This window comes from Lissotriton helveticus, chromosome 6 (genome assembly GCF_964261635.1).
Source record: "Lissotriton helveticus chromosome 6, aLisHel1.1, whole genome shotgun sequence".
In the NCBI taxonomy this organism is placed as follows: Eukaryota; Metazoa; Chordata; class Amphibia; order Caudata; family Salamandridae; genus Lissotriton; species Lissotriton helveticus.
Window position 1 is genome coordinate 1,220,198,836 of NC_136067.1, and position 144,179 is coordinate 1,220,343,014.

Genomic DNA, 144,179 nt, shown 5'->3' on the forward strand with positions numbered 1-144,179 from the left:
ACACCAGGGAATGACCATAGAGACTACAGTATAAAGGGTCCCAACATTAGTCCGTCTTCCTCTTTCTTTGTTGTGGAAACAGTTCAAGGTCAAAATAAAATCCAATGTAGAATAATAAAAGCAACTCCAAACACGCCGCAGAAATCCAAAGGATCTGGAAGCAGGCAGTAGAAGAACTCTGGGTCCGTGAACCAGGAGAAAGATGAATTTCAGAAGGAAGTCGGCAAACTCTACTTCGGGTCTGAACCTGAAAGAGATATAGAGCCGTAACATCCAAATAATGCAAGAGAGTCAAAAGCAATCCAGGGGGGGGGAAAGAACAAGGAACAAATTTCACAATAGCATCAAATAGATTGCAGAATATAACAATGCAAATCAAAACAATGGGTGGGATAATCCTCGCCTCCTTGTCCTTAATAGAATTGAAAATTCTTGTCAAGTATGTTCGCAAATTTTGAATTCTATGTCAGGACAGGAGGCTCCGATTATGCTTGTTTAAAGCTGGTTCACCACCACAGAAGCAACACTATCAATTGGCTTATAATAAAATTATTTGAAAACTGAATCAGAAGACCAATCTGCGGCCTTCATAATGTCAAAAAGAGTAACCCCCATGGAAAAGGCTTTAGAGGCCATTGCTCCACGGGCAGAATGTGCACCAAACACAGATACATCAATGCCCGCTTCGGACATAAGCCAACGCACCCAACGCGCCAAAGTAGCTGGAGCGACAGGGCGAAATGGTTTCTGTAATGCAATTAACAATTGACCCTGCATGTCTGAATGTAAAGAAGCAGTACTCCCCTCATAATCTTTCAGGCACTGCACAACACAAAGATTGGGATGAGCGGGAAAAGACGGATAAGTAATGAGAGAAGTAGTACACTTAGTCCGTCTGGAAAGGCGAAAAGAAACACCTTCAGGCGTGAAACTGCGACCCGCAAGATCTAAAGCGCGGACATCCGAAACACGCTTACAAGAAAGAAGACACAGCAACATGGTCAACTTAGCAGACAATTGTTTACGGGACAAAGACAAATTGGAAGGCCAGGCCTCCAAGAAACGCAGTACAATGGAAACATCCCATAGCGAGACATACTTAGAAGTGGGAGGTTTCGAGAGACGAATACCCTTAAGCAATTTAGAAACGAAGGGGTGTTCCCCAGCTGGTTTGCCATCAATTTGGACGTGGCCAGCTGAAATAGCGGAACGAAAATTGTTGACCGTCCTATAAGCCAGACCTGAAGAAGCCAGAGACGCCAAAAAATTAATGATCAAACAGACATCCGCTGAAACAGGATCAGCTTCCCGTTGAGCACACCAATCGCACCACCGCTTCCAAGCACCTTTGTATCGCTTGTGAGTATTGGGAGACCAAGCCTCACTAATGAACTTGGAAGCGTCGCTCGAAATGCCCGAGATCGTCCAGCGATCCCCGAGATTCGGCACGCCAGCAACTGGAGAGAGCCTGATAGAATCAGGGGATGCGGATCTTCAAGAGGATCCAACAAAAGATTCCACTTCTGGGGAAGAAGGAGAGGTGGCTCGCAACACATCTCCAGGAGAACCGGGAACCACGCTTGAGCCCTCCAGAGCGGAGCTATCAGAATCAGTTCCGCACGAAACCGTTTGGTGTAAGCCAGAACCCTGGGAAGCATCATAAACGGGGGAAACGCATAGCACAGAGTCGACGGCCAATGCTGAAGAAAAGCATCCGTGGCTAGAGCTAGCGGATCCGGTCTCCAACTGTAAAACATCGGTAGTTGTGTGTTGAGGCGAGAGGCAAACAGGTCTATGCGACACTGACCCCAACGCCGAAGAATGGAACGGAATACTCGAGGATGTAGCCTCCAGTCGCTGAAGTCCCGAAGATGTCTGGAGTGCCATTCCGCAACTTGATTGTTGCAACCCGGAAGATACTCCGCAATAACAGTGATCCTCTGCTGCAGACAAAAATGCCAAAAGTCCTTGGCTATCTCCGCCAACACCTTGGACCGAGTCCCGCCCAGTTTGTTGACATATCGGACTGCGGACACGTTGTCCATCCGGAGAAGAATGCAGCAACTGGTTTGACGTGGAGAGAAACACTTGATTGCAAATGAACCCGCTAGGAGTTCCAGACAATTTATGTGGAGTGACAACTCCTGAGGGGACCAACGACCTCCCGTCGAGACAGGACCGCAACGGGCTCCCCAACCCCATTGACTGGCATCGGATTCCACTATCAGTTCCGGCGACGGCCCGAATAGAGCTCGACCATTCCAGGCCTCCATGTGGTCCAGCCACCACTGCATCTCCCACTTCACGTCCTCTGACAGAGGAATTTGATCTGAGTACCTGAGACCTTTCCGGAGATGCTGAATCTTCAGACGCTGCATTGCCCTGTAATGGAGGGGACCCGGAAAGATCGCCTGAATGGAAGAGGCTAACAGACCGACCACACGTGCCAACGATCTCAGTGACACATTCTGTCTGGAAATAATAGACGTCAATTCCCTCTTGATGTAACAAATCTTTTGTCTGGGCAAGAGGAGCTGGCAAGAGATGGAGTCTATCTGGAAACCCAGGAAATCTATAGACTGAGTGGGAGTCAAAACCGATTTCGGAATATTGATCAGAAACCCGAGAGATTGCAAAAGACCGATGGACCACTGCAGATGTAGCAGAAGCCGGTTCGGACAATCCGCCATAAGGAGGATATCGTCCAAATAAATAATCAGTCTGACCCCCCGAGCTCGCAAGTGTTCCACAACTGGCCTCAGTAGTTTCGTGAAGCACCATGGTGCTGACGAAAGGCCGAACGGGAGGACTTGATACTCGTACCAAACCCCTAGCCAATGAAACTGGAGAAACCGACGATGAGGCTTGAAGATCGGTATCGACAGATACGTGTCCTTGAGATCCAAACGCACCATCCAGTCCCCCTCGCGCAGGAGATCCCACAAGAGATGGATGCCCTCCATTTTGAAGTGCCGGTAAACCACCCCACTGTTGAAGTCTTTCAGGTTGAGAACCAGACGAGATCCGCCTCCCTTCTTCTCGACCAGAAAGACTGAGCTGGCAAACCCCGTCGGATGACGGACGGTTGGAATAATCGCCCCTTTTTGGAGAAGCACATTTATTTCTTCGGAGAGGCAAGCCTGATTTTGAAGGGAAAAACTTAAACATGGGGGAGGACGGGTCTGATGCACAGGGTGATAGAACTCTATCTTGAAACCTTGTACTGTTTCTAGCACCCATGCATCGTTGGAGATCATGCGCCAGTTTCCTAGGAAAAACTGTACCCGACCCCCCAACATCATATCGCAAGCATGAATCAGGCTCACCTGCTGAGTTGGAGTCCTGGTAGTGTCCTTGTTGTCCTCCGGAGCGACCTTTTCCATACTGGCCTTTCCCCTTGCGGGAAGGATAGAAGTTTGCTCTCGTGGAGTAACCGGAGTCATGTGCTCCACCACGGTAAGAGGGGTTACCTCGGTTGGACTGTTGAGCGTGGCCACGGCCGAACGAGCGTCCACGTCCTCGTCTGGCCCTTGCAAAAACCGGACGCATAGCCCGGCGCAAGGATGCTTGCGCTTTGTCAATGCCACTGAAAGTTGAAACAAACTTAGTGAGTTCCTTCAAGAAGGGCTGTCCAAATAAGAGACCCTGCGCGTCAGGACCAGACTCCGATGTTGCAAGTTCGGACAGCTTCGGATCCAACTTCAAAAGAATCGACCTACGTCGTTCAGCAGACACCGCGCAATTGGCATTACCCAACTGGCAGATCGCTCTTTGTGCCCATTCGATTAGTTCGTCTGGGTCCACAAGAGCGGAGGCCTCCTTTGCTTGAAAGCCCAGATCAAGAATCTTAGTAAGAGGTCCAAGCATGTCTAACATTTTGTCCTGACAAGACCGCCACGAACGGTCAAGGCCCTTTTTCGGGTCCTTAGCATATTTCTTTAAATACGTGACCATCATAGGGTCGACCTCCGGTGTCTCAGCCAAATGGTCAGCGAGGTCGGGCCGTGGACATTCGGAGCGGAGTCGCGCACGGACTGAAGCCTCAAAAGGCTGCCGAATATGAGCCTGAATGTAGGCTGCCACAGCAGGCGAAGGCAACCAGGAAGACGAGTTTGGATGCAAAATATCCGCCGGCTCAAACGTGAGCACCGAAGGACGTTCAGGAGCGTCCACAAAATGCTCCTTACGGACACGCTTCTTTGGCGGGGGTGAAGCATGGTCCGAAGACGTGGAAGAATGCACATTGTTCGAATCAGTATCATGAGGAACAGAAGCACTGGAAGGCTCAGCCGCCAATGTCTTGGCCAGTCTCTGGAAGTCTGATTTATGGGGATTAACTGGCGACTTCGTGGACTTTTTAGAAGGAGGCAGCCATCCCTGTTGTTGCGCATACATAGTTAAATGACGCTTTAGAGGATTAATTGCACGTACCAGTGCTTTATTTACCGACTGCTGGACTCCCTTGTCCAATTCCTCCACCAAATGATGCTCCATAGAGCCTTCTTCCTCATCCCCATAATAGTAGTCATCATCTGCGTCATAATAATCTGCCATTGCACACAAATGCAAAATTCAGAGCCCACTAGATGACCACAAAATACGGAGTGTTAGACACAAGTCAAGGGGGAGCGTGAAACCCCAAATGCAGGCTTAGAAAAAGAGTAGGCCTAGACCTTCACTCAAAACCAATTTAAATGTGGAGGGAGCAAAAGCCTGCGCAGACCAAAAAACACTCTAGGCAGAGCCTATGCATAAAAGATACAACCGGTGGCCTTTCCTGACCCCCGGCGTCAAGAGGGTCGAAAGTTCAACAAGCAGTGGGCGTGAACGCTTCAAGAACGCTCCTTCACTCAACCGGCGTGTGGAAAACCCCTCAATGCCGGAAATAACGCAGCGCGCATGCGCGAACTGCCGCTTGAGAACTCCGGCTCGAGAGCGCTCGCGCTCCCCTCGCGAGCCAGCAACCCAGCTCCCGCTCCACCAAAGGCAACCGGGCACAAACGGCCAGGCGCAGGGAGGCGAACACACGCTCCCAGGGGACACGCCGCAACGGACGATGAAATAACCCTAACACATGAAAACGGAGCCGGAATGCTCCAAGCAAGCAAAAGTACCGCGCGTCAAATAGACAAAGCAGCGGAAGACAAAGGCAAGTGCAAATTCACAACAATATCACAATAAAGTCAACAATATGTAGTGAGAGTAAAGATAAAGTGACTTAACTGGCTGCGGAGCAGCAAAGAAAGAGGAAGACGGACTAATGTTGGGACCCTTTATACTGTAGTCTCTATGGTCATTCCCTGGTGTTCATGGGAAATGTAGTTTTTGGTTGTTTTTATTGGCTGCTGAGCATTTCATTAAAGAAATGAGAAAGCATAATCGGAGCCTCCTGTCCTGACATAGAATTCAAACGTTCAGTAATGCGCGACCTATTGCATTGCAAATGCTTGTTAATTTAGCGTTTTACAGAAGTTCCGAAGCAATCAAAACTACATGTATTCCCTTCGGAATTAATGCTTATGGTGTCAACGAACACACGCCACTGTTGTACAGCCCCCTTTCAAAAAGGGGCTGTCCCCGACGCTTGTGCACATATATGTCACAGGTCATGTGATCTGCATGTTTAAATACGGCCTTGATAATGGCGTGTTGTCCGAGATTTAGGGTCGTGTTGCTTAGCGGTGTATCGTGATTAATGGAAGAGAGTACTACATTGTAGTGGGAAAGTTTCTAATTCACAGAAGAAAATGCAGTTCCTATGTGAACTTTCAGTTTCGAGGCAGTGGGAGAATCATTTATATTAAACTGCAGCGAAATTGGTATTTTTTTCATAAAAATGAGTGAGTGCGCGTATTCGCAAAGCTGTCTTAGCATACATGTTAACTGTGGTCGTTGGTGTTTACTTTTCCGGGTCGAGATAAAGGATTCGGTACTGCGACTGCGTGAAGCCGAGACGTTTCTCCGCGTTTCATAGGGTCCTACCACCGTCGTGTTTCTGGCAGGGTGGCAGCCGGTAAACCTCCTTCCGTGTGTTCACTGTTGCAGCTCCCGAACGTGCACCGCAGCGGCTGTAAACTCCTGTGTGCGGCATGAAGCACTTGCTGCAGTTCATGAAGCTGGTGGGCCAGCTGAAGGTAAAGCGCAGGTTGAACAGGAGGCTAGCGCTGCTCTTTCTACGCTTGACCAATGGGCTTCTACTTGTATAGAACGCAGACTGGAAGGCTGGGGTGACGCAGCGCAGGGTGATGGTGTTTGTAGGAATGTTAGGTTTTACCTGTTTCGTTTAAGCAGGGGTCGAAGTGAGCGAATGAAAGTAGGGGAAATGAGGGCGGGAATAACCTGAGGACCGGGTCACTGCTGGCGACGTTAGATGTGTGGCCAGAAAGCACTAAACATCCCAAATTTTAGTATGTTTGGCATTTCACTTGCCAGTTACAGCGTGTTATGTTATTTAATTCATCCATTGTGGATACACACGTTTATTTATGGTGTAATGAGTTATTGACATGAAAGTGCATTTACTAAGTTGGAAACGTTTCCAATCACAGAATGTCTCAAATAAGCTTAAACATGCAATCACAAGCTATTTGTCTCCAAGCTATGCAGTTTCTGTCATTAGCACTTCTCCCCTTTTCTACAAGAGCAGTTCAACCACGAATGGCAAAATATTCAAGTTTGCAGATATTTTCCACATAACTTTGGCTCTGCCACATTTGCCCAATCATCATCTGCTGCACAATTTGAAGATTTTAACTAAAAGAATGTTTGTAGCTCAAACGCATCAAAAGTTACAAAAAACGTGACTTGTGTTGCTGCGAAGTTGAGGGCCTTTTACAAAGGTTGACTGGTCGACTCTCTCGTGCTACAGTTGTTTGTTACACTGGTACTAATGAGGCAAAATCTTTGCAGAGACTTAGTATGTGCAAAAATGTAAAAATAATAGTATCAGTAAATGCACCACATTACACTGCAGCCTTTTTGTGCTGCTTAATTTAGTCACCACTATGACATAATTTTGTCCTCCATTGCTGCATAATTAAAAATTTGCAAACATTCGTGACAAGAATTTTCAATTCTATTAAGGATACGGAGGCGAGGATTATGCTTTCTCGATTTCTTTACTACAAACAGCAGCCAATAGGAACACAGTAAAGAAACGAAAAACTACAACTCCCATGAACACGTAGATAACCATAGAGAGCATATCCCTATATAAAGAACCATAGAGGGCAAGACTTCCTCTTTCTTTGGTCAGTAAATAAAAGTCAATGAAAAGTCAATTCATGTGGAACCGCAGAACAGCCTGGAGGAAACATCCGTAGGCAACAGGAGAAGGAGCATCAGGCGACAATCCAAATGAAAACAAGGAACAGGATACTGGACAAGGCAGAACTCCACAGGTCCAGAAGCCGAAAGACCGGGACCGATGCAGGAGAAACCCACTGAAGTTCACTTCTGGTCAGAACCTAAAAGAAAATCAGAGTCGTAATACACTATCCCAGTACCATAAGGTAAAATACAAAAGAGTAGGGAAATAGTGCAAGAAAACATGTCATAAAGTCATAACAATGAGAAAATACATGATACATGCAGTAAATTACATTTGGGTGGGATAATCCTCGCCTCCGTGTCCTTAATAGAATTGAAAATTCTTGTCACGAATGTTTGCAAATTTTTAATTCTATGGCAGGACAGGAGGCTCAGATTATGCTTGTTCAAAGCTGGTTCACCACCACAGAAGCAATGTCCACAATGGGTTTGAAATAGAAGGTTTTAAACACAGTATCGGAAGACCAATCAGCGGCCTTCATAATGTCCGACAAACTCACACCAACAGTAAAAGCCTTAGAGGCCATGGCACCCCGAGCGGAATGCGCCCCGAAAATGGAGACATCAATACCTGCCTCAGACATGAGCCAACGTACCCAACGGGCCAGGGTAGCTGGCGCTACAGGCCGAAAGGGTTTTTGCAAAGCAATCAACAACTGCCCAGACAAGTCTTGACGAAAAGGAGCAGTACTTACCTCATAATCCTTTATGCATTGGACTACACATAACTGTGGGTTCTGAGGAAAAGCCGGGTAAGTCACAGACGACATGTTAGTTTTGGTGCGTCGGGAAATTGTAAAAGTGACTCCGTCCGGAGAAAAAGAACGCCCTGCGATGTCTAATGCTCGGACATCCGAAATGCGTTTACAAGACACTAAACAAAGGAGCATTGTCAACTTCGCTGAAAGTTGCTTGCGAGACAAGGAAGAGTTGGGAGGCCAAGCCTCCAAAAAACGTAAGACAATGGAGACATCCCAAAGAGCCACATACTTTGGACAAGGCGGTTTAAGCAGCCGAATACCACGAAGCAATTTAGAAACCAAGGGATGCTCCCCGATAGGTTTTCCGTCAACAAAATCGTGGCCCGCAGACACAGCGGAGCGAAAGGAATTGACTGTCCTGTAGGCAGAACCAGAAGAAGCTATGGAGGCAAGAAAATTAACCACTAAAGCAACATCCGCCGAAGCGGGATCCAAGTTCCGTTCAGAACACCAACCACACCATCGCCGCCAAGCTGATGCATAACGCTTGCGCGTGTTGGGGGCCCAAGCCTCAGCGATAAATCGCGAAGCGTCTCCAGATAAGCCAGGGATTTGCCAGCGGTCCCCGAACGGCGCCACGCAACCAGCCGGAGCTGACCGGACAGTACCAGAGGATGCGGGCGGAGCAGAGGATCCAACAACAAGTTCCACTTCTGTGGAAGCAGGAAAGGCGTCGAGCAACTCATCTCCAGAAGATCCGGAAACCATGCCTGAGCCCTCCAAAGAGGAGCAATGAGAATCATCTCCGACTGGAAGTGCTTTGCTCGTGCCAGGAGTCGCGGAATCATCGCGAACGGGGGAAACGCATAGCAAAGGTGAGGGGGCCAAGTCTGAAGAAAGGCATCCGTGGCCAGAGCCTCCGGATCCGGACGCCAGCTGTAAAACCTGGGCAATTGGGCATTGAGGCGAGATGCAAACAGATCGATCCAAGGCCGACCCCAAAGGCGAGACATGTTCCGAAAAACTCGGGGGTGAAGCCGCCAATCGCTGAAATCCAGCAGATGGCGAGAGTTCAAGTCGGCCACCTGGTTCTGGCGACCCGGAAGATACTCTGCAATAAGAGTGATCTTCCTCTGAAGGCAGAAGTCCTTCGCAATCTCGGCCAAAAGCTTCGATCTCGTACCCCCCAGTTTTTTCACATACCGCACCGCAGAGATGTTGTCCATGCGGAGCAGTATGCAACAACTGGTAGCCTGAGGAGCAAGGCTGCGGATCCCAAACGATCCCGCCAGAAGCTCCAGACAATTGATGTGAAGGTGTAGTTCGTCCTGTGACCAACGGCCGCCCGTCGTCACATCCCCGCATCGGGCTCCCCAGCCCCAAAGACTCGCATCCGTCTCCAGCACTACATCCGGAGTCGAGCCGAACAGGGCCTTCCCGTTCCAAGCCTCCATGTGGTGGAGCCACCACTGCATCTCTGACCTCGCGTCTGGTGACAGAGGAACAAGGTCGGAATACCGAAGACCCTTCTGTAAATGCCTGATCTTGAGACGTTGCAGGGCTCGATAATGCAAGGGACCTGGAAAGATCGCTTGAATGGATGAGGCCAACAGTCCGACAATCCGAGCGATCGATCGTAAAGATACATTTTGTGTGGACAACAGTAACTTCAACTCCCTCTTGATAGACCGGACTTTCTGGGAGGGTAAGAGCAGTTGGCAAGAGATTGAGTCGACTAGGAAACCCAGGAACTCGATCGACTGAGTGGGATGTAAATGAGATTTTTGAGGATTCACTAGAAATCCGAGAGACTGCAACAGATCGATCGTCCATGTCAAATGGGACTGTAGAAGTACCGGACACTGAGCCATCAACAAAATGTCGTCCAGATACACGATCAGACGCACCCCGCGCGCCCTCAACGATTCCATGACTGGTCTCAGGAGCTTCGTGAAGCACCACGGAGCGGACGAGAGACCGAACGGGAGAACCGTGTACTCGAACCACTCCTCTGACCAGAGGAACTGAAGAAAGCGGCGATGAGGCGGAAAGATGGGGATGGACAAGTAAGCGTCCTTCAAATCCAGGCGAACCATCCAGTCGCCCTTGCGAAGGAGATCCCTGAGAAGATGGATGCCCTCCATCTTGAAGTGGCGATAGACCACTCCGTTGTTGAACTCCTTGAGATTGAGCACAAGGCGAGAACCTCCTCCCTTCTTCTTCACCAGAAACACATTGCTGATGAACCCCTGAGGATGCAGGGAAGTCCGCACAATGGGCCCCTTGAGCAGAAGAGACTCGATTTCCTTGGAAATTACGTTCCGATCTAGTTGGGGAAAAAACAAGGGGAGAAGGGACGTGACTTTGAAGGGGAGGGTGATAAAATTCGATGTGATACCCTTGAACTGTCTGTAATATCCAAGCATCGTTTGAGATCGTGCGCCAATTTTGCAGAAAATATTGCACCCTGCCCCCCAGAACAACACTGTCGTAGGGAATCAAGCTCACCTCTAGAGGAGAAATCCTGGCGACCTCCCTTGTTTCCACCATAGCCTCCTTTGTTGGCTTGACCACGACCTTTACGGGAGGGGTAGAATGTAGATTTGTTTCCGGAATAGAAAGACTGTTGATGTCCACCTCCCTGCTGGGACTGCTGGCCACGCTGCTGTCCAGAACCACGGGCGAACGAACGTCCCTGGGAACGTCCGGCCCTGCCAAAAACCGGGCGGAATGCCCTGCGTAGTGAGGATTGCGCCCTTTCCAGGCCGCTGAAGGTGGCCACAAACGTCGTCAACTCTTTTAGAAAAGGTTGACCAAAAAGGAGACCCTGGGCAAGGGGCCCCGACTCAGACGTTGCGAGCTCAGCCAATCTGGGGTCCATCTTCAACAAGATGGAGCGCCGACGCTCGGTGGACAGAGCACAATTCGCATTCCCCAGTTGACAAATAGCCCGTTCGGCCCAGCCAATAAGTTCATCGGGATCGATGCCAGACGCCGACCCCTGAGCCTGGTAGCCTATATCCAAAATTTTGGTAAGGGGGCCAAGGAGATCCAGCAATTTGTCCTGACATAGGCGCCAAGACCGGTCAATGCCTTTCTTGGGATCCTTGGTGAATTTCTTTAGGTAGGTTAAGATAGTGGGATCCACCTACGGGGTGTCCGCTAGCTTATCCGCCAACTCCGGGCGGGGACACTCAGAACGGAGACGCGAGCGCACCTCCTGGTCAAAAGGTGCACGGATGTGTGCCTGTATATAGTCCGCAACCTCAGGTGCAGGGAGCCAAGACTTCGAATTAGGGTGAATGATGTCAGTGGGATCGAAGGTGAGGACAGGCGGATGAGAAGAAGCGTCCACAAAATGCTCCTTTCTGGACTTTTTAGCAGGGGGGGGGGGGGCCAGAGGGATCGGAAGAAGAGGAGGAGGAATCATCAGTGTCTGGCGGAGGCAGATGAGACCGTGTGGAAACAGTGGGGGCAGACAAAGACTTGGCCAACCAAACAAAATCAGACTTATGCGGGTTTTTGGGGGACTTAGAGGATTTTTTTACCAGAGGTAGAAGGCACCCAACCCTGCTGCTGAGCGTAATCAGTCAAAAGACGCTTCAATGGCCCAATAGCGCGGACCAGCGCAGTATTGACTGAATGTTGCACCCCCTGGTCAAGGGCGTCAACTAGATTGTATTCAAAAGAGTCCTCAGGCACCTCATCATAACAATAATCTTCAGAATCCTCATAGCCAGCCATGATTAATGGAAGCCAAGCCCAAATGAGGAAAGAATATTGAGGTAACAATAATAATAATAACAATAATGCCCACAGTAGAAGAAAACAAAGGTCAAATGTCAATTGTAGAACAAAAAATTGACCCAGTCCGGGGGAGTGACCACCCCAAGCAAGCCAGACAGGCAGAGTAACACTCAGCTCAAACAGATGCAGTAAAACGTGGAGGGACAGGCTTGCCACAGACAGCCACTCTAGGCACCGCCTCTAAAGATTATACAGCCCAATTCTATTAAATATGCAGAGAAAGGGCGTCACTGGGGACTCTCCGGTAGGCAAGTGGGCCGGGGATGAGGAAAAAACGCCGCCTCTCAGCGTGTCAGGGCTCCGCGAATAATACGGAGTGTAAACAAAGCAAACGCGCATGCGCGTCAGCCGAGCCTATTCCCCGGATGTGGAGCAACGCGCGACCTCCTGAGTCCCCGTCCCACTCCACTGACAGAGCAACGCGGGCACAAAGCGCCCGAGTAGTGAGGAGAGGCGACCACGCGCTCACCATCCGTGAAAACACCGCAACAAATGCACGCAAACCGGAGGCAGAAGCAGACACGAAGCCATGAAACAGCAGCGCAATGAAAACAGCAGCGCCAGTATGAGCAATGAAAGCATTGGAAGACGGCAAGTAGCGGTGCAAATATACAATGCAAGAAATACACAGCAAACATGCAAAAGTATATCAAATGTAGAAAGGGACTTAACTGGCTGCGAAGAAAGAGGAAGTCTTGCCCTCTATGGTTCTTTATATAGGGATATGCTCTCTATGGTTATCTACGTGTTCATGGGAGTTGTAGTTTTTTGTTTCTTTACTGTGTTCCTATTGGCTGCTGTTTGTAGTAAAGAAATCGAGAAAGCATAATCTGAGCCTCCTGTCCTGCCATAGAATTCCAGTGGTCCCAAAGCAGACAGCACATGTAAAAAGCGTTTGTGCGTGAAGCAGAGAGACCGCAAATTTTGCAAACTGCATATTCACAATAAAGTGACATAGCCGGTTGTTGGCTTAACGCTGCACTCAGCCACTTCAGAAACGCAGGGCTGCACCTTATTTACAAGAATACTGTGCCGCCCTGGTTTCACCCTGAGCTGGTGCTAATTGCAGTTGCTAGCACCAACACAGGCACTCTTGCACCATTGTACATATTTTTTTAGATTATGTATGTGCAGGAAGGGACACCTTCCTGCACATAAACAATCAATGGCATTTTGCTATTTATATGTGTGATGCACAGTGCAGCACACATAGAAACCGCAAAAACAAAAAGAAATAAAGTATTTCTCCTCACTTCGCCAGGGTAAGACCATGTAAATATAGGGCAGCATCAAAATCAATGGGTGTTGTAAAGGAATTCCTATAGCAACACCAACTGCTTCGCCTTTCACGCTAAGTATAGAGTGAAAGGGTGCCTTATTTACAAGGCAGCATTAGGCCACGTTAGTTAAATGGCGCAACACTACATTGTAAATAAGGTGAAGCCCGTACCGCCACCACAATGTAAACAAAAGTGATGTTATAGTGGCAATAGGGTCTTGCAAATATGTCCCTTAGTTTGATGTGCGTGCAAATCCTGCATTGCTGATCCCCTGTGAGTTGCTCTACTACTGCTGAAACAAGGCCAATGGAGGTACCAATGCGTGAGGCGGACTGGCCTCAAGGGTCCTGTGTACTCAATGACAGTCACTTTTGCTCTAGGGTGTGCTGCTTCGTGGACCTGGTGCAAGACTGGAGGTGAACTTCAATGTGTGTTGTGGCGGACTGGCCTTCAAGGTTAACCCACACTTGCCACCGCTAGGATCCACCTGCTAGTGCTAAGACATGGGAATGTGCTCCCTCAGGAGAGTTGTCTGGCGGACTGGTAATGAAGGCTGAACCTGGTTCCCCAGTACCAAATTTGCAGCTCTTTCCCTACTGCCACAAACTCTCCCCCACTGAACACCATACTACCCCACTGAGAGAAGCGCACACTGCCTTTCAACATACAACTCTATTGTGCCCTGCTATAAACACTTGGAAGTGACTCAATTCAAATTATGCACTTGACAAGAGTAATATGTTGCCTGGGGATAAAAAAAAGTAACAACATCCTGGAAAAAGAAAATCCTCATAGGGAATACAAGATTAAGTAAAGCATGTGAAATGTAAGCAGGAACCACATGGTTACCTTTACACTTTTACACTCATTCAGAAATCAATGAGTGATTTTGCCTTAAAAGTTAAGGATGTGACTACAAGGCCCGGATGGAATCCGTTCCAATGTCCATTGCTTATAACCTTACAAAAAGTAAGATGTAAGGTGTAAAAGGACCACATCCCTGACCACTGAGCCACGGAACACATTTTATAAACTAAAATAGGGAAAACAGCTGATAAAGATCACTTTAAACGTTTCCCACTCCACGGATCAACCAGGTATTGCAGTACCTCTAGGAATGGTCCACTTCCCTACCTGGGGAAGACAATTCTGTCCAAAGAAAGGCGAGAAAACGAAAGTAGCGCTTCTCTGGGAAACGGTGAAGTGGCGCTATTGTGTTTGGGTGTGAATAAAACCAATCTGGCCACTTTGTGGCCACTCTGTCTTGCTTTATTTAGTTATTTAATTTTCGTACTTTTAACCTTATTTTTTTCTCAGTTCCAAGGCTGCACTTTGCAGTAGAAAAATGTCAGAGAAAGATGACATTTCCATCAAAATATTTTCTTTTTTAAAATCTTTTTGACAGGGGAAAGAATAGAGGAAAAAGAGGGTAAGAGCTGGTACTTGAATTCACGTTTTTCAGCAAGTGAGGAGGAGCGAGATAGAGACAGAAAGTGAAAGAATAAAAAGAAGAAAGAGAAGGGGCGCAGCTGACAGCAGTAGAGCAGGAGAAGTGGACACTGTCCTTGCCTTCTCTGGGCAAGAAGGAAAAGACAAGAGTCCTTTTCCTTCTATGCCCACCAACCTGTCCCCAAACAGCAAGCCTTTTCTGTAGGCCATGGCTATTTCTGCCGCCCTGGAACGCATTATTAAAAAAATAATAGGGGAACAGATTCTATTAAATTAAAAAAGTAGGGGCACGACATGCCCTGCCGATCCCGCCCACTTTGACCATTGCAAATATGTAATCTGATCTGCCTCTGCATTTCTCTTGTGGGCATCTTGCTTTTCTATTGCATGAGCGAATGGGCAACTTTTCAGGATGCTTTGCTCCTGTGGGGCCTAGAGATGGGCGACCTTCACAAATTCACGGGAAGAGCCGAGCCAAATTGGACCCTTAGAGCACAAGCCGAGCCCTGAAAATATATATCCTGTAAATCATGCAACACATAATATGATAGAATATAGTAATGTGTTATCAAATCCAAAAAATATATTTTTTTACTACACAGAAACGTTACACCTTGGTACATCAGATTACTTATTTTTTTTAAATGTGCTAGTCTTTAAACTGAAACTGAGTAACATTACTATCTCAGCCATGATGCCAGTGTTGCTAGTGAAGTAAAAGGCAAGTCAGTTGCCATGTGTACCCTATATATGACCTATATTCTTATTAAACCCATAATATTATAGTTTACTAAATCAAATATGAGAGGTCTTTGCACAGCTCAAACCCAAACTCATATTTGACGATGCCCTGATATGTGATAGTTAACAAAGAGGGAGCTTGGTGAGAAATTATTTACTTAGGATCACTGTTAGACTTGGCATCCTTTGGCGTGTTTCCCCTGACTTTTTGCTTTCTGTCCTCCCGGTTTTGACTCTGTTTTTGCTGGCTTAGTGTCTCTACGCACTTTCTCACTGCTGATCAGTGTGCAAGTGCAAGAGCTCCTGTTGTAAATTGTGTTATGGATTGGTGTTTCCATGGTTGGCATATTTGATTTACCTGTCAGTCCCTAATAAAGTGCACTCAGTGTGCCAGGGCCTGTAAGTCAAATGCTGCTAGTGGGCTGCAGCACTGGATTGTGCCACCCACACAAGCAGCCTGTAAATGTAACTTTGGCCTGCCATTCCAGAGCCTGAGTGCAGTCTGGACTGCCATGTCGACGAGGCAAGTGCACACACTTGCCAGTCTCTAACCTTCCCATTTTATAAGTGTTAGTCACCCCTAGGGTAGGCCCAAGGTACCCCTGTGGGCAGGGTGCATTGTATGTGAAAGGTAGGACATGCCCTGATGTGTGTGGCATGTCCTGATAGTGAAATACTGCCAATTTTGTTTTTCACTTTTGCTAGTCTACCTGCTCCCATAGGAAAGAATGGGGAGTTTGTTTATAACATCTTATAAACGTAGCTACCCCTGGGTATAAGTCCCTAGTATAGGGTATACTATGTACCCAGTGCATAGGTACCCCAGAGGCATCCCAGGGGCTGCAGCATATATTATGCCACCCATGAGAGACCATTCAAAATTATACCACACATCTGCTACTGTAGCCTGTGTAAGGTGGGGCATGCACCCCTTACTTAGATATAGGTTCCCTATATCTATCCTATATCACTGCACGTATAAACCTATCAGTCACCCCTATGACAGGCCTTATCAATCCTGAAGGCAGGGTGCTGGGTTTTATGTGAGAGGGTACCCACGCATGAGCAGAACCCCTCTGCAGCCTTCGGAACCTATTCTCCGGGATTGCTTGTGATGCAGCCAACCATATATATTTAAGTGCATTATAACCTCGCGGTAAATGCTAACTTTAAAATGGCTGCTTGGAAACATGTTGTGTTTGGGGTCAAACACCTTGGAATCATACCTCCCCGCCAGATGATTCCACCCTCCTAAAGGGACATATGTGACACACCGGTACGCCCGGTACCAGCATTCTTGACCTGGGCATCACAAAATGGATGCTTCCAGCCACAGACACGAGTCTGCCCTCCTGCTGCTGAGCCAAGCTCGAGTAGGGGAAGGCTTGACAATAGGCTTCCTGTCACAGGGAGGTGTAACCACCTCCCAGACAGGCTTTAGTGTATTGGGGCTGGGTTGGTGCACTCTGAGAGTGCTTTGATGTCTGCACTGGGGGCACATTTGGTGTCCCTGTGCATCGTTCAGCTCAAACTGGTTACAGGAGCCATTTGCTCCTGCTCTGGTGCGAAACTGAACAAAGGACATTGGTGTTTGGACACCCCTCTGTCCTGACCCTCCAAAGGTGGGTCCCCAGAGTTTGTCCTACCCCTTCCTTGGGTATAAAGTTGGAACACCTGACTACAGGACTTTAGATTTTACCTGGACTAAACTCTGCTTCAGAAACCAAGTACTTCGATGATCTGCACGACACTGGACGACTGAAGAATCTCCCTTGGAGTAAAGGAGTTACTGTCCTGCAAAGCAGGCACCTAAAACGCATCTGACCGGTTTGCATCTCCCGAGCTCCTGAGGACTCTGAAGATTTCTGCACACAGGAGGTGGGTTCCCGGGGTCTCTAATGTTGATCTGTGCTCTCAGCAATTCTGAGGCCTGTATCCCTCGTGGGGACCGTGCAACCCGAACCCCTGTGCACCATGTACTTTTGCAGCAGCATATGCTTTTCGGCGATCCCTGATACTGTGCTTTGGGCTACTTGTAGTCCTGACCCCAAGCAGTAATTTCACTGAAGATTTCCGGCCTACACTCCACGAGTGTTCCATGGGCTGGTATTGTGTGATTCAGCTCGAAGTACCTTTTCTATCCCTGGTCCGTTGGCCTGTGAGTCGCTGTGAAGGTAACTTTGTTATTCCGTGGGTGGGCTTCCCTGGTTGCTCCAAACATGCCCTTACTCTTCGTTGCGTGGAGAGTCCCCAGGACCTTGCTGGTCCTCACGGAAGCTTATTTCCTCTTACTGCATGGGTTGCACTTGCCAAGGCTTGTTGGTGTTCAGTGCGGAAACTGAACCCCCAGCATTCGACATCCTTTGTGGGACAACTCACCCCCGGACTTTGGTGGTGGTGGTGGTCGTCGTCTCCTGGTCCCTGTGGCTGCAGAGTCAAGCATCGCGTCATCTCACCTAAAACACCTGACATTGGTGGGTATTCGTCTACCGAGCCCCTGGTCACCCTGAAGTGACCCAGACTCTGTCCCCTCTGCTTTCAGGTTCTTCTCACCTCCAATCCAGGCTTAGATACCACCGGACACTTGTCATCTTCCCGGCAACAGCACTGTTCCGCATTATGCCATTGAAAACGACAAAGGTTTCCAACATCACTTGACACCTATGCACCCGGCTCCCCTTGGATAGGTAACACGGGTACTCCAGTACTCACATGGGTGCTGGCCTTAGAACCTTCTATGCTTGAAAGGGTTTGCTCAACGTCCTCTCCGAAGTGTCCTTAATTTTTAAAATTCCAACCGCGACTTTCCCATAGAGTTGTATGGAGCTCGCTTCTGTGTTCTCACACTGCACCCGTCCTCCGTGGGTCCCCTGTCGCACTACTTGGGGTGGTTCCGTGGGGTCCCAGCGATTCTACGTGCTCTAGGCACTGCGTCTAGTCAAGTCATGGTTGTTATACCACTTTCTTAGTATATGGTTTGGCCTCCACCTGGATCCCACTGTGTATTGTGCTATTTACTGTGGTTCTAGTGATTTAATATTGTGTGCTTTGTGCTCTAATCTCATAAAGAGGTTAGTAGAGAGTGTTTAGTAATAAATACATATATTTTATATATCTCTTGTGTGGTTCTCCTTTCATTTGGTCATTCAGGAGGTTCTGATCTGGTAAAACAAGCTGCTTTACATTCCTTTGAAACGTAGCCTGAAGGCAGCTCTCCATAGCTACCACTAGGATAGCTTTCAATAAAGGTTGTCTTTAACCTAATCATCAATAAGGGTTGTTTGGACTGATACAAGGTGCCCACTATAATTAGTGGTCAGCATATACCAGGCCAACTTCTCACACTGTCCGGACAGATATCTGTGTAAATGCCACATGTCAGGTTACAATAGTCTAGAAACATTTGGTCTGTGGCGGGGGACCCAAAGGTTGTTTGGTGTGGTACAGCAATTGCATAGATAATGGGTCCCCGCTAAGTGTGCAAAAGCTCTTGTTGTTTCGGTAAACTGTGCAAAATGAAAACCAAACTAAAGTTAGATGAGCTTGCGTGTTGCAGAGTAGCTAAGAAAACCCCAACATTAAGGAGAATTGCGAAGGCTCTGGGCAAAGTGTACCCCGAGAAGCACAGTGTTATCGACACGAGGTACTCCTGTTTGCTGAATCAGCAACAAGCTCTCTGACCTACCCACTTCTGCCGGGAACAGGAGGTACTGGGAAGATTTGTGGACCTGTTTAAATACTGGAAGTGACTCAGCCTGAATTGGTGGGAAACGTCCGGTTGACTCTCAGTCCGCACTAGACCTCTAAAGTCATAGGAGGGAAACCGGTATTCAGTGAGGGCCATCTTGGATGACCTAAAATCCTGATCACGGGAACCACCATATTGGAGTGGTGTGGAGTTGCCATTTTGCTCCAACTAAGTCTAGTGGCGATAACTCACATGTTGCCCTATATTGAATTAAAAAGAAGTTGCAATCCATTAGCCAAGCCATATTTAAAGAGGTTAGGTAAAATTATGATAGCAGAGTGCACTCAGTATGTGATTAATCTCCAAGATGTCATAGGTAGTCATGGTGAGGTTAGGTCAAATGTACCAAAACTCAAAGATATTTCCTGTGGGTTACTGTATGATCATAACAGAGCACACTCGGTATGTGATAAACCTACAAGGTGTCAAAAGGAGTCATGGTGATCTCCATGGTTGAGGGGTTATCTAACCCTTGCTCATACATGCTAAGATGTTAGTGTGTATATTGTAAATTGAATAAGGATTCTACATTATTGGCCTCTGTGAGTGTCAAGTGTTTAAGTGTTCTCCAAGGAATTTCCTCATTCAATCCTTGTGTATTGGTTGACAGACGGTAGACCCATCCCTGTTCTTTCATAAACAGGGCCCCTTTACTAATCTTGGGATGTGCCTCTAGTATTACCTATCATAGGGAGTCAGGTGAATGCTACAATAGGTTAAAATGTGTACACATTTTTGTGTTAAGTTTTTGACACCGGAAATTACTGCGGTGTTCCGTGGTGCGCGTTTTCACTGGTCTAGCGGTCATACCTATATACCTGAGGTCACATGGGCAGGTAAATATATAGATGCAATTGGATGTATTTCAGTTCGTGTGACCGCGTAGTTCCCCATGTGAAGGAGTTTGAGAAAAGTATTGTTTTAGTCACTTCGGTAAATGCACATACTGTGCAAGTCCTGCAAGGGAAGTGGTCCTGAACTGGCGGCAAGTACCACAATTGCCTTTGTGAAGCCACTTTCTGTGGCTTAGGTCTTCAATGTATTAGCATATCTTTGAGATTTTTCGTGCGCTTAAATGCAAATCTAGAATATCAAGCTCCAGGGACCATGTTTTCAATATACCCCAATGTTTTTTGATCATGTTCCTGATTCTGTTGGAATCAGGTGTATAGGTGGTTACACATTTGAGAGTGTCTGTTTTTCCTTTCTCTCAATGTTTGAGTAGAGCCTCGCGGTTATTATTCCTAGCTCTGTTTTTTAGAGAGTGCAATGTTGCGTTGTGGGTATTCACGTCTGCTCAAATTGTTAGCCAGCAGATTTGACTCATTTTTAAGTCCTCTAAGCTGCCACAATTTCTTCGCAGCCTCAAAAATTGACCAAAAGGTAGGTTCTCCTTTATTGCTTGTGGATGATGGCTACTAAACACCAACAGGCTATTGCGGTCGGTAGGTTTTCTATAGATAGTTGTGCTTAGATTTCCATCTTCAAGTTTGATGATGAGGTCAAGGAAAGGGATCTCCGAGTGAGATATAGAACTGGTGAACCTCAGGTAGGGGTTCAAGGTATTAATCCAGATGCAGAATTCTTCGCAGGTCCTCAAGTCTCCTGACCAAAAAATGACAATATCATCAATAAACCTCTTCCACAGGAGAAAATTAGTGCGGTAGGGGTTTGAGTAATTGAAGTTTCAATTCTCTTCAAAAGCTGCCTTGTATAAACAGGCTACACTCGCAATGGTACTACCCATGGAAGTACCCTGGGCTTGGTGGTAAAGTTGGCCGTGAATGCGAGTGTTGCACATTCAAGGACAAAACTGTTTGGGGTGGAAGAGTCCCAGTTGGTTCTGTTGAAGACCTCCTCTATCACACCCAATGTGGCTCTCTGGGGGATCTTGGTATAGTGGGCCTCCACATCAAGGGTAACCAACAGGTTGATGTCATTAGTCTGTTGAATCTCTGTAATAAGACATAAAACGTCAGCCGTATCCTTCAAGAAGGAGGGGGGTTGTTTGACTTGCGGCTGTAGAAAATGGTCACAAAATGTGGACAATGGCTCGAGTAGTGAGTCAATTCCCCAGACTATGGCTCTGCGCGGGACAGGTGAGGTGACTTTGTATATTTTCGGCAAGATGTTAAAATAGAGCACTGTAGGATCTTTTTTAATAAGGAAGTCTGCCTCCTTTTTGCTCAACCAGCCCTGGCTTTCTGCTGTAAAGACCATAGCTGTAATGGTCTTGGTCAGTCGTGTCATTGGGCTACTGACAATCGGTGTAAAGTATTGGCGGTTACTGAGTTGCCTCTGGCATTCCGTGTCATAGTCTAAGGTAGACATGATCACGTTTGCTCCACCTTTGTCAGCTTGTTTAAAAGTGATGGTCGTGTCATTAGCAAAGCTGTCAATTCTGCTGTAGAGATATTGCAAAAGTGTCTTGGGGTTGTGCTCTTTACTAAGTCTTTAAGTACAGCCTGTACAAAGGTGAGCACCTCATTAGGAATCATACTACTGTAGGGAGTGAAAGTCGAAGGGTTGCGTAAACCTGAATCACTTGTCTCAGGCGTTGGTGTCTCATGAAAGAAGGCCTTGAGTACATTGCGGAAGAAATTCTGAACTTCACATTGCTCGTGAATCACAAATTCCGAATCGCCACCAGATTGATTGAGTACTAGGCGAGAAAATTGTTGACCACACAATAGAGCGCCCTGAGACATAACCTCAGACATGTGCAGTTGTTTCTTTTAATCAGGTTGGGAGACCTATTGATTAAAATTGTTTTCGTTGGTACTTCCAAACCTCTTTTAAACTTCCTTCAGGTTACACACCTCCACTCATTCATCTAAACTGGTTAGGCCCCTCAACCACACAGCACCAAATCATAGGAGAGCCCGCCTGGTATTGCATCGCTGACCTGACAAGGAGCAGCCCTATGATGAAACATGACACCCAGCGGGGTGTGTGAGGGCTCCAAATTCCAAGAGGAGGAATCACCGTCCTCCTACATTCCATGACAACGCAAAACCGGTTCCCCTAGTTTTCCCTCTTCTCGTAATTAGGAACAGTATACTTTCTGTATCTCCAGTAGGATGGCATGAATCGTGGCCCAGTATGAGTGGAGTGTCGGGTAGTCCCAAAACATGTGGATGAAGGACGGGCATCTAGGACAGGTAAAGCGCGTGTCTGGGTAATAGCGCTGGAGGTGTTCAGGGGTGAGATACGCATGATGTGAAATATGGTATTGTATGTTTTTGAAGCTGTAGTTTCGGGACACCATTTTTGGGACCTCCAGGGCTTGTTCCCTTTATCGTGGAGGGGCCTCTGGAATACTTCCTCCCATTTCTCTCGGAGAGGGGTGAGGGTGATCACACCCAGTGCCCGCGCTGCTTTGTATAGCCATGTCAATAAATGTCGTCCCGGATCCATCTGTAAGACTGCATATAGTACTGGATGTGTGGGTGGCTCCGTGTCTATTGCATGCCACATTCGGCGGCAATCTGTCAATAGTTGTCTATGTGAGAAATTGCCCGTTGGGAAGGTCGGTATTGGTGGCAAGTTCGGCGAATGTCTTCAGCTGCCAATTCACAAACAGGGCGCCTGTTTCAGTAACTGCATCTTCAGTCCATATGCGCAATGCACCTTCTGTGTAATGCGTTCGTCCTCTGGGAAAGCTTACCAGTGTTTGTATGGGGGAGTACATACGGGTGGTGTGGCTCATTGTGTATATGCTTTTTAAACATGTACACGCCACTGTCATCTGGAGAGGGCAGTCTTGAATGGGCTTAGCACCTGGCAGTAGCATACAGTGTATGGTTTGGACTGTAATCTGTCCTGCCATTGTGTACGTTTTCGTCATTGCTCAACCAGCGGTCCAACGCAAATCCCATTGCAACTGGGCTGCCAGGAAGCACGCCTCGAAGGGAGGGTGCACCTAGACCTCCCTGATCTATAGGCGGCTGTGGTTTGGCCAGGGCTATTCGGCTCAGCCCCGTTCCCCAGATTTATGTGACATGGAGGGCATTTAGCCCACGAAAGAAGGAGCGGGGAGGGACCACTGGAAGATTGGTAAAGAAATATGGGGGTTTGTTTATAACATCATATAAACATAACTACCCCTGGGAACAAGGTGGGAAAATTAATTTTGATATGCCTGAACTCTGAATGTTACAATGCATCTTATTGTGAGGGGGATTTTACATTCGTTGTTTGAAAATACTCCTTTTAGAAACTAGGCATTTTCTTGCTTAGCTATCCAGTATGCCTCTGCTAGGTTTGTGTATTAGATGTCTTGCTTTGGGTGACAGGGGCTGGAGGGGGGCAGTGGCTCCAGAGAGCCTGATGAGTCAGGACTGGGCTGAATAGGCCTGGTCTGCATTTGGGTTGGTGGGAAGATTAGCACCTGCACCTGAATAGGGCTGTGCCTGCCTTCCACAATGATGGCATCACCCCCCTGTGGTGTGTCTGGAACCAGGGCTCACACTGACAATGCATGTTGTTGTGCACCTGCAGAGTGCCCCACAGAACGTGTTTTGGCTGGGTGCAGACACTCTCTGCCTTCAGAGAACAAAGCATTTTTGGGTTTAAAAAGAGGGGCCCAGACCCCAGACTTTTAGAAGTCATGGAATCAAGGAACCTGCCAAGAAGAAGAGCTGGAAGAGCTGTCAGGAGGAGTACTGCCCCTTTGCTATGCTTTTGGTTTTTTGGGTTTGCCTGCAATTGCTACTTCTGCCTTGGGCAGTGAAAGGACTGGACTGAACTTTCTTTACTTGAGCTGAGTATCTCCAAGGGCCTGAAATCGAGCTGGCCTCCTATTCTGAAGTCTCAGGGACTGCAAAGACTTCATCAGCCTCTGGGTACCGCTTCTGGAACCGCTGTTTCAGTTGCCACAGAGAAGGGAACCGCAACCGACTCCATCGCTGGCTCTGTCTCCTGACGGCTCCGCAGACCGCACCATCCTCATCTCGCACCACAACCCTGGTCTCAACGACGACGACCGACGCCACTGCTGCTTGCACCGTGACCTGTGGGCACGCAGTCCGCACCGCCTCGCTTCACTTCGCCATCCTGGTCTCACTGACGCTGTCGCTGCTGCGGACTCGACACCAGTGACCGCTTCGTGGATGGGGGCACCGTTCGTAAAGTTTCATGACGCACCGCCTCGTCCCACACAGCAGTCTAGGGCCAACCGATGCCAGCTCCCGCAAACCGGCTCTGTCGCCTGCCCACAACCTGACAGCACTGTCTCTCCCTGCACCCTAAGCCTTGGTCTCACCGACGCAGTTTGGACGATTGTCACTGAGCCACTGCTTGCACCACATTGAGAGGACACTGCTCCCTGCACCGCCCGCATTTTGCTACGCAACCGCGACGGTTGCCACAACCGGCTCTCACCTCCGTGTAAGCCGCTACGAGAAACATACTGTTACCGAACAGTGTTTTTGAGGGAGTTCTACATTTTAGAAAACATCTTGCAAAGTATCTGTTTTATAAGTACTGTATTGTGGATTCTTTATCATTTTTGGGCTTGTTTTTTTCTTAACTGGTGTGGTGTCCTTTTGTAGTGCCTTCACAGTGTTACTGTTAGTTATGTGTAAATGCTTTACACACTGCCTCTAAGATAAGCCTGACTACTCGTGCCAAGCTACCAATGGGGTGAGCAGGGGTTATTTTAGCAGTGTAACTCCCTTGTCCTGACTAGAAGGAAGGGTCCCTACTTGGACAAAGGTTCACACCCTTGCCAACTAGAGACCCCCATTTCTAACGATCACACAATTGGACAATCGAGGAAGCTGCAGTTGAGCACAGATTTTCCAGTTTCTCACACTGCAATTAAGCCACTAGGGCCCAGATGTACAACGAGGATTAGCATGCACAAACGGGTTTGCGACCCGTTTGCGCATGCTAATTCTGTTAGGGCTATGTACAATCACTATTTTGCTAGTCACAAATAATTCGCGACTCGAAAAATAGTGTTTTGCGGCACACTTTTAGGAAGGAGCGTTCCCTTCCTAATGGCGAGTCACAAGCCATGTACCAATGTTTTGGTCGCAAAACACACTTCAAGAGGGTGGTAATGCAGTCGCAAATGGGAAGGGGTCACCAAGTGACCCCTTCCTTTTTGTGACTGCCCATTAAATATTTTTTAACGGCAGGCAGTGATCCAGGGGACCACTACCTGCCCTTAATAATTGAAACAAAAACGTTTCAGGTTTTTTTTTTTTTTTTTAAATGCACCCCGTTTTCCTTCTGCTGAGCCCAGCCGGCCACCATTCCTGGGATGTCCAGCCATTCCCAATGGGGTCTCAAATTGCGAGTGGCTCGTTAATATTCATGAACCTCATATTTGGGACCCCATTGGGAAATGTAATCAGTGTCTCTGACACTGTTGTACATTTCAATTTGCAACTCGCAATTTGCGACTCGCAATTGAGAAATGGTCAACTGCTCTGGGCCTAGATGTATATCTCTTTCTGACATCAAATGTTAGTGCTTTGTCCTAAATTCTTGGAGAATGAGATTAGAGAGTGAGTGACAGGTAGAATCCACTTTTATTTTTGACCGGCTTACATAGCGCAAACCTTTCAAAGGACTTACAAGCACTTGACAATAAACAAAAAGTAGGTTACATCCTTTTTACACAGGGAAATTTGCCTAGGATTTTACGGGATAGGAAGTCATGGCCAGGATAAGAACCCCTTTCTCCTTTTCACGGTTGGCATTTGTAGCCAGTAGGGCTCCTTTTAAATCTTGGCCCGCGGTACTAAATAGACCTCAAGTTGAGCCAGAGCCAGGCATCCGGTTTGAGTGGTTCACCCACCTACAGTGTGGCCCTCAGAATTTGTTCAGTTTGAGATGTGTACCACTTCTTTTCATACCACCTGTCTAAATTGCTACGAGTTTTGTTAAAGGTTGTAGCATTCATCAGACATTGAGTTTGATTGTGATTACCGCAGTGTGGCCAGGTTTTTGAAACCAAAACAACTTGGCCATGCTATAAACATAGTAGTAGAATTACAATGTTGAAGTTACTGAAGTACTGCATGAGTTAATTGGTAATGCTCACCAGCACAGAATTTGGATGGTAGAAAGGCACTTGGGAACCTACACTAGCATTTGGATAGTATTAAAATGAGGGAAATTAAATGCAACCTTGATGCACAGTAGCTGGCACTTAAATTGAAAGCTGATGAGTGCTCCAAATTAATTCGGCATGGGAACATAATGATTTGCCAGGAAAGACATTGAAGATCCAGGAATGTCCAAATCGGGAACGTCTTATAAACCTAGAATTCTGTGTATTACACTATTTGAGTTATAAATCCACAACCCCCCCCCCCCCCCCCCCCACACACACACACTGCAATAAGCCTTGCCAGCTTGCTATCACTACCCTTGAGAGTTGGGTGCACAAAAGGATTCATTTGGTTATCCAATTGGGAATGTAATTAACCCTGAGACACCCTTGGTAAGCAGCACTGATCACCATAGGCGGTATCTAGTAATCGCCTATGGCCTCATGATCCACAGAAAATACCTCACAATTTCCTTTCTTTATTCGGCTCAATTGCAACCATTGGAAACACTCAGAAGTACAATTCATATAGTGGGAGCTAATAAACCATGACGGGACGCTCATCAAGGTGGGTAAATTGCTGGGGTGGTTAAACCTAGCCCCCCGCCCCCCCAGATGTGGTCCAATTGGTAAATTTTAGTCATGAAACTGTAAGACCAAACATCTAATCTCAGATTTACCTCTTTTCCAAATATGGTGATAACACCATATTTAAAATGAGATTAGAGCTCTAAGCTGGTGAGGATCATCAATTATCTTCTCCATCAGAATCACCCACACCTTTTGTTGTGGACTAAAGGGCAAATCGGAATCTCTGGAACTACGTGTGGCTTTCAACCCCTGCTCCCCCATGTGACCAAATAATGCAATCTCTTCTTAAAGCTAATTCTGTATTTTTGGGAAGATCGAGAGTCCTTAAAATTGGGCAAAGAGCTGAAAGTGTTTGATACAAAAATTGGTGATAAGAGAATCTACCACACTTTGGCTATTACTTTAGGTGGACAGCATGCAAATCCCAAAATATGGTGCAGTGGGAAAGTTATGACCCTTAGAGCTAGCAGTCATGTAATGCAGACTTGATTTATATACTTTACTAAACAGTTTGATCTTGGCTAAGTTAAGGTGCGTTACAGAAAATGAGCTGCAAGGTTCAATTCCATGACTGTTTTCATTCAAATATGATTTTTATCATATGTTCATGGCTAAGCGATTATAGTGTATACTGTTGTGTAGTTTTAACTTATTGACACACCGGTCATTCTTTAAAAACAAAATCTTCGAGTTTACGTTTTAACACCTAGCACATTGCATGGCCATGTATGTTTTTACTCCGCATCGCACACATTTTTAATATGTTTAATTTCACAACTTCTCCATGTGTTAAACATTGTCCTCCACAGGTATTAAACATAATCAATACAATGAAAATAATCTGTGGCTCAGCTAGTCCTTATTCAGAATAATTCCAGTGGTCAGATTCGCTGTCTTTCACATTGTTTCAGGCTCGCTCCTTTGTCGATATCGGGTCACCATAGTTGCTTAAATGCTTCAATACTTCCACAAATATACAGGAATAATAAAATTCCATCCCACCCATCCCCTCTATTTTAACCATGAAAAGATCTCAAATATGATTTAAACCTTTCCCCACTGATCAGCCAATGGACGTTCATCTTCCCTATGTCTTTTCCCCCCCCCCCGAACACAATACTTTTCTAACATTGCTAATTTCTTGACTTCATTAGCCACTTAGAACGCAATTCCTCCCTTGCCCTCCATGTCATTGCTATTTCTCTCTTAGCTACCACACACAGGCAAGGTTCAGGACTCTACTACCAGTCTTCCTCGATTTAGGTCTCTGAAACAACCCCAGGATACATCTGGGGTATCTAATTGTGTTTTGTCCAATCTTCTCTCAAGATGCATGTTGATCTTTTCACAGTAGTCGGCAATGTGGGGCAATCCCTGACCATGTGGAAAAATGCTGCATGCAGTAAGTCATATTGTCGAAATGTCATAGATTCTTTTCCTATTATCTTCTTTAATCTCTGTGTAGTCTGGTTTGTTGGAGTATTTGTGTAAAAAACATGAGTAGATTTAAACCTTGTGTTACTGGATATTTTCTGTGTGTACCCTAATCTGGGCATACCAAGCCATTTTCCGTAATGGGTGGTGTGGCCACTTAGTGGAACTCTATTGCTGGCTATCCCAATTCAGGTCCCTGAGTAAGGAGTCTAAATCACTGAACTGGCAGACCGGTATACAAACTAGTAAGTTTACAAAAAAATATATAGTAAGGTTGGAAGGATTACCATTTAGGAATAGTGAAAGGTGGGCCATAATCAGCAATTTAAACAATCTCCATAAGTCCGTTGTTCGCTTCAATGACCTTAGGACATTACTCAGATGCCCTTTTTCTAACACCTACATCTTTATGATAATTATTTATCCCAAGATAACGGAACATATGTTGTTCCCATGTGATATTATAAAGGTCCAATGTACCGTTTCAGCATCATTGAGGGCTATTTGAAATGCACATGTTTTGGTCTAGGTCGTCCTATGTCTTGACACCTGCCCAAACTCCTCAAGCAGCTGGATGGATGGTTCAGGGCCAATGGTGCTGCCTTTTTGAAAGAAATCATTGGATACAGTGAGATGGTGTTCACACTATTGTGATATGATTTATCCTTAGTTCAACCCTTCATTCTCATGAGTTAAGCAAACCGCTCCATTCTCACCGCAAGTAGCAGGGGGGAAAGTGGGCACACCTGCCTGGTGCCCCTAATGATATCCTACTGGTTAGAAATGCATTTACCAGTTTGCATCCTTGCTGCGGGTTCTGAGTACAGCAGTGTAATCAATGTATTCCATCCCACTCAAATTTTAGATAGGACTGCCATGAGGTGTCCTCAGTTTAGTCAGTGGCAATCACTATCACCTTTTCTCACATGCCTGTCGAAATTTCCTTAAAGATTCTAAATAATCTACTTATGTTAAGAGAGGTGTTATATGTGTGTATAAAGCCGTTCTGGAGCCTGTGGGCCGATGATTTTAAATGGGGGTAAAACCAAAACGATGTTCTGGATTTTGTAATCTATGTTGGGCACAGATGGTGTCCTATATGTAGTCTCTTCCCTGAATTGGCTAAGGATCAGGGCTAACTATCAGGGCTTCTCTTCTCTAGCTTTTGCTGACAGTCTGCCATGCTCCATCGCTAATGCACATATTTTTGTTCGATTCAGAAAAGGGGGTGGTGATGAACAGAGTGTCTGAATTAAGTAGACCACTCCTACCCAGTCCAAAGATCAGGGCTTGATCCATCACCGTTATTTAGCTCACTGCCCCATCCCAGCTCAGAACCTGGCTATATGCAAATTAGGGATCATGGGAACAGGGCAGACCAAACTACCAAGCCAATTCTTCACCAGAAAGGAGACATGCTACCGGGGACCGGTTTCTGGCATTTCAGCCTCGTCAGCCCGGCTTGCTTGAATCCTGATGGAGCAGTGAGCAAGGGACTCATGTCTGAGTATACCCTGCCACACCTATAGTGGCCAAAAACGATTCAGAAAAGGGGGTGGTGATGAACAGTGTGTCTGAATTAAGCAGACCACTCTTACCCAGTCCAAAGATCAGGGCTTGATCCATCACCGTTATTTAGCTCACTGCCCCATCCCAGCTCAGAACCTGGCTATATGCAAATTAGTCTGTCCCTGGCCCAGTGCATCATATTTTTGTTCAGTGTGGGACAAGAAGATCGTTATATGTTGGGTTAGAATTCTGCAGGCTGGTAGTCTATGCCTTGTTTCTTCCCTATCGACTGCTCGTTAATAGCATCTCTAATCTCAGTTTTAGTAACGGGTTCACCCAGCAATTCCCTAGTTTCGGCTGCTACCAGTTTGAGTCGCCCTGTTCGGATAGGCCTCCGTTACATACCCAGCTATTCCTTTTTTCCTTCAGTGGTGGCTGCTACTTAAAGGGGGTGGCAAGGGAGGGTGTGGGGGGGGTTTGGGGAAGGGGGGGTTAATGAAAGGAAAAAAACACAATCCTTCATACCAGCTGCTGCTTCTGAGTCCTCTAGGAGCAGAAACCAGGCGGCACACGGGCTCCCATACTCCCCTAGCCAATCACGATGCTGTGTTACTGCAGCATTGTGATTGGTCTGAGTGCTGTTGTTCGGCGCTTTAGAGAGGGACTGGTAGGCTGTGCATGTTCTCCACACAGGTTGTGCCAATACAGTCAGCCAAACCGGCATGCGCACGAGTGTCCACCACTCCTCCCCCCTGCTCCTGTGACAGCCTAGCCCCACCCCTAACCAGATGAGCCACAACAGAAAAACAAGCATTGGCATAGCCAATAGGTCTCGCCTATGGGATCTTATGAGTTTTTAGCCATGCAGCACATTACTCTGGGTGCTACATCCGCTACTGTTCTTTAATGTGGACGCTTTGGCACTAATAGTTACATTATAGCACTGCATTGAGAAGTACTTAAAGTGTTATTGTTTTACAACTGGTGCTCTGAACTCGCATATCTGTAAGTGCTTTCATGTGAGATAATGAAGAAAAAAGATTTTTAGTAAAATAATTTGCTTGATAACACTATTTAAGTGAGGAAGGCACAATGTGTCCAGGTTTTCTGGTTTAACTTTGTACAAATCAGCTAATAAATGGTATCAATGTGTCTAAACTGCTGAATCCTGGCTCTAAATGTGAGTGCAGTTGGCTCTTATCTGCGATTCTACAAACACAGTCTGAACTCTTGCTCATTGAAAGTATAGCTGTGCACACAAGGCCGTGGGAGCGCCGGGGTGGTAAGTTCACCAGATGCCGAGGGTGCTCCAGTTTCATTGGCTGCTGGGGGTGCTCAGAGGTAGCTCCAGGTCCAGAGTGTAAAGTTGCTCCAGAGTGCTCCAGCTTCAAGGGGCAAGGATTCTAGTAGTTCCTTCAGATTGGACTGGTGATAGAGGAGAAGAGGCATAATATTTATGGGTACCTAGATGGGGTGCAAACAGAGGCGCATACACAGAGATGTAGGGGAACAGAGACAGACCGAAGAATAGATATACAAGGGGCTTAAAGCGCAATGAAGAAGGTGGTACGGAAATCAAGACGGGAAGACAGACAAAAGCAAACCACGTGACAGAGCCAGTGGTACTGAGCATGCATCTTCTGTACTTTAACTGCATGATAATGCACACACCGGGACATGTCTCATGGAAATGCTGGTGGGTTTTTTTTTTGGGGGGGGGAGAGTTTTATATAGCTCAAACCTGACCCAAAGGTATCAGGTATCAGAGCGCTTTATACGAGCACCAGTAACGTTACATAGGGCACATTCATTTTTATTAGGCACGGGGAGATTAAGGGCCAGATTCATCAAACCAAAATCCGCTCGCAAAGGGCCAGATTCTGAGAATCTGGCCCTTTGCGAGCGGTATTTTTGCATTTGGGATGCATCATCCCACATGCAAAAATCGCAATTTTAGAAATCGCTACATTGCGATTATTTGAGATTCCTTAAATGCAATGCATGAACCATTTCAAAATTGCGAATTCGCAATCTGGGGCCGCTATTTACCGCAAAGTCTAACTACGTGGTAAATAGCAAAAACTTAGAAAAATGCACTTTAGTGCATTTTTCCAAGTTGTATGTTACACACACACACATGTCCTTGGGACATGTGTGTGCGCAACACCAGTGTACATTACCATTTCAGAGGTGCAACAGGGTGTCCTTTGGACACCCTGGCACCCTTGAAATTGCTTCCTTATTTGCGATTCGCTAATCGCAAATAAGGAATGACTCCCCATTCATTCCTATGGGCCTTTAGGCCCATAGGAATGAATAGGAAAGCCATGCCTTATTTGCGATTCGCAATTAGCGAATCGCAAATAAGAAAGCAGTAGAAATCGCTAAAAATATTGCGATTTCTACATGCATCCCGTTTTGCGAGTCTTTCAATAGCGAATCCTTAAAATTTGCTATTAAGGACTCGCAAAACATGACTTTGATGAATCTGGGGGTAAGTGATTTGCCCAGAAGCACAGGATGTTGCGCGTCCTTGCCGAGATGTGTTAATTCCTGCTGTGTGTAATTTAGCGGGTGGGTATAATGATCAACATTCTGTAAACATGGCTCATTCTGTGAGGCAGAGGCTGCTGCAGAGCAGTCTGGATTTGCTGATCGTGCCAAGACACACACAGGAATGAACAGATGAGCCAGCTGGTTGACAGATACACCACCAGCACAAGCTATATCCCCAAAGAGATGAGCAATCACACAGATGAAGACAGGTAATCAGTGTGAAGGTGCGACTCACGGAAACAGTCACACAATAAACAGACAATTCTCTATACGTGAAAAAAAACAGAGGCACATGGAGACACGCACAACACATGGGCAAATAGCTCTGTGTAAGTGTGAGTGACAGAGGAATGCCGCTGCAAACGGACCCAGCGACACCGAGATATCATTAAGCACACAGCAGAAAATACAAGTAAATGCCAGTGCGCACCGACAATTTTCAACAGACACAGTGACTCACAGCGATACCCACTGACATCAAGACTGGAGAAGCTTGGCTGCTGATAAGATTGCTTACGGGAGATCTTTAATTAATGTCGCTTTCACTTGGATTCGCACTGCCTCTGATGCACACACACCTCTTGTTACACACAAGGCGCAGCTCTACCAAGAGTGGAATGAGGTTGCTACGGGATATCTTTAATTAAAGTCGCTGTCACTTGGGTTCGCACTGCCTCTGATGCACACACACCTCTTGTCACACACGAGGCGCAGCTCTACCAAGAGCGTAGGGCGTGGAGAACATAGTGTAAATCAGCTCTAGCATGTACATGTATGCTGAGAACCCCAAAGCTGCGTTGTGCTTGGAGTGTGGGAGGGGGGCTCCTAACGTGAAGCGGAAAGAGGGAAAGCCAAAATTAAAAAGAAGCAGCTACGGAAGGGAAATGCTGCGTTTGTACTATTTTTACTTGCAACAAGTATAACATTTTTTACATACGCTCCCTGATGCCCCTCGGCGATGTCTGTGCTGTAGGAGATAAGAGCCCACATCCAGCAGGCGACTGAGCACCGTGAAATTGATCCGAGGCTGAGTGGGTGCCCGGGCCTCTTGCTGCCTAAGTTGATGCACTCAGAGAGGGTGGGGGAAGGGAAACAATGCATTTGTGCTCGAAAGGTGGGAGGGCAAAAGCAACATATAAAACAAGGGACTGCGTTTGTGCTTGGACGGTGGAGAGGGCTCCTAACGTAAAGCGGAAAGAGGGAAAGCCAAATTTACAAAGAAGCAGCGAAGGAAGTGAAATGCTGTGTTAGTACTTTTTTCACTTGCAACCAAACAAAAAAAAAGCGCTGCAGAGCCACTATAAGGAGGAATGCAGCTGGCACAATGCGCGCCGCTGCTCGCTCCTGAGACCCAAATGCTGTGCGAGGGAACCTTTAGAGAAAAAGCTGGACATGCACCCACCTCTGGCCAATTGTGTGCTTTCTTTTTTGAAAGCCATAAGCAAAGGCCAATAGATTGTGTGGAAGTTAAAAACCACAAGGACAAATTTTGAGAAAGTCTGAAGTTATTCCAAGTGGCCTCCCCATAGAGCAGCGCATGGGCGCTGCGCTAGGCTCGACCTAATAAAATGATAATAACATTGCGTTATTATCATTATATTTGTCCTTTTTGAATTGCTTGCTGTGCAGTGGGACAACGCTCCGAGGAGCCAGCGCTGCCTCTCATATAATTTATGATTGCATAGCATTGCAGAAAAACATTATTTCTTGTTGAGAGTACACACTGTAATGAGGGCAATCTTGATGAGGGTTGGATTAGCTGCGCCAGCATCCTTCCGACCCATTCTCCCTCCTTGTTTGGTCGTGGCATGTACTCCATATAGTTATGACACTTCATGTTTCTATTATCGTGTCTTTTTCCCTTTCCTCATCTGAATGTATCTTTCTGTTAAGATTCCTTACCCCGTCCCATTCCAAGTCATGTACGGCTTTGTCAAAGGCATGTAATTCACGTTCATGTGTCTTCATTATTCCTTTTGTTAGTGAAATGCTGTGGCCTCTTAATACTGTTTAGATTGCTTACAATTCAACTAGCACCTTCACATTGTGCTTCTATTATGTGTGAAGTAATCTCTGATGATTTCCTAAAGGAATGCCTGGAATAGTTAATTCTCTAAGATCCCTCCTTCCAGTTTTTATAAGGGGAAATATGTTACCTGCCTCCCAAATTGCAACCTCAACATGGGTTTTGGTCAGAAATGGTAGGTACTCGGTATGGGTTACCACTTGGTACGGTCTCCCTGTACTCCGTATTCAGTCCACCCACACATAACAATCATGCATTGGGGAATACGAACAATGTTTAATTCTTTATGCATCCATGGGTCCTCACTCATTTTTTTGAAGCCTTGAGACACCCTACTGAATTGAGTATGATGCATTGGTGGGAGATCGTGCCTTCTCTTATTGATGGGCTTAATATTATAGTATCGCAGCTACTAAATTGTGTTGCAGTCGAGCAGCTGGTGGACTGGCAGTGTAGCTGAATATAGCTGTAGGCAGCCATGTGGAAATTTTGGACACTGCTAGTGTTAGCTTTCAGGTGATATAAGCAAAGTCCAGAGCACACAAGCAAGGTATCTTTTTTAGAGGGTAATCACATGTATCAAGAACAGATATGATAATACACCAAAGGTTCTTTCAATTAGTTTTTATAGTTCATAGTCGCACTCCTATCAAAGGAGATCCGAAGAACATGAAGCCAGCCGACACGTGTTTTGTCAAATCGGGCAATCACCCGTGACTCTTCAGGGCTGAAACGATTTAAGAATGGGCTGTGTCGAGGGACTGGTGATAATTCCATCACGGTACTAGTCGGGTTAAATTCAGAAACAGGCCATCTGCGGCCGAAACAGTATGCGTGAAGAAAAGTGTAAAAATTCCACAAGACGAACAGGTAATGTCGTTCAATAATCAGAGATGGCTGTCTGCCAACCTACTGGAGAGCTGCACGAAAGTTGCAGGATATGGAATTTTTACACTTTTCTTCACGCATAAATCACGAGCCACGGTGGCGCTGTGCATGTGACGAAATGGTTCCGTCACGGCCCCGCCGGCTCAATGGAACGTGCCGCGCAGGCGCGAAATCACTGCAGCGTAGGCGCGGGGGCCGTGACGGAACCATTCCGTCACCAGCACAGCACCACCGTGGCTCGTGACGGTATGGTTCCGTCACGAGCATGCAAGGGGTTAAATCCTGCTGTAAGGTCACTTGGCACCTTGTTGCTCTAAGCTCTCCCGCTATTATCAGCCAACCGTGATCTATTTATTGTTTTTGATATGTCTTTTTAATTTCTTTGAAACGTTTTTACTTGCTGTATTTATGTCACTTTAATGGGCGAAAAGTCTTTCCGACTAAAGTTTCTTTGAATTGAATTGGTGGGAGGTGGATTGATAGAACTTCACATCAAGGATACAGATAAAATCTCCTGTTGGGTCCATCGGGCACTATGGATAACAGGCCAGGTCTAGAGACAATGTAGCAAGAAATGTGAGCTAACCTTGATTTTGAGCAATAACTAATAGCCTTCTAATTTACCTTGCAGCAGGACAAAACAATTATCTCTGAATTTTGTTTACATATGTGTCCACAAAGTGACCCCTAGTTTAAATACACATTGAGTGTCCTCTAGTGTATGAATAAAAATACTTTATTGCGTACACCACCCCCCTGCATGTACACTGAAGCCTTGTGACCAGCTGTCTCGTTAGATGTGTCTCCTTAATGAATGCCACCTGAATCCCTCTGTGTTTCCAATTGGAGGTGGATTTTATAACTTTGGTAGCTGTCCAATCCCTCTTACATGCCAATTAATTTATTAGGTCAGACCACTTTGGACTCCTCCCCCCTGAACCAAACTGGGTTACTCCCAAGAGATGCACCCACCATATAGGTGTTCACACAGCACATATCCAGCCCTCAGGCCAAACAGCAACACCCCTTCCCCCAAACAAAGTAACTTGTGTACCCAACTTGTAAATTCTCCTGCCCATTGCTGTATGGGTAGATAACAAGTGCGGTGTGCCTTCAAATTTCCGTATATGATGCCAAGCCCGCACCTCATGCCTATTTTCAATATCCTATTGCAGTCTTTGTTCCATCTCGGAGTACAATTATGACCTTTCTTGCTCAGATGCTTATAGGTCGTTACCCATCTGCTTATGACTTCTTCCATTCTCTACAGCAGCAGCCTTTTCACCCCAGTCACAGCTACTTCCTGAACTTATTTCATAAGTAATCTGCCAACCTATGTTTCAAATGAGTTGGATGTTCAACTGAGGGCAATTCAGACTCTGTACTGGAGTTGGGATGGTCCAAGTCCCGATTGTCACTGGAAGCAATGCTCTGGTTCGTTCTGAATGTGGTTGCCATCTCCACTGATGCAACTTTCTTCTTTTTGGTTTGAGATGTGGTCGGGCTTTTGATGCTTCTCAAAAGTCTGAGCAAAATAGATTGCTAATGTTTCAAATCTAAATGCAGTCATCAATACATTACATTTTGGACCATGCAAAAATATTTTTCAATAACTGGTGACTCATTGTGTCCTACGTGTAGAGTGCTAGAATTCTGCCTTTTCTATTTCCATTACATATACTGGATAGTAGGATCGTGCAGAGTCAAATCCACATAGCAGCCACAACCGAATAAGAGCTATTTACGAAGAATATTTGTTTCAATGCCTGCTATCTGATTAGCTTGAGACCCTTAGGTATGGGTTTTGACAGCATATTTGTCAAACAGACCTTTTGCTAACAATATGTATAGCGAGGATTGTTGATCTGCCCGTTTTAACCATTAACTTTCTACTACGGCCACTTTCAGCCACTGGCTTGTGAATTTGTCAGTAATGTCTTGGCTCAGTCCAGTTGAGTAGTTCTTGGTCACGTGATGCAGTTGGCTGTTTGAATGTATCCTTCCGCCTCCAACCGAGTGCTTGCATCGAACTGCATTAGGGCCTTGTTTACGGCTCTCTCCCTTTCTCTGCTCCTTCTATCTCACGCTAATGCATTAAACCCAAACCTACTGACTTCGCCAATGCTTTGTTCCTAAAGTGTTCCTAAAGCTGGGCTGTGCAGGAATCTGTGCTGCAGCCCTTCCTCCCAAGTCACCTTGTATCAAACAAGGGCCCTGCCTTTGTGACCTGTGCACAGCTCATGTTTATAGATTGCAGGGATTCCAAAGGGACACCTCAATCTGCTTGTTGCAAATCCTCCAGATGATTTTTTTTCCCAGCATCCTCTTATGTGTCAAGCAAAAAGTGGCATATTATAACTTACACCGCATTGGTATTGTGGACAGACAATCAAAAAGCATGAAAAAACCATGGGAAACAGAACAGTTGGGCATCTATCCACTTGTGAAAGCATGAATCCATTCCTTTTCTTTTTCTTTTTTCTCTTGTGACTTCTCCCATACTCTGTAATTTCTTTAACCTGAGGTTCTTGACTTTAATTTTCTCCGCAAATGACTCACAATTTCATGTTACTAGCTAGATATTGTGGCACCTTCTTGACGCCAATGGCCACTCTTTTTGACGACTCCATAGTTGCACTATTTAGGTAGTAATGGTTAAAAGCAATAGTCTGATTCACTATATTGAATAGGCAGGGAAGTGTTTGTGGTAACTCCTATGTTTTGCGGACAGATGCAGGGTTTTCAACGATGCACTGGGACACTGCTAACCAGACTCTAGGGCATGTGCTCTGAATCCTAAAACATGTCAAATTGGCTAACACATACTTTACATATTTAACATTCTTAAAAGTCTATAGTATATGGTGCGCAAAGTTCGACCTATAATTTAGATCCTTTTGACAGGCAACAGCCTTCCTTTTAAATATTAATACGTCACCCATATGTAAGCCTTGTAGGACACAATGTGGGTGAATGGTTTTTAAAAGTAGGATATGTTGAAATTTAAGATCAATATGTCTTTCAGTGACTAGCATCTAAAAGTTGTTTTCACTGTAGCAAGGGTAGCTGTTCCATAGATAAACACAGGGATGCACTGTTACATTTAATAGTGCTATCTGTGGTTAATAAATAGCTAGAAATGTTATTCTTGGACTACATGTAATATTTATGTAAAGTCTATTTTGCTGTCAAAGTCCGCTTTGTAATAAAGTATTAAGTAAAGGGTACCTTTAGCAAGTTACCTTTTTCTTTCCTAAAGCCTCTAAAGGTTAATTCGGATTGCCTTCCATATGCAGCCCACTGAGTGCTCAAGCCCTGAATGTGGTATGACAACTGCCCCAAGAGCTGAGACCGAGTGCTTGGACTGGAGAGGTATTTTTGTTCCTCTGGTGGAATGACCATTTGGCCAGTGCCCAGGAACTTGATTAAATTCAAAAGGGCTCCCCTGTCATAGGCATGTGTCATATTTTTATCTGCACGCTGCACAGCCCATTTCTTTGTTCTCTCCAATTAACAGTCTCCAATCACAGTGGAGATGGAACTGCCCTCAGAACTGATTTGAAATGACCACAAAGGAGAGATTTCTCATTTCGATGGCCACACCTCGAGGGTCGGCACACAAGCTGTGCACAAAGGGAGAAGGGTTTCACCATTTTGGATTTAAGGCGGAAAGTGGCACAGTGGGTTTATTTGCAGTATGGCACATAGGAACTGCTGCAAAAGTGGGTATGGTTAGTCCTGGCACCTTGACCCCCATTGGCAAGGAATGTCCAGGAATCGTAAACCCTCTCACACGTTCATGCCAGACATAAACTTGGCATTCCTTGGCACTCTGTTCAGAACAATCTGGACCTGTGGAAGGACTGCACCTGCTGTTTGGAACCTGTGAGGCGTCCTGAAGGGCTGGACCTGCTTCCACATTTACCTAGGACAAAGAAGCTAATGCCAAGGATCAGTTAGCTGACCTTCTGATAAGCTACAGGGCCACAACATGCTGCAAGAAGCCTTTTCTTGAAAAGCCCAGACTAGTTCTAATTGGACATGCCCGGGACCCTGCTGGAGTGAGTCTTGACCCCTCCCCTCCCCCCCCACCAGCTAGCTAGACAACTTACCAGGGTGTGAATTTTGAATTTCCCCACTTTTCCTGTCTAATCCAGTGGCTTCACTGGGACCACCTCCAAGGCCTATCTGACATTGTGAAGCCCTTCTTGGCTACAGCTTGTTTTCTTGCCCTGCTGAAGGGTTTTGACTTCCATTTTCAAGACTACTTCTGAAGGTGAAATCTTCAACTAGTTCGAACCTGGTTGGTGTATCTGTCCTGTGCTCCATCGGGTCGACCTGAAATTTCTCCTAGCTCCCAGTCTACTCTGACCTGGTGATCCACCTTGACGCTTAACGCGTTCTGCACCATATTTATTTGCAATTTCATATCTTCAGTTGCCCTTCATAGATATTTGTCTTTTTGATGTCATCGTGTTCATCAAACTATTCTCTCTTTTTATAAATTGGAGCGGAATTTTTATTTTGTTGTGTTTTTCGAAGTCTTAACTGTGTTGGTACTTCAAAAGGCTTTAGACATTTTCTTAAGATAAGCCTGTCTACTCTGTGCCATAGCTATTAGGGTTTGAGCTCAGGTCTATATTACTGAAACCTTTACTGGACCTTTCAGGATAGTGACATTATTATAATAATAACAATAATAATAATAACTGAGTTTGTAAAGCGCACGGCTACCTCAACAGAAGTGTGCCAGCGCTGAATTGCAGATTCGCTGTCAATCAATCAATCAAGACATTTATATAGCGCACTACTCACCCCTAGGGTCTCAAGGCGCTAGGAGGGGGGGTGCCGTTACTGCTCGAACAGCCAGGTCTTGAGCTTCTTCCTGAAGGCGAGGTGGTCTTGGGTCAGGCGCAGGTCGGTCGGGAGGGAGTTCCAGGTCTTGGCGGCCAGGTAGGAGAAGGACCTTCCTCCTGTTGTCGCTCTTCGGATGCGTGGGACATCGGCGAGGGCGTGGCTGGTTGATCTGAGGTGGCGCTTGGGAGCGTAGAAGTTGATTCGGTTGTTGAGGTAGCTCGGGCCTTGGTCGTGTAGGGCTTTGTGTGCGTGGGTGAGGAGACGGAAGGTGATTCTTTTCCTGACGGGGAGCCAGTGCAGGTCTCTCAGGTGTCCGGAGATGTGGCTGTTTCGTGGGAGGTCGAGGATGAGTCTGGCTGAGGCGTTCTGTATCCGCTGGAGTCTCTTCTGGAGCTTGGCGGTGGTTCCGGCGTAGAGGGCGTTGCCATAGTCCAGTCGGCTGGTGACGAGGGCCTGGGTGACGGTCTTCCTGGTCTCGGTGGGGATCCACCAGAAGATCTTCCGTAGCATGCGTAGGATGTTGACGCATGATGAGGAGACGGCGTTGACTTGTCTGGTCATGGAGAGGGAGGAGTCCAGGATGAAGCCCAGGTTGCGTGCGTGGTCCGTTGGTTTGGGTGCGGTGCCCAGGGCGGGGGGCCACCAGGAGTCGTCCCAGGCGGAGGGCGAGGAGCCCAGGAAGAGGACCTCCGTCTTGTCTGAGTTCAGTTTCAGGCGGCTGGTCGTCATCCACTCGGCTACATCTCTCATCCCTTCGTGCAGGTTGGTTCTGGCGGCGGCGGGGTCGTTGGTCAGGGAGAGGATCAGCTGGGTGTCGTCGGCGTAGGAGATTATGTTGAGGTTGTGTTTGCGTGCGATGGCCGCGAGGGGTAACCGAGGGCTGTGAGGGGTAACCGAGGGGTCCATCTACAGCAGGTTAAAGAGCCATGTTTTCAGAGCCTTCCTAAATGCCTTTTCTGACTCCATCATGCAGAGGTAAAGGGGCACTGCATTCCAGAGTTTTGCAGCTTTCACTGTGAGCGCTCTGCCCCCTACACTGCCCTTAAGGAAGCGGGAAACCCTGAGCAGTCGCAGGTAGTTTGATCTCAGGGCCCAGATTTGCTGATGAATTTGCAATCTCTGCTACAGATAATCCAGGCCTTGATCTCTGGTGGCTCTGTAGGCCAAAGTGAGCACCTTGAACTCAATCCTCCTAATGACAGGAAGCCAACGGAGGCGCCACAGATGAAGGAAAATATGATGGCGAATCAGTACTTTCTTAATTAATCTGGCAGCGGCGTTTTGAATTTTCTCTAGTCTGCGGACCGGATAAGCTGGAAGCCCTAAATATAGGCTGTTCGAATAGTCCAGCTGGGTCGTTATCATTGCATGGACTGCAGTCCTCCGGCAGTCCTCCGGTGGGAAGTGAAGGAATTTTCTAGGAGCTCCTAACTTCCAGAAGACATGGTGTACCTGGGTCTTAAAAGAGAGGTCGTTGTCAAATTTAAACCCCAAATTTCTGGCCAAATCCACTGGGTTAGGTGGTGGGTTCATCTCTGAGGGCCACTACAGATTAGAAGGTGGTGGTGCCACCTGACTGAAGGATAAGACCTCTGTTTTCTCAGTATTAACCTTTGAGCAATTCTCCATCTTCCAGGCCGAGATGTTTTCCAAGCATTGCTCAAATTTAAGAAAGGCAGCCTTCGAGCATTCATTAAAGGGAAACATCAGCTGAGTATCATTAGCGTAGGAGACTACTTTCAGACCCCGTGTCATGGCCAGGGGAGCCAGGTATACATTGAAACGAAGTGGGCTCAGTGCTGAACCTTGGGGTACCCCGCAGACAAGGGGTTTCTGAGAGGAGACGTAAGGACGTAAAAATACTTGCTGTGATTGATTCTCCATGAATGATTGGAGCCAGGACAGTGCAGTGCCCCACACTCCTACCTGTCTCAGGCTCTCCAATAGGATCGGGTGGGCCACAGTGTGGAAAGCTGCAGACAGGTCAAGTTACACCAGCATGGCTGAGGCGCCCCGGTCCACTGATTAGCCATTGGTTTCAGGGACTTCAAAAAGTGCGGTCTCTGTGCTGTACCCTGCCCTAAAACCTGATTGCGAATCATGTAAGCAGTTGTTTGATTTATGGAATTCAGCCAGTTGCTTCTGGAATTCCTTTTCCAGAATTTTCGCTGCAGCTGACAGAAGGAAGATAGGCCTAAAATTCTTGTGCTCCCCTGGATCTGCATCCGGTTTCTTAAGCAAAAGCAGCAGAAACGCTTGTTTCCAAGCAGCTGGATAGGTACCAGATGTCAGGGAGGAGTTCCAGATCTGGTTCAGGAGCGGATTGAGCCAAGGGGCCAGAAGTTTGAAGAACCGAGCCGGGCAATGCTCTCCCAGAGAGCCAGACCTACACTTTTCCCTGAGTGACACCTTCGGTGACAACAGGCAAAATTCAGACCAGGTCCCAGGAGGTTCTGAAGTAGGGCTTTGACGTGGGAAGGGGGGCACATCAATAGAAGGAAGGCAGAGTAGATCGTTTGGATCTTTTCCTCAAAATCGTCTGACAGCGCAGAAGGTAAGAGTGTACCAGGCCTGAACGTATCCTCAGGATCGAACCGATGCTTTTAGGGGTCCACCTCTCGACAGCCCCAAGTCTGGAGATATATATATATATATATATATATATATATATATATATACAAACTAAATCCTTCCCCAAAAGAAAAAGGCGGAGGCCTGCACGGGAACGGATATGGAAGCCTTTATTACAACAATTCCATCTAGGCGAATGCATTTCGGCGTTTTGAGCCTTCTCAGCGCCATGGAGTAATGATGAGCCAGGAAGCAGTCCACACTCAAAATGTCTTGCCGCTCTAGGGATTGGTAGCGGCTGTTCCTCCCCCATATGGGGCTCCGCCTGGTGTAGTTAGTACTGTAGGTACTCTAACTACGGGGCCCAGAATGCAGCAGTCCGAATCCGGGTCCCAAGGCGGTGATGACCAAAGGAAAGTTGCCGTATTCAGCACAGTGTGCAGTAAAAGTTCCGTGTGCCCTTAATTAGTTGCGTGTCAAAGCCTCCTTCCGTTCCCACCGCATCAGCCACATTACCAAGTGTAGTATTCACAGGGGTTTGCCGCAATGCAGCTTAACCCAATGCGAGGCATAATATCCTCGTCACCGTGTCTCTTCCACCCGGATTCTGTGGCGGGTCTGACTGTGTCACTACCGTGACAGAGAGAAATTGCCGAAGCGTTGCCAGCTGCAGATCAGGCCTCTTGTGATGCGGGGACCTCCTTAGACGTTACTGGCAAACGTGTGTAGAAATGCAAACGAAATCCTTCCCCAAAAGAAAAAGGCGGAGGCCTGCACGGGAACGGATATGGAAGTCTTTATTACAACAATTCCATCTAGGCGAATGCATTTCGGCGTTTTGAGCCTTCGTCAGCGCCATGGAGTAATGATGAGCCAGGAAGCAGTCCACACTCAAAATGTCTTGCCGCTCTAGGGATTGGTAGCGGCTGTTCCTCCCCCATATGGGGCTCCGCCTGGTGTAGTTAGTACTGTAGGTACTCTAACTACGGGGGCCCAGAATGCAGCAGTCCGAATCCGGGTCCCAAGGCGGTGATGACCAAAGGAAAGTTGCCGTATTCAGCACAGTGTGCAGTAAAAGTTCCGTGTGCCCTTAATTAGTTGCGTGTCAAAGCCTCCTTCCGTTCCCACCGCATCAGCCACATTACCAAGTGTAGTATTCACGGGGGTTTGCCGCAATGCAGCTTAACCCAATGCGAGGCATAATATCCTCGTCACCGTGTCTCTTCCACCCGGATTCTGTGGCGGGTCTGACTGTGTCCTTCGGTGACAACAGGCAAAATTCAGACCAGGTCCCAGGAGGTTCTGAAGTAGGGCTTTGACGTGGGAAGGGGGGCACATCAATAGAAGGAAGGCGGAGTAGATCGTTTGGATCTTTTCCTCAAAATCGTCTGACAGCGCAGAAGGTAAGAGTGTACCAGGCCTGAACGTATCCTCAGGATCGAACCGATGCTTTTAGGGGTCCACCTCTCGACAGCCCCAAGTCTGGAGATATCTATATATATATATATATATATATATATATATATATATATATATATATATATATATATATATATATATATATATAGATATATATAGATATCTCCAAAAACGCCCAGAAGCTTGAGGCTGCACAGCACTGCAGGTGAGTAACAACTTTATTTAAACGAAGCAGGCAGCTTAAAATCCCTTTGAAGTCCATGGCCTGGCGCGTTTCGATGCCGCTGTTTGCATCTCCTCAGAGGCTGTGTCAGCGGAGGTGATTTGTGGCTGCCGCATCTCCCCTGCGTGTTTCCGTAATAGGGGGTTCAGTGCTCCTCCTTTGGTGGCAGTTCATTTTTAAATGCACGCTGGGATTTGAGGTCTCATTTTGCTAATTAATGCCTTCTAGTGGGTTACCTCCGCTGCAGCTAATTATGGACAACTTTCCTCGGCCCTCCATTGAGCCTTGGATGAGACTCTGCCGGCTTTATTAAAGGTGCCCTGCAGCTTCGGAAAGAGGAAACTTCCTCTCTCCTAATGCCCATTAGTTTCGGGCAGTGCGATCCCTCTGCGGCCTGGCTTTCCGAAGGAGATGGCACAACTATACTGTCCCGAACAGTGGGATTAGTAAAGCTTTGGACAATTTTAAACAATTCTTTGGCTGAGTTGTTAAATTGTTTGATTTGGTTAAAGAAATATTCCCTCATACAGGTAAGCCTATGGAATGTTTTCAATGCCTCTATGTAGAGGCCTTTAGCCACTGGATCTTGGATTTTCACCAGGTACGTTCCAATTTCTTGCAAAGGCATTTCTCTGTTCTTAATTCCGTGGAGAACCAGGGGGCTGAGGGTTTCCTTCTTGAAGGCGTTACCAGTCTAAAGCGGAGGTAACCCAGCAATTAAAGCTGGATACATCACTGTCTGGATCACCCGTCAGATGAGGGAGAGTGTCTTTAAGTGACAGTCTAATGGCTTCAAAGGTGACCCTCTTTCAGTTTCACTTCCTGTCAGGAATTGACCTGGATTTGAGCAGTTTGGATTCAAGCCAGAAACTGAACGGTACCAGAGAAGGATCTGTCCAGGTCAGGCGTACAGGTGCCTCCACTTTTAAATTGGGATTGTTCGAAAATATACGGTCACGCATGTGGCATGCCATATGAGTAGATGCGGTCACCAATTACGTGAGATTTAGACCCTCAAGCGTTTCTACCAGCTATGATGCCTGCAAGTATTTTTCGTCATCCACATGGACGTTGAAGTCGCCTAACACAAAAAGAAAATTGCCGTACTTCAGAGAGAGTTGAGCGATGATGTTGCAGAGCTCTAACAGGTGGCAGGGTGATCTGTCAGTCGGTCTATATACTAACATCCCAGCTGCCATCCACCCCAACTAATAATCCACTTTCTCACAGAATGCAATGAAGTACCCTCACTTATAACATTTTGGGCACTTGTATGACCCAAAATGTAAAAATATAAAAAGAATATGTACATATTGCACATATCATATAATGAAAGTTTTTGTGTGCAGCATTATGTTCTACACACTGCATACATTTATTTGCAAATTACAGGTAACTGTTGTCTAGCTAGTGTTTCACAGAATTTTGAACAATCCTGAGTCCATCATTTTCTGTTACTTTTACTACTAAGATGCACTTGCCGCAGGCAGGCATTGAAGAATCCTGAAGTAAATTCAATATATCTTGATTATGGTCTTAAACTCTATTTTTTTTGCTAGAACACTGTTTATAATATGAATCTCTTGCTTTAGTTACGGGACGTGTCTCCTCTCCACACCTACCATAAGTTCACTCCTTCATTTAGTTGAGTGACGTCAAGGTGGGCTGAACCATACAAAATTTTAAGATCTCCAAATAAAATACATACCTTTGAACGACAATAAGTACCGAAGCACCCATTCGTAGTCCATATAGTAATGCTAAGTAATGGCAAGTGGAAACTGAAGAGATAGAGTCCAGAATATTTTCTTCTTCTTGTATAAGTAGTTTTTAATCCTTGTGTGTATCACACATCTTACTAAGCATACCACAAAAAATGGCAGCTGACACGTGTTTCAACCTTTTGGATTTTTTCAAGACTAAGCAGCTATCTCCAAAAGGAATGAACCCCCTGCCCTTTCATCACCTGCACCCGCCCTTCTCATCAGGAGAAAAAGTACCTAAAAGTCACGATAGCATGTTTCAAGATGCTACATAAATGCAGGCGGCACAGCCTTTCCTGCTTTCATGGCCCATTTGGCATTGTCTTCATGTGCGACCAACTCAGTGAACTTCAGCTCTGAGGTTAGATAATACATGACATTGCCCTCACTTATCTCCCTAGTCACACCTGTTCTTTCCATTGACCTGAGAAATGTGTATGTTCATGTGCTGATTAAACTGTGCTTGATGATGATGATGATGTTTATAGGCTGAAACTGTTCTGGGGATGTTTGTGTTCCCCTCTGGAGGTGACCTGACCTAGCAGTTCAAACTGGACTACTCCAGTTTCAGCTGTATCAAAACTTTTATGCAGCAGGGGTGTGGCATTCCACTTCCCCGATGTGCAGGGCATATTGTTTAGGACAAGAAGCTTTCATGTTTATTTTGTTTACTGGGCAAGTAGGCCCAACCCCTGGCAGCACAACCACGTTGGCTCTCCGTTTACAACATCACAGTATGGTCTGTGAAATATGATTTTTGAAATATATATATGATTCGTTAAGGCATTAATGCTAACCTTTACAATTAGGGTTACCAGTCTAGGGAAATGGTTTGACACCAGGTTGCATTATTGGCAGTGGTTGTATTATAAAAAACTACTTGTTTCCAATATTTGACAATTTGAGGCAACTGGCAATGCTCCCAGAAGGCTCCCTGATGATATGCAGAATCGTGGGAGCAGGAATGGTGGTTGTTTGCTTTCACAATAAAATGTACACCTAAAAAATTGCAGCACGAAAAATCAATTACTAAAGGATTGTGCAACATTAAATTCCATTTCTCGAATGCACCATTTAGTAAAACGTTAGATGCGTGCCCATATTTAAAAAATATACATATAAAAACAATTGACAATAACTATTATTGGCCAGAATATGGGCACATTGAAAATATGAGAAGGCCTATTCTTAAAGTGGCAAAAGTATACTGCATGCATACGTTCTCCAATTGATGCAGATTTCAGACTGTCAAGAATTTACTACCGTTTACAGAAGTAGACATGGACATTCATTCCTGATAAACCTTTGTGAATTCCGGTTTTGCAGGAACAAATATACACAGAAATATTATCTGTTACCACGCATGCCAAAACTATGCGTGGCTTAACAGCGAAGTCAATACCACAACTGTGTTACACGAGTTCCATTACAAAGCCTGTCATTACAGCAAATTGCTATAGGGAAGTGCTGGATTTTGGAATAGTTTAAATTACTAATCCAACTCCAGTTGGTGTATCAGAAGGGAAGGTGTTGGACTTAAAATCCAACACTAGTCCAACACCGCATTCCCTAAAGCGAGTGTAATGGGAAAATATTTTCTCCTGCCATTGTCACGAGTACATTGCTAACCTTTTCCACTGTGTGCAGAGATTGGACAGGAGTTAATGAATTCTTAAACAAGTATGTTTGTGGGTGTGCACACAGTCCCAGGGCATTCCACCCTGGAACTTACACTTGCCGCCAACTTCCATCTCATGTATGTAGCATTGCAAAAAGGCTTCAAAATCATTACCTTATTAGAATCTGTACCCTTAGATACTTTGAGTGCTGGCATAATGTGAGCGGCTCTTATCATAGTTCTCGTATGAGAATGCTGCCATGCTATAAATTGTCAGCTCACTATATAGGACCAAAAGTTAACAAGCGGATTTATTTAACTGGGCAAGTAGATTTCTGAAGCATTTCATCTCTTGAGCATGAATATGTTTTATAGAAACACTGAATTTGCACATGGCTTGTCTCTCTCTAGAGTGCTATAAAGTATGACAATAATGGACTGGATTGCGGGCTGAGCAATTGCCAGTGGATGAGATTAATTCGAGCATTCCTTCAATCATTTTGTTTGTTGCAGTGGATGCCCTAAATGCGAAATCTATGCTCTGATGCCCTGAAGAGGGTATCTTTCTCGCTGTGCCGGAGGACTCGGGCAGCTCCAGAACGGTTTTGGCCTAAGAAGACCTCATTCGTGAGGTATAACTTGTGTTCTCGCCTAGAGGGGACCAAACCTGGCAGCACTTTCCTGTTGGAGCAGGACCAAGGCTCATTGGTATTTGGTTAGCCTTTGTCTAAAGTGGCAGATTGGGCAAACAAGCATAGGCTAGACGGCTTCCCCATGGATAACTAGTGGCTGCGATTGTCTCAAGCATTCGTCCAATCACTGTTGTTTGCTACAGGAGCCAGCGCTCCATCTTGGACAAAAGAACTCTTTGATGGGTTTTTTTTTTATAGGAAAAACTAAGTAATTTTCCCTCTAAGGCTTAGGCTTATGTCTGGGTTTGGCTTAAAACAGAGCAAGAGAAAATGGTATCCAAAATCCCAGTATGCTTTCCTTTTTCTCGAAATGTTCTTTAAGATGGAGTAAACGCCTTGGCATGCATTAAAATTGGAAATCCTGCTCGATGGCTTGTGAATACTATTTCAGATTGATATTGCTAAGGTGGGTGTGGTGGGTTGAAGGTCTTTTTATATTTATTGATTTAGAACTGTTGTAAAGTGCTTCATTAATACTTTGGGATTACTTCAACTCCTTAGCTATTATGAGCATGTATTTGATTAAAGGGAGGGGAAACATTAAACTCTTCTCATATTGGCATCTTTGTCCATGTGACATTTGAGAGCATTGCAGGACGAAAGGATCCCAACACGTGGCGTGCCCAAGGAAACACTCGTTCTGCTCCATAGCAGAATTTAGTACACCAGATGTGCCAGAGCCAATTGGTAGGGAATGTAAGAAAACAACACGTCGTTTCGTAGAAATAGCAAGGGTCCACCTACCAGTTTTTGCATGTACTACCTTCGGTTTGTTTTAGAATTCAAAATAAAATAATGACACTGTAAAAATTATCTACAAAATAAAATTGGCTCACTCCAAACCATTCTACGTGGTCACTATGCTCCTGAAGATTTTAACAGTGTGCACTTATTCCAAGTAGATATGGGTAATTTTTCCTACGGATTATGCTGAGGCGTGCTATATTTCCCTTTCTTGTTAGTAGTGTTTATTGACCTAACATTTCATTCTTTTCCACCCTTTAAGCACTTTGTGGTTATTGAGATATTTGCACTTTTGTCGTATTTATTTTGTAATCGGTGGTACTTAATTTCATTGACCCCGCCCTAGGGTGAATCAAGTGGCGAAAGGGGAGATTGAGGCCCCGAAGTAGCAAGGCTTTGCATGCATAATCGTTTGTGTATTATTTTCTCTTGCAGAGGGTGCCGAGAACTGGCTGGGTGTACAGAAATGTCGAAAATCCAGAGAGTGTGTCCGATCACATGTACAGGATGGCGATTATGGCTTTGCTAACGGAGGATAAGCAACTCAATAAAGACAGGTAAAGTCTATTCTGTGCATTTTATCGTAAAACCAAATCACTACTAGGATAGCTTGATAGCATTGCATTGGAAACAAGCATTGGCAAAGGCAGTGGTCGGGCAGTGTTGAAGGCAAATAAATGCCTGCTGCAACTAAATTATAACAACTTTGTGTATTTTATTGTTTTAAATGTATGATGGCAGCACGTACTTTTCAGTTGTAAAATAATATCTCATGCATTCCAATGAAGGCAGAATAATGCATCCAAATGGTGCCATACAATTTTGCAGGTAGTAAGCAAACCAGATATACAATAAAACTTATTAATGTGGTATGTTAAACACATTGCTGATAAAATAAAAGCTGTTTGTAAATAAGCAACCACAAAAAGCAAAAGAAATACAATAATGTTCCTTCACTGAAGCCTGGATTTGTATTCATTCAAAAGAACAAAAAGCTATTTACTTGTCTCAATTTAATGAATGGAATCACAATGTAGATTGCTTTCTCAGTTTTGGAAGTATTACAGTATCACCGATATTCAAAAAGAAGTGCAGTAGGCCACACTCCTACAAATGGCTTCAGTGCTATCAGTCCATCTGTTTGCTGTTTAAAGGCAGTGCCTTGCAAGTGACTTGGATTTGCTAAGATAAGCGAAGAGACTAGTTTCAGATTTCTCCTAGAGGCAATCTGTAGTCTAGCCACAAAGATGTGACTGGCAAGTTCATCTGAATATAGCATGGTGTATAGCATTATTTTCTCTTAAGTTGAAAAGAAGCTGTGTTAGGTGCAACTGTAAGAGGAAGAAAGTAGCTGGTTAAATCTGGCTTTTTATGCTTATATAAATGTTACCTTTAGCTGCTCATAACAGTTATCCATATTCAAGGATTCATACAGAATTTCCTTGTAAAACTAAGACTTGGGTTGCATCCACAGCCTTATCCACAACTTTCGTTGTTTGTGGCAGTGTGACCTACGATTAGCAAAACAGCAAATTATTTCCTGATTCTTGTTTATATAATCATACCATATGTCATTTCTAGGACAAATGTGGCTGAACCATTGTGTCTCTGCAGCTACCATATACAGTCACTCTCCTGGCCACTTTTATCAAGGTGGACTTTAAAAAAACAAATATTGTGGATTGTTTCCTATTACAGACACCTCCCCCCTGAGTTTTGTGTCATTTTGTGGAGCACCTATGCCACTTGTTGCAAACTAACCAGATGCATTTTCTAAATCCATTCCTCATATATTTTAGGCCAGATGCCTGTAAAGATGTGACAGTCCTCTCTCTGCCTCCCTATTGCACTGTTTAATCCCTTAGGTTGCATTTCTATAGTCTTATCAAAGTCCAACCTATGTTCACAGTCTTGAATCCTGGCCCCTTCCCCCCAATTCACTATCTTACTCCAATCTCACCATGGAGAGTCGTTTCCTCATTTTTCAGCTACTGGCAATCTTTTAACCATGGCACGTTTATCTGCATAATTTGACTGCCATTAGCATGCTGAATATGTTTTAACCACGTGGTATGGATTATTTTAACTTTATACTTCCCAGGCCTGTATTGGTGTCAGTTTAACGTATTTTTGGATTGTAACGTCGTCTTTTCCATCCTTTGGAACGCCTACCCTGCATGTGCATTGTTTGCATGTCATGCTTGCACTGCAGGTTTGGTGGATTGTAGATTGTGTTTCCTAGTTCGCATACATTCATATCTAACCATAAGTAATACTAGATGTAAGATTTAGGGCAAATCTTGTAAAAAGATTAATAAAGAATGTCCCAGACCACCTTACACTTTCAGGACTTTTTTGGCCAACAAGTTCCCCACAATTCATATAATCATTTTTAAAGACCTCTGTGATTTGATGCATCTTAATGCTGTAATAGTTGGGCAAGTAAGAGGGAGGAGAGCCAGTTCTTGTTTAGCACACTTTCTCCCATAATGTTGCGGTGAAAGTGTTGATAGATTGCCACCAATTAGCACAGTAGTGTAAATAACTCACTCCTTTGTGACTTTGACAACTCCCGTTCTTATACATTACTCCAGACCAGATCTAGCACAGTCAAAAAAGTGAGGAGTATTTTGCTAAGGAACATTGCTTGAATGTTTGTGGTTTAATCAGGGAATGCATTAAGTAGTAGTCTTGTGGTGGGCGCTGGTTTCTAGTTTCAATTTGGTGTCCTTTCCATTTCCAATGTTATCTGGTAAGTATGTTGGTAATTTCAATCAAGGTATATGATTTGTGCATGTATTTGGTCTGCGATATTAAACCTCGTCTCATAGTTTGCTGACAGTCTGCAAACATATTTAAACAAACCAGGTGAGTCCCTCCTGCTCTTGCAGTTAAGTTCCCTTGCATCAGAAATCTGTTGCAGAATGAAGCATCTGAAGGTGCTTGTAATGTGGGTCCCTCTACCATCGAGTCAGTGGAAATGGATCAGATAAGCAAAGTTTCCCAAGTACAATTTACCATCTGAGCCTATGAAAACCATCAACATTATAGATTGGGGTACGGCACGTAAAATAATCTTTACATTCTTTCTATTAGACCTCCTAATTTATTTCGGTTTCTTCTGACCGCTTTTCCAAAGTTGAATGTATTTTACTTTTGTATTTGCTATTGCCAGAAGAAATCTCCTCTTGTTTTTTAGTAAGAAAATGGGCAACTACCTCATGCAAGTATTGAAAATTAGTCATGTTTTATGTAATGTACCAACATTCAAGGTGACTAAGTTAGAATCTGCAAGGAACTGGTCTCTTGAAATTGTGGGAAAGGCAGGCCAAATGAAGGCTAGTGTACTGTGAGTCCCAGTTTGCAGACCACAGATCCCTCCATGGGAACTGGCTGGATTCTGAAGGTTATAGTGAACCTTCATTCTGGTAGCCCTAAAAGATAGAGAATTCAAGGTTGTGAAGGTAAGTGTTTTGTCCCACAGCTCCCCTTGAAAGGGACACCTCTCCCCCTGGACGCCAATGAAGCAGTAACATAGGATGACTCACATAAGCTGTGTTTGACAGAATCAGAGGAGCATCTAAAAACAATTTACTCTTTCTTACAGGCTCAGCCTGGTCTTACCAATTTTGGTTCTCTGCTCTTCTTGCTCTCTTTGAGAACGAAGTCCTCATATTTCCACTGCATTTATGCTACATTCCACAGATGTGAAGAAAGATATTTCTTCCCCTGCCTCAGTTGCTGAACTGGAAGCCCTGCTGTATGAACCTCCTTTGAGCCAAATAGGAAGCCCTGTTTAGCGAGGTTGAATTCAGTGTTTGGGGGTGGCCTGGAGTTTGTCATTGAGCACAAGTGACCAGCATCTATGCACTTACTTGTGCAGTAGACCTTCACATCCAAGTTGTGGAACATGGTCAATCTGGTTGAACATCTTGGAATTTCCTGGATACTTGTGTGGCTTACGGAAAACCTAGTAATTATTTGTGTCTACCAAGTGGCCTCATGTAACCCCATGTTCGAAGGCCTGTTCTTATAAGTGACAGAAGTGAAATCACAATATAATCTGCTTAGTTCCAATAGCGATAATAAAACCACTTTTAAATCGGTACCCTCCTAGCACCTGCTCAGTCTCGATTCACTCTGCAAATGGTCCCTCGTCAAAACTGCCACTATAAGAATAATTGTTGATCAAGTTGAAACTTGCCTCCTCTTCCTTTCTATAGATTTTGGCAGTCAGTGATCGAATTCAACAAGAAAGGCTTGTGCACATCTTGGAAATATGTATGGCCATATAAATGACTGATTGCTTACCCCATTCCTAACCAACCATGTGCCAGGATTCCTCCTCCAACCATGATTTGGTTTACCTTTGGCATCCCCCTCGGTTCAATCCTTGTACCCACTCTGTCTAACATGTATATTGGAGCCCTTGAGAATCTTGATTTAAAAATCTGCTTAAGCTTAATCTCTATTGAAGAAGAATACAAATTAAGAAAACTCTATAAAATCTTCATAAATGGATATCAGCAAGCTTTCTGATCCTCCAACCAAGACAGATATGTTTATCTTACCATTTAAATAACACACATCCTAATTTAGCATGGCTCTCAGTGCTCCATATCGATGACTTGACTCTAAATCTGTCGTCCAAGCTAAAATCTTTGAGCTATTGGATTGATCTACAGCTATCCAGAAGCTTGCATATTTAACACTTCTTAAGTTTTAAAACCTCACTCTAATCTCTAAAAAAAAATAATCCTTGAACCTGCGAAGTAAGTTTTAGCAAGCTATTTACAAAATCAATCTTCAAAAAGCATTCTTCCCCCTCATTTGCTATACTGCATTCGGTAGGAAGACAGATGGCAAATTAAGTAAAATATTGATTTTACAGTGTCCCAGTGCTGAAAGATCTACATTTGCTTCTGATAGAAACCGGAATTTACAAACTGAATTCCATCATGGTCAAGGTGTTCGATCACCAACACACCTTCTAGCCTACTTCTTCTTTGAAATTCTTATGAGGTAAGAAAATCCTCAGTAGTAAATACAATTTGAGTTTTGTGAAAATAAATTATAGGTCTCACCTGGCTGCATCGTGGTCAGTTAAATGGAGTGTCTATCTGAATGTGGAAATCTAATCATTAAGTCCTATGGTTCCAAAAAGTTCCTCGTTGGTTTAAGAGCAGACTGAAATCTTGTTCTACTGCTATTTTTACAAATCTTTTTTACTCTTCTTCTATACTTTCCCATCCATTTGCTTTTCCCTAAAAACTCTTGTCAACTTTATACAGTGTACCTTAATTATCCTTAACCCGTTGGCTGCTTCCTCTTTTTTGCAGCAGTGCGGTCGTTTTAAAAAACGGGCGTGGTCGCGTCGGCCAATGGCCGACGGCAGCACCAGCGAGGTAGTGCTGCCGTCGGCCAATGGCCGACGGAAGCAGCCAACGGGTTAAAACCACAGTTCGGCCTTTTGTTTTCTCTTCTGTGAAACCCCTCATTCCTATTTTGATGTAAATAATTCTACTATTGTACTGTAAGATACTCTAATAATGACCAGTGGGTAGAGCAGCACTATATAATAGCTCCAAAATAAAGTTGTTTTTATGGTGCTTACAGATGGCCTTTTGCATGGAAGTTTGCTTGGCCTATCATTAAATATCAGACCCTTTGACCATTCACGTAAAACACTGGATTTCACAGTAATTTCAAAGTTCTATGCACACACTTCTTATTTATACTACTTCCCCTTTCGAATTTAATTTTAAAAGGAACATATTTGTCTGTATGTTCCACCCCTTCAAGATACTACTTAAGAGGAGTCTGTTAAAGTTACTTTTGTATATCAATTCAACTAAGTATATGAGGATTTATTAACATCTGTTAATCACTTAAGGGGATAAGCTCCAAGCTGTACAGCTGACATTTCTTGGCAAGCAGGCACAGTTTCCTGCATCACTTTGTGTTAACATGACATGTTATGTTATGTTATGTTAAAAACACTTTTATAGCGCACAGCTGCCCCAGCCAAGGGGCGTCCCGGCGCTTCATAGAAAGTACCCAAACACAACACAGCAATACAAGAACGAAAACGCACAGAACAGAGTACTAAACTATATGGGGGAACAAAAGCGTTTTGATAGCTCTCCTAAACTTCAGGAGCTCATCCATTCCACGGATATGGGGCGGAAGAGAATTCCACAATTTGGCAGCCAGAACTCGAAAGGACCGGCCTCCAGCTCTGCACAGTCTAAACCGTGGGACAACCACCAAATTTTGCCCCAGAGATCTCAAAGAACGCAAGGGCACATAAGGCACCAAAAGATTATCAAGAATCTGGGGGGAGGCCAACTTAAGGATCTTGAAAGCGAGGCACAGGGTTTTAAAATGGATCCTCTGTGCCATTGGCAGCCAGTGCAAAGAACGGATGGTACTTTCCGCAGAGCAGAACCTCGGTAAACCTACCAGGGCTCTAGCTGCAGCGTTCTGGACACGTTGCATCCGGGCGATTTCAGCCTGGTTGGCTCCCAACAGGAGCGAACTGGCGTAATCGAGCCGAGATAGAATGGATGACTGTATGACCAACTGCCGGGTGGAAGCATCAAAGAACTTCAAGATAGGTCTCAACCCTCGTAAGATGCCAAAACAGGTAGCCGCCACTTTTTTAGTGTGGCCACTAAAACTCAGGGCAGGATCAAGCCAGACCCCCAAGTTTTTTACCTCTGAGACTGGAATAGGAGTTACACCCAGCTCAGGGGGCCACCATGTGTCACCCCAAAGATCCGTCCGCTTGCCCACAATCATGACCTCAGTTTTTTTAGCATTCAGCTGGAGGCAGTTGGCGTTCATCCAGCTAGCTACCGCCAACAGTCCCTCCCGGAATCTGGGGGCATCAAGGTGTGATGTATTCCTATAGGTACTGTATCGATTCCCCTATTCCTGACCCTGGTCTGGTTAATAATTAACTAGCAGCCATCCAACGGTGCAAAAACCGTTATCTGATTAAGCCACACCACGGCACAGAAGCGCGTTATCTGATTAGGTCATAACGCATGCCATCTAATTAGACAAGCGATATTCCTCCAGCCCCTGATAAGGTATACGGAGTTCTCAAAACAAATCAAACCTACAGCGACCTGGGAAATTCCCATAGCCATTGTTTTGATTTCACAGAGAACTTCAGCAAAAGAATGTGCGAACGAGCCTGTTCATATGACATCCTTATTGACGTATATATGTCCATCCTTATGTCAATCTCGGCACCTTTCAGGTATAAATATTACCGACATTGCCTTAAGCAAACACATGCGGTGGTGACGAGATTGGAGCAGCGAGACGTGCCGAGGAGCCCAGCAGAGAGCGAAGCCCACAGGCGCTGCCCCGCCTTCCTGACGCGCTGAGAACGAGACGCTGCCTTTCTCCTGCTGAGAAATCCAGCTCCGGCGCTTCCAAGCAGCCCTCGCAGGCAGCTGGAATATCAAGACCTGGGATAAGAGATACCAGCCCTCCATCATTCTAGATCTCAGGTACAGAACTGAATAACCCCTTGCAGAGAATTCTCGAATCAGTCCCTTGGCAAAACAAACTTAACTTAAACTGCTACTTATCTACTCCCGCCCACGTATTAGGCTTAGGTCAGGTACACTGGGGTAGGCGTGGTTAGAAGCACCAGTTGAGTATGATTAGTCAAATGTATATATGTATGTATCTATTTTATCCATTTTAAAGTATCATATGGCTTAGAAACCATATCAATGCTTTTACAGTATTATTTTATAATTCTGTCTTTACTGTATGCACTTTACTTAACTATAAGTATTACAATAATAGCGATTCATTTCTCTTGTATGAGAAAGGAGACTGATCAATAAATAACATCTTTTATTGAACACGCCCGTCTTTTCCTTTTCTCTACAATCTGGTGAAACTAAGAATGCACTGAACTGACTGAGTAAAATAAGTTGTCTTTTGTTTTCACACGACTCTAGAGATACACTCTTGATTAGGGGAGAGCAAAGTTGTCATGTTCCATGGTTGTCAGAAACTAAATCCCTTCTTGTCTATCCAGGGAGGTTAAAATCCTCCTTGCCTATTCGAGAAAGTTTCTAGTGAACTCTGAGCTAGCTGGCAAACACAAAACGTTAAGTCTAATATCGTCGGTAGAATACCTAGTTAACCTCTGCCCTAGGTCTATACTATTGAAGATATTATTCCAATGCGCAGAGCCTATTGGGATAATAGGAACTACACTACATGGCGCCCAACGTTTGGATAGGCGATAAAAGTTACGCAAGACATTAGAGTAACTCAGTCGTGCTTTTTCACACAGAACCCCTTTTTTCCCATAATACTCCAAAGAAGTCTGGAGTGGGTGAAAGGTCATATCCGCCAAACCTCGCAGCAGGAGACTCCTATGTATGGTTCTTGGTTTATTCAACGTTGAAGGATACACTGTTCCAAAATATTGTGCATCTAATCTTTGTTTCCATAGAAACCTGATCTGCAAACAAACAGAATAACCTTCCTGTCAGTAAAATGACAGAAAGTGAAGAAGAAAGGGAGACAGTTAGACTAGCAGCTGAACTCCTAGTAGCAGACAATACTCTGCTGCAAAATGACCCGGAGGCAATACTCATCCCGGTCAACATAAGGAAATCTATAACCCTAAAACTTATAGAAAATGGACTGACACCAAGAGGTGGTACAGTCATATTCGTAATTGAGGCACACGAATATCGGCAGACAGAGGTATTCTATTCATGGATAAACTTTCCAGCAGCAAACGCTGTAACAAAGGACTTCCACTATTACAAAATAGAGGAACCTCCTAATGAGTACACTCCTTTCGAGGAGGTGGAAATACCACTCAAATTCCAAGAGCACCTGCTCTTGTTTCATGGCGCCCTAAAACATAATAATCACATCACCAGGCTCGGTCCACTAGGTAGACCAGGAGCAACGTGGCCGGTCCTAGCCGGATACACACCACATCCAGACATTGAAGAAATGCCTGCACCAGAGCTTTTAGCACAGCTAAAACAATTAATAAAAATACATAGACAATTAGTCCAATATGTAATGCGGACTTCAACAATCCAACCAGCAATTAAAATTCCACAGCTGACCACTCATCAGGGGAACACAAATAAAATTACACCTCAGAACATACAGTCCTGTCTAGGTAAAGTACCCGCAAAACGGGAACAAATTCCTTTCTGGCTAGCACAAAAAATCACTCAAATAGAGGCGGTGTTTCCAGATACCACCCCTGTTGAGAAACATAGGATTCTGACTATCTGTCTCCCAATGGGAATCGCACCACATGTGGAGGACTGTGACACTTGGGGAACAGTCTTTGCTTCCATTTACACAAAAACACATGGTGTACCATCCATGTCAGTAATACCAGATGTGCTAAAACAGATTCAAGATGAATACGGTCCAGAACCCGCTTTAACTCTCGGTATGAAACTACTGAAAGATTTCAAGCAGGTCTCTGCAATATTATTAGCCAACATAAAGGGAGAAGCAGCAAATGTGGCGATTTGCCAGAGGTTAAAAGAGACAAATATAGCAGACCAACCTTCTGAAATTGCCAGAATCATAGAAAAATCCTATGAAGAACTAGGAAGAGATAGTTTGGGTGGAATACCAGTGAAACCCCAACTAGTTGAAAGTCCGGAAAAGGTATTTATAAAAAATAATTTAAACACTCAAAAAAAGAGCTGGGATGGAAATAAGCAATCCAATCCTAAAGAAAAAAGATTCCAGTCCAGAGGAAGGTCTCCTCGGCGGAGAGAAAGATCTCCTGATCAAGGATGCAAGTCTCCCCAAAGGGAGCCCTCTGTGAAAAAATACAACCTTAGAAATAGGGATAATATAAAAAAACATGATAGATATCAAGATATTGATACACGTCCCTCTCAATCTTTTCAGACTTCCTCGCAGAAATCGGAAAGAAGAGGACGATCAGAACACAGGGAAGAGCACGTCAAGTCCAAAGACAAAGAACCTGCTCATCTGAATAAAAAATTACAATTTCCCAAAAAGAAGGTAGCCAGTATTAAAGTAATTAACAATGCCGAGAATACTGAGGACCCAGCTGAAAAACGGAGAATGGGCTCAGACAATGCTAGACAGCGCAGCAGAAGTGAGCATAGCTCGCAAAGTCCTTATGAATCATCTGGAGACAGTGGACACGAATGAATACATTCAGGTGGAAACTGCAGATACCAGAGTTAGCAAACCTCATAAAATATATGAAATAACATTGCGTATAGACGGGGATAAGACTAGAAAAATAAGGGGTCTATTTTGGGATAATCTCTCCAAGGGCTATGACATCCTTCTAGCTGAACGAGACTGGCCTCCAGAGTTTGTCAGGGAGTGCCCACATGGCGAAGAAATAATTATGCCTGCCTTCTCAAACCATATTCCAATTCATAAAAAATATACACTTGCAAGAAAGTGGGCAGTAGCTCAAGCCCCTGCCTTATATAAAAATAATGTGGGATGGGATGAGGACTCTCCTCCTCACAAAATCCAGTTAAAATCACAACCTACTGCACAGAGGCAGTACCCGATTAAGCAAGAAGCTAAAAAACAGGTAAAAGAGATCCTAGATCAACTTGAATACCAGGGGGTGATTGAAACTTGCACCTCACAAATGAACAACCCTTTGTTTCCTGTCTCCAAACCAGACAATTCATATCGTCTTGTTTTGGACTACAGACACCTTAACTCATGTTGCAAAACATTTGCAGTACAAAACTCGCATAGTGCTGCACTAATGAATAACATAGTGCGCAAAAAATACAAAACCACATTAGACATTTCTAATGGATTCTTTTGTCAAAATATAGCACCAGAGAGCAGATATTTGACGGCGTTCTCAATAAATGGCACGCAAAAAAAAATTCTGTCGTTTGCCCCAGGGGTTCAAAAACAGCCCAGGATTATTCTCAGCGAGAGTAACAGAATTACTACAAACATATGATGACGAGGCATTATCTTATGTCGACGACATCTATCTAACAGATGATGACTTGGATCCTGACTTGAAGAGAGTGAACACCATAATACTTGGGTTCGCAGCAGAGGGTTACAAATTCAACTTTAAAAAGTCAAGGATTGCCCATCTAACAGTCCTGTTTTTAGGATATGAACTATCAAGTGAAGGCAAAAGCCTGGCTGACAATTTCCTAGAGAAATGTGCTGTAATCCAAGCACCTAGAACACTGAAAAACTTACAATCAATTCTAGGCTTCCTAAATTTCGGAAGAACTTACATTATAAATTATGCAGAAAGAATTAAACCTCTCTATGATCTAATAAAACCAGATTTTAAAAGAAGCAATTGGACTCAAAAACACACAGAAATTTTGAGATCTTTACAAACAGATATGTTAGTTAAAACAAAATTACAAACACGTGACAATACACGGAACCTTGTGATTCGAGTCATCCCAGGAAGATGCGGATTCACATACCTGACCTCTAATGAGGGAGAGAAGGTACCAATAGCATACAAATCACATTTGTACACAGAAGCTGAAAAAAGGTTCAGCATTAAGGAAAGCATTGTTCATGCGGTTCAAACAGCTGTAGCAAAGGAAAAATGCCAAGCAGACGGTAGACAGGTTACAGTCAGAACAGCAGAATCGGCTTTTGAGGCATTAACAACACCATGTAATTTACCGACAACTGCACTAAATCCAGAATGGGTACAATGGGTAAATTCTGTTGCTACAGACAAAGTAAAATACTATTTTGACCCGGAAATGAAAGAATTAAAATTTCTAAAATATGAGAGAGAATACCCTCTGCCAATCAACATTCTGCCTTTACGACAATACGCCTGTGTAATATATACAGACGGACATGCTCAACCCTCAGTTTGGGGAGAGCTGGCTTACAACGCCACGTGCGAAATTGTAAAAGAAGTGTGGCGCGGAGGCAAATTAAGACCTCTCCTTACAAAAACACACTCAGTGGAAAATAATTCAGAACAACAAACTGAAATAATAGCGTTAAAAATGGCGCTAGATAATGCCGATCGCGAATTCCCGACACTTATAGTGTGCGATTCGTATTACTGCGTCAAATCATACAATAACGACTTACAGAAATGGATTCAAAACGGTTACAAAGATGACACAGGTGCCACAATAAAGCAGAAAGCGCTTTGGGAACAATTAGTTCTTTTAAAGAAAGAACTACCAAAAACTCACGTGATACATTCACTGAGTCATCAGCGTGATGGCGTTCACGTTGCAGGGAATTCATTGGCTGAGACAGCCACAGCGGTAGCAACAAAATCGGCTTCCGTAGCTACAAAAAAGCGTGCAGTAAAATACATTGACGGTGAAACTGTGCTGGCGGTGAAAACGTCATCAAAAGGCGACTGTTCAGCACTACCGATCAATTATCCACTCAATTATACATACATAATCGATGCAAACTCAGTCCCTTTTGCTCGAATCCCTGGAGTGGGGGATAGAGTAATTCCAAACACGGACAGGAGAGGCTTGTTAATAGCAGACGCACATATGGGTGAGGGTCTCAGACACCTTAAGCTAAAAGATTCTCTGGAAGAATTACAATCAGTGTACTGGTGGCCAGGCATGAGCCTGCATCATCACATTTTTGTAAAAAACTGCCCAAACTGCAATAGAGATCGCAGTGGCAAGCGAGGAGGACTATTGCCATGGCACTTCGCTCCAGAAAAACAACAACAATAAGAAAGTACCCATCACGAAAAAGCGTTATATTAACATAAAAAGACTAATTTTCACTTATGATGTAGACCCCAGCGCTCGGCTGACGTCTGGATTGTTATACAAGGATTTGCAAGTCTATAATGGCATATACGCTAGGAGCATGCTACGTTTTGAATAATGTATTCCCTTTAGCCCTCAGGCTTATAGGGAAGCATGGCCAAATGAGCATTGCATAGCGGGACTCTTCTCACTTCCTTCCTGAGGGATACGGGATGGTGTAAAGAAAAAACCAAGACATAAAGCAATCTATAACGGAAAAGGTATTAGGTTCGGGAGCTGGGTGGGTCAAACATTTAATAAGTGTCCAACGTAGTCTAAATAACCTGCCAAGGAATTCTCTGAAAGGGTTCAGTCCGTACGAACTATTGTTCGGGACTAGAATGATGATCCAAGATCTTGATAGTCAGACTTCAGTGGTTAAAGACAAAAGCTTTGATATCAAAGATCGTTTGGCTATTTTACAGGACTTAAATGAAACAAGAAAAGACCTGAGCAACATAAAGTTGAAACAACAGCCAACAACCACTGAAGAGAAACCACCTGTCCCAGCAAGGCCTGTCTGGATTCCAAAAGTCGGGGATCTAGTCAGAGAGAAGATCGCGGTAAAGAAGGAATTTGGGCCTTCTTACAGAAAAGCAGTTCCTGTCTTGTCTGTCAACGGGACAAGATCAGTAGTACTACCGCCCCTTGCTGGTAAAAAGGAGAACCGAGTTGTATCCATCGACCTGGTTAAACCACAATCATGTGGCCGATAACAAACAGTAGGCCAAGTGGACTCCCAAGAAGTAGCAGAACACCAATGTTTGCTACGAATACAGAGGCTCAAACTGGAAGACTGATCACATTTGGAAAATCTACAATGAATCAACAAGGACTATGCAACAAAGCAATGGAACTTGAACTTCTTAAAACACAAATGAAAGCTTTTCATCAAGAAACAACAACCTATGATGATGTAACTGCAGACTTTGCTAATGAAACAAAGCAAAATCCAAAAGCAATTGGAACAATTGACAGAACAGCATCCGGCTACTTCATCAACTTCGATGATTCATCTGAAGACCTGAGTGAAGCAAAGAAACAGCCATCAACAAAAACTTTTAAAGACAAAACTAAGGAACTTTTTCAACAGCTGAAAGAAACCTATCTGATTTCTCCATGGATTGAATTTTGGGTGGCCTTAGGTGCATTTATCCTCATTCTTTGGCTCATCATGGTACTATGCTTGGGACATTTCATTGAAGGAAAATATGCTAAAATGGACACAGCAAGCCAGAAAATCAACTTGGTCCTTAAACCACACACATCTTCACACATCGAGAAAAGAGAACTTTCTTCAGTGAACTTCACAGCCAATCCTATACCAGGCGGTGTAGCATGGGACAAAACTGATTATGAAATCTATGGTCCGGTTGAAATCCTGAAGTATCCACACCAATTCAAGATCTCATTGAGTGACTTTGTAAAACTGAGCTCATTTGCTGATGATTGGGACTTTGAAAGTATTAATGATATGATGTCTGATCTTGTGATGTCTGCTAAATTTACAGAACATGATTATTTGCAGGGTTCGTCTAATTATGATCAGATGTTCTGCTACAACCACTATGGTAACCATTATCTACATAAATCTGCACAACCTAGAAATGTTTTAAATTATAACCAATGGGAACATTGTGCTACTCCTCCAAAAGATAGCTCGAAAACATTTTATGATAAATATTCATACTTTTCAGGGTTTAACACAAGTAATGCAGAAACATTTTATTTCAAATTGTCAAATAAGACAGGTATGAAGACCATGCTTACAAACACAAAATTGATCTATTCCGATTCATTCTTTGAACAAATGAATACATTTGGGTTTGATTTCTGGAACAATAATATTGAAGCAAAAACTGTTTGGGGTACAAGAGATTGGCAAGTACAAGGTATAGAATCATTGTTTAGAGCCTGCATGATCCCAGAACAAATTATATTCTTGAATGACACTATTCAACAAACTACCTGTCTTGGCTTAGCCAAAATCAAAGTTTTGAACAAACCGTCTATTCCAAAGCCAACAGTGAACAGTAATAGCTCTATAGATGATGAGATAGACGTAAACCATATATTAAACCAAAACAGAACACATCCTGAATGGAAAAAATGGTTGATCTGGCCCACAGATACAAATAACTGTCAAGACAGATTCCTGAACAAAAAACAGGGGTTCACATTGACTAGGCCAGACCCTAGATATTCCCAAAGACAACATCCAGGGATAGTAACCACCTACAGCGTGGGCAAGCTCTGCCTTCAATGGCTACAAACGTCCACACTGGCTGAAATTAAGCAACACCTAACTTTACTTACAGAAGGTGCTGACTTGCGTGATTTCATATTGGGACCACGCAAACAGCGTCAAAAACGTTTCATAGCGGCCTCTATATATGCAGCTTATAACGAAGTTTGGAAAGTAACTCAAATTGAGACAGCAGAAAAATACGGGAAATTGACCGTATTAATTTGGAAAAATCACTTTCTGTGGTGGACAATGGGTTAATGACTCTGTCCTCCAGAATATATTCTCTGGACAGCATTGTGTCTTCAGCAATCGATATAATATCGCAAGACTTACTGATGTTACAACACGGTCAGTCCCAATTGCGTTCTATTGTACAGCTTGGCTGGACGTTACAAAATCTGCGTTCTGGCTATGTGCCTTGGCGTTTAATCAACACAACGTCATTATTTGATATCTTTAACCTTACTGATATAAAAAAATTTGTTTGGCGCAGAAGGGTGCTGAATATACAATTCTGAGCATTGAAAGACTTGAGAGATTACCATTGACAATGTCAGAACGACCTGTCATTGAATGGATAATACATGGAATAATAAATATTCCGATAACTACTTTCCAGTTTCAATTCTGCCAAAAATATATACAGGCAGGCCAGTATGAAAGGTTGGGTAAAGGGTACATTAAGTCAATATGGAACTTGCCCTATACACACGAATGTGTCAGTAATAAAGGCCAGAAAGTGTTTCTCAGTGGCAATAATTGTGCAAAATCACTAAGCGGTACACTTCTGTGTCAGGGTATTAGCTTGCATGGAGCCTGTGAAGGGACTTCAAATAACCTTTCATGTTACCAGCTAGGCACACCTGCAACACAAATAGAACCATTCTTTAGGAGACTCTCGAACGGGAGTTACATTCTAATAGTAGATCGCAGATGTTGTAGTTTGCTGCCCGGAAACCCTTATCTCATAACCGTGACTAGGAAGGTCATGTGCTGTGAACGAGTATTGTTCCCGAACGATTCTCCAGACAGGGAGGCAAGGTTATGGCCCGATTTGAAAATTGCTTCTATTCGAATAGATACTTTAAGCAGAATGAAGACTGTGCTCCTACAGACGCCGACCAGGCTCACGTCATCAAAAGAAACGTATGATCTCCAAGTTGCAAGGCCAACAGAAGAGATTCATTCATTATTATCAACTAATTCCCCCATACATTTCGCAGAAGTACTGAACGAAATCTTAAATATTTCTGATACCGCTGGTGTCTCCAGTGTATTTAAAGCAGTGTTTTCGGGTGCTTTAACTCCATTCAAAGCCATCCTGGGTATTTTTCCAGACTTTGTCCATTCCATTTTTGGCGGACTTCCACTCCTTTTGGGACTAGTAGCGGGTATTCTATTTTTTGATCCTGTTATTTCGCTATGGCAAACCATGTCACAGACAAAACACCTGCGACAAGGGAAGAAATGATCCTAGCCATTGGCTACCGGGACCGGGTAACTAAAATACTTGGACTATCCCGGCTTAGAGACCTGAACATGACTTGGTCTCTTTCATTTAGACCAATGTGGCAAAGTTGTGTTATGCCTGTATTAAGGTGCTTGCTATGCGGCGAAGAATGGTTGTTGGACACCTGTCTGGCACTACTATCGGATGTGCCAATGGACGCAGATACCTTGTTGGGTCCGGTAACAGCTCATGCATTGTGCTGTCCCCAGCGGCTACCAATCCTGATGACGGCATTCGTGGAGACTTCACCACTACGATTGAGGGGTAGTGAAGCACAAGATGAAAGCAGCATCGATCAGGTACGACCTTCAGTCAGCTATGCTGATCAAAACATCAATGGAGGCAATCATGCTCAGGCTCATGAATGCATGGTAACAACTTTTTCAGAATTAGTGGAACTTACGCAAGAAACTGTTGACAGTTTTTTCAACAGTCTAAATGATATGATGTTTTCACCAGAGCAGCAGGAATAACTTTGTGCAAACTAGCACTCGGAGTTCCCTACATGCTGAATTTGGCCTTCAACTTCTAAAAAAGCGATATGAAAAAAAAATGTTCTCATCATTTTTTCAGACTGCAAGAGCTTTTTCCCCAATTCAAAAATATTTACGATTTTTTGGGACACTTATCTTCTGCTTAAAGTAGACATTATTCTTAGAGAACTAAATTTCTATTTTAGGTAGTCACGAGACATTCGCTATCCTCTAGCACTATTATACATAACTTTATGATTGTGATGAAATGGTCTCGCACCTTTTTTTTCTGTATTAAGAGCCATTTCATGTGTATTTTTCGCATTTTTTCATGATAAATTTAAAATATGCGTTATATGTTTAGCATTATTAGACTGCTTGTGCATATAGTACATGTGATTGTGTTTCGTATATTTCGTAGTTCCAATTTTTCAGGATACATATGAATGTATTTTGGGGTGGTACGATATACACAAACGCTACTGGTTTCACTATGCCTAGATTTGTAAATATGGACATAGTCTACGTGGAGTGGGTGTGATTATTATTATTATTAATTATTATTATTATTATTATTATTATTAAAGAATTTTGTACCGCGCACGGTTACCCAGAGGCATCCCAGCGCTTATAGAGACCTAGAGCACACTACCAATACAGAGCGGAGAGGAGCTGGAGTTATTCTGGAAATAGGTAAGTTTTCAGATGTTTCCGGAACCTGAGAAAATTAGGTTCAGAGCGTAATGAGAGTGGGAGGGAGTTCCAAGCGCGAGCTGTATGGATAGAAAAACTCCTGCCACCTGAACGGGCTCTCCTAATTCTCTTTGTCTGAAGGAGGTGTTTGTTGTCAGAGCATAGAGCTCTTGTGATGTATTCCTATAGGTACTGTATCGATTCCCCTATTCCTGGTCTGGTTAATAATTAACTAGCAGCCATCCAACGGTGCAAAAACCGTTATCTGATTAAGCCACACCACGGCACAGAAGCGCGTTATCTGATTAGGTCATAACGCATGCCATCTAATTAGACAAGCGATATTCCTCCAGCCCCTGATAAGGCATTCGGAGTTCTCAAAACAAATCAAACCTACAGCGACCTGGGAAATTCCCATAGCCATTGTTTTGATTTCACAGAGAACTTCAGCAAAAGAATGTGCGAACGAGCCCGTTCATATGACATCCTTATTGACGTATATATGTCCATCCTTACGTCAATCTCGGCACCTTTCAGGTATAAATATTACCGACATTGCCTTAAGCAAACACATGCGGTGGTGACGAGATTGGAGCAGCGAGACGTGCCGAGGAGCCCAGCAGAGAGCGAAGCCCACAGGCGCTACCCCGCCTTCCTGACGCGCTGAGAACGAGACGCTGCCTTTCTCCTGCTGAGAAATCCAGCTCCGGCGCTTCCAAGCAGCCCTCGCAGGCAGCTGGAACATCAAGACCTGGGATAAGAGATACCAGCCCTCCATCATTCTAGATCTCAGGTACAGAACTGAATAACCCCTTGCAGAGAATTCTCGAATCAGTCCCTTGGCAAAACAAACTTAACTTAAACTGCTACTTATCTACTCCCGCCCACGTATTAGGCTTAGGTCAGGTACACTGGGGTAGGCGTGGTTAGAAGCACCAGTTGAGTATGATTAGTCAAATGTATATATGTATGTATCTATTTTATCCATTTTAAAGTATCATATGGCTTAGAAACCATATCAATGCTTTTACAGTATTATTTTATAATTCTGTCTTTACTGTATGCACTTTACTTAACTATAAGTATTACAATAATAGCGATTCATTTCTCTTGTATGAGAAAGGAGACTGATCAATAAATAACATCTTTTATTGAACACGCCCGTCTTTTCCTTTTCTCTACAATCTGGTGAAACTAAGAATGCACTGAACTGACTGAGTAAAATAAGTTGTCTTTTGTTTTCACACGACTCTAGAGATACACTCTTGATTAGGGGAGAGCAAAGTTGTCATGTTCTATGGTTGTCAGAAACTAAATCTCTTCTTGTCTATCCAGGGAGGTTAAAATCCTCCTTGCCTATTCGAGAAAGTTTCTAGTGAACTCTGAGCTAGCTGGCAAACACAAAACTTTAAGTCTAATATCGTCGGTAGAAGACCTAGTTAACCTCTGCCCTAGGTCTATACTATTGAAGATATTATTCCAATGCGCAGAGCCTATTGGGATAATAGGAACTACACTACAAAGGTCGGAGTCACCACTCAAGGTGACCGCCAGCTGCGTGTCGTCAGCATAAGAGACCATAGTCATGCCCAATGCTTGACGACAGCCGCCAGCGGTCTCACATAAAGATTGAATAGTGTGGGACTCAACGACGAACCCTGGGGCACACCCAGCTCCAGCGGATAGGACTTAGACTCAAAAGGCGGGGTAGCTACTTTAAAGGTCCGATCAGCAAGAAAGAAGCTAAACCAATCGAGTGCAGTGCCCGTGACGCCCACCTCTCCAAGACGTTGGAGGAGGATCCTGTGCGAGACCGTGTCAAACGCGGCACTGAGATCCAGTAGGACCAGTGCCGCAGTCTGACCAGAGTCAAGCACAGAACCAAGATGTTCTGTCATTGAGAGCAAGGCTGTTTCAGTGCTGTGACCAGCACAAAAGCCATTCTGGGAGGGGTCCAGAATGGCTGCTCTCACAAGATGTTCAGACAACACCCCATTCACAAAGGCCTCAGTGATTTTGCCCAAGGGAGGAGAGAAATCGGGCGATAGCTCTCGGGTTTAAGGGGGTCCATGGTAGCCTTTTTCAGAATGGGTGTCACAACCGCCAGTTTCCATTTGATTGGAACGACACCGGAGGCGAGAGAAAGATTTATAAGGTGGCACAGTGAAGGAAGACAAATAGCCGCAGAGTCTCTGAACTGGGCTGGTCTCAGAGGGTCCGCTGGCGAACCAGATTTTATCTTATAAGCCAGCTTGAGAAATGTCTCCATCGGCAGACTAGGAAATGAGGCTTGCACACAGTAGCTGTGTTCATTTCACAGAGACTAGCATCTTAATATTTTCCAAGGCATGTCCACTGCATTAAAACTATGTTTAGCTAGCAAGCGGTCAACTATATGCGCTGTCTAAGTATTTTAAACTAATGAATCTCATGGAGAACTCTCACTAGAACAACAAATGTCAAAAAATGTCAGAAACTCAACCAAACATGCTTGCCTGAAAATTGATTTCAGGTCTTGTCACCTTTACAAAGGTATTTCTCCAATGGTAACGGGGGAGATGTTAACGTAAAAGGAACAAAGCCTTATCATAGCGTTTCCAGTACTCTTGACCTCTAAGCTTTTTTAGTACCCCTCACTTTCTTCTCCTATCTCCAGTCCGCATATGACTATGTCTGGTTTCTAACCAATACCAACTTTAAGGACCTGTAATTAATCTGAGGAGGGCACACAAAGTTATGGGCAGTAGTAGTGGACTGCGCAGGTGGTTGTATAATGGTACAACACATGCCAGAACAACGCATTCCTGTACCATGCAGTCTCTATCATGCAATTTCAGGGTAAAAAGATGATGGGTAAAGGGGCATGCGGTCTAAAGATCATACCCCTGCCCTGTAAACTGTCCTTGTTCTCCTTGCCCTGCCTCTTAAAATTAAACCCACACCCAAAAAACGACCCCGACCCTTGCCCCCCTGCCCTGAGCCCTAAAAAATGTCCCTACTCCATGAAGCACCCCGACCCAGCCTCCCACCCGCCCTGAGGCCTACAACTGTCCACTGCCCTGAGCTGTAAAAACTATCCCCTAAATCCCTAAACTACCAGATCCTGACCTTTAAACTATCCCTTCTCCCCCTGCCCTGAGCCCTAAAAATTAAGCCCATGCCACAAAATCTACCCTGACCCCAGCCCCCCTGCTTTGAGCCCTAAAAACGATCCCTACATCCCTAAACTTCCCTGACCCTGCTTCCTGGCCTGTAAACTATCCCATTTTCCTCTGCCCTTGGCCCTAAAAACTGCCCCTTCCTAAAACATACCCCAACCCCCTCCTTAGTCCTCAAACCTACCCCTACCCTGAAAATCTACCCCCTCCACTCCCCCAAGACCAAGTCCCAACCCCACTTACCTCACTCTCTCGATTCCTGATAGTCCTTCCTCTTCCTGTCTTCCCCTTCCTGTGCCTCCGCTTGGCAACTAGACACCGCATTGCCTTAACCACGCATATGTGTGGTTAAGGCAATCGTGGTACGGCTTGCTGGGAAACGGCAAGCGTGGCTCAGCCCTCATTTGTTAAGGCCGTTTCCCGCGCTTGTGCAGTGGCAAATTGATATTTAAGTTTTCTAGGTAATAGCATCCTGAACATTTGTCAGTCTTGTCAAAAGATAGTTTCACTGCACAAAGAATGTGTGAACCTGGAACACTGAACCTGGCTTAAAGATAATGCTTACTTCAGCTATAACTCCTACACTGAAAAATGTATGCATCCCACCAGGATTACCATATGAAACATAAAGAGTAAAGCGTGTGGATGGTCATATCTATGCCCTTAAGATTTATTTATCTCCCAATAAATCAAGTAGGGAATATTTGTTATCTAGCTACATTTCCACTATCTCAATGGATCATGTTGTTATGTAGTGTAATAAAGGTGTAGCTGAGGTAACTATTTGAAATGTCTATGCGATTAATTGTAATTGTCTGAGTAAGGGTAGTTTAAGATATTACTTCCATGTTTTGTGTACTTGATCCTTAGGTCAACGTAAATGAGACCCATAAGTGTATTCTTGTTGGATCAAATTAAAGAAAGAAGAGCAAACTCGTTGTGTGATGCATTAGGTTAAGAGTTTGCCATATGACAACTCCACAACTGGTTCTCTAAGTGACAAGTAATAGGAAGGTATTTTAAGGTGTAATGCAATTTATAAAATTGTTCCATTTATCTTCTCACTAGATGTATCCGGTTGGCTTTGGTCCATGACATGGCAGAGTGCATAGTTGGTGACATAGCACCTTCAGATAATATCTGCAAGGAAGAAAAACACAGGCGTGAGGAGGTTGGTATTGGAAAAAAAGAACCAGATTTTTGCCCCGCTGTATATTTTCCGTATGTGTACTGATCATCATGAAACCACATTATTAATAAAAAGAACCTTTACCCTAGAGTCAGAATTTTTTCAGTGAGAAACTGATGTCTTCATTTGCCTCTGGTCCATTTATTGCTATGTACCACTCTATTAGTACATACATGGTGGTAATCATGAACTGTAACACTGGGACACTGCTATCCAGTACCCAGTGTATGTTTTCTGACCACTAAAACATTTTAAAATTGGCTTAACATCTGATTGTCACATTTAAATTTCCTATAGGGCCATAGTATGTGGTTCAGAAATACGCCTGTGGCATGTTAAGTTAAATGACACTTGTGGACGGCAGCATCTATTCTATCATCCACTACAGTGGCAATGAAAACATAGCTTCAGGCCTACAATGTGTAGCCTGACAGCTGTCGCACAGACCTGTCAACATCCCCTTTTTGACCGGTAGGAAAATCTGATTTTAAATATTAAATGTCATCCTAAACATATGAGGTAGGATGCATAATATTTAAAAGTGAGGCATGTGAAATTGGAAATGGAATGTTCCCCAAGTGACTAGGCCCAAAACCAAGTTTCCACTGGTCAGGCTGTCCAAGTATAGATCATATAGCTATAGCTATAACTTTTGACCTGTACCAGTTACAGACTCTATTCAAAATGTATTTAATAGACATTCAGTCTAATGGTGAAGTCAGAGTTTTATTATATATTTTGGAAATGTAACTTTTGGAAAGTAACCTTTATCCTACCTGAAGCTGTTGAAGGCTAATTTGCCTTAGCTCTCAAGCAGCTGTTCATCCTATACCTGGCCTGACTTGGGTGTGAAAATAACTTCCATAGCAGGGACAATGGCATGAGATTGGGGAGGTGCTTTCTTCCCTGGAAGGACGACCCGTTAAAGTGGGTCCTGAAAATTAATTTACTTCAAAGGGGCCTTCCTTGTCTCAAGTAAATGCTAGGCTACGCCTGGAAAGGCCCCGACAATTGTTCTAGTCAGGCAGGCACCAAGTGGGAGGAAAGCTACCCCCAGAACTAAATTGTAGTGCCCTTATAGGAAGTGAATGCTTATTATCTTGGCAACATCTGTGGGTGGGCACCTCTGCTCTGCACACATTCCCCATCTTGGATTGTGAGTGAACAGCTAAGTGGCATTGTTTGCAGTAGGGCCAACAAAAATTCTTGCTAAATTGGGTAGGTTTGCCCCAGGAACTTTTTACCCCATTGGTTAAGAAGTCACTCCCACCCAGTAGCTGGTGCCATACATAATATGGCACACAAAAGTACTTCCCCGGAACACTTACCAGACTTTAGTAAGATCATAAGAGGACTGTACCTGCTCTCTGTGACCTGAACGGAACTTTGAAGTACCGGACCGGCTCCCTCTTCTACCCAGGACAAAGAAGTGGACCCCAAGGTCAGTTAGTTGAACTCCTATATGGATATAGGGAAACAACAAGCTGTAAAAGGCCTTTTTCTCGAAAGGCGTAGAAGGCCAGTGGCAACAGATCTCGACTAGTCTTTGCTGTTGGCCTCTGCTTGACACTGAGAGTCTCTAAGTGCCTTCCCCAGAGGTCCTTAGAGCCTTGGAAGTGTACTCCTGTAGTTGTCTTGGCACCAGAGAAAGTTTAGAAACTTTTGGAAACTTCCTCCAGAGAGACCCATGGCAAAATAATATCTGACTGGCAGTTCTGCAGCCTTGGATTGAGTTCAGCACTGTTCTGCTGAAGGATACCCACACTTCCGAAGAAACAACTACATCCCAATCTGCACTGGGACTGGATCATTTTCAGCAAGAAATCTCCAGAGCTTCAGCAGCCCCATCTTGCTTCAGGTATCTGGCCTTTGGTTCCAAGGCGGCTGCTACAATTTCAATGCAGGCTTGCACGGGAGGACTTTTTTTCATCAAAAATTGATAAATTTCTATTCTGCTTTGGTTCTTACAATACTTTTATTGTTCCAACAAAGTCCTTTCCTGAAGTCGAACTTCCAGACTTAAACCAGGTTGACTGGAACCGGTGAATCTGCCCAGGTCTCCATCGTGGTGACCCTCGGATCATGTCTAGGTCCCAGTCAGTAGTCCCTGCGAATATGGACTAATGTAGGAGCTTGGCGCTTCTTGGCTCTACTTTTTCTTAAAACTTTAAAAAGTCATATCTTCAGTTACCCTTTTGGGATTTTTGTAATTTTGGTCGTTTTTTTCTTTGTCTTCAAATTGGTTTTGGAGTTGGTTTCTTGTGTGACTATTTCTGCTGTGTATGCACTCTTAAAATACCTAACACATTGCCTTTAAATTAAGGCAAGACTGCTTTGTGTCACATGACCATGGATTAAGCACAGGTTTATTTAATTTAATTTGTGTGACATCTAGCAGGTCGTTGCCTTATCCTTTGAGGTGTACACTTGCGCAGCCCCCAATAATGCAAAACTTTCCTACAATGGCATGGTCAGAGCTATGGTAATTAACAACAATACTTTGAAATCCCATCATTATTTCTAAACTCAATGTCACAGAATTAACACAAAAACCTAATATGCCTTCTTTGGTCAAACCTGTTGATGCTAAGTTGAAGCTATACGTGGAAACAAGCAAGGATCTTCCTTTTCATCTTCGTCTGTAGTACCATCCGTTTTTGTCTCGAGGAAACCTATGTTAATCAAAAATATGGAGAATATTTATTGTTGTAGATACACATTCACAAGTCTGAATTAAAAAGAACAAAACATCAGCTGAAGTTTGTGTTACATAATGTTACCCAGAATCAAGATCTACTATATTTTAGTGAAAAATATTTGGTGGGCCTTTTTATGAGTTCCTGGAAGGATTATATTGCATACCTTATAGTGAGAAACTGCCAAATAGAGTGTTTAGACATGAAATACTGAAGTTTAGAATAGGGCTAAATCCTGCGTAAGTGGTACAAGATGTCGTGAAGATGTCATTCAGATGAAAGTTGTTGTAGGTGTCCGGTGGCAGAGAAATGTACAGATGAAAATATCTTGCTTGATTGCATAGTCCTATTGAACCAAAGAAAGAAGTTTTTTAATTTGGTCCTGTCAAATATTGGTACATCTTTGGCTGCTAAACCCCTTTTAATGGAGATGTGTGTTTTTTAGCTCTGATATGTGATGTAATTAGATTTTTATTAAATATAAAGAGTTAGGTATAAATATTTTGTACATCGTACTTTATTGTTTTAGTTATTTGGCAATGTTTTTTTTTATTTTGCCATGTTTGAATTGTGATTTTACTCTTGTTTTAGGCTATCTTGTTTAATGAACAATGTTTATAATCAATGCAATTTGTCAGCAATTTATCAACTGAACTGAAAAACATAAGCTGAACTCTGACTGTCTTACAGTCTAGTTGTTGGTTGTAGGTAACACTAAGCCATGGAAAGTACACTTAGGGCCCGATTCCGATCTGGGTCGGAAAGCTCCCATTAACTGAATGGGTACGTCTCGCACAAAGGTGCCCCCTACAATGGGTGTGGGTTGGTGCCATCCACACTGTACATGCCTGTGTTGAGGAGACCCTTGGGTCTCCCCCTGTGTCTGAGTCGTAAGGCTGCGGGTGACAGGGGGTCGGACGCGGACCCCCAAAGGCAACGTCCCAGACAGTTTGCGAGCTGGAAAATTTGTCTCGAACCGGCTATCCGACACGTGCATTGTACTGGCTTGGTCGTAAATCGCATCCATTGCATGGCACAGTTTGCTTACGGACGAGACGTACAGAGCGGTTCGGACCCGGAAACGATTCGGTCGGTGAATTTCACGTTGCTCGCATCATACTTGCTCGCTCGTACAGCTGTACGAGTCGGGCGGAAAACACACGTACGGCTCGTACATTTTCCGGCCCGATCACATTTGGTGCCCTTCCGAGCGAGATCGGAATCGGGCCCTTAGTAGGAGGCAACTGTGATTGGTAAAGCAACTGATTTTTCCCTCCCGTCTGATGGTCCCCATTCACACTCTTGAATTAATTACACACAGCGCTTATTGTTACAGTCTGATGGCCTGATTCAGATATCGGCAGAGGGGAAACTCCGTCACAGCGGTGATGGAAATCCCGTCTGCTAAACTATATATCCTGTTTTATCTTATGGGATTTATATTTCAGCGGATGGGATATTGGTCACCGATGTGACGGAGTAACCCATCTGCCAATATCTAAATCGGGCCCTGAGTTTTTTATCGAAAACTATTCAATATGTAGGAAGCTACTACAAATCTAGCCTTATTCAAAAGGTGTTTTTCCCTGGTTTGCCAATATCACAACTCTGCACATCCTGTCAAGAAGCATATGTTAAGAATCTGCACAAAAGCTTGGATTGTTCGTCAAGGACAAATTAAATGTCAAAACTCTCCTTATAGCAAGACTATGAACTTCCCTATTTATTGAGGTTTTCAGAAAGACGTGAAGCTTTATAATTTTTCTTTGCTAAAATCATGCTGCAAGGGAACAATTTAAGCAGCATTACTCTTGGTTTTGCCATGTGACTTCAAGCTTCATATTGTGACAATAGGTAGAACTAATTGCAGTGTCAAGCCAAGAGCTGGGGCATTCAGGTTAACACTTGAATTTTGTTTAACTGATTCTATAAAGTTTATCTTTCTGAATGAGTGGAGTGAAACAGCCAAGTTGTTGCCACAGAGAACACTACAGAGAATTATTTCTGATTAGGCTTCTTTAAAGATTAATGGAATTGGATGAACTGGGGCAAAAAAAACTGCAACCATGGAAAAAATTATCGGATTAAGGATCAATATGTGGATAACCATATACACTATATTTTTATTTTGTGCAAAAGTCTGCTTGAGTTCTAGCTTTCAGAAACCAGCCTGTCTAACTGGATGATGAAATAGCTGTATTTAAGAATGGGTCAAACCCCTTACACTAGAAAGGATTAGCAAGCAAGACACATTGTAAAGGGGACAGAGACCTAGATTTGCCACTGATGCAGGAAGAGTCATCGAGATTATAAATCGTGGAGGAATTGGGAGACGGGGAAAGCATTGAGGGCAAGGTGTATAGGCAGCTGGGCCAAATGTAAGTCAAATTCCCTTAATAGGTGTGGATTTCCAAATCAAAGAAAGAATCTTCAATATTTATATTTCATTACAGTATCTTTATTCAAAGCAACAGTTTTAAAGTTACTGCCCCACCCACACAAGGCTCTACACAACCAAGAACCTGCCTACATTAACCACCGACAGAACTTCCAGCAAAGACCTGGAACATCCTCCCCATGCACCTCTGGACCATCACCTCACTTCTGGAATTCTGAGTGGTCCTCAAGACTTGGCTGTTCGAATAAGCCTCTGGGGCCTGCAAGCACCTGGATACACTATCGAGTGATCGGCCGCACTTTATGAATCCTGATTGATTGATTGACAGTTGCTCATCCTGGAAAAGGGTTCTGTTGCTAAGCCTTCCTAAATTACTTGGAATATGTGGAGTCCATGGGTTGGTCCTCCTGCTCTGCTATTAATACATGCTTATAATAACTGCAATGTCAGGAATCATTAACCTGTTAAGTGCAGATGTCGGTCAATAGCTGACACCGGCACTACCATCCCATTGCATGTGTCGGTCGACATAGGGAAGGTAAATAAAGGTCCCTCTTGTGCGCTGTACCAGAGGGTGTTTTTTATGTTTGTAACATCAAGCTGCTCTGGAAGATCTTCTTAAGCAGTCAGATTTTTTTTTTTATTGATTTTTTATGCTTCAATGATTATTGGCATGTGGGGCGTGCTGATGTAATTACAATAAAAGTGAAACTAAAACGAACCAATGGGTTCATTTTACTTTCACTGAATCAGTGCTTGGGAAGGCAATTTCAGGCCCCGAGCACTGATTCTAACAGGAGAGATATCGTTGGAAAGGGGAAAAATCTTCCCTTTCCAATAGTACCTCTGCCCAGTGGATCCCTGCTTGGGAGTGCCACATGAGGGTGATCCACAAGCAGGGGTCCACCGACCCCAGTGATGACCTTTTCTTTTTTTTATTGTAGAAGTAAAAATGGGTAAATTGTCTTTCTGCTCCCTCCCCCGGGGGACATATAAGGTTGGTTACCCCCATATGTCACCCCCCACCCCTCGGGGGGCAGAGGAAGCCCATTAGATGCCAGGAATTCTTGTTGTTGTTAGAATTGTAGTGGTGGGGGCTCAACTATGGGGTGGGCACTTCCCCCACCCACCCCCCCAACTTAACAGGGGCACATAAAGTAATTATTGTGATCCCCCCCCCCTCCCCTGGGGCAGAAAGCCAGCTAGAAGCCAGGGAAGTTTTTTCTTTTTATAAATATATAGGTGGGGACTGCTCAGCATGGGCATGGCCATGCCTCTACCCACAACTAAATTGGGTAACTGTCTTTCTGACCTCAGGAGGGAGATAAGGTTAGTTACCCCTGATCTGTCCCCCTAGCGGGAAAAAAACCACTAGAAGCCTGTAAATTGTTTTATTAAAAAAAGGTATAGGGATGGGGACTGCCCAGCATGGGCATGGGTATACTCCCACCTCAAGTGAATTGGAAACAATCTTGCTGCCCCCCCCCCACCTCCCCCGGCACAAAGGGTAATTACCCCCAATCTGCCTCCGGGGCAGAAAGCCCAGTGACACCAGGGATTTTTTTTAGCTCTACAGGTGGGGGCAGCTCACCATGGCCTTGGCCATGCACCACCCCAACTAAATGGGCCAGCAGTCTTTATGCCTGCCTGGGGGACAGATATGGGTAATTACCCCTGATCTGCCCCTCGGGTGGGGCAGAAAGCCCAATAGCCCACTAGAAGCCAGGTATTTGTTTTTGAAATATTTTGTGAGGGCTGCCTGCATGGGCATGACTATGCCCCCATTCCAAGTAAATGGAGCAACAGTCTTTCTGGGTCCAATGGGAAATTACCCCTCGATCGGCCGCTGGAAGCTAGGGAATTTTTTGGATAAAGTAAAAATGATGGGGGTGGGGGTTAAATATATATATATATATATATATATATATATATATATATATATATTTTTATTTTTTTTTAAATAAAATATTGGGATGGGTTACGCAAGGTCCTGAGTTGTCCATGTTTTGGTCCATTCCGGTCATAGGCACTAGGCCCAGCCACACGTGTGGCAGCGTTTTAATCAGCACAGGTGGGGCAATGCTAGGTGATAGGAATTTTGTAGATTCCTACAGATTCCAAAAGTTTCCATCACAGGAATGTAAGGATAATGTGTGATGTCGGGCAATGTTTGAGGTTTCCATGGCATTGTGGGTAAAACAACATGGGATCCACGCCTGTCACCCCATCCTGGATTCCCCTTGGGGTCCAGTTTTAAAAAAAATTGTACAGGTTTGCTAGGTTTCCATAGGTGCTGGCTGAGCTGTGGCCCAAAATCCACAGCTACCTGTTTTGCAAAAAACTGGTCTGTTTTGAGTGGGAACATGTGATGAATCCATATTATGTTTTTTTCCCGTTTCCTTCTACGGGCACTAGGCCTATCCACACAAGGAAGGCACCATTTTTATCAGAAGACTAAGGGGAATGCTCTTTGGAAGGAAGTTTTTGGCTCCCCGCAGATTCCACAACTTTCCATCACAGAAATGTGAGGCAAATGTGTTTTTTTAAGTCAAAGTTTGAGGTTTGTACGAGATTCTGGGTAAACAACCTGCTGAGAGCAACACAAGTCACCCCATCCTGGTTTTTCTAGGTGTCTAATTATCAAAAAAATATAAGTTTTTTTTAGGTTTCTCCTAGCTGCCGACTGAGCTAGCGCCCAAAATACACAGTTACCCACTTTGCAAAGAACTGTTCAGTTTTTAATGGAAACGTGTGATGTATCCATGTTGTGTTTTGGCCATTTCCTGTCGTGATCACTAGGCCAACCCACACAATTGAGATACCATTTTTTATCAGAAGACTTGAGGGAGCATAGAATAGTAGGATATTTGTTATTACCAATTGTCTTTCACTGCATTTTCCATTTGTAAACCAGTGTGTAAGAGAAATGACTCCCTACATCATATGCTAGTATGGATATCCACAAATTCAGAGATGTACAAATAACCACTACTCTTAAACTCCATATCTTGGGCCCATATATAGTTTTCCCTGATACCCATTTTCACTCTACATATTTTGTCATATTAATTTGTCTATACTCTGTAAAGAATGAAAAATATTGTACGGTGCAGCTCTATTGTTGGCTCTGGGTACCCTGGGTTCTACAAACACTATATATCACTGCAACCAAAAGGGTCTAGTGGACATAATGTTAATTTGCCTTTTGTATATTGGCCAGTGTGACAAAAAGTTAAAAAGGAAAACGTTGTCCGAATGGTTGTTTTTTCCTACTCTTTTTCAGTATTTCTTTATTTCAACTGTTAGTTTCTTTAGGAAAACCTTGAGGGACCTACACATCTGACCCCTTGCTGAATTTGGAGTTTTAACTACTTTTCTGAAATCTATAGCTTTTCTGGTTCATTCATCGGTTTCACACTGGTCTCCACCACATACTTGAAGAAAGTTGAGAGCACAAAAAACTGGAAAAATATGCTACCTTTGTGAATAATGCCAAAACTGTGGTTAAAAACATGTTTTTGTTCAGTTCTGCATGTTCCTGAATGCAGGGAAGATAGTGACTTTAGTATAGTAAACTGTAAGTTGACGCCATTTACAGATAAAAAACAGACACTTTTATCTAGAGCTCTTTTTTTAAATTTTCAACCCAAAACTCAGAATTTAGCTATATTTTGCCTATGGTTGGGTACTTTCAGAATCCTGAGGATGTTGGGGGGAAAAAAAGACACCAATTTGGATACCTTATGTGGAAAAAAAGTTATAGGGCCCTAAAGGCAATATACCCCAAATAGCCAAAAAAGGGCTTTGCACTGGGGGTGGGGCAATGTTGAGGAAGGCCCAGCAGCCAAGAGGTTAAATATCATCCTTATATGAGAATGTTCATGCACAAACAGAAGGGCAACATTAACTCTATGCCTGGTCTACTGCTGCTTTTATAAAATGGCATGATTATGGTTTTGGCATAATTTACTCATGATGAACCCTGATTGCTATATTGTGAAAGCATGTTTGAAGTTCAATTCGGACCAATGGATTTTGTATCTAACACATTGTTTTATTTACGACTGCAGCAATTTGTACATGGATATCATATAAATAACTTTCCTAAGAAATACATTTGCAACATTTATCTGGTTTATAGCTTTATTCTTTCTTTAGGGAAAAGAGCTTAAGGATGTTTGCTACCTCCTGGTGGTGGTACCAGACATGGTGCTCATTTTCATTGTTCATCAAAATTAATCTGAAAAAAATTAAAATTAAGAATGAAGTCATTTTAAGATGATCATGTTAGTTTCTTTTTCTAGGAGGCCATGAAGCAATTGACGAAATTGTTATCGGAAGACATGAAGAAAGAGCTTTATGAACTCTGGCAAGTAAGTAATTATTCTCCAGTGGATTTTTTTTCTTCATATACACTGCTCAGTACATGTGGTTGTAATTGGCTCACTGTGTCTTTATTGGTGTCAATATGATTATTAATTTCTCCATACTCATACACCAATCCAAGTGTAAACAACAGTACTGATTTTATGTTCTGTATTGCTTTAACCCCTTAATTGCTGCGCACTTTCAACGGCCGACGGCACCACTACCTCCGTAGTGCTGCCGTTGAACGTTCGAACCTCACCTGCACAATGGAACGTCCAGCCCTGGAGCAGGACGTTACATAGCTTCTATGAGGTTAAGCAGACATTGATTTGATCCAAACCTATTATAGCTAGCACAAGACCAAGAATAAGAAATATTAGACCATTGGACTGTTGAGAACTCCATTGAAGACAGTGGAAAAGCAGTGGCTATAAACACATGTATAGTCTAATCCACACCTCTGACTCTCCCTCTCCCCTACTTCACCAGGATGCATGACTTGTGCAGGGGAGTGGGAAAGGCGGAAGCTGCAGGTAAGTGAAAACAGTGAGACTTCATCCATTCCGTCTCCTGTAGCTCACACTGTCACAAGAGCCTTGGAAGGAGGAAGGGGGATTGTCCTCAGCTCCTCCTGCATCTCCAACAGTTCTGCCCAACAGCAAAGCAGTTTGGCAGAGCCCAAAGAGAATCAAAGGCTGAATATTGGCCTCTTTCACAGCCCTTGTAGGCATTTTGATAGTTACTGTCATGACCCTGCATGCGGACAGTAATTATTAAACACTCAGAGCAGTGTTTGAAGCTCTGAGGTTTCTCAGGCTTTGTTTCCAGAGTATTTGAAACCTTCTGCTCCTTTGTAATCTAAGCCTTTTAATCAGTGGCCTTGAGATAGCAAAGTCCAGAAAATTATACACATGTGTTTTTATAGCCCTGGATGAGCATCCGCACATTAGTCCTTATACAAGTGATGTCCACTCTTCTTGGTGAATCAGTTCTAACTTCATAGTGTCTACTCTTATTTTCCTCCTCTTGAGTTCTTCTTTGTTCTATAGCTCATCTACGGTGCCTCCATGTTCAGGGCTCTTATTGGTGTGTGTAACCTGCCATCTAATAGTATCCTCAGAGTGTCCATGCAACTAATGAGGCAGTGAGGACCCTGCTTCTGAGTCTGCTTCTATGCTGGATAATCTGTATTTTGACTTTCTGAGTTGTTTAACCACCATGTACAGTATGTTACAGGGAGAGAATATGATTTAAATAATTTTGCTGGGATTACAGTTAGAAAATGATTTGAGTGATATAGTTATGTGCAATTGGCTTCCTTAGTTTCAATTGAAGATGGGCACATGCTATACTGTCCACATTTGTAATGACGCACTATGGAGGGACGACCACAGTGGTCAGGAAAGGAGAGCAAATGTTTAGGTACTGGAAGAGGTGATCAAGTAAATTCCTGACCCATTTGTAGGTGAATATAAGAGTCTCAAATGCAAGGCCCCAGCTGTTAAGAAATGCTTGTGTTTCCAGATATACCTAGCAATGAAATTAGAGCTACGTGAAAAGATTTGTTACACATACCGGATGTTCTGATTTAGATACATTGCCTGGTTCTAACAGGGTTTCACGGGGGAAATAACAGGCCCTTTGGCTGATTGTTTGATCAGGCGTCTGAGGTAGCCATGGTATAGTCATTTCTGGAATTATTTGAGGATGAGTCACCTAGATCAAGAAGGTTTGTGAATATGTTGTTGCCATAAGACAGTATGTTCTCTAAAGGGGTTAGCACTGTTCAAGATGATTCTCTGTTCTAGACCGTCTTTTTATAGGATTGTGAAATTTGGAGCAAAGACAGCCCCCATGGATGTGCCCCTGACCTGAAGGGAAAAGATGTCTCTAAGAGCTAGATTGAAAAAAGATATTATGAAGCATGTAAGTTCCAGGTGCAGTCTTCCTCTATTATTCAGGACATTAGGTATGACATTGATCCCCTCTACTAGGGGGAATATTGGTGGAAAGGGATTCTTTGTCCTTTGTAGCTTATTGTGATTTAGATGCAGACAGTGGGAAATTCTCTACCCAGTTGATGAAGGATGTGCTGTCTCTTTTATAGCAATCAGTCAAGGGCACAAAGTGTTTTATGGAAAAGTCTATATATTGTTCAACATATTGTTCGTATTGTTCAATATGTTCTAAAATTGAGCTACAGCCTGAGACAGTTCTTCTACATGGCAGGGTCATGTTCTTGTGGGTTTTAGGTAGAGTGTAGATGACTGGAGTATGGGAATGTTTTAGATTTTGATGTAAAAACTCAGTGCTGCTAAGGTAGCATTCTTTCTTAGCCTCGTTTGTGAGTTGTACTATTTCAGCTGAATCTCTTTAGCGATATCTTCGTGGAGCCTTGTGTAATTATCAGTACTGGAAAGTTGGTGTAGTAGTTCTGATTTGTAGGCCTCAATGTCTTGTAGAACAATACCTCCCCCTAAAATATCAAGTGGATTGCATGAAAATGCTGTTTTGCAGACATTTCACTGTTTTACAAAACATTGCCTTCAGTCCTTGTTGCTGTCAATTAAGATTAACATAACTCTCTTTGAGACCGCATTGCATCAGACTACAACATAATCCCTTACACAGAAGGTGGCATTGATAACGTTCATTGTTAACTATAAATTCATGACGAACCCAGGAATCCGAATGTAGCAAAGATTTGTTTGTTTATTGGAGTGTTATTACTCTCCTAGCCTAAGTTTCCGATGCACTTCTTGCAAGCTTAAAAGAAATTGGAAAGCTCAAAAGCAGTTTTCTCCATGCCCCCACCTCCTATGCACCCACTGACTATCTTTGCTCATGATTCTGGCTTTGAGAGGATAGAAACTTTTTTTTTAAAGTATTTGAGGCTTTGCAGTTCTCTTTTTGTAACCTTTTTGTTTTTTAGTGATTAGCTACTGATTCAAAAAAAATTCTATTCCCTAACTATACCCCCCTGTAACCTTTGGGTTTTTCAGTGAACTTCTAGTTGTTTTTATTTTTACCATAAAATAATATTTAATTACCAAATGCCAAAGGCAGCCAGCCTGGGAGGTGGGCAAGCAACCCCTCCCCGGGCCTATTTAGGTTGTGGAGACCCCATGCCCCAGGGCTTGCCGCACTTTTTTAGGGGAGGAGGGTAGTGGTACCCATCCCCTATGGTCCATCCCTTTATTAATGGGGAAGGGGGCACTCAGTCCCTGTTCCTCGGCCGATTCTGGCCCCGGATCCCATGTCCCCGGCCTGCCCATATTTTTATCGGGGAGCCACCCTCTCTAAGCAAATATTGGCCCCAGAGACCCCATCTCCTGGGGCTCGGTCACATTGTGAAGTAGGAGGTGGGCACACAGCCCCCATCGGTCCGATTTTGCCCTGGAGGATGCCATCCCAAGGGCCTGGCCAACAAAGGGTGGGTGCCCTGGAGCCCACTTAAGGCAACCCACTCTGCTGTTGTTGGGAGCCGCAGAGGAGCCCCAACGCCCACTCAGCCCCATCTGACTCCCGCTTCCGCGGTAGCTGGCTTTGCTGATGCCTGCAGCGAGCAGCTAAAAATGCTGTTCCCTGGGTAGGAGCAATTTTTTCATCTGTTTAAGCGAGCAGGGAAACATGAAAAGTCAGCTCCCAGCATGCGGGAGCATTTTTCATGCTCCCACCCACTGGGAGCAGACTTATTGTTTTGCTCACTCTTGGCTTTAGGGCTCGCAGGAAAGCATAGCTGGGGCCATTAGTGACACCGGGAGAGGGGCTGCAGTAAGCGCCAGGGAGCTGCATTGCAGAGAGGTGTAAAAAGGGGTGTGGCCTCTGCACACCTCTCTGCAACGCAGCTCCCTGGCGCATACTGGTGGGCTAGTTGGCCTCCAGGGGACCTCGGATTGAAGATGAATTAATTCCCAAACTTAAAACGCGCCACAGGACGTGTTTGCACACATATCACCTCAGGCCCCGCCCCCTTCCTTCACCACTGTGCAAACGCGCCCCGTGGCACTTTTTAAGTTGGGGTATTAAGTCCCCTTGAATCCTGAGGTCCCCTGGCGGCCAACTCGCCCACAGGTACCTCCAGTAAGCGCCAGAGAGCTGCGTTGCAGAGAGGTGTAAAAAGGGGCATGGCCTCAGAACACCTCTCTACAACACATCCCCCTGGCGCATTCTAGAGGTTCCTGGTAGGCTAGTTGGCCCCCAGGGACCCCGAGTATTCAAGGGGAGTTTGTTCCCCCTCTGCAAACGTGCTTGCAGAGTGGTGCAAGGAGGGGGCGGGCCTAGGGACGATCGTGTCTTTTTCCCCCCCCAATTTTTTTTTTGTTGGCCATGGGGCTCCTTGTGGGACCCCCTGAGCAGGCCTAGGGGGTCAGGGTGTGTCTACCCTGCCCCCTTTTCACGTTTTACGGTGTTTGCTTTGGGTTTTTTGTGCCGGCACAAGATGGCTGCCAACACTTTTTGATTTTGACTGTTGACAGCCAATCAGCATGCAGCTCGTGCATGCAGGCTGCGCTTTGGGTACGCGGATAGATACGTGGATCCACCGCGCCTGTAGATGTATAAATGAATTTAACCGTCATTTTCTCAGGAAGGGCGAGGAAGGGCACCCAGATCCCTTCTGCAATACGACCATGAAAAGAGAAGAAAGATGTCATGTTAACGGCCAGAGGCTGAACATAGACCGGCTCTAAAATAACAAGCATTTGCAATGCAATAGGTCTCGCATTATTAAAGTTTGAGCTATTGACATTGTAAATGACAATGTCTTTTATTCATTTGTTTTTAAAACCTGCAATCAGTGCATAAACACGCACTTTGAACGTATAGTCCTTGTTGGAATATGGATGCCATACGACAACTGGGTTCTCAACAACATGTTCGGCATGTAAACGTGTTTTGCTTTTTAGTTCACAATCAAATATGCAAGTCCAGTCTGGTCACTAGATAAAGCTCTCTACCAGGCTTTATTGATGTAGCCCTTTCCATGGATGTTTCACGAGAGCCATTTCCTTTGAATGTTAGATTTTTCCCTATTTTCAGCTGCAAGAACTTCCCTGAAACATGAGCCTAAACGTCTGGCTGTTGCATGTGGGCACTGACCAGGCTGATAAGAGTGATGGCGACAATAAAGAAGGCCTGTGCGCATTCCTCAGCCTTCACTGCTTGTTTATAAGGGAGCTAGACACTGTCTGCATTAAAGTCCTACTGACAGCAGCGTTCCTCTTACTTGACTCCAATGATTCAGACTAATCTGCTTTTATTCATTTTTGCTTGCCTCATGCGCCGTTCTACACTCAATAAATCCCCTTCTTTCCCTTACATTTAATTTACACCCCCTGCCGCCACATAATTACACTGCACTGCACTGCATTCAGTGCAACATACACTCCAAATACCACTCAGTGCCACATAATTACCCATCACATAATTACACAGCACTCCATGCAACATACACTACAAATACCACTCAGTGCCACATAATTACACACCACATAATTACACTCTACTGAATGCAACACACACAATACCACTCAGTGCCACATAATTATATGCAACATAATTACACTGCACTCAATGCAACATACACTCCAAACAATACCACTCAGTGCCACATAATTACACACCACATAATTACACTCTACTGAATACAACATACACTCCAGACAATATCACTCAGTTCCACATAATTATATGCTATATATTTACACTGCGCTCAATGCAACATACACTTCAAATACCACTCTGTGCCACATAATTACACGCCACATAATTACACTGCACTCAATGCAACATACACTCCAAATACCACTCAGTGCCACATAGTTACACGCCACATAATTACACAGCACTCAATGCAACATACACTCCAAATACCACTCAGTGCCGCATAATTACACTGCACTCAATGCAACATACACTCAAAATACCACTCAGTGCCACCTAGTTACTTGCCACATAATTACACTGCTCTCAATGCAACATACACTTCAAAAACCACTCAGTGCCACATATATACACGCCACATAATTACACTCTACTGAATGCAACACATACTCCACACAATACCACTCAGTGCCACATAATTATATGCTACATAATTACAATGCACTCAATGCAACATACACTCCAAACAATACCACTCAGTGCCACATAATTACACGCCACACAATTACACTCTACTGAATACAACATACACTCCACACAATACCACTCAGTACCACATAATTATATGCTCCATAATTACTCTGCTTTCAACGCGACATACACTCCAAATACCACTCAGTGCCACATAATTACACGCCACATAATTACACTCTATCGCATCACCACAGCATCACTCAACACCACCACAGCATCACTCAGGGGCACCACAACATCACTGCGCTACCACAGCATCACAGAACGCCACAGCATCACTCGTCGCCACCACAACATCACTCGGTGCCACCACAGCATCAGTCTGTGCAACCATTCAACAACAACTGATTCAAATATGTTCTCTCAATGTTTCAAGCTTTATTACAAATGTCACAAAAAGATGTTAATATTTCCCTTCTGTTCTTGGATTTTCGTCACAATAAAATACACTAAACATTAGCTTTACAAAAGTAATTTACAAAAGTTTAAGCTATTGCAATTATAAATTACAATAACTTTTATTTAAGTATTAATTATTACAAAAAATTAAAAGCAATTGTTATTTGTAATATCAATACATCTAAGTCACGTAAATACAACACATAGTGTATTACAAATGCTATAGGTGTCACATTTGCGAAAGTTAAAAGTATTGGCATTGTAAATGACAAAGCTATTAATTTTGCTATTTTCAAAACCAACACATAAATTAAAAAATTGTCATTTACAATACCAATAGATCAAACTTTCCTAATGCTTGTTAGTTGTGAAATCACTCATTATCTTTTCAAAGATCTGGATTATATAAACATGGTCAAATCCACTAAAACCTGTTTATTGTAATCTATCAGATGTGTCCAATATATTTAAAATGCACACTTTAACTGTTTTCTTGTATTGGCTCTTAGGATAGCTTCACCTTGTTGTTTTGAAGTGTTAGTCCCGCCTCCATTGGGTGACTTGTTGGACTCCAACAAAGTTCGGGTCTAGTTTCTGCCCGTGTGTGGCCACACAACCCTTCCTCACCAGCCAATCAGGGTTGCATTCGTTTTCAGTTTATTGCTGTTCTTAGGGATGACCATCACTGCTCAGAAAGGCCTTATTTAGTCCAGTATTATTCTTGAGTTTGAAGGAAAGTGAGATCATTGTTCTTTTAAGTAAGTGAAATTTAAAAAAATATCTATTATGTTTATATGCCCTTAACGAATCGGGCAAAGCTTGGAACATTGGACTGTATTGCTACTGTCGCAAAGCTACTTTATTTCATAGTTGACTACATATCTATTTAGTATTTTTAGGAATAATTGTATTATTGATAATCCACAAGGAATAACACACAAAAGTGTATACGTGGGTGTTGAAATGGGAATGCATGTAAAAATGAACGAGATATGTAATTGTTGAGGCGGTGCTTGCTTGGCGCATTTGCAAGTGACAGAAAAAGCTTGCAGGGGTGTTGTTAAGAAGCCAGAGAGCCTGGCTGTATGTTGAGCATATTATCTGAAGGAGAGGGGGGCGCCGTTTCTCAGCGGGGTCCCCCACTCTGCAGAAGCCGCCGCGCGGCGCCACTCTCGAGTTTGCGGAGGCCGCTGCACAAGCTATTCATCATCTCCCGCTTCTGTGTAGCTGAAGTGCGTGGGCGGAAAGTTACTTAGCAAGGTTGGGTATTTTTCACCAAGGAGACGTTGCATTTTTATCGGAAATTAAAAATCCCGGCCCGTATTTTAAAGTGGATGGACTCAAATATTTGGACAGAATGTAGCCTAATGGATGTGCGTTCTGCTTTCACCGACAAGCCGATTTTATTTCGGCAGTTACGAATGTCGACATGTACTGTCAACGCTCTTTTATCTTTTTTTCTGCACCGTTTAAAGGGCTGCGCTAACAAGCGGTGTGGGATGGAGCTGTGTCTTAAAGGGGATTGATGCCGGCTTAGAGCAGGACTGAATGTGAAGAGATTGACGCCAATAGGCATTAACATTTTCAGAGGCAGAGCAGACAGATGATCAAACGAACACGTCAAGCCTGCAGCAAATGACAGAAAGGATAACCGAAGAATGAGAGATGAAGTGAATGAGGAATTTGCGACAGCAGCATTGTTAAAATAATGCAGTTTTTGATAGCAAGGCATAACGATTCTGGTTAGTGTATATGTAAAGATTATAAATCTGAGTTCATTTATAGCATAGTAACATTACAGACTAGATGCATTGAGAGATCTGTCTACTAAGCTGCGGAAATGGGAGATGTTGAAAGGTTGAAAATGAATCTTCTCTTATGTCTTCGTAATTCCTCTATGTAAGCCCAAAATGTATATATTTCTAACCTTTCTAGGAAATACCATAATATTTAGTAGATTATCTTGACCACTGTAATAATATATTGCTGTACTTTACAAACACAAGGCAAACTGTCTCAAACTATGATTGAGTGTGCTGACAAACGTTAAACTAAATAATCATAAACCCTATAAACATCTTCATAAAACCTCCAATTTCGTATTAATTATATAAATTTTCTGGTGGCATTAACTAGGATGGCAGGCGGTTAGAGTTGAAAAAAATGCAATGGGAAGGTTAGGAATAATGTACTTGTGAATAATGTTGGTTGTGGCACTGATGGTATGGCAGCTTTTGATTGGATTATAGCGATAGCTTGATTTACGTACACATGCCCCGAGAAGACAAATTAATGTTTATCTAAAGTTTGCATATCACTCTAGATATTCCCTTGGCCTCAGTCTGCACTTTATTTTCTGTCCAAATCTTGAGGATGAATGTAGAACGGAGGAGAGAGAACCCCCAGAATGGGATTACTATTAGTGGAGTACTAGGACTGAGTCCTCACACCCCTTCCTTTTGTTTACAAGTAGGTACTTTACCGTACCTCCCTGTGGACCTGTGGTGCCAACAGGTTTTGCGCTATGGCAGTAGGACTAAAGGCGTAAAGAATCCTAATGCTTCAGAGGGGGCTTAGTGTTTACGTTCCTGAATTGATAGGGAATAAAGCAAGCACACCTGAATTGTTCTTGTGGACTTTTACAAGCCCAAAGAGGTGTGCTTCATGCCACCAGTGGTTCCATTGAAGAATGTACTCACAAATTGGATGTGGATTGTCTCTTGTTCCCAAAAGATGCCAGAAAACTAGCTGGACACATGGGTGTTTTCTAAGGCACACAAAGGGTTTTTACGACCTTTTCTTTTTTCTATATAGATGAATTTTGTTTTTTTCCTACATCATTATCGCAATCTTTTTATCTTGTGACTTATGTAGAGGAGCTTTTTTGAGCGTTTAACCTGGGTTTCCACTTCAGGTTTTGCACGAAAGATAATTGGACTGGTAACCTCTACGTGACCTTGAATCTATACCTTTCAACTTTCTTTTTTCTGTCAGATGTTGAAAATAGTCATTCTGTCTCAAATCTTGCCTGCGCCTCCTTTAGGATTTTTTCTAGCCAATCAGACTACCAGTTGCATGTTTCCACATGCCAGGATGGCTCACCCACAAGAATTATCTGTTCTTCCTTGTTAGGAAAACTGAAGATCAGGACAACTTAATCCCGTTTGGTTTAAATTGTCACCCAACATTATTCATAAAGTTATTTTGTCAATCACCATGCATTTGAGATGGCAAAAGATCCACTCCTTTCTCGAAATTGATGACTGGTTGTTACAGGTTTCTTCTCCAAAGCAGTCTGCAGATTACATGTGGGGCCGCCTTATTGCCTGCTCAGGAAACTCAGTGTATCGAGTCACAGTACTTTGGTTTTGAAGTGTGAATAGGAACGCCCCCAGAGAATGCAGTGCACTTTAAGTTCAATATGCCTCCAGAGCCTGGTTATGTTATCAGGCTTTTTTTGTCAAGTGGCCATTTCTTTTGAAGTTTCTTCCTCAGTCCAAGATTGACACCAGACTCTACTCAACCTTTCGAAGATTGCTATCAGGAAAAGGAACCTTGGTCCAGGTTGATTCACATCACATCTTCTCTTCACATTCCCATTCCACCTGAAGATCCACTAGATTTGTCCTCCTGATCGGATGGAACCAACCTCCTGGTTGGGTGGCATTCAGTCTACCAGATATGACTGAGAATGTTACTGGGTTGTGTACACAGGAACCTGACCCTTCCAAGAATTTAGGTCTACTGAGGAAAGTACGCCTTTCATCTACACGCCGCTCGTGGTGTTTACGTGTGGTTCATTCCTGGAGTAGCCTCGGGAGTTTGTGACCGTTTTCGGCGAAACGAAGTTTCCTAGTCTCTTTGTACTACGACTCCTACTGTATAATTGTAGTGTGCCTCGGCAAACTTCTTTTTACATCATTGACGATAGACGCTTTATGTGTCATGGTTTCCTCTGACGAAGGCACCGTTTAGTCCCGAAATGCATTGGGCCACACACACAAAACAGATGAAGACTTGAATTTGATGTTTCTCCATCACTTCAACGTGATAATGAAATTATGTTTAAACTAAAAATGTTTTAAGTTTTGCGTTGTTAACCATTGGAATTTTTGTTTCTGCATTGACTTATGTATGTGTGAATTTAACGCATTAATTTCAAATATACTGGCATTGAAAGTATATGTTGAACTGTGATGATTATCTGACACTAAGGGTTAGTTGGATATGCAACCTGTGAACAGTGCGCGATAGTTAGTAGGTTTTCCTGCTAATTCTTTTCATTTTTACTCTCCTGTTATCCGATTTGACAGTGGATACAGTACTGCAGCACCCACACACATATACTTCGTAAGCATTTATCTATATTAGTTTAAGTAGGGAGTGCACCTGCAAGCCTATGTATCTACTGAGGAAAGAGACATGTAAATGGACCAAAGTTCAAGGCCATTATCTTTGCCCTCAAAATGTAAAATAAATTGTCCTTTCAGCCTATAATAAAGTAATTTCTGATCTTGAAGAACAAGCAGATTGCCATTTTCTTAATGGAAACTAGCATGGTGGTGCAGGATATTCATCCTTGCTCCACGTAGTTGCTGTTTTTTAAGCTATAGTCCCAGGTCTATAACCTCACACTGTCCCTTTTAGTTACCCAACTCACAGGCATTGGGTACACTTTTTGTGTGCTGCCGTGCATACTTCTCGTTATTTGCCTTTCCAAGTTATCGTTCCACTTCAAAGCAATGAAACTAATTTGCAGGTGCTGCAGCTTGCATTAGTTGAAAATCGTGTCCAATGAGAACATAAATTGCCCTAAGTACCCACACTGATGAAAGAAGAAGTGCCAGTCTGATGGATACTGTTTATCTAAATTTATCACGGATGATCCTCTCTGCCTTTCTTTCCTGCTGTCATCACATCATTCATTGTGTAACATTAATCAATGTGGTGTAAGATATTTGATTTTTTGACCGCCTGAAGAAATTAGAGGCCGCACTCCACGTTCACAATAATGAGATCTTTTGTATCAGGAGGGTGGCCATAATTGCCTTCCCTCCTCTCTCAATGATCTCATGAACTTTTTTACATGCTTGGAGTAGTAATTTAGGATCACTTGATCTTGTTCTTGGTAATTCCTTTGCTCATTAGTTCCAGAAACTGTCAACCGGAAACCACAGCAGCTGTTGGCCACTTTAAATAGTACAGTAAGATCAATCTGGGGACCAGCTCCATGAATGATTTCCATTTGTCTGCCCGGATCTAGGGGTGCAAGTTGAGTCCTGTCACTCTTACCTTTTTTTATACCTTTTTTTTAGCTGTTGGTTTATAACACTTTTTAAAAAATCAGATTTGTCTTTTAGAATGAGGTTTGCCAAGCACCCTTTGAATAGCTGTTTATTTAATTTTCAGGGGGCTTATTCAATTTGGGATTTGAATGTTTTCTCAGCATGGTTGAAAGTTTCCCGATGCCTGTGAAGACCTGCACAGTCAGAAATTTCTTTACATCTGCAAAAAAAGCTGAAATTTCGACCATGGCATGTTTATGCCGATGTGCAACACAATTGAACAGGAAGTGGCCGTATTACAGATTTGAGCTCCAGGATTTCTCATGATCAGGTCACCCAGGAGCAGGGCGCCATCTCTATGGCAATTTCCTGTTTAGAGGCTGCTGCATTCTGTCCTGCGCGAAGGATTAGCGCCCTTAGACCGCCACCCGTTCCACTCGGCAGACTCTATCAGCCCCAAGTGGGCCTAGTACGCTTTCAGCCGCACGCGCTGTAACCCATCACAGCGCCCCCCAGCTCCTGTTCGTTGTACGTGCTGCTCCGCTACGGACTTCACGTACTTGATTCATTCTCGACCTTCATACAGCTGGTGATACTGTATTGACTTCAAGGAGTCTCCAGCCTTCCACCTACTAATGAGGAAAATATCCTGGCCCTGAGGAGAATCACCATTTGAGTTAGAGGGATTCGAAACGCGTGGGCCTTTTTCCTTTGGTCTGCTCTTATGTTTGTTCTTGTGCTTACTTGGTTTTGCACACGATTTTTTGTATATTACCTCCACCTAAAGTGTATTGTTTGAATAACCCTAACTGTGACTAAAATATTTCAGTGGTTAGCAATTAAAAAAACATCAGTGTAATCCCTGTTACAATTAGAGCAGACCTGTTTTGATTTCCCCTACGGTTACTTAGTTTCACCTGTAGTGGGCAATCACTTTTGTATCTTTCCTTCGTACGTCTGGATGTGAATGTGAGTGGTATGACTGTGATATGCATGATTTTTGTGGCGATAGTAATTTTATTGTATCTCACCCTTTAACTTTGCATCTGCAATTTTTCTATTGTATACTAAGTTTCATGTTTGCTATTTCAAAAATTGATTCAAATAAATAGCTATTAAATAGCCATTCCCATTTTTGAATTTCTCTTCTTCTTTGGACGTCACTTAACGCGTCAAATAACCTTATCAGTATTGGCATATTCCTTTGTTTGTTTAGCATTCTGTCCTGAGCTGTATACCAAGGCTGATCATGCCCGCAGCAGGACTTTGAAGACCTTGCCTATGGTCAGAGCGGGAATTTATTACAGGGGATGTAGTTGGTCTTTGAATTGGGATAGGAGAGGAACATAGCAGAAACTTACTGTGGGGGTGTAAAGGTTGCCTAGGATGCAGTAAGACTGTAGGGGAACCGGGTAGCCACAAGGTCAGAGAGAAATGGGCAGTTGGAGGTGGAAGATTTCTTATAAAGCTTTGTGAAGTTGAAACAAAGTTGTAAAGTTTCGAGAGCACAAACTTAACACGCACCACTATTTTCTTTCGGTTTTTGCTCTTGAGACTTTCAAAACATGGCCTAAAGTGAATTGAAACTGTTGATATTGAATGTACCTTTTCACACTACTGTTACTTCAACAGAATGAGTAAGCTAATTACCCCTTCAAAAGTATTGTTCTTGGTAAACCATTTGTTGCTTTTAAAGGTCTTAGAGGAAGAATATAGCTTACTTCTACTTTTAAAAAGGCACAACTTGATTAGGTTACACAGCCTGTTAGGCGAGTGTCAATGTGTTAATATTTCAGGCCCTGCATTCTGAGGGTGAACACTGGATTGGAAACCCTGTCAGTTATAAGAAGATTATGCAAGCTGTAGAAAAATAGTGGGACAGGGAAACTTTTCAATACTCTGTAATCAGCATGCTTTTTACATCCACTACACCACTTGGGGTGACCGTAGCTGATAGGCGTGGTTCGCTTACGTCCATAATAGAAACATTTTATTTTAATTATTCATTTTTAAAGCATGCGCGTGGTCCAAATGAAGGTCAGAGCGCATTACACCTCACAAAAATCATTATACAGTGTACATATGTGTGATTATGCAGTGTGCAGTAGTAGAAAGATGCATTAAACATATTAATTAATGTGGTCAGATATTCCATTGAAAAGCTCAACAGAGGCAGGTCCTAGAGACCAAATTCATCATCTAGCAGTTGGTCGTCCCAGCGATCAAGGAAGTTCTAGATTATTGTGAAATTATACTTTCAGTTCTTCTATAGAAGTCCTAGACTGTAACTAGAGGGTTGATTAGAAGACGGTGAATAAAGGATGTAAGAAAGGATGTCTAAGGAGAGGCTACAAGCTATTCATCTTTTGAGAGTCGGAGGGGCAAGAAATTAAAGGGGGAGGAGTGGAGGAAGCTAATGTTGGTCCATAGCAAGAGGTGCTTTGAATATATATAGATATATATATCTAATTCCATCCTTACTGGCGGTCACCATTTTGGCAGAAAGCTAGCTCTTTGTCCAGAAAACATGCTTTTTAGGTATCACCTAGGCATCGCTTCGAGACATGCTGTATTTACAATATGGGCTTCAAGCACCGCCCATTTTTTTCATTGGTTCCTCTTACTGTTCTTTGTAAACGACGGCTTATGTTTGGTGAATACGCTTAGTAGTCCCTCCTATCGGACTTTTGTATACTGCCATGAGGAGGGCCGTGTTACATCTGCTCTTGCTCTTCAGGTTATTTAGGATACTTTGAGGGCGCTCTTTTTTTTTTTGTTTTGGCCTACCTTTAGTCGCATTAAGTGTATGTGTTTTACTTACTTTGTGTGCTAGCTTCATGAAAGGGTCGCAGCCGCTTCATTACTGTGCTTGTTTTGTTTGGATTGCCTCTGCTCGTGTTTTTGGATTGAAGTTATTTTGTGCTTTACAACTACACGGGAAACCATGCTTATGTAGTGGCATTTGTTCAGCTTCGTGCCCGCGCTGCTCTCAGCTGCTCGTGTCTTCTGTAAGTGTTAGTACACTTAACCTCTGTTTGCTGTCCCTGAACTCCCCTCCACCAAAGTTCTGCAGATCATTGCATTCCTGACTGAATTTATAGCGCTGCACGATCATAAACTTTAGAAGCCAGAAGCGCTATGCCGCATCAGCAAACCTTCTGACCACACACATACTGTCTTAAGCCTCTTAAGTCAAGTACAACATTCCACATATTATTGTTGCGCTATTGACCACTTCAGGGGCTCTTTTTCTTTGCAAATATCGTGTGTGTATGATGTCATCAATGTTGTCAGATGCCTTTACTACTATCTTTGACGTCAGAAGTCATTTGGGCTGGAATGAGCTAATATGGTAAGTCCATCAGTTGTGGGCTAACAGCCAGAGCTACTGATTTTGGAGCTGAGAAACCGCCAGAGCTACTGATTTTGGAGCTGATCCTTGCATAATGTAAACGGGTGATCATGAAAAGCGCTGCCTAATCACCTTGGGCTCAGTTTGCGCTACATAAAGTTGCAAAAAATAAAACTAGTTATTGAATCCCTGTAGAGAGTTGTGGAAACTGCTGCTTCTATATTTCAACAACAACATGGCCCTATCAGCCTTTTATCCCTTCAATGTCGATAAAATTAGTACAATGTTGCGTTGCAGTACCACATAATAAACAACCCTAAAAAGTTAGCTGTAAAAAAAACACGTTTTGTTACTTAGGATTGAGAGGAGCTCTACAAACCTTTCTCCAAACTCGTCTTACTTACTTAATGGCTAAAGTACAACTCATCTACGAGACTGGTAAGCCTAACAACTTCTCAACTGAAGATGTTTCTACTAACTCCCAGATTTTAGGCTTCCACAGGCTTCTCCTCAGTGCACAAATGTCTTCAATCCTTCCTCCCAGCCAAGGCACTGCGATGATTCCGTCATCTATTCCACAAATCCTCCTTTAGAGATGTGTTTTTTTTAATGAAGGATGGGACTAGATTTCTCACATTTTATCATCAATGTGTTCGAGAAGAGATGAAGGTGTTCCAGCCATTATGGAATTTCACATTTATTTACTTGTTTATTTCATTTAGAGTTCTAGTGCATGAAGTTTGCAATCTTGTCCGCTGGCCTTTATTGTGTAGTGCAAGAAAGTAATTTTAAAACAAGCAGTGGCAAAGCAAATAGGTCTCACCTATGCAAGAGCTAATGACTTTGTCAATTGTTTGTTCAACCATGTTGTGCTGGAGCGTGTCTGTTATGCAGAATGGCTGAAAGAAAAGAAAAAAAGCTATGACGCGGCCAGCGCTGACCACATCATAGCATTGTTTTTTCTTCTTTTTACTTTCAGCTATGCTGCACAGCAGCCACGCTGTGTATGACATGGATAAACACATTGACAACGTGTCAGATTGCCAGACAGCCCAACATTCTTGTTCAACAATGCTTGGGTTCCCCCAGTTTCAACCACTCTTGTCTTCAACACATCCAGACTATAGCAGCCTGTCTTGCCCTTAGCCTTCCTGTATGCTGCTCTTCATCCAAGGCATTGCATTCTCCTCATTGGCTACCCAACCTGTCTTGCATTGTGTTCTGAGCTTACCATGACCATTGTCCTTGCCATTTCCAACATATCGCTTGCCACTACTGTCCCTTATGCATTCTCAGATATAGTGCTGCATGTCCTCTAGTTGTCTACTGATTCCGCCACCAAGGAGCAGGCTGCCATACCTTCTCCATTTCTTCAGCTAAGTTATGGAACTCTCTGCCCAGTCCTACGGCATTCACAACCAGCTCTTACTTTTCATAAAGCCTTGAAACATGTCTTTACTCCACATCCCATTCAAAATGTCATTGACCTTCTGTGGTTCAATATCAATATACTGGGACAGGTTCCAACTAATCTTACGCTTTACTTACCTTTCACAATCAACCTCTTGCTAGACCCATTAAACCTATTCACGCTGTACAGAAAAGAAGGTCACAGAGTTAGCCAATTATGTAATATTTTGAGGAAGCAAATCTGGATATTCTGGAAACATAACCCTGAATCCTCAGGAGAACCATTGCTTATGAGATTTGAGGGTTTGTAAGCAGTCTCCACCTTTAAATACATTTGAACCAGTCTGAGATGTGGATTCCTACTTCGCCCAAAGTGGAGGCAACACGGTTTGCAAATAAATTCACAACAAAAAAATCTGGTGCTAACAGCTCACCTATTTGCTTCCTTAAGATGAGGTACAACCCAATAAGTAAAACCACACGAGTCCATGACTGAGCTTAAGGGGATTGGGCGGGTTCTCTATATTTTCATAATACCATTTGTCTAAATTCACAGAATTCTTTGTTGGGTTGTGATCCCAGTGTGACACATTACTATAATCGAAGTGTAGGCTGTTGTTTTCTTGCACAAAACTGTGCCATAGTGGCCTACAGCGTAGTGGACCACATGATTAGGCGGTGAGGCTCAGGCATTCTCAAGAGTACTTATTAAAAGGAGAGGAGAGGGATGCGAAAGTGTAGGGAAAAAGACTAAAAGAACTTGTTGATTCATATTATAAACATTTAATAGTAGACCAGCTATTAGGCAGACAATGCCAAACTAAAGTCAATGTGTTGTTTAGCCATACTTTGGGTTCAACATGTTTTATTGCAATCTTGGCTCAAACCTAGATCTTGGGGCCTCTTAGGGACTAATGCACTCTTTTAGACCAATATTTATAAGACTGTTGCGTACCCTTTCCTTTGCAACAGTACACAAGCCAGCGGTTTTCTCTGTCTGAGATGATCCCATTTGGCTCACATGCACCTTTTAATGAGAATAGAATGAAATATTGTGAAAGACTGAAGGGAGATGATAGAAACGGTTAAATAGTTATTTGGTTCCACTGTTAAATGTCAAAAGGTGCTGTCTATCAACTTTTAACCATCACCGATGCTCTGTTGAGAATCTCTCTGATGAACACAAAACTGTTGGTGTACTTCGAATGGAGGGCAGCGCATGAGTTTTTCGTCTAATAAAGTATGGAACAGAAGCAATGCAATATATAAAACACATTTGAAAATCTAAATCAGTGATTGTAATGGCAATAAAAGGTTTTGGAAATATATATGAAGTAAGCACCCACTGACCCATCCTACCATCCATCCACCTTTTAAAACCTAAACTTACATCATAAATAGACCTACAAACAAATAAAAGCATCAACTGATATAAAAAAGCCTTTGGTGTTTTATTAAAGATGCAAGGATTGTGAAGCTGCTTTGTTTGTAACAAGCATTAATTCAGACTTATTCAGGGGTTGGAATGCAGTGATTGATGTACTTGTGTTTTTTATGTGTTATTACACATAATAGTTCGAAAATTGTTTTGCTAAAATTGAGCAACCAAAATAAATATGAGTTATAATATAAGAATATTGTGTTTATGGCTTCATTCAGGAATATGAACACCAGTCTAGCGCAGAAGCCAAGTTTGTGAAGGAGCTGGATCAGTGTGAGATGATACTGCAGGCTCTAGAATATGAAGAGCTGGAGAAGAAACCTGGCAGGCTGCAGGACTTCTACAATTCAACAGCAGGTGTTTTTCCTTTCATTTAAAGTTAGAAAAATGCAATTGCCTAAATCTGTTGTAGATTCAAAGATGTACATATACTGCCAACTAATAGTTGGTCACAAAGCGCCCGTTTGTTTTTACCTACAGCATTTTTCAAGGTTGTGGGTGTGTACTATGCAATTGTCTCCAAGTCTCTGTTAGACCTGCCATCTTTTGATTTGTTTCCCCTATCTTTTTGCTTTGTGACCTCCCGTTTTTGACTCCGTTTTTGCTGGTTTAGTTTCTCTGCACACTTTTTCACTGCTGATCACTGTTAAAGTGCAAGTGCTCCTACTGTAAATTGTGTTTATGGATTGGTGCTTCCATAGTTGACTTATTTGATTTACCTTTAAGTCCCTAGTACAGTGCATCGTGTGTGCCCAATGCCTGTAATTCAAATGCTGCTAGTGGGCCTGCAGCACTAGTTGTGCATACAAGCAGCCCTTCAAAGGGTTCTCAGACCTGCCACTGCAGTGTCTGCATGCAGTGTGACTACCATGACGACCTGGCAAGTACACCCACTTGCCAGGTCCCAAATCTTACCTTTTCTAACATGTAAGGCACCCCTCAGCTGACCCAAGGTACCCCCAGGGGCAGGGTACAGTGTATGTAAATGGTAGGACATGTACTGGTGTGTGTGACATGTCCTGATTGTGAAAGGCAGTGGGCTATCTGTCTCATAGGATAGAATGGGAGATGCTTTGTAACATCTTAGAATAGAATAACTTCCTGTTAGAACAAGATAGAGAAATTGAGTTTGGGCTGCATTTGGAGTAGTGGGAGGAGATTTCCTTGCACCTGAATAGGCCTGGTCTGACTTACTCAATGCTGTCTCCTCCTCCTGCCAAGAAGCTGGGCCAGAGAGGACAGAACCAGTTTAGCTAAGCACAGAGACTCTCTCTGCCACAAGAGAACAAAGGGTAATGTGTTATTAATTTTGGGGCCCAGAACCCAGCGCATTAGAACACTTTTGGACTCAGAAACCTGCCAAGAAGAAGAGCTGGAGAAGCTGTGAGGAGGAGCTACCACTTTGCTGTGTGCTTTGCTGGCCTGGAGTGGCTGCTTATGTCATGGGCAGAGGAAGGACTGGACTGAATTTTCTGCAACATTTTTTTAGTTGTGTTTCTCCAAGGGCTTGAGGTAGATCTTGCCTGTTATTTAAGAAGTCTCAGGAACAGCAAAGACTTCAAGTTCATCTGAGAACTGTGTGTTTTGTGCTGCAAATGAAGAAAGAGCAACCCGATGATGTCAACAACGCTGCTGCTGGCTACGTGTTCTTAAGGCACCGCAGAGGGCACCGCAACCCTGGTCTCACTGGCGACTATACCAGACGCCGCCACCAAGCCACTGCTTGCACCGTGCCCTGTGGGCACTACATTTCAAAGTGCCTCGCTTCAGACCGCCACACTGATATCCCCGATAATACTGCTGCGTGCCGACATCGATGCCGCTGCTTGCACTGTGGTTCGAGGGCACCGCTCGTAAGTTACACAAGGCACCACCCTCATCTTGCACCGCAGTCTTGGCCTACCTGTGCCGGCACCATCGACTCCAGTTCGTCCATCGAAGACAGCGCTTCAGTAACAATGACTCTGCTGCTTGCACCATGACCTGCCAGCACTGCGACGAGCACACCACATCACTTCACACCGCAGCCTTGGTCTCCCTGATGCCGCTGGACAACCATCACCGAGCCACTGCCTGCACTGCGACCTGATGGCACCACACGCAACACCGCTGTACTTCACACCGCAGCTTGACGCCAACGCTCCCAACCTCAACCACGAGGAGGTCGACTTCAAGGGCCCGATGACTCCTGCACCGTCCCCAAGAACTGACACCTGCCGACGCCGGCTCTTTGAAGCTTAACGAGAGGTTGCCGACACCCTGAATTTCTAAAGCTTCTGTTTTCAGGTCATCCCGACACCGTAGCTGGCCTGCGATGCCGCTGTCAGCCAGAACTGTTGGGATTTGTTGTTTACGACGCTGTGATAGCCCCGACAGAGCTATTGACTAAATGGAACTGTATTTGAAGTCTATTTATCCCAATGCTCCTCAAATTAGATCCATCTTTAGATCCATTTTTTGTGCCAATGACTTCTGCAATAATGAGAAGAGCAGAAATCTTTCAGAGTAACACAATGGGAAAGTTTGATCTCTGAACATAGTTTTTTGCCATCAACATGGCAACAGTTCATAGAGAATGCATGTTTTGTTGAGTAATGTTTTATATTCATTTTCTGTTTCTTCCTTTTTGGGTGTACTATTTAGATTGTATGTTTCCCTTGAAAGATCAACATTTGGTTTTAAAGTGGTATTTAACAATGACTACAATGAAAAGTCATTGAGAATTAATTGAAGAAGTAGCTGAGAATAAAATGCTAGGCTGACGAAGTGCATGAGAGCTCTGACAAGTTACCTTCTGGAAGCTAAAATCCATTGCACTCCTGAATATGGTAGGTAATGTGGCTGAAAGATAACCAACTTCTTATGATGTCTGGGTTGATTACCATCACAAGAACATGTACTTTCGCACTATCCCAGAAACTGGAGTCCTTCAAGATGCAAAGAATAGATAAATGCTCTACCTTCCAAAAATTACCGGCATATGTGGCAGTTACCAATATATATTGTTCGTGGACAAGACGCTCAAATTCCTAAAACCACGCCATATTACGAAATGTGCGGATTGCTAGTGCAAAGACCGCGGCTAAACTGCACACCGCAAGCACACCACAGACTGTCGGGGTCGCGGTTGGGGAAAAGCAACTGCCACAGAGTGGTACAATGGAGTTTCACCACCATCCAAATTATGAGTTTGCTTTTCCACGAGCTCTCCATGGCGATGAGATCGCAGAACCGAAGGATTTCGGTTTGTACTCACCCCTTTCTTGTTCTTTCCCTCAGTTCAACATGGATTCCTTTCTCCAGTCCCCTCTTCACAGCAGCATCTTCACCTTGAAGATTACAACTCTGTTTGTGGCGGTGAGCCCTTTTTGTCCCATATACTCATTGCCTGGAGTGCCCACATATGGACCGGACTCCAGCAATGGGTAGGTGGTATTTTTGCACATGTATCATACATATGTATGCATCTGACACACAGCAGTCATTGATACATATAACAAAGTAATCACCACCGCTGCAAAGTCTCCGCAGCCACACCGTGGGCACCACGTTAAACTAGTAATTCAGTGGTCTGAAGACCGCTGATGCTGCGGGCTCCTGGCGGCTGCGGTGTTTGAGCAGTCAACCCCCAAACTCGTTATAAGGCCGAAAGTAATAAACTGAAAGTAACTCGGGCTAAAGGAATGAAGTGTAAGCCTCAGGGACTAAAATTCACATATTTCTCTGGGTTCTGTCAGAGAGACTGGCATCTCCTGCATTCCTTTACATATTTTGTAGAGGGCAACTGGTGATGCAGCATGCAACAATCAGTACTCTTTGCTCAACAAGAAAAAAACTCCCCTAAATCTGAAGGAGAGAGAATGACGATTCTCCAATTATTATGCAGAGGGAATCTTGATTTCATTACAAACAGAGGCTAACATTATACATATACTTTTATTTGCTGCCACAACATGCAGCCCTCTAAAGAACCTCAATACATCATAAACATATAGAATGTTTGTGAAGAATAACTATCCAATGCACAGGGCTATTTTCCTCTTTAAACTGCAAACAGACCAGGGTAAAAAGGAATGCATCTCTGGTAGTATGGAAAGACTCAAGTTCTGTAAAAACACTTGTAGATCATCTTAATCCTAGGTGGAATTGTCTATAATAAGAGTAAAGGAATATAAAGTAATTGGAAAATAAACTACATGTTTAGCAAGCTTAACAAACTCAAAGAAAGCTTATTTACCCCTTCTCCCATAGGATGAGTAGGGTGGGATAATGTTAGCCTCTGTTTTTCTTTAATGAAATCTCTGCGTAATAATTGGAGAATCATCATTTCATCACAAGACCGGCTACCATTATGCATGTTCAAAGCTGCTGAGAGCTACACTGCTAACATGCTCTCTATTGGTCTTAAATAAAAATTTGTGAAGGTGTTGGCGCTAGACCAATCAGCTGTTCTAAGAATCGCCGAAAGAGATCCTCCTGACCAGAAAACCTTACTAGACATTGCCCCTCTAGATGAGTGGGCCCCAAATCTTGACTGGTCTATGCCAGCTCCACTACTTATGGTATGTATACATATGGCTAATGTTGCTAAAGAGACTGGTTTATGGGGTTTAACATAAAATAAAAGCAGTTGATCAACTCCATTCTTTCTAAATTGTGCAATCTTGTCATCATATACTTTCATGCATCTTACCACACACAATTTCTCACAGTCATTGAAAAAGTGATAGAAGACAGTCGGACATAGTCTTTGTTCTCTTCCAAATGTCGAAATTGTCCCCCCCCCTCATTTTAGTAAAATCTTTTAGATAACTCAAGAACCTTGAAAACTTGTTTGAAAGAAATTAGGCAAAGTAAAGTTGCCAATTTCATGTAAATCTGTTTAAGAGATAAGAAGGTATTTTCTTGCCAAGAAACAAACACTTTCAAAATCAGACTAATATGCCACAAGGAATCATAATGTGCTTTGGGGGATCTTTTAAGTCTAACCCTGTTCATTACTCGTTTGATTAGACAGTTGCTACCTATTGCTAGATTATTGACTAAAGCATGCCAAGATGAAATTGCGGGTCTGTAACATTTAATGGTCCCATAAGAGAGACCAGAGTTAAAAAGGGTTGCTGAATAGTTTGCTATCTGTTGAATGAGGACCTTCACAGGATCTAAACTCCTCTCCAGCCACCAGCTGCACCATTTTTTTTCCACACACCCATATATCATTTCCTCTTTCTTGGAGCCCAGGATTCATCCAATAAGTTCTTAACTTCTGATGAAAGATCTGAATATTTATTTGGTCCCCTGAAATCCTCCAAATAAGAAGGTTTATTTCCCCCTCTAAGACCAAAGGGTGTTTCTCTCCCTCTGGGTCCTGAAGCTGGCCCAGGGATGCTGGAACTAGGTGAGGAATATCTATAGCCAGCACCATCACTCTCTGGAACCCCACCTAGGCTTTTTAGAAGGGAGTCACAAGAAAGATATTGCTGGAATCTACTCTCACATTCCACCGGGCTCTCTGGATTAACAAAAAAGGGGTGAATGCATAGGCTATGTTGTTGCCCTAAGGTTGAAGAAATGCGTCTATTCCTGGGTCTGGTTTCCAGCTGAAGTAGGTTGGAACCTGAAAGTTTATTCTGCTCGCAAAGAGATCTATGTGGATTGGGCACCAAAGGTCCTGAATCAGAGCAAAGAATTCTGGATGTAACTTCCAATCGCTGAAACCACTCAGGTATCTTGAGTTCCAGTCTGCCCTTACATTTTAAAACCCTGGAATAAATTCCGCTCTTAGGATAATCTTGTGTTCCCAACAAAAATACCATATTGGTTGTGCGAAGTCTGAGAGTACCTTGGATCTCGCACCTCCTTATCTGTTTATATAGGAAACTGCTGTGAAATTGTCTGAGTGGATAAGAGTGTTTGAATTCTTTAGAAGGTCCTTGAAGCTCATAACAGAGTTCAGGGCTGCCACCATTTCTAAACAATTCATATGAAGAGACTGTTCCTCTAGGGACCATCTTCCACCTGTCTCTATTTCTCCTATAGAGGCTCCCCATCCTGTATTGCTTGCATCGGACTCTATTACAAAACCTGGTACATTCCCAAAAATGGCCATTCCATGCACCGAGGTTGTTTAGCCACCAATTTAAATCCTCTTGTGCATCTAGTGAAAGGGGAAGCAAGTCTTCGTACCATAGCCCGTTCCTTAGACCTAAGGTCTTTAGTCTCTGTAAAGTGCAAAGGGCCGGGAGATATGGCCTGGATGGAGGATGATAGCAGTCCCAAAACCCTCGTAAGGTCTCTGAGCAGTATTGTGTCCTTGGATAAGACTGACCTCATGTCTTTCTTTATCTTTACTACTTTCTTGTGAGGTAAAATCAGGTGGGATAGGACCGAATCGACCTGAAAGCCTAGTAAGTCTACCTTTTGAGTAGGAGTCCGAACCGACTTCTCCGTATTTATAATGAACCCCAGGCTCTCCAGAAAATTCATAGTCATAAGTAAATGATTTTGTACCTCTGTTCTGTCCTGTGACATAATGAGTATGTCGTCTAGGTAAATGATTAATCTGACTCCTCTCTCTCTGAGGTGTGTGACCACTGGACAAAGTACTTTCATGAAGCACCACGGGCCGAGGACAGCCCGAATGGGAGGCAAAGGAATTAGTAAAGTATGCCCTCCATCAGAAACAGACATATTTCTGGCTGTCCTTGTCCATGGGAATCGTAAAGTAGGTTTCTTTGAGGTCTAGTTGTACTAACCAATCTCCTGACTGTAGGATATTTCTCAAAAGGTGAATACCTTCCATTTTGAAATGCCTGTAAGTCAAGAATCTGTTCAGGTATCTCAGATTCATAACTGTCCGCCACCCCTTGTCTTTTTTCTTTACCAGGAATATTGTACTTTCAAAACCTTGTGTGGTGTCCAGGTAGCCTACTAATGAGCTCCTTTGATTAACATCTGAGTTACCTCTATGTCTATTATGGTCATCTTCTCCTCTTCTAATCGTAATTCCTTCGGCTCCCTGAGTTGATGGGGCATTTGCCAAAAATCTATTTTAAAGCCGGTAACTGTTTCTAAGGCCCAAGGGTTGTGAGTTATCAACTCCCAATCCTGGGAAAAGAGTCTTAGTCTGGCCCCCTACTTTTAGAGTTGAAGAAGAACAGATGCTCACCTTGATAACCTTGAGTAGAGGATCTTGCACTTCCTCCGCGGTTTCTTGGGTTCCTACCCATCTGAGGGTAGAAGGTTGAATGTTGTCGGAAGCCTCTCTCATAGTACTGGGGGTTTCTGTATTCTTGTTGATAGAATTGGGACCTGAAGGATCCACGGCTGGCAGGTGGTCCCCTTCTGTCAGCTGTTCCAAAAAGTGAGCCAAATACATTACGCATATTGTACCGTGATTTGCTGAAGGCAGTAAAGGTCGAAACATATTTACCCAATGTCTTAATGAAGTTTTCTCCAAACAGTAGCCCATTGGTATGGTTAGTATCTTCCTTTGAGGCAAGATCTGCCAGTTTTGGGTTTATTCTTATCAGGACGGCTTTACGTGTTTCCATTATGAGGTTTGTATTTGCATTACCTAGCATGCATAAGGCCCTCTGTGCCCAACCTCATAGTAGCTCAATGTTTACAGGAATATTTTTGCCCCTGGCATCTTCTGTCATGTCCAAGATGCATGTGAGAGGACCTAGGATATCCAGGAGTTTGTCTTGAGATTGTTTCAGGCATCTCTCTATGCCTTTCCAACGGTCTTTGCCAAACTTCAAAAGGAAGCTTATAATCTCGGGGTCTAAGTTGGGTGTGGTGCACACCTTGTCCTCCGTGGAGGGTCTTGGACACTCGCTTCTAAGGAGAATATGTCATTATCGAGGGTTTTTTGACCCAGAGACTTAAGAAGTGGAAGAGGTGTTCTAACAGCCACCAGTCTGCGCTGCATGGGTGTTTAATGGTAGTGGGATTAAACATCTCTTCCCCAAAGGGGGATTTAATTCCCTGAGAAGTAGAGGGTTGGTCCATATCATCATCCAAATCATCTATCAGATCAAATTTATCTTGAGGATCAAAAATAAATTATTCTACTTCATTATCAAAAGTGTTATCTGCTGATGACATAGGATTTTCCTGATCTATTATGCCATTAAGGCATGGGTCTTCAAACTGTGGGGCGCGCTCCCCTGGGGGGGGCGCAGCATCCCCTCAGGGGGGGCGCGCACTCCACCCCACCACTTAACCTTAAAGTTCCATTGTTCCTTCCAGAGGCCCATTAATTAGGCTTTGTGTGTCGAAGCCCGGGCTGCTGCAGCAGCTCGAGCTGCTGGAGGCTCGGCAGGGCAGTGCCTGGAGTCTTTTCTCCGGCACACCCGAGTTTTTCACAGGTCTTTAAAGACCATGTGCAACACATGTATATCGTGGGCCTCCCCTGGAGCATAATTTCAGTCTCCCAGGTTATAGCTCTCAAATTAACATGTTCATGTTAAACTAATGACAGCAGCGTTTAATAACAAGACCATTGTAACTTTGCAATAATATAATTTCCTGTGGGAAAGAGTGCAGAGGTTATTTATAATGGGATTGTATATTGCATTCAAGAGTTACCTGCGCCAAAAGTTCAAATTTTTGATTTTCTCAAGGGCTGCATGTACTGTTACTAGTCGCATTACTGAAATCTTGTGGATATAAACTGTTGCTGCAGCTGCTTGAGAGTAAGATATTCCCTTTGGCACCCAATGCAAATTTTATCCAGCTCCTAATTTAGTAGGATCCCTGCACCGTCTGTCAAATGCAGCCAATGCTGCCACTCCGATTTTCATATGCTTCAAAAACTATTTCAAATCGTACAAAGGTTAAGGTCACACTAAAAGAACTAGCATCATGTAAAATAAAACACCTGTTCGGGCTTTTGTTTGACCCTTACTACTGTTTCGATGTCGCAGGTAAAGGGACAGGACTACGTGTTTAGCGCTTTACCCAGGCTCCACTACCTCAGTGAATGGACTTGACCCAGCTTCAGAGCTGAGGTGAGCCTGGTGCTTCCTTAAATGAACTCTGAACATTCGTGTCCATATTTCACCCATGTTCCTATGTGTAGCCAGCTATACACCTTGTGTAATTGACCTGCCAGACACGAGTTGAGCACTACTAAACTTGATCAATTTTTTGGGTGGGTTACATATATCCAGCACTCAAATGACTTTCATATTTCACTATACTAATTCACCACCAAACCTTTATGGGTTTCCGGAGTAGGGTTCTAATCACCCAAAAAGCGCTTTGACACCTCGTCAGGGGTAAGCGCTATATAAATGCAATTACAATATTTACATTGCTTTGTAAACTGGTTACAAAGGCTGTTTGTTTTCCGGTTCGAATACCCATGGGCCCCCACTCTGCCTATTTCTTCCATTTGGATTTTACTTTTTACTACCTTAGTGTGAGAATGTATTTCATTAAAAGAAATATATAAAGTAGGGTTACAAAACAAAAATGCCAGCCATGTGTTGTTTAAAGGGCCTGCAAAGGCCTTGTCTTCACACTAAATAGGGTTATAAATAAAATAGTATGTATACATTTGCAATGTGACTTTTCAATCTTTGTTTTCTTTAATTATCAGTCATGGATCATTCAGGCAGCCCTAGAACACCATTAAAAATGATTTCTGTTCAAAGCATGCACAGATAAGTGCTGAAAATAAGCTTTAGGGGACTGCTTATTGTTGTACCAACTGGGACATCAATATAATGTGCTGGCAACCCTAATCACAAGGCTGGAAGTTTGTTTCAGGATGAGCACAATATTTATTTCCTCCACCCTTGATCCCTGAACACTGAATAATGCCACAAAAGCAATAGTGTAACTTGTATCTGAAACCCTATGCCAGCCCTCAATAACATGCTGATTAACTTCAGCTGTGTCTGGGAATGCAACCTGCATTCAGACAACTTACTCCTCATTCTCGCACTATATAAAACAGCAAAAAATATATTACAAACTTTTGTGAGCATTCCCGTTTCCGTGTACTGCTCAAGACTGGAAGTGGAGCACAACCTAAAGATGACAGAAGCAAGAATCCATCCACACATTGACTGTCTCTGTGGAGAAAAACAGGCACACCCCAAACCTGTGTTTTGGGAATGTTTTTACTAGTCTATCCTAAATGTTGTATTTTATGTGAAAAATAAAGCACCAATGTAATTTTTGTTGGGCTCTGCAGGCGGGAATGGTCATCAATGATGCAAAGTACCAGCTTCCAGAACTTTTTTGTCAGGTGGTGGTGGAGGGGGGGGAAGGGGGGGGGGGCTTGTTGTGTACAAAGGTTTAGATGGGGGGACTCAGCCGACAAAAGTTTGAAGACCTCTGCATTAAGGTCACTCGTTCTTAGTGTGCCGCCATGGGCTACCTTTCTTTGTTACCCGTTAAGGTGGCCATTCTCTCTTGTGCTGCAGCGAGCACCTGAATCTATAGTGGCGCAAGGGCTACCAGTAGTATTGCTTGCTTTTATGAGCAACATTTCCTATTTTTTTAGGCAGTAAAGTAGAGGGTAAATCCTCATCTGAGATTGAAAAATAATTGTCCTCAGAAGGTAATCCCCTCTTCGTTTTAGACAAGGCCGCGTCTACTGCCTCTTTGAGCGAGGCTTTACGCTCTTCTTGTAAATATTTTTTAATATTGTCCCCCAATATGCCTGATTCACCCTGATTCTTGGGGTTATTCATCTCCATTAAATTATAATAACCATTAAATAATAGTGTAATAGATTTAGCCGGATTATAAGGTCTTAGGGGAAGGACTGTTATGAATTTACTTGATTCAGGGAAATAATCGGTAAAATCATACCATAAATGACCACAAGGTAGGGCCAAAGGATCAAAAAAGGCTTAAATATGAGCTAAGAAGGGAGCCGATCGTTCCGTCTGTCAGTTTTCTCCAGCGCAGCGGTTACAGCTTGGTGAAAGCTGTTGCCATGGCTACGCTGGAGGAGGAGGGCATCGGCAGAGAGGAAGGACTTCCTCTGCTAACATTTGACGGCAACTCCGTTGTGGATCAGGCCACTGCCTGAAGGCTCCGCACATGTTGCCAAGAGAGCGCGCCGCCAAGAGAGCACGCGTTTACGGGCGGTGAGTTATTTCTTATAACAAGACTCTATTTTGTTTAAAAAGGAGCACGGTGAGGTGTCTATGAAGTTGTGTCCCACCTCGCAAGTGGAGGTATTGCTCGAAGCGTAATGACACAGGAAATGGGTTAATCCGTAAACTTGAAAGACCAAACCTAACTAAGCCGACCATACATTGGAAGGCTAAGAATAAGTAAAGGAACAAACCTACAACTCTCAACAAATCGCCTATATACCTCAATAATCTGTAAATACGAAAAAACGCTTGAAGAAGCGTTTCCCATAGATTCTAATATGAACCTTAAGGCCAATCACACAGTACATATCATATAAGTGACGATAAATGTGTTAAACTGTAAATCAATGATAGCGTGACTAGTATTAAATATGAGTAAGGATGACAACAGAATGGTATACTTATCTTGTTTTGAGCAGCTAACAAAAGTGGAAGATAGCCCTGTATCTTGTTGTGAGCAGCTAACAAAAGTGGAAGATGGCCATGTGCACTGGATAGTTATTCTTCACAGACATTCTATATGTTTATTATTTATTAATGTTCTTTAAAGGGCTGCATGTTGGGTCAGCAAATAAAAGTATATGCATAATGGTAGCCTCCGGTCTTGTAATGAAATCAAGGGGCGCAGGAGATGCTGGGCTGTTTGTCATTATGAACGCCCTAAAAGAATCCTTAAGGTATTAACCCCTCAGTACAGAGTATATGGCTTTCACATCCACCACACTATCTACCCATTACAGTAGAGATGAACATCATGTTTTCAAACGAAGTGAGGAAATTCCTTTAGTGGTCACACCAGAGGGATTCCAGTTTGACTGCAAGGGAAGAGCTTTCCTCCCAGCCGAATTTTTTTTTTTTATTTGACTTCTTGTATGTGCAATGGAAAGCAGATGGAACCTTACGGATGCAGTTGCTTTCTGTATGAATAACACTTGGTGGTTACAGCTAACTCCCCTGTGCACTGATTGTACCAAAGAGGTACAGTTGGAAAGGCGAAACTCTCTTTACAGCAGTAACGGTCCCCAATGGAACCATGCTTAAGGATCACCACAGGAGTGTTCCTTAAGCAGGTATCGACTCATTTGATGCTAGGGATGGTTTCAAGGGGAGCGGAATTCTGCTGAAAATGGTGCCACCTTTCCATGTGGGGCATTCCATCATGCTTCCAGTGTTCTTTTCTCCACCACTCAAAAGGAGAGGCTACACTTGTTGGTCCTATAGTGTGCCCTTAGCCGGTGGGATTTGGTGGTACGGAAAAGGTAAAGGTGGTCCAGAAATGAACCCTATTCCGATAGACTGCCCACAGCATCAATCTGAGTTATGCTTGGGCCAAGAAGGACCTTCCTGAGCGCTTACTCTAAAAGGGTGAAACCTGCAACTGCAGCCTAGGTTTCAGGCTAGAACTGTTCTTGTCATAAGTCGGACTGTCACGTGAACCTCAGTACATTCTTTCACCAGGCAATAGTACATTGATTCTCAGGTCTACTGCAAGGGACATTCTGCCCATTTGGTCCTGCTGGACTTTCTTTTGTATTTCCACTCCTTAGACCTACCTCCTTGAATAGATCATTGCTTTGATATTGAGTCGCAAGGTAAGGAATCCGTGATTAGAATTCATCAGAAGAATGATTTAGTTGACTTTGCTAAATGTCTTTCTTGAGCATACCCTATTTAACTGTAGCTTTCTCGGCACCTGCATCCGGGTTCTCTCACGTCATCGGTAAGGATTAATAAGGTCCCACATTAGTTTTTGCACACTGTGAGTACAACTTCAATCTAGACAATGCTCCACCTCTGGTGACGTGGAAAATGGAAGACAAACTGACAACATGCAAGGAAGGTGCCTATATGCTGCACTGTGTGATTGTATTTGGAGGCAGGACGGAGTTATGGCAGAGGTTGAAAATGCCACATGCTGGCGCCCAGGAATTAATGCAAGAGATTGATAAGGTAAGGAATCTGTTTTCGGATAGAATGTTGTACGCAAAAACCATCACTGAAAGTAAGTAACTTATTCTTCAGAAACTGGCTACATTCCCTTTTTAGCCAAAACCAATTAGAGGCATAAATCTGAACTGTTTTTTTGCCGCATCATAGAAATACTGTTAGGTCAATGTGTGGTCATGTGGTTTGTATGGCGAACATGAATGAATGAATAATGTATTGATAGGGCACACTGTCACTCACAAGAGAGCATCGAGGCGCAGAGCTGGAGACCAACTTAACTTGTACATGATGACATCCGGTTGAAGACCAGAGAGTTGAACTAGATTAAAGAGGGTCAGAGAGAGCTAGAGACAAGAAAAAGCCTGTCTTCAGACTCTTTTTAAATCTGGCTTCAGTGTCTATAAATCGAAGCAAGCCTGGAAGTTGGCTCCAGGCTTTGCCCAAAAAACCCATAAAAGACGTCCCATCCTGGGATTTAAGCCTAAAGGGTGGAAGCTTTAAGAGCTTGGCATTGGAGGATCTCAGCCTCGTCTGGGTCCTATGATGGCAAAACCGGGCAGTGAGGTATTTAGGACTGGTAGAATTGAAGGTTTTAAACACCAACATGAGGATCTTGAAGAGGAGACTCATGAATAGGTTGGCAGTGTAGTCTTTTCAGGGCTTCGGACGCTGAGCTCAGTTTAGGGAGGTTGAGCACCAGTTTCTAAGGAGCATGTTTTGTGATCTGAAGTTTGTGAAGCTGCTGCTTGGAGCATCCTGCATAGAGACAATTACAATAGTCCATTCTGGAGGTTATTAAAGCAATGCAACTGTTTTCATGGCAGCCAGAGAGGGAATTCAAAAAGTTTTTTTTATATCTTTGATCAAGTTGAAGCACATGCCTACCACTGCCAGAGCTTGTTTGTGGAAAGTAAGGGCAGTGTCAAATTTGATATCCAGATTTTTCGCAACTTCAACTGTGGCAGGGGGACAGAGTTGGACAGGTTTGACATACTGAACAAAAGGATTTTGGATTTATCCCTATTGCATTTAAGGTAGCTATTTTCCATTCAATAGATGATATTGGCAAAACAGTTTTTGAAATTAAGATCACATCCAAAAGAGCCATTGTCGAAGGTTCGGGTCAATTGTGGGTCGTCAGCATATGATGTGATATCGATTCCAGTGGAGGATCTAAGGGAGATGAGAGGGGTCGTATACATATTGAATTGTGCAGTGCAAAGAGACGAGCTCTGTGGAACTCCAAAATCAACTGATATCTCGGCTGACAAGAATTGTCTGAAGGCTACCACTTGTCTCCTGGGGAAACGGCCTTTACAACGAAGCCGTTTCCCCGAAATCTTTAACCACGCATGCAGTACAACGCATGCGTGGTTACCACTAATGCCTTTACCACGCATACCTTTACTACGATGTTTGTAGTAAAGGCATATGTGGTAAAGGTAATAAGAAAAAAAGGGGGGTTTGGGGGGGTCTCCCCCCCAAATAAAACAACTCACCATAAGTCGCGTCAGCGTCGTTTAAGAGAAATCGGATAAAAATGCCGTTTTCTCTTAACGACGTATGACGTCACCACGCAATTATTCGAGGAAAAGTTTATCCGTGGTAAATGAATTCCGTTGTAACGCATGCGTGGTAAAGGCATGCGTTGCAACGGAATTCGTTGTATCATCATATATTCGTCTCCTGTCAATCAGGAAAGATCTGATCCAGGCCACAGCATTATTGGAGATAATAATTTCTTGCATCCGCTGCAAGAGAATGGTGTACGAGATGGTATCAAACACTGCAGAGAGCTCTAGAAGATTCAGACACAGCATTGTTGCCAGCACCCAAGGTCATTTTGATGCTTTCAGGTTCCTCTAGTAAGACAAACTCCGTGAAGTGCTTGGGTCTGAAACCTGATTGGCGAGCATGTAATGAATTTGTGTTCATTATACATTGGAGTACACTGTGGTATAGCAAACATGTTTCGCATGGAAGTGCATAGGTTTGTTCACTTTCGCATGAACTTCCATGCCTTCTGGTAATAAATGGGGTGCTAGGAAGATCGTTGTACATGCACGTTGCAAGGGGTCTTATATTTCCTCTGTATTGCGATTGACATTTAGTTTTGTAACTTTAATACATCACCATTTTCTACTCCACGATTAAAAAAGAAATTGTAGTTATTTTTATTTGAAAATGTATTTTGTAAAAGAATATGATAATAGTGATGCCCATCTGAGTTGCTTGTAAAGAATGTGATCTATATTATCGTTTATAGGCGTTGTCTGCACAAGGCATAATATTTCTAATGTTTGTTCCTTGAGAATTTTAAAATTATAAAGATGCTTTGAAAAGAGAACTGATACTTTTATAACACCGTTGTCAATGATTGAGTTGAACACTAATTATAGTCTAGTATGTTGTTGGAGGATGTGCAGAGTAGATTAATCTGGATTCCTTGATAGACTTGCTGTGCTTATTAGTTGTTCTACTGCAGGTGCAGTTACTGTTGCTTTTCTCGATTTCTAAAGTGCTTTCATTAAACATTTTACAAATTCAAAGGAAGAGTAATTTTCCGTCACACCGCACTCTCTGCAGCAGTGTGCACTTTCTAGTAGGGGGGTCGCCAATCTTTCTGAAACAAGAGCTACCTATGTTCAATGAAAATGATAAGGAATTACTAATATAAGTGTTGTACTAGTGGCTGCGCGAGGCAAAACTACATTAGTGGCCACTTGCAGTGTGAATAGTTTTTGTCAGCTTTAAATGCCTTTAAAGGGATACCCAAAGCCCCTGGCACCAAGGTTATTGTAATAATAATATGGCTGCCCAGTGCTGCAAGGTTTATCACTCAAATATCCACTTTAAATGTACTTTAGAAATGTAGCCATATTTCTCCAAACATGGGCCTATGAGATCTGAAAATACACACATTTTCGTCTTGAATTCAAACTTGCAATCTTATATTACATAAATTAGTTCAGCCAAGCAAAAGCTTCTAATTTAGTAGGTAGGGCTGCACTCAGGAGAGCTACTTACAGTTTGCTGCGAGCTACCAGTAGCTCACTAGCTACTTGTTGGAGAAGCCTGTATAGTGATTACTTTCCTCGTGAAACCTGCAATCTAAAACATTGTTCTTGTCTGGCGGGGGCACACATCAAATAAAACGAATAACATATCCAAAAGGAAGAAAACTGTTGCAGGCTATCATATTTATGTTCTTGTTCGCTCTGGCGTTAACCAAGATGTTTTGATTTGACTAAAGTTATATGAGTGACATACTTACTTACAAGGGGTTTCCGCAAGCCCTCTTCAGCCATTGGTCTTTTTTATGTCATTCACATTTTTTCTTACTCCCACTATAGCATTCCACATGGGGCAACGGGTCAACCCTATAAAGCTATGATGGAATTCTGTTCTTTCACAAGGGACAAACACAATCACCAATCAAGTAACTCTAATGCCATGGGCTACTATGGCAATATACCTTTGGAGAGAGATGAAAACAATTTTTGTACTTTAGCCGTTTTTTTTTTTTTTTTTTAATAGGAGTGTCTGGCAGCTTGCTCAAAAATAATTTTTTGCAAAACCAAGATAAAACAAGCATTGAGAAAGCCAAAAGGGTGTAAGCCCAATGACAGACCTATTGGCTTTGTAATTGCTTGTTTTATTAGGTTAACAAAATGTGTTGAGCGTTAGAGCACTTAAGCAAGCATTTTTTAAATCTAATCGACAAGTATGGAATCCCTCCTCCCTTCTTTACGCTTTGCTGTAGAAAGAATTAATGTTTTAACAGATCATATTGAGCACAAGGATTGTGTGCCTTGGAGTCAACATAATATAAAATAGAAACACCTATTGATGAAAAAGCTGGGAAATAGGCATTTCGTTTTGGCCTAATTTAATAAGATGTTTGCACTATTTTGATAAGATTGCTTTATAGAAAACTGTGCACATTCTGCCTTATTATTTTCTGTACCCGTCACAATCATTTCTGTTCCTTACAACGACCAGTAACTCTTCTTTTGCTTTAACAGGGAAATTCCGTCATCCAGAAGTGGTACAGCTCGTCTCAGCCATCAACGAAGAAAGGAATTCAAATATTGCTGTGGACTCGAATGAAACAAAACAATAAAGCATTTTAAGCAGCAGTGTAATAAAATATTTATTGGTTTTATATTACATATCTTTTTGCTTATTTTCCGGTAGGATATTAAATTTTTGTTATTTTATTTTACGTTTGGGTCTTCGATACTCATCAATATTTTTGATGAATGGATTTGAGATGTAATGATCTAGCATCAGATCAGCTGCAAAAAAGCAGAGAGTAAAATATCTATCACTTTCAAAGTCAAAGAAGTCTTTATTCAGATTTGCATAAAACCATAAAAGATAATAGAATAAAATCAGAAACACAGCAACATAACAAAAAATGAATTGAAACATTTCAAGGTAACCATACATTATATACAAATGGAAGTACAATCAAAGGTAAACAAATAGGACTCGATTAAACCTACTTTACGTGTCCAAGCTAAACAAACTGATGATAAACTCACAGCTTAGCCTTCCATGGATTTCCTGCACCTAACAGCCACCTTAAGGAATGGGGAAACTCTAAAACACACATCTAGGCTCCCTAAAAGCGGTAGATAAAATAATGCTTCACAACTCTTTCTAAAACCGAGAAACTTTAAAACCAGCTTCTGTAAGATAACAAAAGGAGCTCTACAAAGTTTGCAAAAGAACATAACGAGCATCGACGTTTGGGTTGAGGACCTGTCAGAAGGACAGGCCTGAGCGCTTGTTCCCCACCCACAGGACTTTCCCAAAAACAAAAAAGGCGCTGCGCTGATGCTGAAGTGGTGTGCCGAATTGCTACTGAGGTGGTGGTGGTGCATTGATATGGTGCTACGCTGATGTTGAGTGGGAAACCGCATTTACATCGCTGTTTCCACAACGCAGTGCTATTACAACGCGGTCGTTACAACGACCGGGTTGTTAATACGCAATACCTTTACATCGAAAGTCATTACAATGACTTTCTGTAGGGGGTGCAATGTTATTGGATATAAAATCCAACACCTTCCCTGCTGTTACGCAAACTGGAGTATAAATAGTACATAATACTGTTCCTAAATCCAGCGCGCCCCCTACAGCAAGTCGTAATGACTTGCGATGTGAAGGTATTGCGTACTAACAACACAGTTGTTGTTACGACCGCGTTGTAATAGCATGCAATGAATTTGCATGAGTTGTAACATGATATCTTTATTCTGAGTGGGTGCTGAGTGATGCTGAGGTGGTAGTGTGTTTGTGCAGAGGTGGTACTCAGGTTGTGCTGAGTGATGAGTTTGTGGTGCTGTGCTGGTGCTCAGTGATGCTGAGTAGGTTCTGCACTGGTTGTAGTGCACTGATGAAGAGGTGTGCAGAGGTGGTGCTCGGGTGATGCTGAGTGATACTGAGGTGGTGCTGAGTGATACTGAGTCATACTGAGGTGGTGTTGAGTGATCCTGAGGTGGTGCTGAGTCATGCTTAGGAGCGGGTCCTTAGCTGACGCTAAGGTGGTGCTGAGCCATGCTGATTTGGTACTGTGCTGATGCTGCGCGGTTGCTGAGGTGGTGCTGCGATGATGCTGAAGTGGTCCTGCATTGGTGCTGAATTGCTACTGAGGTGAGGCTGCACTGGTGGTGCTGAGGTGATGCTGTGCTCAGGTGGTGGTGCGCTGGTGCTGAGTGATGTTGAGGTGGTAGTATGCTTTTGCAGAGGTGGTACTCAAGTGGTGCTGAGTGATGATTTGATGGTGCTCCGGTGGTGTGATGCTGAGTTCGTGCTGCACTGATGCTGGGGCTGTGCTGGTGCTGCGCTGCCAACTGAAATAGGTTGAAAGGGACAACATCTTTTCTGTATCTTAATGGGAAACTTGGGCTTTGAGCTTTTCCTCTCCATAGTGAGAGTTGATCTCCGGCCTGCAGCTGGGAGTATCGGGTTGGCGGGGAAAGTAACTAACAAGCCTGAACCTGAACTAATAGATCTTACAAATGTGATGACAGGAAGCAGGAGCTCGGATGAGATGTGAATGTTTGTAGGGGAGTAAAATCCTACCTGCCAACACCTGGAGGCTGGGAGGAAGCCCTGCACCAATGACAGTTAAAGAGTTCTTCAAAAAGGCAGGCCCTCTTTAAGGCTGATAGGGCTGGGTCAGAATCAGTCAGACGCCAGACACTTGTAAGACTATAGGCAAGCCATTTTTTTTCAGCCCTGTCTTTGGGAAACGTTACTCCCTCTGATGTCAGAATACTTGAAAGGCTGGTAGGACTGTCATGCCTCAAACTGGACTGGCTGACTCTTTCCCACTCCTCTAGTGAATTTCCCTAGTGATGTTTTAGTCCTAGAGTAATGTGGAGAGCACCCATATAATGTGCTTGTCCTTTCACAAGCAGTGAAGGCTGAGGAAGGCACACAGGCCTCCTTTATTGCCGCCATCACTCTTAGTTATTAGCCCTGTCAATGCCCACATACAGCAGATAGAAGTTTAGGCTCATGTTTCAGGGAAATTCTTCCGGCTGAAAACCTAGAACAATCTAGCTGCCCTGTGCAATTGTAATGCAAACGGTCTCACCTTTGGGACCTTATATGTATTTAGCTATGCAGCACATTAGCCTGGGTGCTGAAACGTCTACTGTTCTTTAACATGGAGGGAAAGTAAGCACCAAACTCTGTGACTCGGCAGGTATGGGAACACATGGAAAGAAATATTGCCTTTTAGCGGGAAATGGTATAGTCCAAATCTCTGTTTTTAATATAAAAGCAGGGCCTTCAGTGGTCATCGCACTGAAAATACAAGATTTGAAAAAAATATTAATGTCTACGGGTGTTTGTGGTAGACAATTTATATGGACTGGAAACTAGAGAATGCCAAAGTGATTCTGGTATTTTACTGTCCTCTGCTAAAGTATATACTAAAGTATATACAAGAGATCTCAAATGCTAGACCTAAAAATGCTTTTTGTTTGCTGGAGTTGCCTGAACTTTTTGATTTACTGACAGCGTGGGGCCCGAACTACCTTCCTATGGTTTTAAAGCCTCAACGCAGATTTTAACACGTTTTAGATTAAATAATGTGCTCTTCCTGTTTGCGTCCCTAACTGTGGTACTTGGTTTGAAAATGTCGTTGAATGCACCAGCACAATCATAATTATACTGCACAGAGCACTTTGCACGCTGCAACACAAGGCGAGACCTGAAAAGTGAACAACGTAAGTGATATGGCATTCTGCTGCTACTACTGTGGTCTTGAAGCAAATGTTTCCTTCTCGCTGAAAGTTTTCAGGGGCACATATTTATAGATATGAAAAATGTGAATTTCAGGATCTGAATCTAGAGATGGGAGGCGAAAAAGAACAAGCATTGGCAGAGCCACCGGATCTTTGAAAAGACTGAAGAAGCCAAATAGTAGAGCTTTTTGGCTCTGTCAGTTTTGTGCTATCTTGTACATATCATGTACATAGAATTGTGCAGACTTGTACAGCATGGCGAAAAGTAAAAAAAAAAAGCGATATGATACGGCCAGTGTTGAGTATGCTATAACACTTTTTTTTAACTTTCATCCATGTTGCATAGCGGATGGGCTGCTGTACAACATCACAAAAAAAAATATTGACAAAGTCAACAGATATCAAATAGGCGAGCTTTAACTTTGCATATGCTTGTTTTACTCGAGATGGAAGCTGAAGCAGATGTGCATGTTCTGATGAGAGGACTGCTTTCTTCGCAGACTCACAAAGCAAGGGCTTGGGCCCTAAAACACTTTAACCCGCACATGGCACAGGAAGTCCGTCATTATATAATGTTGAGCTGTGACACTCGCACAACAGTGACTAAGCAAGTTGTACCTGTGCTGGGGAAAGGGTCTCACCGTGCAGAGCCTACCTAACGTATGTAAATGTTGTTATTGAGTTAGTCTTGAGCTGCCCCACATGATTCTTAGCTTTAAGGCGTTTAATACGACCTGTAGCACCCGTAACCAGCACTGTCAGAAGCTTGCATCTCAGAGAGAGGTAATGTGCCCTGCATCACAGATACTAATTGCCCCTTTGTTAGCAAGTATATTCCTGGACAAGAGTGAGTCTGAATCCTGCACCTTAAAGAGGGAGGTGCAGCTTGACCATGGGGAGAAGGATTCTGCACCTTAAAGACATAGCATGCGCCATGCACATTAGAGAGGAATTCTACACCCAGAACTTCAGTGAGGAGATTACAACTCGGAGAAGGAGCCTGTGGCCTGCATTTGAAGGAAGGATGTGGCACTTGCATAACACATAGGAAGCATGGATCCTGTGCCCACAAATGTTTTGGGGAATGCGTCACACACAATATAGATGAAGAGTGTGCCTTAAGAGACAGGTCACACTTTAGAGAGAGTACAAGTGCCCTGCAGTTCAGTGAGGGGAGACCTGTATCCTGCAGCCCGGAGATGTCAGCATTTCAGAGAGGCAAGAGAGGGAGCCTGTGGCTTGCACCTCTGAGAGAGAACATGAGCTTTGCTCCTAAAAGATAACCTGTAGCTCATAGTGGAATCGTACATCCTAGAGAGAAAAGGCAGGCTTTTGATGCTGAAACACAAATTGCACCTCGAGCGAGAAAGAAACTGGCAGTGGCTCTGTACCGGAAGGAGAGAGATAGTGTGTGTGTGTGCATGGGAGATAAAAGTGTGTGCGCAAGAGAGACTTTCCTCTGCATACTTTGGGACAGGTTGCAGCTTGGCGAGGGAAGGTGGTTAGTAAGCAAGAGTCTGTTTGTTGTTTTACAAGGGTACTTAACCCCTCCGCTGCGCTCAATGTTCCGCACTGGTGCGGAACGTTCTATTGCGGGGGCGGGGCATTCAGCGGACGTGCAGCGCACTACCGAGGTAGTGCACGCGACGTCCGCTGAACGTGCGCAGCACTTAACAGGTTAAACAGCCCTGCGCAGGCCTGTCTCGAAGCAACTCACAGCGCACTTTTTTCCTTAACTGCTTGTTATTTGGCGACAGGGACCCACCTACTCTTCGTTTTGAACCCGACACATTCCATCTTTTGAAATATGCTATAAATGCAACCAATTAGTGTTTTTTTTATTATTTACCCTCAAGAAATTCCCACAATTCAGCCTACATTTAATGACTTTGTTAACATCTTTACGACTTTAGCAATTGTGTTGCAGAGTAAGCATAGGTTGGTTGGTACACAGTGGGCAGGGAGAAATGTAGGCTGAAAGACAGTCAGATATGATCATATGGGTGCTGATTTTGATATGTGTGTTAATGTGGAGTAAAATCCATTTTTGGAGGCTGAAGTATTTCCTCCAGAAACAGTATTTGCATGCTATTTTGGACCTTAGAAAAGTGTCTTAAACCTGCCCATTACTCCAAAAATATTGGCGGTAATTACATTTCCTCCACCGACAGTTTACCTCCAAATATCTGGAGATCTTTCCATGGTTACCACTGCTGTTGGTTTTGACCTCAAATGAGTTGTTATGCAGCTAATTTTGATCCCACTTACCTACAGTTGTATAGTGTTATTTTTGAGGTATTTTCCTCCAGGGTGAAGCTGGAGTTAGCAACTTCATGTTACTTCACTCACAAGGATTGTGTTAATTTCACCGAAGGGAACTAGTTTTATCTTTGTCATTTGTGTATTTTATCACAGAATACGCATTTGTCAACCTGGCAGCAATAAGAACAGCTTTGTGGAACAATGTTTTACATCTTGTGCAGAGACAATTGCCTATTTGGTCTGCTGACGTTTGGAGCTTTATTATAGCCAGAGCCACTGGAATTAGATGGCAGGAGAGGGCCAAATTATGTGGCAGGGTTGAGTAAATTATGCAGCCAGAATATTCCAATTATGCCCGCATAATGCAGCACATTTTGTGATAGTATTGCTTCATTATTTGGTCATTTTTAGGTAGAGCATCGACAGTGCTTGCGCTGTTCTGCAAGACCTGTTGTATCTCCACTGTGGTCTTTTGGCAATCCCAACGATTGCCATTGGTTCTTTCTTGAGCCAGTCAGAAATGCTGGCTTTCTATGTTATGTTATGTTATGTTAAAAGATTTTATACCGCACACGGTCACCAAAAGGTTTCATGGCGCTCATAGACAAAGCGGGAGGGGGCATAGAGATTATTCGTGGGCTAGCTGGAAAAGGTGGGTTTTGAGAAGTTTGCGGAAACAAGTGTAATCAGGACAGAGTCGGATAGTAGTGGGAAGGGAGTTCCAGGTGGAAGGGGCAAGAAAAGAGAAGCAAGAGCCACCATGTTTTTTCCGTTTGAACCTGGGGATGGTTAGGAGGTTGTGAGCAGAGGACCGGAGGTTCCTCAAGGGAATGTGGCGCTTAAGGCTGAGGGAAGTGAAAGCTGGGGCAAGACCAAGGAGTGACTTAAAAACAGTACATCCTAGTTTGAAAATACATCGGGAGGCTACCGGGAGCCAGTGTAGTCTCCTCAGCAGGGGTGAGACGTGTTGGTGCTTAGGCTGTTGGAAGACCAGTCTGGCCGCCTGATTTTGCGCCAACTGGAGCCGATAGAGATGGTAGGCAGGGATTCCTACATACAGGGAGTTGGCATAGTCGATACGGGAGATGACAAGGGCCATGATGACAAGTGTGAGAGCCTCTATAGTGAGGAAACTTCGGATTTTGCAAATTCTGCGCAGATGGTAAAAACATGCAGAAGTGACGGCGTTAATTTGAGGTCTCATAGACAAGTCACAGGAGATAATAACGCCCAGGCTCCTCACAGTATCGACGGGACAGGGTGGAGGGCCAAGAGATTGAGGCCAAAAGCCAGGGTTCCAAGGATTGGAAGGCCCTCCTGTCAATACCAACTCCGTCTTGCTAGGATTGAGTTTCAGCTGGCTAAAGTGCATCCACTCAGAGATGGCAAGCATAGTGGACTGGAAGTTGGTACAGGAAGAAGGAGAGGAGTCGATGGGGAAAATTAACTGTAAGTCATCCGCATAGTTAAAGATAGTGACTGGGGTGTGACGGAGGGAAGCTAAAAGGGGTTGCATATAGAGATTGAATAGAAGGGGCGAGAGAGCAGAACCCTGGGGAACACCACAGGAGAGTGAAGAGTAGGGAGCAGAGAAGGTGGATAAATAAACCGATTGGGAACGCTGGTGCAAAAAGGAGCTGATCCAAGTTAAGGCCAAACCCTGAATGCCCGCATTTCGGACACGGTCGATCAAGATGACATGATCAACCGTGTCGAAAGCTGCCGACAGATCTAATAAGACAAGGGCCTGGGCCAAGTTCTTATCGGCACCTTGTCTGAGCTCATCCATCACAGCCACGATGACAGCTTCCGTTGAATGGGCCGGTCTAAACCCGGCCTGCTGGTCATCAAGGAAGGAGGATCTTTCAATGAATGCGCTGAGGCATCGGGTGACATAGGTCTCCAAAACTTTCCCCAGGTAGGGGAGAAGGGAGATAGGCCGATAATTGCTCAAAACAGATGGATCAGCACCAGGCTTTTTGAGTATGGGCACAACTACAGCTTGTTTGAAAGCATCAGGGGCAGAGCCTGTGGCGAGTGAGTTATTAAGAAGAGCCAACGGGGGACCCGGACAGGCAAACAAGGCAGCTTTCATAATTAAAGGGGGACAGCAGTCATTAGGAGAGCCTGAACTGACCGCGTGTAATAGGGAGATGAATTCAGTCTGGGAAATGGGGGGGAATTCAGACAAACAACAAGGATTCATGGGGGGTAAAGGACAGGCAGTGGATGAGGAAGGGGAAGGAATATTATTTTTAATGATGGCAATCTTCTCAATAAAAAACGAATTAAGTGAATCACAGAGACCTTGTGAAGGTTGGGGTTGCGCTGTGATACGGTCAGGCAAAGAAAGTTCTTCAACAATAGAAAAGATATCCTTGGTTTTGGAAGCCGACCTGAGAATTTTCTGGGAAAAATGGGAAGTTTTGGCCGAAAGAATTGATTTTTTTATACAGTTTTAATAGGTCCGTATAGGCGATTTTTAGTAGAGGGTCGTAATTACGCCTCCACCGACGCTCAGCTTGTCTGAGAGCTAATTTATTCTGTTTGAGTTGGTCTGTAAACCAACGCTGTGCGTCGTGCGGGCGTTTAGTTTTAATGACTCATCGGGGCGACCACATCGCTAGCCTGTGTCAGCCATTTATCGAGAGTGGCTGTTTGGGTGTTTATTAGAGTGGAATCACTGGGGGTAGTAGTGGACAAAATGGAGTGAAAATGAGAAATATCGGCTTGCTTCCAATTGCGTGCCGTAAAGTTAACAGTGGGTGGGGGACGGGTGGGCAGGGAAAGTTTCAGTGAAAAGGAAATGAAAAAGTGATCCGACCAAGTACAGGGATAAACTAGGGGCGGGAAAACATCAAGGTTAGCCGTCCAGACTTGGTCGAGGATATGACCTTTAGTGTGGGTGGCAACTGAAATGTGCTGTTTACAGTTCAGGCCATATAGCAGATCAGTGTATTCAACAGACAGACTGTTTTCCCGGGGGTCCATTGGCTAGCAGTTGAAATCACCTATGATAAGGATTTTGGCAGAATTAATAACTAACTGAGAAATGAGATCACCAAATTGTAAGGGGAACAAGGGCATGATGTCGGGGGGACGATAAACAAGGACACACATAAAAGAATATTTAGTGGAAGTGAATTTTAGCGTAAGAATATCAGTATTTGGGATAGAGGTAGTTGCTAGGTTAGTGAAATGAAATTGGGAGTGGATGATTGCAGCAACCCCCCCACCCATTCTGCCCGTCACCCTATTGGACTGTAAGATGTAATAGCCCGAGGGGATAGCCGCAAGGATGTCAGGGGTAGAGTCGTCTGTTAGCCAGGTCTCGGAGAGAAGGAGAATATCAATGTTGCTGTTGTCTAGCAGTTGGAAGACTTCGAGTTGATGCTTAGGTAGCGATCGAGTGTTAAGGTAGACAACAGAGATAAGATGGGATGCAGAGGGAGCATCCACAGGTAATGGGAGAACACAGTTATTATTGGAGGCAAGCACATCAGGAAGAGTGGGGTAGGGACAATGAGAAACGAAAATGCCACAGGTTTGAGCAGTGCCGGCGGCACAGGAATTAGGGGGCCCAGGGCGTCGGAGGGAGTGGAGTTCTTGAGATGAATATATTATGCGACGGGCATAATGCGAGGCCGCTGGGCGCGGCCGGCCGCAGACGGGCTTGACTTAGGTGCGACTTCGGCACGAAGTCGGCGCTCCCGCTGTGCTCGTCCGCTGCGCTTCCGCCAGGCCACCATTTATACCAATTGTAAAGTGAGCCACTAGACCGCTAACCTGCAAGGTGGAGAGGCAGGGCGGAAGTGGTGTGAGGGCAGGAAGTGGCGCTCGATTCAACGACCCTCCGCACAAACGGCACAATGCCGGGGCGGAACGGGGTCAAGAGCGTGTGAAACAGGTAAGATAATTGCCAAGCCCAATACCCAGTAACATACAGCAAAAATACACTTTGCGCTATAATTCCAAATTTAAAAGGCAGCTAGTAATCAGCTAGATGAAAAAGTTTAAAACAGCAGCAGCGCAGTCACACGCCCGCAGCCTCAATCGCCGCGTTTGTCTATAGGCCCATTGCTCTCAATTGTCCTTCCTTTGGGTGCTTGGATGAGCCCAAGCAATTTCACTAACTGATGGTTTTGGTTGGCCATCCAAAGCTTCCTCCTGCAGAGCACACGATTGCTCCTCCTCTGGGCATCGCAGCCTAGGTTATTATTTACTTCCTGACACGTCCGGCCCCTCGCTGCTTCTATGAGTTGCAGATCCATGGAGCCACAAGCACTACAACGCTTTTAGTCACAGCTTTCGCTTCAGAAGCAGTTAATGTGGAAGTTATTTATTTTCCAACCTTCCATTACCAGAGCATCTGCTGTCAAATGCTTCGTGGTGCTCGCTTGTTTACTCACTTTATAGCAGTTCAAGGAGCGGACATAGCGTGCTTTGAAACCCCACCCAGGAACAGCAATGATCTGCCCTCACTAGAGCGTGATTTGTAACTCTGCCCATAGTTGATATCAGAGATGGGCCCCCAAACAGGCATGCAGACAAATAGAGAGCGCCCTTAACCTTTGAGCAACAAAACAATGAAGATGCCAATATGGATAGTCCTTTTCAAACAGGTTAGCACGGTGCATGAACACTCGTCAATGACAGCCGGATCTAAGGAAGTTTTTATTATAGATAATTTTACCATTTCTATTATTCTCTTTTTAGAAAATCACATTTCAACATGTATATACAATATTACAACAACACAACCATACTTCTTTAGTGAACATACAGTAAAACAAAGATCAACACTCTAAACTCGTCTTGCCAATCTTATTCACAGCAAATTCAAGCATCCACAATCTACATACCATACTAGTACCATACCACACTCACTCTACTCACACAACACACCCCTGGTCTCTTACCAACTAAGTCACTTTCTTGGACCAAGGTGCCAAACCAAACAATTGTAACTACTAGTTTCTGTGCATAACACAAAGTGCAAAAACTTCCAATTTTATCAGTACAGAAATTACAAAAATGCACAACAACCAGACATTTTACAAAAGGTTTATTTGGTGATTAAAATTGCAAGGTTGATGCGTTTCAAACCCTCTCCATTATAGGGTTCTCCTCAGGACCAAACAGTACATTTCTTTCAGACTCTAGATCTTCAAATCTCAACTGGCAATCTCATGCGGATTTCTTGTCATTAGTGAATCGGTCATCTCACAAATTCTATGTGGCTGACTTCTTGATTCATATACAGGTGATTCAGCTCAAACACCATTCATTGACTTGAAACACACACATTTTCTCGCTCCACTTCACAACTCTTCTCTAGATGGGAACCGTTGCTCCGTAACCTCCTTAGGGTTGACTTTTTATTCAATCTGATTTCTTAGCGCTTTATCTTTTATTCGAGTACTTCTGTATCTCCTCTTCTCAATCGACCAAAACGACCTAAGGAGGTGTTACGGAGCAACTTGGAAACAGCTCGGGGGGGGGGGGGCACCGCTTTTCCGTCGGTACCCCGGGTCTGCAACGAGCTGGAGCCGGAGGGCGAGCCAGTTATTCCTGTGGAACCATAACACTTTATATACTGGTTTGACATTTATATAACTCTCAGTATTACACCTCAGCACTTTATGAGGTTTTATTTTCTCTTGTTGCGCACAAATCCAATAATTGACACATTGTTTTTATTTTTTTCGGAAGCATGGCTGTGTTTGCATGTTAAGTTGCCTGTCTTCATTTATGTAAAATGAGCCTTTGTGTGCAAGGGAAGCAGCCGGACGGATTGAATTAGATGGTCAACCAGGAGACCAGCCCAACACACGTTCAGTTGTGGATATATCATGGGATCAGTACCCATACTAGGATGCACCTAGATTCTCTACGTGTTGTCTGGGTGGAGGAGATAGGCCGGGAACTGTCGGACAAAGAATGGGCGGTGATCCTGGAATACCCCAGAAAGGTATCCCGGAACTCGAGATTCAAGTTCATTCAAACTATGATACTACATCGCGCCTATCTGACTCCGGAAAAGCTGGATATAATGCTCCCCCAGGCGCAACACTCCTGCTCTAGATGCCATGTCATGGGGGCGGGACTACTACATATGTTATGGACACAAACACACGGTACAGTACCGATTCATCGACATGGCACTGCTCCTAGCTCTTAGGAATATTACGATGCTTTGGAAATCCAGCAAGCCTCCTGAGGTACACAGATGGCATACGGAAATGTTAAAGTGGGGTAGTGCAGAGGGCGCAGCATTGCGCAGAGAAGAGGCGCGAGGATTACGAAAGACACCAATAGCAATAGAATGGGAGGCTATGTTGGAAGAGTTCAGGTCGGCGGAGGTTTATATGTTAGTTGGAAGGTTGCCATATATGTGTAGTCAATAACACCAATCGCCCATATCTTGTTATCCACTGGAATGCAAAGTTGTGTTATGCCTTCACATATTGTACTAGATGTTAATGGGGTGCACATGTGTCTATACTGCTGCTGCATTTGAAATGTGACCACAGTTCTTTAGGGTGGGGGGGGGAATTGTAAGGGGTGTTGTTACGACTATCCGTTATGGAATACAGATATGTACTCTGATGGTGAAAATGTAACATTGATTATATATATGTCACGCCGTAAACCTTATGCGACCACTCTACATGACTGTATACGGAAGTTAAAAATCAATAAAATATGTTTTAAAAAAAACACACGTTCAGTTTTCACCCTGCCCCAGGTAACAGCTAATGCAATTACCACATAGGTGACGCTAAAATCTATATACTTTATTACCTTTAGGCAGCAAACAGAATAGCCCCTTACTAGACCTCCAGGAAGCCTTTGGCACCTCGTCAAGAAGCGCTATAAAATGTACGTAATATGGAGCACCATAAAAATGCAATTTTTCAGTAGCATTCGTATGTTTGTAACATTCCTCCTTCTCAGTGTCCATTTGCAGAATACTGTTTAACCTATCTTTTCATAAATCTGGATTACGCCGTTTTTATATGCTTACTCGTGAGAAACCCCTCCTATAATAGTTGACTGGGGGCTTATTTACGCCAATGTGTTGATTGGCTGTAAATGTGGCAATATTTACTTTCTTTGTAATGACAACCAATGTACTGCGTACAATGTAAGTAATGGTAGTACACCATAGAAACGTCTCAAATGTAAGGTTTGAGAGAAAACATGCAGTGTTTTATATGCAGTAAAACTGAAATTACGCTCTCATTTAAACTCCGAATGGTAAAGTCACCTTGTGGAAAGAAGCTAAAGGCAGTGATGTTTTTTCCTCAGGAGAATCTGGTGTGCCTTTGGGCTTCAGAATAAGTGCTTTGGAGTTTTCTCTCCGATATCTGCTGTAGGTGTGCCTTTGACTTATCTATCTTATGGACGTATTCACTAGACTTAATTCATTACAGGATAGTTTGCGTTCTGTTCAGGGCTTTTTTTGTAACCATGCACTCCTGTACATATTCCTAAAGGCATGGAAAACTCGAGAAATGCACAGAATACTGCATAAAAAACACAACTCCACCCAAGATTTGTGTACCTGCAAAATTCGTAGTTAAATCACAAATCTGCAACACAGAGATACTGCTTCTTGGTTGTGCTGTCCACTTAAAGCAGGCACTGCATTCCATTCCTTGACTGGGCTTTTGGGAGACTGCTACTAGAACTGCATAGTGCTGTTCCGAGAGCTAAATGACAATAAGGGGATTTCTGGCACATGGCTAAACACTTACAATGTCCCAAAGGCAAGACCTTTTGGCTATGCCAATGCTTGTTAAACTTGGTAACACTCTCTGTGCATTAGTGGCACCTCATTAATACCAGTTTAACACCTAAATATTGCAATAGGCAATCGAAAGGTGATCAGTCCAGCTTTGCAAAGGCCCAAAGACACGTGGTATTGCATTTTTTAGGTGTATGAGGTAGAAACAATGTTTTTGTTCAAATCTGCAGATTATGAGGCAGATGATTGATTATGTGGCAAATCTACAATTATGCAAAAATCTCCACAGCTTCATAATCAGATAATTCCAGTGGCCCTGATTATAACACATATTGTGTGCTTGCATCCGTTTTTGATGAGAGGTCACATTGCTCGCTACATTTATAGTGCAAAAAACAGAAGGACTGCAAACAGAAGCCACTAGATTTCTGGTCGTTCACATTGTTCTCTGCTACATATTTGCTGCGTATGATGCTTAATTAGGTGACGTGAGATAATACATCCATTTAAAAAATGTTGCTTAACAAGCGTAATGTAAAAATTACCGAAGTTATGTGAGGTTACGCTCATGTAAAGGACATTTCAATAGAGCCTAAAGTTATTTAAACAATAGGAGAAAGGGGAAGCTTACCTGGCCATTACTTTTCTGTAAATTCCAAAGTGGTATCAAATCCATCTAGCAGGATCCATAATCTTCAACACTTTTAATTCAACATTACGAAGGTTAAGCTCTAAGGGACACCTGGCACCTGTCCCTTTAGCCCGCTGCTGTGCCTTTGTAAATAAATTAACTTCAGCATAACTGATCTGTCAAACAATCCTCTAAACAGAAAATTGTTTCTGTTTTCATCCTGAATCAGGCTTTTCTAGCAGCAGCTTTAAGAATGAATTATTTCCAGCAGAGTTCACAGGCCAAACATGTAAACACCCCTGACATGCTTTGCTTTTGCTTTTTACTCCACAAATCCGACTGGACACATTTCCGACAATTTGTTATGGTTGCTAGGCAAGCCCTACTAAAATATCGACAGAACACCAACTCCCTACCGAGGACTTAGTTGGAACCTTTAAAATAGGTTAATAAATAACATTACACTTCGTATGGTAAACTGTCGAAAAAGAAATTGAGATAATTAATTGCACTTCTCTTTTAACAAAATTGGCACCGACAAGAATCGGCAGCCTCGAAGTTCATCTTCAACTCTGCTCAGTGTATCTGGAAGCAAGCGATGGGAAACAGCGTCATGGACATAGAAAGGGGAATATTTGTTAACTAATGAATAAACAAGCGATCGTAAGTGTCCCGGCAGCATCGAAAGTGAAATATAAACAGAGCACGTTGCACTTTTGGCGTGCATGCGTTCTATGTAAGGCACTACTTTAAAAACAAGCATTTGCAATGCAATAGAACTCGCATTTACGCAATCCTATTGCATTTTAAAAGGAGTACTGGTGGGCAAAAAGGCACGAACGGGAAGTGCAGGGGAAATAGTGGGCATAGAAATCGAGGGCTGCAGGGGGGACCATGGGGAGGTACTGGAACCGAATTGTGTTGACCGTAAAGGGGCCAGTAGCCTTGGAAGGACACAAATGACATGGCCGTCAGGAGGAGGGAGTAACAAGCCTAAAATAAATGGGAAGGCTGCATTTAGGACCTAAGCCAATACAAAACATGGGCGGAGAGTGGGCGGAGCTTACACAGCTTCCACGCTATAGTATATTCTGCATGCCTCGCAAAGCGAGCATCGCATGGGCTGCAATGCTACTGAGACCTAAAAATGGGCCATCTTCCTATTGTGTGACACTATGAGGCGAGCATTTAATTAATATTATGCATTGTATGGCTCCTGTGAAACATTCCTGGAAAGGGCTACAGCAATAAAAACCTGGTAGAGGGATTCATTTAGTGACTAGACTGCATGTGCATTTATTTCATTGTGGATCTAAAAAGCAAAACGCGTTGCCATGCAGAACACATTGTCGAGAACCCAGTTGTCATAGGGCATAAATGTTCCAAAAAGCAAATTCCAGCCACAGAGGCAATGCTGATAGCTTTGGGTGCATTTTAAAACAGAAATACCGAGATACTGAGCAGAGCTCCTGACACTAACAGGTAGCAAACGCTAGAAACTGCTAAAAACAAGATTCACAGGCTTGTTTTCAATTGTGCCCATGAAGTGAATGAACACCAGGGGCTTTCCAGGCATGACTTTTTTTCTTCAACTCTCGCTGCCAAGCCAGGTTCCGGGTGAAGTGCATGTATTTCTTTGAAAAAGCGTCACCTCCCTTTCAATCGGCTGCTTTATGCTGTATTCTATTGTATTGTAATTGCATTTATATAGCGTTTACCACTCCTGACAAGGCGTCAAAGCGCTTTTTTGAAGAGTAGCACACTACTCCGGAACACATAAAGGATTAGTGGTGAATTAGTTTAGTGAAAAATGAAATTTATTTGAGGGGTAGATATGTTAGTCTGTTATTTGGATTGAGAAGGATAGTGGAGGGATAAAAGAGAGAAAAGGTTTTCATTTATATAGCGCTTGCTTACCGTGATGAGGTGTTGAAGAGCTTTTAGGTAAGTAGCACGCTACTCTGGAACTAAAGAAGGATCACTGGTAATTTAGTCTGGGGAAATATGAAATTAATTTGAGTAGTCGACATACTAGTCTGTTATTTGTATTGAAAAGGATAGGGGGGATGAAAGAAGGAAGGGTTTGCATTTATATAGTGCTTGCTACCCCTGATGAGGTGTTGAAGCACTTTTTGGGGAGTAGCACGCTACTCTGGAACCCAAACAGGAATAGTGGTTAATTAGTATGGGGAAATATGAAATTAATATGAGTGGTGGACATGTTAGTCTTTTATTTGGTCCTCACATGTAAAATGACGCACCCTGCCTTAGGGGTATAAGGCCTGCTGTAGGGGTGGCTCTGTGTGCCATGTCGTGTTTTCACATTGCTTTAACCATTTCACTCAGCCTGCACTGGCACTGCAGACTGCATGAGTTTGTTGGTGGGTCCCTTAGGGTAGCAAAATACATGGTGCAACCCTTAGTGACCCTCTTTAGTACCCATGTCCTGGGTACCAGAGGAACCATTTACTAGGGACTTGGAGGTGCTTACAGTCTTGCTAACTGGGGAACAATTGTACAGTTACCTTGTTTTAGGAAAAGAGTACTGGCACTGGGGACCTGATTAACAGGAACCCTGTACACTTCAGTCAAAATTGCATCAATTACAGGGAAAAGGTGCGGGTGACCATGTCAAAAAGAAGACACAGACCACAGTAGGAGCAAAGCTCCAAATATGCGTCAGAAGGCTAAAGGAATGGCCGTGAGCATGCAGTGGAGGTGCCTATATGTGGCTCTGCTCTGTCTTTCAGAGCCCGGCATGGTGCCACTTAAGGCAAGTAGGAGCATCGCTCAATGCTTTCCAGATCCAGTCTTCTGCATGGGAAGTGTTGTACAGGTGAGGAATCTGCAGTTGGAAGCATCCATCAGCAATCAGAATTCTCTCTGGCTAAGGATTCTAATCACCTTCTAAGCTATAAAAGACAATTGTGATGAACACAAATTTGCTTTTCAATCTCTGTGTAGGAGTAATAAGGCAAGGGTTGAAGAGAAACGAACCATGGACCTTTTGAACTCCCATTCTTTTGGAATATAGAGAATACACTAGCCCCGAAGCATATTGTCAACAAACAACAAGTGAATATCTATAGCAAAAGAGGGGTACAAGTCTTAATGTATGTGGCTGATGCAAACCAAGAACTCACACAAGCAGTTTATTATTTTTTAAGTTCAAGAAAAATCTTTATTGAATATGCAGAGGAAAAGCAAGGTGTCAGTACAAAATACACAAAGAGTATAAAATGCTGAGAACATTAGTAGGCAATGATAACAATATAATTATGAACAATAATAGAAAGAAAGAAAATCGGGGCAAAAAAGCTAAAGAAAGAAAAAAAACATTGTTTGTACCTGTTTGAATGCGCAAAGAAGGAGCATGAAAGTGGTAAAACAAAGAAGAGAAGGAGTGAAAGGAGCAATTTAAGGAGGTTTGGAGACTTCTTGCTGCAAGGGTAACGGGTGAAACGAACTTTTAGCACAACCATCAAGATAAAGCGTGACAGTAAGCCATAAGTCCATTCTTTTGGCGGCCATGTGAGCTGGAAAAACAAAAGCAGTGTCTAGTCTGTGATTGTGGCAGACGTTATACCACCACGCTTTAAAGGAGATGTTAGAAAAGTTCTTCCAGTTGGCCGTAATCTGTTGAAATGCAACAGCTAGCAGTAAATCAATAGTCTGAAGGTTCAATTCAACATTTTTCCAACAAGGGGAGAGACTACCTAGGAAAATGTTAATGTAAGAAAAAGGAATACAAGTATGAAAAATTACATTGATTTGAGCCCAAACCTGCAACCAAAATTCATGTACAGATTTACATAGGAACAGCATATGAAACAGAGTCGCTTGTGGGGAAGAGCAAGACCAGCATATGCAGGGAGTGTCTGGGAAACGCTTGTGAAGGTCAGAGGGAGTAAAGAGATGCCTATTGGTGTGAAAAAGATAGGTCCATTCAACCCTATCAAATGCTTTCTCAGCATATAGGGCAATCGCTACGAGGGAATGGGGTGAGTTGTGAGATTTGGATAGAACATTAAATAAAAGTCTGCAACAGGTACTTTACCTATGCTCAAGGGTATGATTAAACACGCCCCTGATGTATTTAAAGACCCTGTGAGGGCTAGAGTTGTCAACCCCATGGTTGATAAGAAATATAAAACAGCTCCAAATGATCCACCTCATATCAAGGGGCAGCTCCCTCTAGATTCTCTAGTGGTTGCAAATGCCCATAAACGGGCAAACTCCCAGACAACAGGTGATGCTGCTCCGCCAGATAAAGAATCTAAATTACTGGACGCATCTGGTAAATGGGTTGCGTTACAAGCGGCGAATTACTGGTGCATTGCTAACGTCCAAGCTTTACTAGCCAGGTACGATAGGGCGCATTACGATGAACTGGAGACATTAATGCAACATCTTTCAGAGCAATACAAGGCAAACACTAACAACCTCGTACAGGAGGGAAAGCTTATTACCAACACCTCCATTAAATGTGCTCTTGATGCAGTGGACACTGCATCTCGAGCCGTTAACAAAAGTATTTTACTGCACAGGCACGCATGGCTACGCATATCTGGTTTTAAACAGGAAGGGCAGTCTCAAATTCTTAATCAGCCTTTTGATCAAGAACATCTATTCGGACCTACTGTAGACACATCTTTGGAAAAGATGAAGAAAGACACTGAGACAGCTAAATCTATGGGGGCCCTACAGTTCTCAACAACTAGAGGCTCTTTTTGTCGCTCCTTTTATAGGGGCGCCTCCAAAACCATTGGTACAGACAACTCTTCGTCATACAAAAAGCCCCACTCAAACTTCCTCTAGGAAAGTATATTTTAGAGGGGGCTACAGAGGCAATAACTCCAAAGGTAGAGGCCGTGGTAATAACTCCCGCTCCTCTCCCACCACAAAACAAAGACTTCCCACCACTCCCCCCGAACATTCCACTCCAGTCAGGGGAATACTATCACAGTTCCCTCCTGTCTGGAATTCCATCACCACAGACAGGTGGGTGAGACACATTATCCAGTATGGTTACTGCCTGGAACTCACCTCTACTCCTCCACACACACCACCCAAACAGCGTCCCATGTCCGCGGAACATCTCACGCTTCTCAAACAAGAGGTTATCTCTCTATTGCAAAAGCATACAATAGATCCTGTTCCCATACACCATCAAGGCACAGGATTTTACTCCCTTTACTTTCTCATCCCAAAAAAGGCCGGCACTCTCAGGCCAATATTAGACCTCAGACCATTGAACCTATACATACAATCCGACCACTTTCTCATGGTCACGCTCCAACAGGTCCTCCCATTATTCCAACAAGGCAACTTCCTTGCCACCTTAGATTTCAAGGATGCCTACTTTCACATTCCTTTTCACCCTGCTCACAGGAAATATCTGCGGTTTGTAGTAGATGGTCAACACTATCAATTCAAAGTGCTCCCCTTTGGGGTAACCACAGCACCCAGGGTCTTTACAAAATGCCTTGCAGTAGTAGCAGCTCACTTGCGAAGACAACATATTCATGTTTTTCTTTACCTCGATGACTGGCTTATAAAAGCCAAGTCATGCAGCGATTTTCTGCACAACACACACCAAACAAACCAGCTGCTGCACCTCTTAGGATTTACAATAAACCTCACAAAGTCACATCTTCAACCGTCCCACACCCAACAGTATCTGGGCATCATAATGGATAATTCCAAAGCCCTTGCACACCCCTATCCAGTCAGGATGGCAACCATGCAAACTCTCATAACAAGGTTTCAACCACAACACTCGTTGCCAGCTTGAGTGTTTATGCAACTAATAGGAATGATGTCCTCTTGCATAATATTTGTACCTCATGCAAGACTCCAAATGCGTCCCTTACAGGAGTGTTTAGCACTTCAGTAGAACCAGGCTCAAGGTCATCTTACAGATCTGGGGTTGGTAGCCAGCTACACACATCGCTCTCTGCAGTGGTGGAACACCGGAAACCTTTCCAAAGGACGGCCGAACCTAGACCCGGTTCCACAGATAATGCTCACAACAGACGCATCGCTCACTGGCTGGGGAGCTCAACTTCTAAACCACACCATTCAAGGTATGTGGGCCCATCAACAAAAGACGCTCCACATCATTCACCTCAAATTACTGGCGATTTTTCTTGCACTAAAATCATTCCAAGTTCACCTCGTACTCAAAGCGGTCCTCGTCCGGCTGGACAATATGACAGCAATGTACTATATACAAAAACGGGGGGACACACTCTGCAGCTTTCACGCCTAGCGCAAAGCATATGGAGATGGGCCATTCCTCAAAAAATATACCTCCTAGCAGAACATCTTCCAGGGCAACACAATCAGATTGCGGATCTGCTCAGTCGTCAGAGACAGCAGATCCACGAATGGGAACTTCATCCGCAAGTTCTTCCTCCGTTTGTTCACATGTGGGGCCAGCCAGACATAGACCTGGTCGCCACACATCCAAACGCAAAATGCCCAAGCTTTGCCTCCAGGTATCCACACCCACTGTCCAAAGGCAATGCGATATGGATGAACTGGTCAGGCAGATTTGCGTATGCTTTCCGCCTCTCCCGCTCATTCCTTTACTGGTGCGCAAGCTCGAACAACAGTCTCTCACAATGATTCTAGTTGCTCCCACATGGGCTGAATTCTTGCTCTACTGATTTGAAGTTCACTTCTCATGCAAGTAATACTCAGGTTGATTTTTTGGATTCCACAATTTTCACTCATGAGAGCGGACTGACAACAAAATTATTTACTAAACCCACTGCCCGAAACCCACTGTTAGAATATTACAGCAACCATCCGAGAGGTTTGAGAGATGGTCTGCCTTTTGGGCAGTCCCTGCGTATTCGCAGAAATTGTTTTTTTTAGGGACGACTATTTTAGAGAGGCAGAAATTCAGGCAGACAAATTGAGGCAACGTGGCTACTCAAGGAATTTGATTAAAAGATCTATGAAGAGAGCGTGATATAATCATCGTAGATTCTTGTTGCCCCCTAAAACTAAAAAACAAATCAACAGGATTCCATGTGTTACCACTTTTGGCACGCAAAGCAATCAAATTGCTGCTGTCATTAAGAAGCATTGGCCATTGGTTATATCCACTGGAAACACAAAGGAACAGCCCCTGTTTTCATACAAAAGGGGCAAACATCTAAGGGACCATTTGGTCGGAGCCGCATTGCCCCGAATTGAACCTCCAAATCTAACAACTATTTGGGATTTGAACAAAATCGTTGAGCATTATAGGTGTAGAAGTTGCCTTATGTGTGACTCCAGCCTTAATACCAAACAATTTATCCATGGAAACATTTGTCATGATTTGTGCGATTACACCAATTGTAATACACAAAATGTTGTGTATGCCATTTGGTGTCCGTGCGACCGTATTTATGTTGGCCCAACGATGCAGAAAATCAAGACAAGTCTGGCCCAACATAAGAGTCGATTTGATGCAAGACTGAAAATGCTCCTTTAGTATCTCATTTTCTTGAGCTGAACCATGCACCTTCTGACATGCGTTGGCAGGTTATCTAAGTTATAAGACCCCCCCTCCCCAGGGGTGGCAGTATCTCCAACATTTTGAACAAAAGCAAATGCTGATGGATCTTTCATTGTGATTTCATCAACAAGGGCCTCAATACGATGGAGGAATGCAATCAGGGTTGACCATATATCTTGCAGTTTATGCGCAACTTATACGTTTGCCAGCTGGATATATGTGGACCAAACCCCCCTGACCTTCTTAATTTAAATTTAAATTGTTAATTTGACTGTATAAACTGTTTTATTAATTTTCCAATATCTTAATGAAAATAATTGTATGCACTATTGTTATCATGCACTGAATGTTTGTTTGTTATGCCATTGATATATGGACATGCTTAATTATGTGGCTAAGGCGATTGTTACCCTTAATGTTAAATGAAAAAATCTAAAATCTATTTGAAAAAAAGTTTAATTAAGAAAGAATTTATGTTTAGGGTCAATCGATTTGATAAATGCTATAATTTTGCATATTCTGATTGCTTTTGGGTTGACATTGTTGTATTATGTTTCATTGTCATGACTCCAATTAATAGTGAACTGTGGACTATATTCTGGAGAAGTCACTACCCGGATGTGGACTGAAAAAATGTTAATGAAGATGATTAGTCTGTAGATTATGTTTTTTCCTCTTGTTTTTAATTTCTGTTAATCCGTATATGAACTTTTCTAATCTGTACAACTCTTTGGTGATTTGGGTGGTATATTTTATTATTTTTCTCCTTTTTTTCCCCAAAGTACTTTATTGATTTTCACATGGTATACAGAAGGCATGTAATCGGTTAAGCGAGTGTGACCTAGTTTACATGTGCATTTTCGCCTTTATGGACACCATTAGCCCAACTGGGCGTCCGTTAGTAGAAGAGATAGGGACAGGCTAAGGAAGAGGAAAAGGAAAGAAGGAGAAGTAGTGAAGAGAAGATGAGGGTGCGCAGTTAAACGGTACATATTCTCCTTAACAATTTCCACATCTAGGTCGGATTGATTAATTGTGGTGCACGCTGTAATCTGGTCAATATTATATGTTTTTGTAGGAAATGTTTGGAGGTAATTATCCTCGTCCCCCTTTTGCAAAGATGAAGTTAGTTAGTATGACACTAATTCAGTATGGTCAGTGTTTTATCTCTTCACCATTAGTTCATGCCAAATTATTAGCTATTTTGGCTTTTCTCAGTTCAATTGTGTCCTGTTATTCAAAGTAACTCTACCATCGATCATAGTTATCCATGCATATTGAGGAATAATGCATTAGATTCCCCATTCCATTCCAATATGGCGCTTGGTTCTGGAACAAGAACACTCAGTTCCTCCAGAGTCAGTTTATAGTTTTTAGTTTGTGACTCCGTGTGCTCACGTTAGGCTGACGCTATTTATAGCCGTCTTGGATTACGAACGGTGGCTTCCGGAATTAACCACCATACAAGGGACGATTCGGTAAGGAATAGTCTTTCCGCTCTTTCCAATCTTTATAAAATGGGAATTTTTGGTTACTATACCAGATGAACACACTGTGTTCATATGCTTTTCTTCCGTTTAATCTATTTTTTGTAGCATATACAGGATAGGCACATCGTGTTTGAAGGATTCTTTTTATCAGTTGTTTTTCTCTATTGATTTACTTAGGTCTTGGTGCGGGGCGGCTAACACTTCTCTGCATGCTCTGAGATCAGCAGGTTTTTTATGCCTGTCCGCCTGTCAGAATAGTGACTTACAGGCACTCGTACGAATTCACGTGTTTTCTGGTATTATTAAATCATGGCTTCCAATACAGCATTTTCGATTGTTTTGAAATCGCAGTAATTATTCGAGTTTTTTTACCTTGTGTTTGGTTGGTAACAGTTGAACTCTGGGGACTATTTCTTAATGGCCTTACACAGTATTTCTACTATTAGCCCAATCATTTGGACCAATAATAATTTTCCTTATCACTTTGAAGTGTTTCATGCATCCTTATGTTAGAGGATCACCTTTTTGATAATTGCTTATGGTTTTGTTCCGGTTGTTTGCTTTTAATTAATCTTTCTGCCCTACGTGGGAGTGAAGCAAACCGGAGATGTGTTCATTCCACCCCCGAATAGTTCGGTTATACTAAGTATATGCAGGTAAATATGGTTTTCCCCAATATGCTTTTTCTCTTGCGTGCTGACATGAGTTAAGTTTGACAGCACTCATAATTTGAAGATGTATGACATTTTTCATTTCAAACGACAAATGGTGGGTAACCCAATAAACCCTTGCGGGCTCGGGCAAATAATGTAAATTAGGAAAAATACCAGCAAGGGAATTTATTCAAACAAACAATTAACAGAGATCAGATTAAAGTGTTATTTGTATCAATCGGTCTGACCCAACCTAATTGGTATCAGTTAACAACTATTTCAATTTGTCTTACTATAGGACAAAAAAGAACAATCAAATAAAACAGCAACACGGGAAATTTTTTTTATCAAAAGATTACTTTTATATATGTAATTGTTCAAAATTTCGAAGGGTACATATCATCTTATACAATTAATCAAAAATGCATTCAAATGTAAAAGGAGTTAACAAATTCTTCCTACTGTACATCTGAATAAGAAGTCCAATCAAACTAATCGATGACAAATGACTCCTATTTCTCTTATAGTGAAGGTCACTTGTGTAATCAATAACCAACGTATAAATGGACTCAATCGTCTGACTATTGAGTCCATTTCTACATTGGTTATTGATTACACAAGTGACCTTCACTATAAGAGAAATAGGAGTCATTTGTCATGCATTTGAATGTGTTAAGTGGTTGTATAAGCACACACTTCTCAAGGAAATGTGTCACTATGCTTCTGCCTTGACTTGACAACTCGTATCCTAAACATAGAACACTGCAGTGGGCTATTTTTTTTTTTTAATTAACTCTAGTCCAAGGGAGCACATCCCAAAATGATGTGATCTACTCTAGCTAGGTGAGTTGAAAGGTTATCATCCGTTAATTATATGTCATTGACATAGGACAATGCCTGGTTGTCATATTCTTTCAAAAGGTCCGTAACCCAGGCTGAAAAATACCCTAGGCTGTTCATATACCCTAGGGGCAACTGACAGAACTGCTTTTGAGAACCTAGTGCACTGAATGCAAACTGAAACGCATTTGTTTGCAAAATCCTGCTGATCTGCCCTGAGCCTGCGCTAAACCATTTAATCTTCAAGCGCTGCGAGGCCTCAGGGCAGTTATGCGCTATACAAATGCAATTTTTCATTTCATTTCATTTCAATGCAGTCAAGTACCTGCTCTCAAGTGCTATGTTTTGACAGAAAAATCCATTGTTCATTAGTGGGACACTGAGCATGTTTAATACAGCAAATCTATATGTGGCTGGGTCCTAGTGTCTATAATCTAATGCTAGATGTTTTTACTGGTCTGGCTTCATTACTGGACCCAAAAGATTGTTGATTGGGGAGGTGCAACTTTCCATTACACCTTGGTATTCAAATTGTGCTAGAATCTCTCTAACTTGTTACTTAGCCTAATGTTTAATGGGGTATTGTCCATAAGGTTGTGGGCGACCTTGCTTTTTTGATGTGATAAAGCAGGGGTTCCCGAACTTTTTTGACCTACGGCTCCCTTGACAAATTGGCCATTCGCTGCGGCTCCCCATTATGTTCCTTTTTCTGGTGGGTGAGGGGATCTAAACCTGGCCTCGGGAGGACTTCCATTTTTCTACCTGAAAATAACTGGGATAAAGCCAATGAAGGTATTATAATAAGATGTAACAAAATAAAAAAACATGACAGTTGCTTAATAAAACAACTTTAATTGGTTAAGTCAGAAACAATACTTTTCAGCACTGGGATCTGCTTTTGGTTTAAAAAACTATACAGTGAAAGGGGTGGTGGCTTCACTCTTGATCCTTGTTGAACAGTCATACAATGAGAACTGTGAGGATTCTGACTCCAGTTTAAATTTTTGTGCCAGAGCCAAGTTCCAGGCCAATAGTGGTAAATCGTCCTGGCTCTGTCCTGGAGTTGAATGCCAACATTCGTACACATGCAGAGGAACTACATTCAGAAAGTGTGTCCTGTGTGGAGTAGTAACTCTGCAGGTGGATGGGATGCTCCTTTTCCCCCCTGCAGCCTCCCAGCCAGAAATTCCTCCCATCATGGACAAGGCGTAAGTTATTTTGTCCAAGTTGCAGCTTGTCTGTGAGCAGGTGCTTGGGGCGTGCCACAATACTCAGCAGCCCATCAGTGTATGTAAATAAATATATACTTAACCACTTATATTTCAAATAATTATTAGAGGCATTAGTTTTGGCACTTAATAATAATGGTTTACAACTGCACAATGGAACCAATTTCATCAACCTTAGAATAATGACAGTCTGAATTGAAATCTGCGTGGACAGTAACTTTTTTTTGTTGCAGCTTTATACAGTGCAAACTCAACACAATGGTATCAGAGCGCTTTACCTGAGCACCAGTTTCATTACACAAGGACACAATTTTCTGTAGGCACAGGGAGATTAAGTGATTTGCCCAGAAATACAGGATATTGAGCCAACATAGAGACTCAAACCTGATTCACGAGTTCCAAAGTCGGCAGCTCTAGCCATTAGGTCACTACCTCTCAGCACTTGAGAATTTTAGTTTACGAGCAGCTGTTTGCAGATGGAGCCAAAGATTGTGACCTGCATGTTACACCATGATTTCTTCCACACATGCATTATCATGTACTCTTATTAGTAATACACAGTGGGCACTACAGTTAGTGAGGGTACTATGCTTGCATAGGGCAAACTCAACAAGCAAAGCCAATGCAAGCATCTCAAATTCAGGCACAGAGTAGCTACTTCTGCTTGACCTTGGAAGGGGCAGTCATGCATGGAATCAATGGCATAGGCAGAGTATGTCAGAGGCTATGGTTTATCAGAAGTCTCTTTGTTTAACCTAAGGCAGCCACTATGATGGAATCATGGGAACCATGTTGCAAGAGGCTAGTGGAGGAGGATCCTAGCACTAACGAAGCTTTCGAGTTTCCCAGATCCATGCATAAGTCGTTTTTCCAGCAGAGGCTTTCCGTTGCATAATGGAGCTTGTAGTTTGGTTTATGAGACTATAAATTGAGGACTACGAGTCCTTAAATGAAAAGAAACAAGCTGGAGTGGACGAGCACTTATGCATGCATTTCATAGTTCTGCAGTAATTAATATATACAGCTCGTTATTTCTGCTTTCCTGCAGGGGGCTTGGAAAATACAATAATGTCTCCCTATTAAGTGGGCTGAGAGGATGAAAACAAAATGAAACATTTTCGCGAATGGTCTCAGCTAATTCTGTTCACTTTCTGCCTTTTAGAAGATGGAGTGGAGTATAATGAGGCCGCATGGGAAACATAGAAGGCTAGAACAGGAAGTCATCTAAGAGAGTTAACACTGCCACTTTAGCTGCATATCCCTCAATCATAATCACCTATATACCATTTGTTTGCTACCCTCTTCCACTCCGCGTTCATCCCCTTTTCTCTCCAGAGAATGAAAGTGGGCAAAAGGTGGAAATCTGGTGCTAGCACAAAATACATATATTTGTCAAGCAGACTAAAAGAAAGGGGTGGTCATGTTGCTCTACATTGAATTTACTTTTAATTTTTTGATAACAAAGAAAGCCTTTGGGAAAAATCTGGGCAGGTTTAGGCATTCACACTGTCTCTATCGGTGAAAAAACGACATGAGAAATAATTGTTCGCACATAACAGAAGGCACGTGCTCAGTCTGTTTGGTGGCATGTTTACGCATTCAGGATATTCCCTTGTTCAGCACACTAATCCAACAAACTAATACATTTGCGGCTCCCCAGGCTAGTTTTGACGGCACACAGAGGTGTTGGGGCGCACAGATAGAGAACCACTGTGACAAGGGGAACCGTCCTCCCACCCCATAAGGTTGCGGTATAACTGAGGAGCTTGCGCTGATACCCTCTCTCAGGTATTCGAATGTTTAACTGCATCAGGGATGAGTTCGGAAAAGGCAGGAAAAATGAACGTTTCTTCTTAGCAATTCATAGCAAATTCCGATGGCCAGTCCCTTTCAGCCAAGAGAGTGCCAGGCCAGATGACAAATTCTCTCAAAAGAGAACATTATTGGTGTCTTGTATCTTCCCTTCATTTGGACTTGCATTTCGTATAAGCGATGCAGGATACGCACTCTTCTGTCTGGTGTTTCCATCTCGATATAGTCACTCAATGCTACTGCCACCTGACAATCCATCAGGCTCCGGCAAACTATCTTGACTTCTGCTGCGCTGTCCAGCATAGTCAGAGCCCACTCCCCGCTCACAAGCAGTGCCCTCGATATTTATGGCATGCTTGACAGCTACCACCTTCTTTTTGAGTTGAGGTTTGGACTTTTTAGGTTAGCTTTATGTTTATTATGAAGTTAGAAGATCTTTGTGAGTCCTTCTTCGGTTTCATGTACTCCTCAGATCTGCAGTCTGATCGGCCACCTCTCTCCAATCATTTCTTAGATGACTCCTAAAAGGAACCAGATGAGCGTGTATCTTTGTACCTGTCAAGTATTTTAATATTATCACAATTTCACAGATTGTGCTTTTAAGTGGACTCCTGTTGAGGAGATCGGCCCGCAGTTTAGTCTTTTCTTTATTTTTCTTATTATCCCACTTCTTCTTTCAGAAAGAATCTGATGGCTGCTTTGAGTTCTCTTTTTCAGAATTACGCTTAATTTGTGGTTTATTAGTTCTGGTTCCCAAATTATCTCGGCCTATGGATACATAGGTTTCACAATAATTTGTTGGTAACTCGTACTCCTGTTCTTCCGGATTTAACTTTGTACGTCGTTGGTGGTAGCTTCCCCTTCAATGTTACTTAACATTATGGCGAATACTGAGGGAAAACTGCCTATGAGTTTCATCCCCAAAGCCAAGGCAGGGGCTTATTTTGTATAAGTTTAAGCACCTCTTGCAAAACAGCCAGTGAGGATGTACCATGTGTTCTGGTATATGCTGCAGCAAAGACCTTACCCCAAGTGGAGCTGTCTTCCACCGGAGGAGCCATCCTCATTGGCAGACATATGGT

The 144,179-nt window shown here is 43.5% G+C and overlaps 1 protein-coding gene across 1 annotated transcript; it reads left to right on the forward strand.

Annotated features, from left to right (window-relative positions):
* The first annotated feature begins 5,942 nt into the window (after positions 1 to 5,942).
* Positions 5,943 to 115,822, forward strand: HDDC2 (HD domain containing 2). The gene is made up of 6 exons (XM_078646959.1): positions 5,943 to 6,134; positions 49,445 to 49,566; positions 70,975 to 71,077; positions 80,494 to 80,562; positions 98,801 to 98,939; positions 115,678 to 115,822. Exons 1-6 carry the CDS (start codon positions 6,090 to 6,092, stop codon positions 115,773 to 115,775), a joined length of 576 nt encoding a protein of 191 aa, XP_078503085.1. The 5' UTR covers positions 5,943 to 6,089; the 3' UTR covers positions 115,776 to 115,822.
* Positions 115,823 to 144,179: the final 28,357 nt, after the last annotated feature.

Coding starts and splice junctions, on each gene's coding strand:
- HDDC2 (XM_078646959.1), top strand. CDS start 6,090: ATGAAGCACTTGCTGCAGTTCATGAAGCTGGTGGGCCAGCTGAAG. Junction 49,567..70,974: donor AAGCAACTCAATAAAGACAG/GTAAAGTCTATT, acceptor TCTTCTCACTAG/ATGTATCCGGTTGGCTTTGG. Junction 80,563..98,800: donor AGCTTTATGAACTCTGGCAA/GTAAGTAATTAT, acceptor GGCTTCATTCAG/GAATATGAACACCAGTCTAG.